This window comes from Eptesicus fuscus, chromosome 14, assembly GCF_027574615.1.
Source record: "Eptesicus fuscus isolate TK198812 chromosome 14, DD_ASM_mEF_20220401, whole genome shotgun sequence".
In the NCBI taxonomy this organism is placed as follows: Eukaryota; Metazoa; Chordata; class Mammalia; order Chiroptera; family Vespertilionidae; genus Eptesicus; species Eptesicus fuscus.
In genome coordinates this window covers 24,401,437-24,545,615 of record NC_072486.1, presented here as the reverse complement: position 1 = coordinate 24,545,615, position 144,179 = coordinate 24,401,437, and the positions used below count along the sequence as shown (strand labels likewise).

Here is a 144,179-nt window from a genome sequence, read left to right as displayed (position 1 = left end):
GACATCAGCAAATGTGAGAAGAAAGCCATGAGAGAAATAAGAGAGGAGTTTCTGGATACAACTTGTTTGTGGTTTGGTTTGGCATATAAAAAGGAAAGAAAATGTTCATGGCTGGGGAGGAAACAACTTGAAAATTGCCTAAGAAAACAAAAAGTAAATGAGAGAAATAAAAAGAACACATTAAGAAGAAATATAGGAGACCAGCAGGGGAAAAATAATTAGGCAATGAAGAGCAGTGAAGGTCCCTAACGTCCAGATTTAATGCAGATGAGAGAAATCCGTGAAGGCACTTTCAAAGGATGTCATAATGAAGGCACCAAGGAGATGGCTTTAACAGAAACAGAACTCAAGAACAGAGACCACAATAGACATATTTATAAGGAGTAGAAGAAAAAGAGGGCCAAAATATGGGAATGAATTTTAGCTATTAGAAACCAATGGGAATAGATGAGTTTTAGAGATGTCAGAAAGGAAAATATGACATGATTTTGGAATATTCTCAGAGTGAAAGTAAGGTCTAGTCTGTAACAAAATACAAAGTTCCCTCTCCACTAGTGCTTAAGAAAGAGCTTTGAGGTTAGCCAAGGATAACACCAGTGTTGCATTCCAAGGGTGTGAAGAGGAGAATACAGTTACCAGAAAATTCCCAAAGGGAAGGGAGCAAAGATTTTTGTCCTTATCAAGCTTGGTTTTCATTGGTTATAACATCACCCATCCTAGAAGAGAGTGTCCCACAGAACCAGCTTCTTCAGCTGTAACCTTGTAATGGCCAAAAACATTCTGGGAGAACTGTAGGAGTCACAAAGGCAGAAGCGGGGAGAGGAGGAACCTGTGCCATACTCAATCCAGGGATAAAGAGGACCAACAACAGTAACAAAAGATCTTATTTATTTTTTTTGTTTTCTTTTTTATTAATTTCTTTATTGATTAAGGTATTACATATGTGTCCTTATCCCCCCACTACCCCCTACCCACCCCCTCATGCCCTCTCCCCTCCCCTGTTGTCTGTGTCCATTGGTTAGGCTTATATGCATGCATACAAGTCCCAAAAGATCATATTTTAAAGCATGAAGTTGTACATTAAAGGAGAGGAAATACAAGTAGGGAGGAAGGAGTATTATTGATAGCAACAGGGACAATCATTTAAATGTATGTCATGTAATACCTGGCAGCTTAATACATTATTATAAGTTTGATATCAGATAGGCCATGTTACTCCATTTTGCAGAATAAAGTGTGTGGGGGTATGTAAAACAGTTACTTGCTAAAAGTCACATAGATAGTAAGTTTTATTTTTTATTTATTTTTTTTTTTTTATAAAGAACTTTTTTTTTAAAATATATTTTATTGATTTTTTACAGAGAGGAAGAGAGAGGGATAGAGAGTTAGAAACATCGATGAGAGAGAAACATCGACCAGCTGCCTCCTGCACACCCCCTACTGGGGATGTGCCCACAACCAAGGTACATGCCCTTGACCGGAATCGAACCCAGGACCTTTGAGTCCGCAGGCCGATGCTCTATCCACTGAGCCAAACCGGTTTCGGCATAGATAGTAAGTTTTAGAGCTAAGTCTTAGTGGATTCTCCAGCTTATGCATTTTCCACTATACCACACTGACTACAGGCCATCTTCCACCTGGATTACTGCAGAAGCCTTCCTAAGTGTTATATCTCTCACCCTTTCCATCCCCCATTTAATATGTAGCTCAAGCAACATTCTGAAATGCAAATTTCACATTAGCACATACCCTGGCATATCATAGGTGCTAAACACATATGTTTTGAAATGAATGAATATATATGATAGGGCAAGGACTGTCACTGGTTACTAAGTGGAACTATACCAGATGCCAAACCCATAAGTGGTCCCAAAGCCCCTATTCTTGGTACCTACAATTTATATCCAGTCCATTGCTATAGATTCTCTTCTTTGACATTCCAAAAAATTCATCAACATTTTATTGAACATATGTTCTATGCGCTTCCTGTGCTCAGAGCTATAAAGAATTCCATGAACAAGATTCAATTCTTGCCCTAAAAAACTTATAGTCTAGTGGAGGAGCCTTCATTTTGGCAACATATTGAAACTCGCATTCTCTTTAATTCCTTTCAGGACTGAGCTGACAAGCAATCCTAGACAGGTTAAGTATTTGGTAATTGCCAGTTGACTATCACTTATACCTATAGGACTACACTGGGTCTTGAGAGCTGAGGCCAAATTTTTATCATCCTACTGGTTAACATAGTACCTAGTATATAATAACAGGTTTAAAACGAATGAAAGAATAAATGAATGAATGAACAAGCAAACAAGTCAAGTCTTATAATAAAGCTTTGGAATATGAGTCTGAACCTCAGCAGGAATTCTCCATCACTCTACAGATAAATGACTTGGTGATAAGTGCCCTAGGGAAGAACCAGCCCATTAGACACACATTTGCCAGGTTGCAGAGTTAGTGGAGCATGGGGACAGGAAAAAAGAGAGGCAGGGTAGGATTTTAGATGGTTTTCCGGTGTTGGTCCAGGTTCTTTCATGTGTCCTCAGGTTTAAAGAGGAGTCGCTGTGAGGCAGTCACACCCACATGGAATGTTGAGATGGCTTGGCCTGGCCTCCTACAGCCCCAAACCTGCTCAATGAGGCAGACCACAGAGGTAAGTCAATAGATAAATAGGTAGATAGATCATAGTATTCACCACACATTTTCACAACCTGGTAAGAAAACTCTCTGATGACATGTTATTTAAAGTGTATCATAAGGCCCGGCCGACATGGCTCAGTGGTTAAGCATTGACCTATTGACTAGGAGGTCACAGTTCAATTCCCAGTTAGGCCATATGCCTGGGTTGCAGGCTCTATCACTAGTGGGGGGTGTGCAGAAGGCAACTGATCAATCATTCTCTCTCATCATTGATGTTTCTATCTCTCCCTCTCCCTTCCTCTCTGAAATCAAAAATGTATTTTTAAAAATAAAATAAAGTGTATCTTAATAATGACCAACATGAGTAAATATCCAACTGAAACAAATATGTTTGTATTTTCTGTACCTTTGAAAATTAGAACCAAAAATATGAACAGAAACAGCTATCTAACAGCATCCTTCATACACACACACACACACACACATACACACACACACACACAGACACACATAGTCCTGAAATTTCCCTGCTGCCAACCTGTTAGCTATTTGAATAAACATTATTTCTGCCACACACATTAAGCACCAACTAGTACCTTGTAGTCAGTTACAAAAATCTTTATCAAAGTTAGAGCATGGTATTATTTTGACACCAGACAGTCCTTTGCTTTTGTGTGGAATCACTGTGTTGCCTGAACAGTGTGTGATTTTGCTTTTGTGCAGACAATCAGCAGGTCATTAGTGTATCGTTCAAATCGCCCTGAACTCAGGATGGAACCCCAGGGACCTGAAGGCAGAATAGGCTGAAGAGAAGATGTGGTGTTGCTGACAGTTACCTCCGATGGCAGTTAAAAAGGTATGATTGCAACCACATGACAGCTTAATGCAACAGATCCCCGATCCATTCACATGACAAATTCTGATTAATGGGATTAGTAATCATTATTAATTTTTAAATTTTGGTGGAGCACTCCATTACATCCTACTATTAGAATACTGGCAGGGTCCTCCATGAACTAACCATGTTCTGTCATTATTTTACTGCCTCTGGTTCTGCATATTGGTAGACTTGATACCACCCATAATTTATACAGATGGGGTTGCGGAGGGAGTCCTACTGCATATTTAAAAGGTCCATGAAGAAATTTTTGCATTAGAAAGTGAGAGTGAAATAAACTGAAACTAGGTATGAGCCAGAATTTGCCATTTTTACCCATGGACATATGCATGTGCACAGACACACACACACACACACACACACACACAGGATGAGGTTTACTTCACTATATCCACATCTGGCAATGATGTGCACATAGTGAAAAGATTTCACATCCCCTCCAGAAAGCCCTTAGGCTATAAGGAAAATCATCCTACATCTAATAAACCCATCTGAGATATATCTCCCATATGGCAAAGCCCTGTTTTGCTTTATTCCAACAAATTGGTCTTTGGATCCCTCTCACAGCTGCTGCTGCTATTGTTTAAGATGGATTGAACCCTGGCATGAGAGATGCTGTGCACAGCCATCAGGACCCCCACATCACTGGGCTGCGCAAGCGCTGTGATGTCACCTGGGAGGAGTCCTGAGCACCCAGGGTATTTAAAGACCTGACACATCATAAACACTCAACAACAACAGCAAAAAAAAACTTTTAGAAAAAAACAGAATATTCTGGGAATAGGTTTCTAAACCAGATTACCACCAAGACAATTGTATGTGAAAATAGGCAAATGAATAAGTAGCTTTTCCTCAGAATACTGTGCCATTCTCCACCAGGGTTTGGTTTAGATTGAGAAACACGAAGTGTGCCAGCACACCAGCACAGCGGGCACAGAGATAAATGGGCCCTCCCTGGTGACGTGCCCCTCCGCTGGAGAAATGGACACCTGGGGTTCTTTCCAAGCAGGCTCCTCTACCCTGGCAATAGCGGTTAGAAAGTTTTTATACAAATCCATATACATAATTCAGTCCTGGGGAAGGAAAACATTTGCTCTTCTTACTAGTTTTTCCCAGTTTTATTGAGGTATAATTAACACATAAAATTGTAAATTATTTAAAGTGTACATCATGACAATTTGATACACATCTATACTGGGAAAGGATTTCCCCCATTTAGTTCATTAACACATCCATCACCTCACATATTTATCTTTTGTTTTTTGTGGGTTGTTTTTTTTTTATGAGAACATTTAAGTTCTACTCTTTCAGCAAATTTCAATTATACAATACAGTGTTATCAACTATAGTCACCATGTTATACGTCATATCCTCAGACCCCCATCCCTATTTACACCACTATCACCACAAATTAAGTTACTTGATTTTTTTTTTTCATAATTTACTAGAGGCCCAGTGCATGAAATTCGTGCATGGGGGGGGGGTCCCCTCAGTCCAGCCTGCACCCTCTCCAATCTGGGACCCCTGCACCCTCTCACAATCCAGGACTGCTGGCTCCCAACTGCTCGCCTGCCTGCCTGCCTGCCTGATTGCCCCTAACCGCTTCTGCCTGCCAGCCTGATCAATGCCTAACTGCTCCCCTGCTGGCCCGATTGCCCCTAACTGCCCTCCCCTGCTGGCCTGGTCACCCCTAACTGCCCTCCCCTGCCGGCCAGGTCACCCTTGTCTTCCCCTGTAGACCTGGTCACCCCGAACTGCCCTGCCCTGCTGGCCCGGTCACCCCTAACTGCCCTCCCCTGCAGGCCTGGTTGCCCCAACTGCCCTCCCCTGCCAGCCCGGTCCCCCCCAACTGTCCTCCCCTGCAGGCCTGGTCCCCCCCAACTGCCCTCCTCTGCTGGCCAGGTCACCCCTAACTGCCCTCCCCTGCAGGCCTGATCACCCCCAACTGCCCTCCCTTGCAGGCATGGTCCCTCCCAACTGCCCTCCCCTGCTGGCCATCTTGTAGCAGCCATCTTGTGTCCACATGGGGGCGGCCATCTTGTGTGTTGGAGTGATGGTCAATTTGCATATTACCTCTTTATTATATAGGATAGCTTCCTTAAGTAGGAGAATCATCTTTTTTATTTTGCTCTGACTCTACCAGAATTGGAGGATGTTTTCAATATGCTAAAATTAAATAAATAAACAAACAAATGTGAACTAAATTTATGCTCAATAGAAAAGAAAGCCTATTATAGCAAGCCTATAGTTATAATTCTAACCTCATGTATAAAATATATCACAACTGTCACAAAATGAAATGACCAATATCAGGAGATAATTCCAAATCCTCTTGATCTAACTGGATGGGTCATCACAGGCACATGGCCAGGATTTTGTTGACACTTTGAGCTGTTCAATATCATTGCTACTCTTGTGGGTGGGTTTTCCTTTCCAATTTTATCAAATTTCATCATATTCCTTTCTGAAATTTAAATACGATAAGAGGCCTTGCCTGGTTCATATTAACTTGGGACCATTTCTTATTAATTGAGGAGTTCACTCTTCCTCCTTCTCCTTTTCATCTTCCTTACTCTACTAGCCTGCTTTCCCTCTGGCTTGTTTTCTTCTAAAGTTTACTTTTTCCATGTTTTGAGTATTAATTTAAAAGCTCCTTTTTCCTATGCTCTAAGAAAGAAGAATAGCACAAAAATATATGTATGGATGATAGGATTGAAAGTATGAACAAAGATGAAAAAACAAGAATGTTGAGGTTCCCTCAACCTTTTTTTTATTTTTTCAGCTTCTATTTCTGTGGGTGGCCAGAAACTGAAGGGACATTCTAAAAAGACTCAAAGGAAAACAATGCTCAGAGGAAATAATGCTGGAGAGATGCTAAGAGAAGAGACACTGTTAAAGGGAGCAACCAATCTCAATTTTCTTCTTCCTCTAATCTCTTTCTACAACCCATTTGCAGTGGCCTTTATATTCCTGGTGGGACTGAACCTTTTGGAAGCTCAGAATACATAGAAGTCAGGGGGCATGAGGTAAAATTCCACTTACCAAAAAAAAGTACCTTCCCCCGGGCCTCTAGATTCATTGCTCAAGTGCTTTCCACTGCACCCCACCCATCCTCCCAGAAAAAAACACACACCACTGGGCCACCCCACACCTGAACTTCTGGTTGAGCCAGTAGAGCACTGGAAGTTTGGAGGCAGGACCAGAAACTCAGCAGAGCCCCAGGCAGTGGCTCAGCCACCACCTCTACAGTACTGGGAATGCACTGTCCCCAAAACAACCCCCGGAAAGTTGGGTAGGAGGAGCAGCTGGGAACGTCAGAGACAATTGGGTTGGCATCAGGAAGGCCTCACCCACCTTCCCACCAGGCTCTAGTCTTGGCTATGTCATAGGGTGCAAGAGTGTCCTGACCCTGCCTCCCAACTTCCAGTTAAACCAGAAGCTGGACATTCAGGGGAGAGGCCAGGAATGTGGCCAGCCAGGTGCAGGGACATTACTGCCACAGTTTCCATTATGGCCCACAAGCACAATCTGGGCCACACAAGTGTGTTTATTTAACAGAAACATTCTGAGGATCTGTTTGAAAAGAAAATCTTCTGTCCCAGACTTTGAACAACGATGGTTGTCATTTGTTGAGCAATTACTATGTATGGGCTAGACTCTCTGTACTAGTAGGTCATTTCATTCTAACAACCCTATGCAGTTTGAGCTGTTCAATATCATTGCTACTCTTGTGGGAGGGTTTTCCTTTCCAATTTTATCGAATTTCATCATATTCCTTTATTATAATTATCTCCCTTTACATACTAGAAAACTAGAGTTTAGAGCAGAACAGCAACTTGATTCAGGCTACTAAAGAGACAGATCCAGAATCCCACTTCAAATAGATCTGACTCCAAAACCACATATTTTAACCATCAAGTATAGAAAACCAAAATTCTACACCTTTGAGGGCCTTTTGCTGAATGGGATTTTAAGGTATTTTGACCATGTTTTGTTAGAACAGAATGCAGTAACTGGGCGGATAGCACGTAGTTTTCCTCTATCTGTCAATGTGCCTGAGGACAGAAGTAGATTCTAGAAATCAGATAAACAAGCATCAGAGATAATCCACTGGAGAAACAGAACAGAAGGGAGTGTGTAGGTGGGAATGTGAATTCTGGGCTCATTCTATCTGGTTCAGTGTTGATTTCTCTCAAGCTTAAAGCATTTCCTTGTCTTTCAGAAGCAGGCATACATGAAATAGAGCTTCCATAAACTTTAATCACAGCTCTAAATAAACAGGCCACATACTAATATCTGATGTACCCATGAAATCCCTGAAATGTAAGCACTTTACTCATGAGTCCTTAACTTTCCAAGTCACATGTTTAGGAGAGATACTGGCTGATGGACACCAAGGAGAAGTACTGAGTACAAAGTACTGGAAAAGTCCTAGAGACTTTCTGAAGAAAACGGTAGATGCAAGAAATGAAGACAAAGTCAACACTGCCTTTGTGTCTCATGGCACTTAGCTCTTAAAGTAAAAGCACCCTTATGATTTTATAGGAGTTTCAATAATAAATGTAATTGATAATTTAACATAATGATAAAATAAACATGTTGAGATAGTTTTCCCCTTCCACAGAGGCCTTAAGAATTCTCATGATAATGACTTTGGGGGCATTAGGACTATTTATAAAAGATTCTAGTCAACCCAAACTGCTATTATTACTTCCCCTCCCAGCACCTATGCACTCCCTGGAGGCTCCTATTTGTATATTTGTGGTTATTAAAGGAGCTCCAGCTTCTGGTGGGGAAAGAATGACAGCAGGAAGCCATCAGTTAGCTTCCTGCCTCTCAAGGCCTCCCAACCCAATTGTCGGGATTACTCTACTCTTAGTGAACTGTGACCTAACAGCAGGTGATCCTTCCCTTGTCCTTTTTATCCCACAGGCTTCTTAAAGAAACAAGGATATCCTTCTAGAACAATGGTCACACAAAAAAGCAGAATGGGGAAAGTCAAGGACCATGCCTACCGCAATCTCCATCAAGAACTCAGAGGCCTGAGATCTTATGAAATGGGTCCAGGCCAACAGGGTAAGCCAGCTCCTTATCCTACCTAATAAAATGGTAATATGTAAATTACCATCACTCCGCTACACCCATGATTGGGCCAGTGGGAGGCGCAGGGGGCAGGGCTCGGGGTGGCCGGGGTAGCCGATTGGGCCAGTGGGACACTGAGCTCGCGTTGCCAGTGGCCTCTCGATCTCAGCGTCTGCGCCATGGCTGTGCTGCAGAACAGAAGGGGCCTCTGGGGCAGCGAGCTCACATCCCGCTGAAGACCATCAAAAGCGGGGAAGCTGGGTACCTGTCCGCTCAGGCACCAGGCCTTTCAGAAGCCTCTGCCGAGCCGGAGGCTTCTGAAAGGCCTGGTGCACCAGCGGACAGGCACCCAGCTCCCCCACGATCGAAAGCGAAAGCGTGTAGGGGACCCTACACGTGCATGATTCAATCATGCACTGGGCCTCTAGTGTGATATAATTTAGAGAGAATTAAAATTCCAAGATATACAACCCCACTACTTTCCTTTAGTCATTCAGCCAACCAATATTTACTGAGCACCTGCTGGGTGGGGGTTTCTAGAAGACAGAGATACAATGTTCATAGGGTTGCCAAATTAACAAATAAAAATCTTGTATTTTACCCAACAACTCTAAATGGTCATCAAGAGAGTAGGCTCCCCATAAGGAACTTACAATCTAGAGCCCTATGCATTCTGTAAAAATTTTTAAATCCTTTAACACCTTTGCAAAACTGATTTATATTTTATCCTCAAAGTGTACAATGTGAGGGGAAAATACACAGAAGAAGTGAGTTTTAAAAAGGAAATAAAGAGAGAGAAATTTCCAAGATAAGGCAATCATTAGAAGAAAGTCACAGAGGAAGTAACAATGATTGACCCAGTATAAGGCAATGACTACGTGTCTGCAATTTGGGGTGCAGAAGGTCAAATAAAGGGATCCAAATGAAGAAATTATTGCTGAGAACTCATCTTGTTTCACCTGCATTCCAAGTTAGTGACAAGTTGGCCAAAAATGTTAAGGTTGGTAAACATTTCACTTAGACCTGAGCAGAGCACCTAGTGGGATCTCATGACAACTTATGGTTTGGGGTGGAAACCATACAAAATGTGGTGGTTTTATAGGGTTTGAACCTGAAAGCAGGAAAATGTGGTGGTTTGAACCATATTTTCTTGGAATATTTTAGGCACTCAGGCATAAAAATTCCCAGTCAGGCGTGGGAGGTCCAATGTGAAACAATAAAACGTTTTCACACTATCCTTTGAGCAACCACAAGGAAAAGACTTCCAAGAGAAGTTGTAGACTCTTGTTTGAATGTCTTTTAAATATGTTTGATAGATGGACCAGTTAGGCCATATTTATGTGGCAAAAACTGACTTGATATTTGGAGGGAGGAAAGAAGGCTGTCTTTTCTGGATCCATATTATCCACATGGGAAAAACAAAACAAGCGTTTTTTTATGCATGTCATTGTGTTCATCATAACGCCAGTTAAATGATTCATCCATTGGCAGAAATTACTTGGTCAGTGTGCTATGAGTGACTCCATAGCTTGAGTGAAAGTGGGAGGGGTAAAGTATTTTTATTTTATTTTATATGTCAGTTATTGAAGTCACTTCAAATTTTCATGAAAAGATATGGAGCATTAATAAATAGGAAGTGCCACGAAAGCAGTGGCAGAAATACAGTAGAGAACAACAAATACCATATGATCTCACTTGTATGTGGAATCTAGTGAACAAAATAAACTAATGAACAAAATAGAAACAGAGACATGGATATATGGAACAGACTGACAGCTGTCAGAGGGGAGAGGGAAGGGGGCACTGAATGAAAGAAGGTGAGGAATGAGCCAAAGGACATATTCGTATCCCATAGACACAGACAACAGTGTGGGGACAGCCAAAGGGCCCTGTGGAAGTGGGCAAAGGGGGAGTGGGAGGGAATGGGGACATCCGTAATAGATTCAACAATAAAGGTAAGGTTAAGAAAATAAAATTATAAAGTCATTAATAAATAATTGGAAAAATGAAAAGAAGTGGCAGAAATAGACTCATTTGCATGGCAAACCTTATCATTTCTCTTACTAGTTACCATTTTCTAATCTTAGGATCCCATACCCCGAGCACACTGTCTTATGCCCGGGGCAAAATACAAATTCCTATCTCTCCATTCCTTTCCTTTCCTTGATCTCCTTTGTAGGAATAGGTAACTGAACTGCCTCAAGGGAATGTGTAAGTGTGGGGCTAGGGCTGTGTTGGGTTTTGAGCAGAACTGACTCTGTGATGGTATAGGATTGCCCTGACTACGTGCAAGAAAATAGACATGAATTTCTCCCAAGCTTTTCTTGCAACTTCTGTGAGGCCCATGCTCTGAACCGGCAACCAAATCAAAATTACTTCATTGTTTACTTTGAAGAGAGTAATATTCCTTAATCATCAATGGAAAGTCTATTGTTCTCACAATGGAGTGGAATTTCTTTTTTTCTTCATAAATTTTGTATTGCTTCACTTTATTTTCAAGGGGGCTAACAGAGAGATTATAAACAACAGTTATGGTTTACAAGAGAAGATCAGGTAGGAATCATCATTATCACTTAATTCATATATTTATTAAGTTATTCCAGGAAAATCTAGTTAAATTTGGACCTTGTGCCTTTGAAACATTTGATAATTCCAAGATGAGAAATTGGTTTAACTTTTCCTTTCATAGAAGAAAAGGAGTTTACAAATCTAATTAAATAAGCTTTGCAGGGGGTGATTAATCTTAAGAAAACAAACTGCTTTCAAACACTCCAGTAATAACTGTTTCTGAGGATTAATGAAATGATTACAAAGAATCCTAGCCTACTCATTAAAGCAGACCCATTAATGAGGACTTGGCCACATAGTATTGGTTCCTGCTTGTGTAAATATTTACTATACAGTAGATTCCAATATTCTATAACTCTGACATATCATACTTTATACCGGTCTTCCCTCAAATTAGCCTGCCACACAATAAGGGTTTCCCTGTTTCTGTTCAAGAGTTGTATGAATCCAAGATGCCAATGAGACAAACCTAAATGGTCTTTTAAAGATGTTTAGGTCCTTCCAATGTCTATTAAGGACTTTTACATATACATATGTCCTTTAAACCAATGGCATAATTGAATTTATTAGAAGCCCATTTGGCCAGGGCATTGTGATAGTTGAAACCTAACTATTAGCGCTCATGTAGGTACTCCAAATCACTATCTGAGACCATGCATAAACCATATGTTGAGTAGTATGGTCAGGTGTCGAAGATTTGTACAGTTAACCCAACTTATCTGTGAGTCCAGAAGATATTTTATCTTAAAAATACCAACAGTTCATTACAGATCCCACAATCAAAACTCTTTATAAAGTTACTGTGGTAATAAATGTTAGGTTCCTTTGAGCCCTCTCCTTGAGGAAGATTAAGTAGTGAAAACTAAATGTACAAGAATACATCCAGTGACAACTTATTTATAAATGCAAGCAAACAGAAAGGCAAGTTTGAATATTTATTCCTTCTACATACATATATTGAGTATTTACTATCTACCAGGCTCAGCTCTGAGCTCTGAGAAAGAGAAATTACATTGTGCTCACCGCAGCTGATAGTCTAATTAGGGAGACAGATAAGTAAAGCAACGATGACAATAAAAGAAATAAGCAGTGGGTGCTATGGAGGCCCAAAGGCAGCTGCCTAATTTCAAGCATCAGAGAAGAGTTCCCAGGGGAGGTATTACTTCAGCAGAATTAGAGAGGTGAGAAGTTAGCCAGGTGAACCACCCCAGGTGAGTGGTTTCTATAACAAGGGCATAGCTTATGCAGAAGAAACCAAAAGGCCTTGTTAAGCATTATGTTAATGTTAAATATTAACTAGTAGTCTTTGAATATTTACTTTTCACAAAAAACCTTGCTAAGCATTTTAGAGGCATTTATCTTATTTAATTCTACCAATGCCACATAAGTTAATTCTATTGTTATTCCGATTGCACAGAAAGGAAACTGAGACTCAGAAAAGAAAAAAAAAAAAAAGAAGAAACTTGCTCAAGATTATCCAGCAGTCTGACTCCAGAGTCCAGCGGCCTCTTAAGTCTCCTCAGGTACGCCAGACTATGGAGCTTGTCTTTCCTTGATAGACCATGGGAGCCACTAAACATTTTAGATGAATCAACTAAAAGTAAGCCTAACAGCTTTTTAGTGAGAAAAAGACCACCTTTCTTTGCTAAATTATTTTTTAATCCTTTGGTTCAATACCTTGATTACTTCCTGGTTAAATTTGATTTCTACCTCATTTAGAGAAAGAATGGTGACTTTAAAAGGCCCTTTTGGGCATGAGGATAAACCCCAGAATCAGGAAGGAGGCAACAATGATGCTGTTTCACACCAGCAGGAATCATGCTCCATGTATTACTCTGATAGGCCAGACAGAAACCAATGTGCTTTGTCACACTGTGCATACATGTATGACCATCATTTATACCTATTCTCATTGAGATGGGGTCAGACTGCAAAATCCTAATACTTTAAATTCAGAATACTTCAATATTTTTTTGCATTATAATTGATGGTTTTTAAAGGACAAGATTTGCTTAGAACCATGCTAAAGATAAAAGAGTGGAACTATAGTGATCTAAAATTATCTAATTTTCTAGAAAATTACTACTTTCTACAAGCTGCAAAAACTTTAATTAAAAAAGACAAGGAGGCCTATTCTCTCTCCTAACATACATAAGATATGCCAGGCTCTTGGGATTCTGGTAAAAGGCAAAGAGCAGACTGAAGAGATTAGAATTCTTGGCAAAAATCTAAATATAATTAAGATGTAATGCTTATTTCCATCTTTAAAGACCAACAAGTGACCAACATTTGTTGCTTTTTCAGAGAGAAAGTAATTTTGACTTTAAAATATGTGTAAAGTTCTCTTATAAACTGTAGAGCCCGGTTAAGTCAAAAGTAAGACAATGCACAAACCAGCTCCTGGGAACATAAGATAGGGGTTAGGTTTTGTTTTGTTTTGTTTTGTTTTTGTTTTAGCTAAATACCACCAAAATGAGCATTCCTGGGATACTTAATGCAATGCTTTATGTATCTGTAGCCAACAAAATGTCCCCAACATCCTATAAACAAATATTTTGGTAGCTTCCACTACAAATTCTCTAGAACTTGATTATAATGGTAACAGATTTAGAGGAATGAATGGATCAACGAAAAGGGAGGCCACTAAGGTGAGAACAGGCATTGAGTCTGAAAATTACCTCAACCATTTAGAGGACACAGTCTATGACCATAAAAGATTTCTCTGCCTAAACAATCTGTGTGTGTGTGTGTGTGTGTGTGTGTGTGTGTGTGTTCTTTCATCCCCTTTTTCTCTTTGCCCTCTTTCTTCCCGAACTCTCTCTTTCTATTGCAGTCCTTCTTCAAAACTGTGCTCCCAAACCAGTTGTCTAAAATCACCTTAAAAGGACATATTTGATGCAAAGCGGGTTATTGTAAAATTGTCCTACATGTACAAGCATTTGGGTAGCCTCTGTGTCAGAGTGATTTGAGCTGTGATGGAGGCTGGCTCGTTGAGGTTAAATGATAATCAACTATAATAGGGATGATTTGAAGCAGAGTAGCTTTCTTTTTTTCTTAGCAAATTTAGATATCTACGTGTTCCTCCCATTCAACAAGTTCTGAAGAAAGCTAGGTGGCAGCTATAGCTTTATTAGCAGCCTCTTCAATAGAATATTAATGCTCTGTGCTATGACAGGAAACTGAGAAGTAAGGGGAAGAATGTGTACATAGCACAGATGTTTATGATTATGTACACATCACTTGTGTTGAGTATGTGGCTCAACTATACTAACTATGCTAACCAATTAACTATATATTGAAGGTGGTTTGAAAAGCACTATAAAATAGATCCGTGTTGTATATGCAAGCACAGTGAAATACTGCATTGTTTGTTTAAATATCAGGTAGCATAAAATATCCCTCTAGATGCTTGTTTAGGGACATATTTGGATTGTGAGCATTTTAACAATCATTTCTTTCAAAGCCACAAAACATCACACTTTTTAGTTTTAATAAAGTCTAGTTTTTGGCAGTTCTTTTATCATATCTGTCATCTCCTAAGCTTTTCTTAGCCAAAACACTCAGACTTGAATTTTGAAATTGTCAATATAGGCCTTCTAATCTTTAAATCTTAAATTATCTAAGCAGATTAACTACCATTATTCTATGCCTTTCAGACTCAGGGGTAAAGAAAGCAGAGGAAATATAGCAATTTTTTAGGCAATTAAGTTGCTGGGGAGGTTATGAACTTGGAACATGGTCTAATATATTTATATAAATAATCAGGTAAACAGAATGAGTACCTTAACCCCAATATCTAGATCTATAATACAAGAAATGGTTCCATCTAAGAAGTATAATCATCAAGCTTTAAATAAAAAGTTATTCACAGTTCATATGGACATGAACAGTTTGCTAACTGGCAATGGATGTCCAGGAGCCAATGGAGATACCTTGAAGACACAAAAAAGAAGAAGAAAAGTAAGAAGAGGGGACTCCTCACAGCAGTGCCTATCTGTGTGGTGACCTGATTTCTGCTATGATCTCCCTTCAGAGATCAAAGCAGGATTAACGTGGTTCTTTACTGTTTGCATTGCACATTCAAAGCTCCGGAGACTTAAAAATAAGTAAAAATGCCCTAGAGCACAAGGGAACCAGAGTTTGAATGGGGTGAGTTAACAGTGCAAGTACTAACTAGGAAATGTTATTTGGGATTTGGGAGGCAATACAGAATTTAGAGTAGTTTGTATTTTTAAGAACATTTGCTTTCTCTCTCCTAATTTCCTGGGGCAAGGCTTTTGGCTAGCTGACGAGGCTAGCCCTGACTGTCACAGGAATAAGTCTCCACAATGACCTGCTCATTTGTTAGGTTTTGCAACTGCCAGTGCACGTGAGAAAGGGAGGGGAACCCTGAGCATATTTTCACACCAAAGCACTTTCACCTTACAACCAGCGTTTACGCAGGGGACTTAAAAGAAGGAAAAATCTTTTAAAATAGCAAATGTTGAGTTTTTGTGTTTCCACCGCGTGTGATGGTCCTGGGTGCTGGAACCCCCGAAGAGTGAGTGAGCCTGCAGCTTTTCAGACATGCCCGTTCTTTTGTTGAGGAAAAAGGCAAGTCCCATATTCCTGGGATCTCAGAAGGTGAAGGAGAAAATCGCTTTCATTTTTAATACTTCGTGGATACATCTCTCCGAGGGGGAGAAAAATCTCCCCTCCCCCAAACTTGACTGTGCTTTCCCAGCATTACGTAGAAGAGGGAGCACCTGGGTGTAGCTAGATCCCTTCAATAAGGACTCTGTACTACGGGGGAGACCCGGCTTGCGGGGGTGAGGGCTGAGGTTCCCTCAGCCTGGGATGTGACTCCACCGTCTCCACTCCTGGTTTCTACCGTTCCACTCCAAACTCAACTTTTCCGCAACTCCGCACGCCCAGCCACACAAAGACACCCACACAACAAGCCGTTCCAACGCCGGCAGCCCATTCCGCCAGCGGAGCCCTGCCCTGCCTTTGTCCTGCAGGCAACTGGGTCGTGTTGGCTCTTCCAAGTTCCTTGGGGTTAGCCGTCTAAGACCATTTCTTTCCTTTCACCACCTCCCCCACCCCCCCTTTTCCCTGCCCGCCCCTGGCTGGAGGCCACGCTCCAAACCGGTCCAACCTACGCGGCCAAAGCCCTGGAAGAGGCTCGAGACGAAGACCCCGCAGGATGGACCCGGGAGAGAGGTCCTGATCCAACACGATGCCAGGGAACAGGGGGTCTTTACCGCCCGTACCCCCCGCCCTGGCATCCGAGGAGGTCCCACCTCCTTTTTGCGTAATGTTCATTATGCCGGCCCCACGCGGAGCCCGGGGGAGCTTGAAGTCAGGCTCTATCCCCGGGTGGGGGGTGGGGGTCCCCTCTGCAGGAGCCCGGCAGCCCCGCCCGAGCGCCCACGCCTCGCCCTCTGCGTCCCGGCGGCGCCGGACTCCCGCAGCGCGCCCCAAGCTGTACCTGGAGGGGAAATGCACCGAGGAGCCCTGCGAATTGCCTCTCCGGGGAGAGCAGGCGGCTGGAGGAGCTTTTTGTCCGAACACAATTCCCAGGGCCAAGGATAAAGGAGGGGGAACCTCTCTCGGTGCCTACACACGCCACATTCACCTAAAATTATTTTAACCACAACAAACACAAGCAGATTGGACTTTCTTAGGCCGTTTCCTTGCTTTATTTAGCTTCTTTTGATGGGGTGGGTAGTTTTCTTATTATCATGCTAATTTGTTAACCGGGAAACGTTCGCCTGAAAACGGATTGTTCAGGAACTGGCTGGCTGGAGGGAATCGTCCTAACACACTACTGGAAAAGTTCAGAACAGCAATATCCACTCACCCTCGCCTTTCTCTCTTTCTGGGTTTACACTATTATTCTCTCTGCAGCCCTGGTTTGCCCAGCAGTGGCCTATCACTCCGGAAACAACCATGTGGCTAAAAAAAACATAGCAGTTAGAGACCCACGACTCATTTAAAAAATGTTGTTTTAAAGTATTGTCGGGTTTTTTAAATTTTATTTTAAAGTACCAGCTGAAACCTCAAATACAACCAGTCCCTGTATTTTACAGGCCTTTATAGTACTGAAAATTTCCTATCAGCCGGTATCTGACTCTGAAACGCAAAATCATTAAAGTTAGAATTCAATAAAAGCCTTTACTATTTAAAACGCAGTGGAGGCCCTACAAGTTTTATAGTTTTTTCAAGATATTGCTAATGTGTGTGTATGTGTATTCTAATGGGTTGTATTTTTTTTAATTTTTGACATGATCCCTTAAGTCCCTATTAAAATATGATCTTTTTAGGCTAGCAAAGAATCTAAATTTTAAGGAAGGCAAGCTCAGGCTTATGACTCTCTTTGTTTCATATCCTTTAGAAGTGCGACATACCATCTCTTCGGCTTGTATTTGCTAACTTAGAAAACTTTAAAGGTAAATTTGGAAAATTAACTTGAAAGAAATACATGACAAAGGGTGATTTTTATCTTTTTTTTTTTTGAGGGGAGCATGTTTAAATTAGTTAAAACCTACAGGGTAATTAAATTATGTAGCGCCCTGAAATATATAATGGGGGGGTGGGATTTCACTTAACAATACTTACATAGAAGTCTATACCCACCAACAGCCAGCATTACTTGCAAATTAAATTCAATTGAAACTGCTGAAAGAGTTTATTCTCCTGTGTAGTTTGGAACTGTGTGAAGGTATGTATGTACAGGATCTATGTATATGTAATGCTTATACTTTATATATATATTCAGACATAGATTCTTTTTAAATGTTTATGTGGTTAGTCACTTTAAGAGCATCAAAATAAATTGTACGTTGGCTTACACTGACTCCCAGGTATTCCCAAACACTGATGAACAAAATCTTTATATTGGAAATGAAGAGCTACCCATTTAAAGGAGAGAATGGAAAGGGGAACTCGATTTATTCTCATTTGTTTATCGCTAGACGACCCCCCCTCTCTGCAAATTCATTTGAATAGCTTTCAAGCTGGAAAATGGAAATGTGGCTCCTGCCCTCTATTTCAGCGGCAGCAGCAGCGTCCTGGCAACAGCGCAATTTTCTATCATCAAGGATAAATGGCATCGAACAGAACATTCTGATAAAAAAAAAAAAAAGGAAAAGAAAAGAAAGAAAAAAAGCTTCAGTCCAAGGAGCCCATGATTGCTGGCCTTCCTGTCTGTCATCCCTTTACAAAATCCTCTCCGCAAACCTGAGCGGCATGCTGTCAGAGCTAATAACGTCTTCTGAAGGGTGGGGTGGGGGGCATCGCCGTCTCTGCACAATGTTCCCATTTATTAAATCGAGTGCTTATTTTAAAATTGCAAATATCTTTGTTTGGTTCACTGCAAATTAAAACCAAGATGTAGGAAGTTACATGATGCAACAATTATTCGTGTCATAGCATAGACTCAAACCCCTATATCGCCCTTCTGGGTAAGGTCGATGACGGGGAAGAGGGAATCTGGGGGAATCCAGGACAGGAGGGTTTTTGGTGGAAAAATACAAATCCGTTCGCCCTGTAGGTAAGCTGAGAGTAATTGAAAGCCAGGGGAGCGACGCCTGTTTCCACCAGGGAGGGAGAGTTGGCTGCGGTTCCGCCAGCGCGTGTGGGCGCGGTCCTCCCCGCGACGCTGCACGCGGGTTGGCCTGCCGAGCTGGTGGCAGAGCCACGGAACTTGCCCGCGAGGGGGCCCGCAACATAACGGCGGCCATTTCTCGCCTCCTGAGATCCCTTCCCAGAGAAGGCCATTGTGCTCCAAGTAGATGGACCCCTGGGGACCCCGTGCGCGCATGGGGGGTCCTGAAGAGGTTTACAGGCCACCCTTGGAAGCCTCCCCTTAGTCAGCCCTGCGCTTCTCCCGCCAAGTGGGGGCTCAGAGCTGGAAGAGCAACCCCCCACCCCCGCAGGCTTGCAGATACTGGTGTTGATTTGGCGACCTGGGCTGATGCCTGAAAGCGGGCAGTGGGGCTTACATGGTGACCGGTTCTGGTGCCCATCGAGTTCTTGGACCATCCGTTCTCCTGAGCTTTGGACTGAAACCCACACGGCCCAGGGGGTGGGGGTGGAGGTGGAAGCCTAGCGGGATGGGGAGCAGCGGTGTTGACACTCTAAAATCAGTATTATTTGTTAAATGATTGATAGGGAGAGAGAAGGGTGGGACCTAACATGAAGAGAAAAATCACATCTTCATATCCTTGAAGGTGGGTCAGAAGAAAAGGAAGTGGGGAGGTATGTAAAGCACCCTAAAATGCGGAGACGCTAAGAAGGAGCCAAAGACCGAAGTCTGGATGGCAGAGTTTGGGGGCGGAGAATCAGCCTGGTTTGTAAGGAGCTCGGGCTGAGAACGGTGGGAGGAGGGGAATGATGAGGAAACCTTTTGTTTAATGAGGAAACCTAAATTATTGCGCATCTAGGAGTCTTGGACCCAACTACCAGCGAAGAAGGGTACCCCCCTCCCCCCAATGCAGTGCGCATGCCCAGCTGTTGAATTTGCATGATGAGGCGCATAAATATCGGCCAATAGAATCCAGCTCTCTACTGAGCCCCGATCACATTGACATCTCTGTTCCCCCACAATAGGCCTTTAAAACCCAGTTTAAAAACTAAAAAAAAAAAAAAAAAAAAAAAAAAAAATAGCGTGTTAGTATTGATTCTCACCTTCGCACGCTAGATGTCTGTGGCAAATAGATAACATTTTACAAATACATTTACTACAAGCGAGGGTTCAAGTATTCAGAATTTAAGAAAAGTTCGAAGGCAAAGAGGAGTCTTGTTCAAAGAGCACTGGCGGGAAGTCGGGGGACCCAGGGACTGCTGCTGTCAGAGCCCTGAGCCTTGCGCCAAGGTTGAACCGTTTCTGTCACATGAAAATCCTACCCACCCCCTTGACCAAATGCGTCTCAAAAGCGGAAACATTATGTGTACATACAGGCCCCAAGCCCGCCTCTTTCCCCATCTGCAACCCCAGACGTCGTAGTTGCCAGGGAGATGGGAAGCTAGGACACCTGCGCTCCACCTCCCCCCCTTTCCCAAATACCAAAGCAGTCTGTGTGGTGAGGAGCCTGCTAGCTTCCACATCTGTGAAATGGGGCTGATTATAGGAGGGCAGAGGGAACTAGAAAGGCAGAAGTGTCATGCATCTCCGGCTTGTCCGGGCCTCTCCCACCTCCACCCAGGCTCTGAGGCTGGGAATGATGAGGTTGATTCTCTGGGGCTGCAGAAGGGGTGGGCCAGCTGTGAAGTATTACCAGTCCTGCCCCTTCGGCCCACCAATCCTGCTGCCGGCCCTCGTGGCAGCACCATCCTGACAGTTCCCAACCACCCTTACTCTTCCTACCATAGAGCCCTGCCAGAATTACTGCCCACAAATGGGCCTGCAGGGCCCCCAGAGCTCCCCTGTCTGTGACAGGAAAACTGCTTGTTCGTATCACTGAAATAAAACAGGTGGGGATTATTAGTTGCAGTTCTCTCCCCTTTTGTGTAATTCACAAGTCTCCAGTGTAGGATTAGGCTTCAAATGCATTTGGTCAGGTACATACTTTTTAGTGCTCAGCTCAAACAACATGATGCTTACAACCATCAGCAGTGCCTCTGTTTTTCTCTTTGGTATTTCTTTCTCACCCTCCAGGCCTACAATTATAACATGGCTTTTTTTTTTTTTTTTTTTGAGAGTGTGAACCCCACCCCACCTAAATTCAGGGCACTAAAGAGTGGCTTCAAGGTCTTACCCATTAATCTAAGATCAGTATTATTTGACCAAAAAGTATTAAGTTGACATATACTGTTAAGCATGTAGCTGCCAACATCCATGTTCATTTGTGAAAGAGATATCCCCTGCACCTTCAGAAATGCCAGCTGGTAGTGTCTGTATAGAGTAAAAAAAACTTTATCACAATTGTATTGGGGACCGTCTTTGCAAAAATTAAGCTTTCTTTTAAAATGGCCCAATAAAATCAAATGCGGCTTCCAGAGAAGATGGCCATATTGTTTAAAACACTTCTTGAACACTAGATTTTAGGCTTTTTCTCACAATTGACTTATCTTTAAGGAAACTAATGGTGCACTTGAAAGGAAATATAGGCCTGGAAAGAAGACGTCCATCAGTCAATAATCTTCACTGCTTCCGGATGAAGCAAAACCTCTTTCCCTGTCTCAGGACTGGCTGTGGTAAGTGAAAGGGTTTTTCTTCTTGAGCATTTTGGGTAAAAACCGAACTAACTTAAGTTTCATTTTCATGTTCCAGCCTCTTTTTGGAAGGTTTCAGATTCTCCATGAAGCTAACTTTCAGGACGACTCACCATCATCTCTGAGAGAAGAAAAGACGGGCAGGCTGAGAGTCAGGACAGGAAACACTGAAGTGTGGACTCTAGACTGTGACCTGGAACCCAGCCTGTGGAGCTGTAGCTAACAAACACGGCCAGCTCTAACTCAGGCGACCCTAGCGGCCTTTGTCTCCCATCAGTGCCAGCCTTGGAATGCCTCCTGGCTCCTGCCCATCCCAGCAGGCACAGCTGCTCATTAGCACCTTGTGTCAGCTGGGCTTGTTGGTCAACCGGCTGAGCTGGGAGAAGGTCCTTCCCCTGTGGGGCTGTCCCCCTCCGGTTTCAGTTGGGCCTGGTGAAGTTATGGGGAAATGGTAAAGGAGGGTAAGGAGGACGACTATTGCGGAGGACTACAAAAATGCTGTTGACAGTGTGGAGCCTTCTGGGAACCGGCAGTGTCCTGCGGGAGGCCTCTGAGGCCAGTGCCCATAAATCAACTGGGCCAGGACAACCCTCCTAAGGCCTCGTGTTCTGAGTCATCAGGAATGGGGGTAGTTCGGGTGTGAAGCGGGGAGACTCCCTTTTCTCTGGCACAGGTCAGTCAGGGAGCAAGAAGGAGGCTGGGGGGGTGGGGGGGCTTGGGACTCTCGGTGCCACTAACAATTCTTCAGGTACCTTCTCTGGCCGTCCATGCCTGCCTGCGCTCCCTGCTGATCTCTGGTGCCTGGGACCTCCTGACCAGCCCATGGGAGTTATTCAAGGACACTAAAGCTAATCCAGGGAAGTTCCCGCTCTCTTCTCAAGACCAGGAAGCCAAGCCAAGCCAATCCCCAGGAGAGCAGCAGAGCGTGGGAGTCCCAGGCGCTTGGGCAGGTAGAGCAGGGCCAGCACGCGGTGCCCGGCCTGGCGTTTTCAAACAACAGGGATTACAGGCTGCATCTTGGATACGAATTAGCCTTCTGTGCTAGTGTGACTTCGCTTTGAAACTCAACTTGTCAACGTATGGTTTTAATTAAACATCTTCCGGCCCCGAAAGATTACATGTTTTGTAAAATATATCCTAGCATGAAATTTACTTCCACGATCTGAAATTAGGTTCCTTGTAAATATTTTCATAAAAAAAAAAAAAGAAATAGGAAGGGTGTGTGTGTGAGAATGGAGCAGTTCATACTCGCTGGGTTCCTTTTAAACCGTCCCACCAGCCGGGCCCCCTCGCCCGACAGGTCCTGGGAGCGCCCCAGCCCAGGCCAGGCAGAAAAGATTCCGCGCAGAGGACGCACCAGTAACCCGAACCGTCCCGCAGGCGCGACCCGGCGCAGCGTTTGCAATTGGAGACAAGTTAATCCTGTACTGATTTGTTTGGGATCCCTCCGCCGGACTCCCGAGACCCCCTTGGGCTGTTGCTGCAGACACCTGCCTCCCTCCCCGCCCCTGACCACTGTGCGTGTCCCAGAAAAGACGGAGAGAAGAGAGAAGGGGTGCAGAATGGCTCGTAGCATCACTTCAGACAGCACTTCAGGTCGAAATGTAAAGTTCTCCTTTAAGGATTCCTCACTAATATTTAAAACAACAGCTGTGTTCATCGATAGCCGCCCTAGCAGACTGTCCCAAACTTCTCCCTCCGAACCAATCTCAAAGCTTCCCTATACCGAGCGCCCCCGCCCACCCAGGGAGGAGGCGCCTTCTATCACCTGGCTCGGGGCACCTATCACACGTGGCCCTGGGAGGGAAAGGACCCTCTTTCCCGGCACGGGGGGCGGGGAAGATGCCTGCGCACTTTGCATCCTTTTATTCAAATACAGAATTGAGAGCTGGGTCCCCGCGGAAATCTCCTTTCCTAAATACTCTCTGAAAAAAGCCGCCTATTCTGGCGGGATCTGCTGGATTCGAGGAAAACTGGGTCCACAGGGGGTGGGGAGTGATGAGGAAGAGGAGGGAGGGGGCGCATCTCCTTTCTTTGATAATTGGGACCCAAGAAACGAGGCGGGGGCGGCGCGTCAGGGGGAGTTCTTTACCGCCCTCCACCTGAAACCAGCGAGACCAATGACGCGCCTCGCTCTTCGCCCTGTTTACTCCATCCCGTTCGGTGATTGGCAAAGCAGGCCCCGAAGGCAGAGGCCATAATTGCCCCGCGCTCTCCTGGCTGGGGAAGTGTGTAGGCATTTGAAGTGTACTAAAAATAAACGAAGGAGCGAGAAAATGAAAAGGGGACAGAGTGACAATTTGCGGCAATTAAAGCGTCTGCGCCTGTTGCCGGAGGAGCAGGGACCCACAGCGGTTTTGTTTTCCCAGGCCTGGTGATGTGACTAACTCGTTAGGGAATTTGCGCGCGCGCGTGTGTGTGCGTGTGTGTGTGTGTGTGTGTGCGCGCGTGTGTGTGTGTGTGTGTGTGTGTGTGTGTGTGTGTGCGCGCGCGCGCACTCAGCAGCCAAGGAGCCTGCTGCAATGGCCAGGTCCATGGGGGGCAGGGCAGGCTGGGACCATCTCTGAGCCCCTGAAAACCCGGTTGGTTTGGGGAAAGAGCGGGGTCTATCTCCCACAGGCCTCCTCCAGCCCCTCAGCGGTCTCAAGTCCCTCGGGTAGCATCTGCAGTCTCCTCTTCCAGGAACTTGGGAGCAAGGTTTTAGCTCTAAGGTGTCTAAACATAATACCAAGGTTTACTTCACAACCACCCGGGAGGCGAAGGATCAGGGGTGGGGAGGGAGGGAGGGAAAGGGGGGCGGCCAGCCAAATCAAAGCCTGGGAGACATTTGACAGCGCGCTTGATATATTACTCCTAATTTTTGGAAGACTCTCAAGAAGAAAAAGGGCGGTGGGGTAGGGGCAGAGGGTACCACAGCCTTCTCCTGTCTGACACTCGGGGCGTCCAGAGAGGGCTCCAAACTCCACCACGCCCGGGAACACACAGTGGGAAATTGCTTCAAGATACAGCAGGGCTCTCTTCTTCTCCCCTAAACCCTACCTGAGCCGTGAACTTCTCAAAAGGGCGAGAAGGGGGCGGGGGTTCTGAAGGGTAACCCCAGGCCCTGGGCCACGCCTGGGCCTGGCCAGGCTGCCCAGCGTCCAGCCCAAACTAGCACACCCTGCGGACCAGCCCCCCCATCCCCCATTTCTACCCCCCACCCCCACTCCCGGTCTAGCGTCCAGCCCAAACTAGCACGCCCAGCGTCCAGCCCAAACTAGCACACCCTGCGGACCAGCCCCCCCATCCCCCATCTCTACCCCCCACCCCCACTCCCGGTCTAAGCGGCAGGGGGAGAGGGAGACTGTGCAGCCAGCGCCGAAGTCCAGCTCGGGCTGGCTTCAATGAGAGCTGGCAAATCCGGCGAGTCTCGCAGAAATTTTCTTCGACCCTAATTCAATTTTAAAGCGGATTTTTACTATTAAAAACGCTGCTGAGCAGCACATTGAATTAATCTGACTGTACGGTTTTAATTACAGTGAGGGTTTCTCTACAAATCTGTACAAGACAGTGGCTGGCTCTTGGGAGGATCTCTGCCTCCTGAATCCCATTACCCGGCCCCAAGCTCCCTGCAGACAGCAGCGGCGCGTGGGAGCCAGCTGCGGGCGGGCTGGGGGCTCCTGTCGCCCTCTGCTCCTGCCTGCCCTCCCGGCTCCTGTCTTTCCCCCTTCCCTTCTCTCCCTCCAGCCCCCAGGAACGCCCTGGACACCCGCCTGTCTGTTTGGGGCTCCTGCACTAAGATCCCACAATGCTGAACTTGACTTTCAACTCTTGGGCCCAGGACCTTTGAGCCTGAGCCTTGTTCTTTCACTCCTTTGTCCAGGGAGGGGGGGAGGGGTCTCTTTTGTAATTTTTAAAGGGTCCTCCTGCTTTGACTTTGCAGCTGTTAGATGAGCAATGTGATGCCCTAGGGGAAAGGAGGTGAAGGGATGGGGAGGAGAGAGGGAGAAAGGGTAGAGAACACTAGTGGGTGGGCTGCCAGGTATGGAGATCTAGCCATCACCCCAAACCTGGGAGTAAACCCACGCGAAGCAGACCCGCTGGCCAACAGGGCTCCTTTTTATCAGCCTTGCTGTGGCTTATGTGCTGTGCAGCTAACATGGTGGGGCGGTAGTCCCTAGCAAACAGGATAGAGAAGAAAACTTGAACCCGGGATCTTTCCAAATGAAGCAGATTCCCACTATTCTCTCTTGTTCACTCTGTTTGTCTCTAACTCCTTTCTCTGTCCCCTGATTTTTCACTTGGCTCCCTTTCCACAAAGCATATGGGAAGAAAGATCAGGAACCCAATTATGAGCCCAAATAAGTGTCCAAGTGGACACCACCCTCAGTGTGTGTTGGAAGAAGCGAAGGCTTTGAGCTCTGTAGGGGAAGGAGCCTCACTTGACGGAGGGGGAGCATTTGTGCTCTGCACAAGATGAGTGAAACCTACAGAAAAACACTATTTCCTCCCCCTGGGTAGGATGGGGGTGGGGGTGGGGTTTCTTTCTCTTAGATTTGTGCAAAAAAAGGGATTCTGTTCTGAACAAAAGAGAAGAGAAATGGCACCATTGGGGAGAATGTGTGGTGGTTGTGTGTGTGTGTGTTTTAACCCTCACTTTTTTCTAAGGGCTCTCAAATTGGTTGCCCACGAAGGAAAGTTTTGCTAAAAATCTATTAAATTACCTTATCATGTACATTGGGATGTTACAAAATAAAGGCGAGGAAAAGTGCGTGTGAACAGGTATGAGTATGAAAATCACCAGAACATTTGCATCACAAGGGCAGTCAGGTACAGAACAAGTCTCTCTCTGATGAAAAGCGGTTTTCATTTCTTTTTCTGTTGTAACATGAGAACCCCCGAAGAGCTCACATGATAACGAGAGGATGTTTTCCAGCCCAGGTTTTTCTGAGGAGCTGTCCCAAACCTGGCTCTCCTTAACGCGGAGACGGGTGCTGTGACTCCAGGATTGTTACTGCTAATGAAGGGATGGAGGAATTAAAAGAGAGGATGCTCGGAGGCATTTCGGAAGAGGCATGGCCAGCTATATTAACTCCTTATTATGCCTAAAAATAGTCTGCTGTTTCCTGTTGATGCTTGTTCCCTGCCACTCTAGGGCTGCGTTTACCCTGCAATGGTCAGGGGTCCTGGTGTCCAAAGACTGGCTTGATTCAAGCTGACTTCTAACACCCTTTGCTTCCCTTCCTCCTTTGTCCTGCTACAGTTCCCAGCAGGGCAAATATGGGAAGCTCAGCCTTGGTTTACCCAACAGATTAAACAGACAAACATCACCATTTATCTTGTTTTAATCTAACTGTTTAAATATTGTTGCGTTTTCCCACCTGAACTGGGAGAGAGAAGATACTTGTGTATTAGGGAGAGGGGCCTATGCTTGATAAAAGAAAGAGAAAGAAAAAAAAAACCTTCTGTATATAATCCCCAAAGTGGAAGAGGCAGAAATGTGTTATCCACCCCCCACCCCCAATCCATTCCAGGCCCAGCATATTGGTTTCCTCCATTAAGAAAGCTCTGGGTGTTCACACAGCCTGGGAATGAGGTCAGGGAGAGGCAAGTGGTGTTGGGTTTGAGGATCTGGTTGGCTTCTTTTTTTTTTTTTTTTTTATAACTTCCCTGGACTCCTGGGCTCCAGGTTTGAAAAGACCCAGACAGGAGCCTCTAGGTTGGACGGTGCTTAGTGAATATTCTCCAAATTGGAGAGTCTAGAAAAGTCCGCGAAGCCCACAGTGGGTGTCATTGGTCCTGTGGGCCGGGCCACACATGTTGGGGTTTCCTGTTCTGGGACTAGAGAGAGGAGAGAGATGTTGTCCCCAGACCTCCGTGAGCCTCTGTCTGAGTCCACTTTTTAGCTGGATTTCGAGGGCCTGGGAGGGGAGTGTCTTAACACTGGCCTTACAGTTTTGCCACTAGAGGAAATAACGCTGTAATCTCAGTGCTTTCTTGCATGGCTACCTTTGGCTACTCCAGTGATACCATTACGAGCCTGGGCTAAGGAAGGCCAAGAGGCAGCGCACATGCCAGACGCCCTCCTGAGCTTTCCCAGGCGTCTGCGGTGAGGGAGGGGGAAAGGGAGTGTAGGTTTCCAAGATATCGAGCACCCTTCCCCTACCCATGTACATAAACAGAATTTTACTCTGAATGGAGAAAATACTAGCTAGAATTTTTTTTCCATCCATGTCCCCTGTTGAGAAGGGCTTCTTTTCTTTTCTTTTTTTAAAGCATGGCTATGTAAATCAATACCGGGTTATTTCTTTGAATTCAAAGGCTATTTATCCAGGTCTAATTTCTTTAGAATTAACGTGATAATTGAGCCCAACTTAGCAACCAAACCCAGCCAGGCCCTGCCGGGCTTGAAAGTGCTTCTACAGCCCGGGGAGGCTGCAAACCCTCACCCCCGCACCCAGCCCATTCCTTGACCCACGTGCGCGCTGCAGACACCCAGCCACCGCCAGCACAGCGGGGCTTTCCCCACCCAGAGAGCCCATGGCTCCACAGTGGCCTTCGGCGCACTGACACCAAGTCTGGTGTTGGCAATCCGTCAGGATTTCTCTGTACAGAACACGGACAGCCGGAATACTAGACCCAGCACCTCAACACCTTAAAAAGCAAAAAGCACTTTGGGCTTCAAATCCTGCTTCTTAAAACTTCTTCCTGAATATGACTCTCACCTATTGTAAGCCCTAAAAGAGCCTTAGACCTCTGCGTCCTCCCGACGGCTTCTATTTTGAATAATAAAGACTTAAGAGGCCTCGCCTACCCTTCTCTTCCCAGCCCGCAGGGTTGGCCGGGCGTTCCCCGGCGGGCAGGAGAACGCGGCCGGGGCCGCCGGGTAGCGGGCAGACCTGCAGGGGCCGGGAGCCCTGGAGTGTGGCTTTCGCCCCGAGGCCCTGAAGAATCCCAGAGCGCCTGCCTCTCGCCGAAAGGGCTGGAGGTGCGGGCTGGACCAGAACGAACCAGGGCGATTCCCACCGCCTTGCCGGTGCTCATCACCGCCCCGACACCGAGCGCAGGACTGCGAAGCGGAGATGCCGGGATCAATTGGAGAGAAACGACCGTGGGGAGAGGCCCCCGCCGCAGCCAGCCACTGCTGGCTGCACCCCTTTCACCCGGGCTGATGGCAGAGGCCACACGTGGCAGACACTCACAGCCATCACCTGGGCACACCGTGTGGGGCCAGACTTGCTGCCCGGCTGGCTATTCGCGGGACTGAGCGGGAAAGTGGGATGAGCAAGCCTGCAGTTTGGATTCTATCCAGCAAGCACACACAGACCGCCATCAAGCCGCGAGGGACCCCTCGCTCGCCCCACTCCCCAGCCCCAGGCGGACTGAGCCCAATCTGGGTCGCTCAGCAGGTCTCAGCAGGACCTTTACCGCAGGCCACACCAACACAATACCGGAATTTTATTCTCCATCTCCTGGGGGAGGGACGACTGCCCTGCAGCTACAGCCTGGCCACTTCCTCGGGCATTACGCAAACGGGGGGGGGGGGGGAGGGGGGGGGGGAAACGTTGCAAACAGACTGCTGCGCTGGCTCTGGTACTGGGTGCGGGAACCTTCCCGGCCCGTGAGCACCAGCCCCGCTCGTGGGACGGCCCGAGTCGGGGAAGCCGGCGAGGAAAAAGCAGTGCACCTGCAAACAGAAAGACGGAAACGTAGACGTGCACGGGGGAACCGCCTTCACCGTGTTAACAGCAAGCTGCAGGGTATAAAGCAATAAAACTGCCACGTCTACCTGCTGGCTTTGAGGACTTTACAGACAAGCTCGGCGTGCAGCCCGGGTGCGCCGAGCGCGCTCCAGGGGAGGGGGGACCTTCTCTTCCTCTGACCTCCCATTCTGCACGCGCGCGCACACACACACACACACACACACACACACCCTCACACATCTCTCCCTTCCCCAGCCCACCTTTCCTTTTCCTTGAAGCTTTTTGTTGTTGTTGTTTTAATTCTCTGCCGATTTGTAAACGCGTGGATCGGGTTACTGGCTCGCGTGTTAAAGTGTACCTCTTGTTAAGAGGGGAGCAAGGCATGCCACTTACAAATGAATTCAGAGTTACTGAACCGGCTCCCGGGGCTCAGGAAGTTAAGCACGGCGTGCTGGGAAAGGGGGGTGGGGGTGTGGAGAGGAGAGGGAACGCTGCTGCCCTGAGAACCCCGGAGAAACCTAGGGGCGGCAAGCCTGGAGGCATGGAAGGAAGGAAGGAAGGAAGGGAAGGAAGGAAGGAAGGAAGGAAGGAAGGAAGGAAGGAAGGAAGGAAGGAAGGAAGGAAGGAAGGGGCAAACTAGCTTGGCAAAGCCCGGAGACCCCGGGCTGCAAGCGCAGTAAACCAAGAAGCGTCAACCGACGCCTCGGAGCTCCGAGCAACATGTAACTGAATAAGAGTCCGAGCGGTTAAGTCTGCAGCCGCCAGTTCTGGAGTCACAGGGACAGGCGGCACCACTCAATGGCCCATTTCTCAGGTTCCCTGGGCCGCAGAGCTTATGGAGTCCGAGCGAGCGGAGTGCAAAGAAGCCCTCAATCGTTTTCCCAAAGAAAGACCCTGATTCGTACACGCGACCTGCAGACGTGTTGGTTCGGAGGGGCTAGGTCAGGCATTTCTGCGTGTGGCCAGAAGCTCTCGGCTTTGGTCTATTCCCAGCTCGAAAGCTGGCGTCCAGCCCCTGGGGGTCCGCAGGGATTGCCCACCCAGCTCCTCAGGCCGCGCGGAGTCCCAGCGCTTCCCGCAGTCCGGGGTTCTGGCCCCGGGAGCGGCCCGACCCGCCCTCCTCGGCGCCTGGTCCCGGGTCCGGCTGTCCTACCTGGTTTTCTGGCCGGAGCAGCGCGCAGGGCTCCGCTGTCTCTGCTGGGCTGCCTGGACCCGAGCGGGTCTGGAGACCAGAGGGGAAAGGCTAGATCCGCAGCCCGGGGCTGCTCCGAACTTGATGTCTTTCCCCAGTCCATTTGTGAGAGAGAAGTGGTTCTACCACCTGGATGTGCGGATATAAATCCCCTTGCAAATAATAAATGGATTAATAATAACAAGGTATGAAGTTCTTTTTATAGAAAAAAATGAGAGAATTGAAACTAAATGCGGCAGTTAGACAACCGTTTTGATAAGAGGATAATTGAGGCGACACTGGTGTATAATTAGAGGATAATTTATGCTATATCCACTTTTATTCCACCTCCCAAAATAAACCCAGTCCATAATCATTACAGGCAAATTGTTCTGAATTTTATAGCAGCAATTTGAACAAAGTACTGCAGTTAATCATGGGAGATTTTTGTGTATTCCTGATTAGAACTCTAATTGCCTCCTTCCAGAAAGTAAAAATAACTGTAAAACGACTCTATTTTTATCATTAACAATGTTGACAATAAAATAAAATCAATTGGAATTGTAATCGAGAGACAAATTTAGGACGAAGGCACTTTTACTTGGGTAGTTTATATTGTAATCAAGATTTGCCAAACCACTAACCGCATGTATCATTTGCATATATTTGAAAGCATTACAGTAGCTTCTGTTTTCAATAGGAAAAAATGCATTACTGTCAGTCCTCCAACGATTCACTTTCAGAACAGGCTGGTGCGTGGGGGGGGGGGGAGTGTGCATTTCCCCCCTTTTTGTTTAATGTAAGGCCTGAAACGGTAGGAACCTCATCAGAACAGGGTCTGGTTTTCCTTTTTCTTTACCCACCTCCCCGCGTTGGGGTGGGGTCCAGGTGTGGGGGCTCTTCCCTCTGTGGTTTCAATAAAGCACGTCTAGAAAAATCCACGGTGACAGGACGCTCCCGTGGGACTGTAGTGGAATTGCGGGAGGGGGGGGGTCGAGGTCAAGGGAGGGGGGCCCCGCTTTAAATGCAGAGGGTATTGCTTCTGAACACACACAGCCTGCTAGGGCGCAAGGGGACTGGGAGCGAGCAGCCGCCAGCCAGGGTGTTCCGGGGCTGTGGTATCGGGAACTGAGGCTCCGGGTTTGGGGGCGCGATCTGCGGCGGAGGCCGGCCGGCGGAGGCACCTCCCTCCCGGGCTGCCCCGGGCGCGGAGCCGCGCGGCCCCGGCGGCTGCTCCGGCGGGGATTGGCGTTGCCGGAGGCAGGCGGAGAGCTCGGCGAGCCGCGCCAACGCCAGTAGAAGCCGTGCGCCTGTGACGTCAGGGGGCGACTGACCAATGGGGAGGCGCTGCCCTTTGGAGACAAACCATTCGACTCGTGGCGTCTGCATCAAGTCTGAAAGCAGACGCGCAACTTTCGCAGAATCCACCTTAAAATCTCTGCCTTAAACTGCACCAGCCCCCAAAAAAACCAAGGGGGGAAGCGAAGGGGGGGGGAAGAGCAGATCCCCCCTCCCCCTCTCCTCTCCCATCCCTCCCCCTTCCTCCTCCCTTTGAGTTAACAAGGCCCCGCTCACTATATCTCTTTATATTAAAAATATATATATTAGAGAAGAGCGAGGGAGAGGGAGAACCACCTCCGCCCCCCCCCCCTTTTCTTTAATTTTTTTTTTTTTTTTTTGCAAGGATCCCAAGAGCTAAGGTGGCTGCAGAGGGGAGAGCGGCGCGAGCCAAGTGGGGGGAGGGTGGAGGAAACCCGGGAGAAGGCTTTCTCCAGCCCCCAAAGTTTTGATGATGACCATGACTACGATGGCTGACGGCTTGGAAGGCCAGGACTCGTCCAAATCCGCCTTCATGGAGTTCGGGCAACAGCAGCAACAGCAGCAGCAGCAGCAGCAGCAGCAACAGCAGCCGCCGCCGCCGCCGCCGCCGCCGCCGCAGCCGCACTCGCAGCAGAGCTCCCCGGCCATGGCAGGCGCGCACTACCCTCTGCACTGCCTGCACTCGGCGGCGGCGGCGGCGGCGGCGGCCGGCTCGCACCACCACCACCACCAGCACCACCACCACGGCTCGCCCTACGCGTCGGGCGGCGGCAACTCCTACAACCACCGCTCGCTCGCCGCCTACCCCTACATGAGCCACTCGCAGCACAGCCCTTACCTCCAGTCCTACCACAACAGCAGCGCGGCCGCCCAGACGCGAGGGGACGACACAGGTGAGAGGCCGCCGGGGCAGCTCGCTTCTCCCGCCTCCCGGCTGCCCCCCACCCCGCCCGCCCGCCCGCCCCACTCACTTCCTCAACGCCCGGGCCTCCCCGGACCCCCTCCCCCAGGCAGCCCGGCGCGCCCCCGGCCAGGCCTCGTGCGCGCCCGCTCGCCTGGCGCCTGCCTGCCGGCCTCGCCCAGCCGGGCCCCTTCGCGCCGCCGCGGACCCCCGGCTTCCCCCGCGGCGCGGCCCGCCTCGCTCCCCGGCCTCCCGCGCCGCGGGGGCCGCGCCTCCTGCTCCGCGCAGGCTGCGCTCAGCGAGGTGGCCCTCCCGGCGCACTCCGGCCCGCGGGGCTGTGCGCCCTTGGCCTCCCTCCCCTCCTCCGGGCTGTGACCTGAGTTTGGCCGGGCCGGGACACCTCTGCGCCGGAACTGGGGAGCGCGTTTTGCTCCCCAAACCAACCTGGGCAGCCAGTGGCCCCGTGCCCTTCGGTGACCCGGAGGGAAGATGGCATGGCCTCTGGCTCTGGTTAAACTGGTGACAGTTGGGCTCTACCGGCGGGCTTTGAGGTGTCCCCCCCACACACACACCCCCACTCCGGACCGGGCCCCCTCCCTCTGGGTTTTGGATACATTGTTGGCTGCTCCTTTGTTCGTGGAGACAAAACAGAGGGCCTCGGGCGGGTGGTTCTCAGCACCCAAGGGCGATAAAGTTGCCGTGCGAGGCTCCGCTGGCTCGGGAGCTGGTCTGAGGGTCTGGTTGTGTTTTGTTTGGGGTTTGGGTTCTTTGCAGCAGAATAATTTCAAATACGCCAAGGGTCTTTGATGTGCCGGGCTTGGGACTGGTGACATCGAGTCCACCGGCCGCGGCCGCGTAATCAGCAGGGTGGCTCAAGCACAGGGTGAGGCTCGGTGAAGCCGGAATGGGGCCTGGCTCCGCGGACCGAGCGGGCGGCCGCCGCACGGCGCCCCGAGAGCGGCCGGCGCCGCCTCCTCTGCGGCGGAGCGAGGCTGTGTGCCCGCGGGCCGAGGGCGCCCCTGCGTCCAGCCACCGTGGAGTGTTCGCGCCAGAGTCAGGGGCCGGAGAGGCTTTTACAGCCTCTGGGAGCACCTGAGCCCCGTGAACCCGGAGAGGGCAGGGTGGCCGTGGCGGGGGGACGCCTTGAGGAAGCCCTTACTGGTCTTTGGGGAGAACCTGGGTGAGCCGGGGGCCGTGTTCGGGGGAGACTGCGGGAGTAGCCACGCGGGGTGACCGCTCCTCTGTATCCTTTGCTTGCAGATCAACAAAAAACCACCGTGATTGAAAACGGGGAAATCAGGTTCAATGGAAAAGGGAAGAAGATTCGGAAGCCTCGGACCATTTACTCCAGCCTGCAGCTCCAGGCTTTAAACCACCGCTTTCAACAGACTCAGTACCTGGCCCTTCCTGAGAGAGCGGAACTGGCAGCTTCCTTAGGACTGACACAGACACAGGTAATCCCCGAGAAGCCCGAGTGCCCCTGAAATGCTGGCCCCGCTTGCAGACCGGGCAGGGAGCACCTCAGGAGGAATTCTTGGCCTAGTCCACCAAGGATGGAAGATTAATGGCACGTGCCTTTGCTCCGGTTACGAACTTGCCCCGGGACAGCGCAGTTTGGAATAAATGAATACTGGACTGGATTTGCACATCTCCCCAACCCTCGGCGACCCCACCCCAGTCTAGTGTCCTTTGGTGACCAAGCTCATCCTTTATTCGAGCCCTATTTCAAAACACAACAACATGAAAGAGAAAGAGAAAAAGATATTCAGGCCAGGAGGCAGAATAAGACAGGCAGGCAGATAGATAGATAGATAGATAGATAGATAGATAGATAGATAGGTGATCCTTTTGTGGGTCCTTGGACTTCAGGGTTTCAGCTTGTGGACATAGAATTATGAAGTGAAATGAAGAGGGGAGATAGTCATAGGTTCCAATAGGATTTTGTTGAGGGACCAAAGGTGCCAGCTATTCGTCCTGGGATGGGTGAGGTGAGTTTTTCTGAAGATTGCCCTAAGCTCAATGGTTCAGTCATCCTGGTGACTGGCTGGTGAGGTACCTCCATAGAGCACAGAACTTGGGAGCAATGGCAGAGGTGGAGATCAAAGAGAAGTGCTGCCCAAATTACAGCAGGTGAAGCCTCAGTTAAGTACAGTTGCTGAAGTTCTGCTGCCCTACTAATTTGAAAGACATATGGGCCCTTTCAGACTTCACAGGAAGGGGCTTAGGCAGGTATATTAAGACCCTGGTCATAAAGCCAGGCTGCAATCACCTGTGGTTTCTGTCCTCGTCCATTAACTTAGTGGCATGGGGCGGTAGGCCTCATGTGAGGTGGGTGATCTTCAGCAAGGGGACTCCAGGTTTTCTGAGACTCTTGCTGGGGGATGATTGCGTGGTGCCTTAGAACAGATGCTCCTAAGCTCTTCTTTTCAATCCAGCCTGCTTTCTTTTGCCATTTTGCCTCTGGAAATATGTGGGGCTTGAAAGGAAGGGATTCCTGCTACTCCGTAACTTGTATTCCTCTTGGAAAAGCAGATTCCTATGGCTAAGGAATTTTAAAGGTACAGGAAGTGGCACCCTAGAATTTCCTTATTCAAGTAAAGGGAGACCTGGTATGTTAGTTTAGATATTCTCGAATCCCAGATTCCTGATTTCCATTTAATTTTTAGAGGCCCTTTGACTTTAAGTGGCTACACTAACAATCATGTGATGATTGCTGACCACAGTTTGACTAAGCAACATACAAAGTAGGGAATGAGGGAGGTACAGTCCCTAATCTCTGCGGGATTATGGGGATATATTTACGTAGGGAGAAAGATGCCCCATGCACAGTTTGTGGCATGTGCGGTATATGCATAGGGATATTTGAGTCATTTGGATATAAAGGTATAGGCTTTAATCTGTTCATAGTCATCTGCTCACTACATGCATAGAGATGCCAGGTTTGGGGATTGGTAAATATATTTTTAAGAAAGAGACGATCAGAAAAAGTGCATTCAGTTGGCTTTGATCCGAAAAGTTCTGTTTAAAAATCCCTCTTTAGACTTTGAACCCAGCTATCTGATGCGCCTTCATTCTTATTTTATTCTTATTTATGCTGTTGTTTTATACCTAGAAGATATTCGAGTCCTATTGCATCAAAATGAAGAGTTTAGGTATCCAGACAAGATACCTAGGAAATGGGTGGGTAGGGTGGGGGTGAGGAAAGAGGTGGAGCAAAGCGGGGACTCGAGGGTTTGGTGTTTGTGGGATTGTTTTATTAGTATTACTATTATTTTAAATAATTGCTTCCAAAGCCTCAACTTGAGGCACGGGGGGTGTTTCCAAGCCTAACGATCGCCACTGCTTTTCGTTGTAGGTGAAGATATGGTTTCAGAACAAACGCTCTAAGTTTAAGAAACTGCTGAAGCAGGGCAGTAACCCGCATGAGAGCGACCCTCTCCCGGGCTCAGCAGCCCTGTCGCCGCGCTCGCCGGCGCTGCCTCCGGTGTGGGACGTTTCCGCCTCGGCCAAGGGCGTCAGTATGCCCCCCAACAGCTATATGCCCGGCTATTCGCACTGGTACTCCTCACCACACCAGGACACGATGCAGAGACCACAGATGATGTGAGTTGTCCGAGGGAAATCGATACCCTAGGGAAACGTCTGAACCAGGCAAGGAGGATCCGGGACCTGCTTGCAGCTGCCAAACCGAGCCGAGCCCACGGAGCAGGCTCAGGAGAACTCACGTCGGACCAGACCGTCTGTGCACTCTCTCTCTCTCCCGCTCCCTCTGTCTCTGTTTCTCTCTCACACTCCTCCCTTCTCCCTTCTTTCCTTCCTTCCCGCCTTTCTTTTCCTTTTCCCTTTTCTTCCCTCATCTGCCTTTTCCCTGGAGCAGCCTCAGTAATTGATCTTGCATCTTAGGGAGAGAGAGAGGGAGGGAGGGAGAGCGCGAGAGGCTGGTTACTATGCCAGCGCTCCTGAACCCCTCACTGTAAGTATATTTTCCCTTACCCCTTGGGATCCAGGCTCTGAGCCTCTTCTTCTCTTTGGGAGTATCTATCAAAACAACTTTTTTTTACAGACACCCCCCCACACACACACACACACCCCAGAAGAATCTGCGCAAACATGGCAGCGTTTTACTTGTTTAATGAACTTAAGGCATTACACGATGAAACAGAAGCATTTCAGACTCCTACGTTTTTATTTACCAATCCCAGACTGACAAAAATAAATAAAGAAGAAGAAGAAAAAGAAAAGAAAAGCCCTCACATAACAGCCATTCTCTAAAGGAAAAGGAAAAATCAGCTGAGATTAGAACATTGCCACAAAGGGAACGCTGCATGTTTTATCAAAATGCAATGGACAAGAATGATGATGTCTAAACAAAACCAAACCACTCTTTCCCCCTCCCCAAACCCTGAACTGGAATCAGGAAAGACAGAGGAAACAACCAAAACCACGGTTCTATTGCTTTGATACTTTTACTAGGTGAATTGGTGGCATTCACTAAGCGAATAGGGACGTTTATATCAAGAAACATTTCTGTATATATTGTTGAATTTTAGTTGTACATATACTTTGTATGTTTTTGTCTTCTTTCATATATGGAGTAAAAGCCACAAAATGCTGGGAGTGTCCTGTATATTTCTCCCTATGTGTCTCTATCTTATCACCTCCTCCTCCTCCCCTCTCATATATTTTCTGTCATTCTTAAAAGAATTCCCATTTCCTAATATGGGAAGCCCCATATATACACATCAAATGCTTGCAAAAGGTGTCATTTTGAAGCACTAGCCTTTGTCTTAAGTACTTTACCATTAACCATGGTATTTTCCCAGCTTCCTTTCTATATTAAACTTTTATTGTCATTTCTTCTATTTAAAAAAAAAATCAGAATGATCTATCCCCTGACAACCTCTCCTGCTGAAACTGAGTGTTCTCCTCTCCCTTTTCTCAGCTAAAGAAATACAGCTGTATTTGTCTTTCTTTGCAAGCACGTTTTAACCAAAAAAAAAAAAAAAAAAGGAAACAATATGAGAAAAGAATAGAAAACAAACGCACAATTATGACTATTTAATGTTACAACCCTTTGCAAGCTAGCTAGGTAGGAAAAGCACACTCCTGGATGCAATACATCCTCCGATCTTGTGGAAAGCTTAGAAATAATGGAAATGAAAAGTCCTTTCGTCATACAAGCAGGAAGCCCCATACTGCGAGAATTAATGGCTACAGACCTGGGCATCCTTCAAATTATGAACCTTGAAACCACTGAGCCATTTATCAGAAGTCAATAGAGACACTCAGAGTGCTCCATATAATGACAGCGACATACAGCCGTGCAAAAGGACAGTCACTATAATTAGACACAAAGCAAAGACGACTTACCAATATACCCGTTCCTTTTTTTGTTGAGCAACTTCCACGCTCAGTCAGTCTTCAGAATGGTTTAAAACCGATCAGTCTTGTCATTTTCTAGCATTCGCATTGTTACATTAGGAAAAATGTTTTCTTTTCTTTTTTCCCCCTTCCTACTGTGAAACTTTGGGTTCGTAGCTCCCCAGGATCGATTCTGAACAAAGCCTCCAGCTGCAGTGCCATCCAATTTGAAGCAGACATTGGGGACAATTTAAGGTTTTTATCCACAAGAAGGTTTTTTTCCATTCTCTTAAATGCAGCCATAATTAGAGTAATTTTTCATGTAGCCCGCTGATTACAGCGTTTTTACCGTCAAAGATAATTACCTGTAATTTTCTTCCACTTTTAATACTAAAAAGCCATCTTTATTTAGATTCAGGAACAGGAAAGGCGAAACAAAAGAGGGAAATTATTCTGTTATTCATACACAGATTGCAGAGACGTAGGACCTAAAATTGAAAATTAACCAAAATTATAATGCTGAAAAGAATGGAAGAGGCTGCAGAAGTACAGCTGGTAGTGGGGCTTTGCTGAATTATTCAAATTACGTTAGAGAGAAAGCTACCATACATCGAAACCAACACTAATTTTTCTTAAAAAAAAAAAATAAAAATCCACCAGACACAGGCTAAACCACTGGTGAGTGCATGAAATTCTGAAACCCAGCAAATGCATTTTAACACATTGGAGGTGTTGTCCTGATGGGCTTGTATCAATCTATCTCTTAATGTGAGTTGAATTAAACTCTGCCAAGAGGGGTCCTCTGCAGAACTCTCTTTGGAAACTGTGCTTCCTGGGCTCTCTGAACCTCAAGGGTTAATATTTTCGCACTTTAGATGGTATTGACCCCATAAACTGGTTGCTGAGAAAGGGATTGGTAGGAGGGGCGTGGGCAAAAGGCATCCCCCCCAGTCGCGGTGCCTACGACGCCTCCCCACGTTCGCACTTCCCCGGAGTTCTAGAGCCTCGATCTGACCACATTTCCCAGGTTAAAAAGAAAGAAAGAGAACAATAGCTGCGGGCGGTGAGGGTGAAGGGGGAAATTTCTTCCCGGCGCCAATAAGCATCTCATTATCTTTTGACACAATTTAGTCCAAAGGTTGCCGCCGCCGGCGGAGAAAGGCCTTTCTGCATGGGGGTGAGGGAGCCAAAAATTGCCCGCCCAGGCTCCTGCCCTGCACATCTCTAGCGGCTTGTAGCGTGTACAGCGTCAGGAAACAGCGTCATCTATAGATAGCACAGCACGGAGTCTTCCTCCGCGCCCTCCTGAGTCAGACTGGTTTCTGGGCTCCGTATCTCGCTTCTGCCTCTCAGCCAATCATGCTCCTCTCACCCCAAGGTCGCAGCTTTCGGCCCCGGCAGGCAGTTGCTCTAGGAGAGGCATCTCACCCCTTCCCCACCCTGCCCCCACCCCCAGCTGGAGGCAAAGGCCCTGCAATGGAGCCCTGAAGGGTTTCAGAGGCCAGTTGCTCCTGCAGCTTTCTCCCAGAGTGGAGAATGTGCAAGGGGCTGTACACAGTCTAGAGATAAGACTACACCTGCCGTTGCAAATGTCCGCATACCTGTGATAGCAAAGGAGCACTCTCCCAAGCTCCACTTGCTCCCTCCGTGCCCCCAAACTTGAAACCATCGCCACATAAAAAGACCTCGATGGGTTCGCCTAGGACTAGCTTTGAGTAACAATTTGCAGAGAGATTTTAGCTTGGAATCTCCAGCGCTCTCCCTCCACACCTTACAGAAACCCAGTCCTTTCCACAGGCTCCAGTCACAAGTTGCACCAAATACATCAACAGCACAGAAAAGCAAAGAAAAAGACAAAGCGAGTTCTTAAGGATCCCATTCTCACCTGAGTCTTTTACTCACCAGAATGACAACCCTTTTACTGCTAACGGGGAGGGATAAAAGATCAGAATTGCAAAATCTGTAAAGCAAAGTTGCAGTCTACAATGAATTACAACAGCAACACATAGACCTTGGAAAGTGTGAGAAGATAAGTATGAACTGTGCCTTGAAGTAGGAAAGAAATAAAAACTTACCCCCAGTGAATATCTCTTAAGCAATGATCAGGTCTAGAAATCTATACTGAACAGAAGCAGAGAAGAATATTTTTCTGAGTCTCAGGGCAGAAGCTCTTTCTCTATATTCTTGGTTGAGTGAGCACATCCAGGTGTGAAATTGTTTGCACACCCCAGCACCTCTTATATTGCCAGCAAAATTAGCTGTTATTACTGTCACTGTTTAGTGATGGTTAGCGTGATACAAAAAAAAAAAAAAAAACTGCTGTAATCAAGACCTGGCGCATCTTTGCAAATTACAGATAATTGTAAACGTCCAGATTATGATAATAGCATCCTAATCCAGCCTGCAATATAATTATTACAGAGTGTTACATCTGAAACTGTCCAGTAGGGCTAATTCAGCCATTATTTAGACCCTATTTTTGCACTGCAAATGGGTTGCTGAGTTGAAAATGTACGATTGTAATTTCACAGGGCACTCAATGAGTAATGGTATAGGAAGAGGAAAATACAAAAGTGAAATGTGAACAGTAGCGATCAAATCAAACCCTGAAGGACAAAAGACTGTTTGATTCATATGGAAAAAGAAGAGTGGGAATTAAGAAAATAGCAAATCAGTGGTCTGAAGCATTACGTGTCCAAATCTTCAATATGTGTGGCGCTGATGTGTTTGCAAGGGCTGCTGCATCTGCTGTTGCCTGGAATCTGAAATAATTTTTTTTCTTTCTCTTTTTTAAACCCTTGTCTTTCCCCACCCTCTCTTAAAGCATTTCCTTGTATAAAAGTGCCCCTCCCCCAAGCAAAGAACACTTGTCAGTTTCACCATTGTTTCCACCAGGGTGGACTCAGAGTGCCTGTCACTTGTTTATGAACATTTTCTTAAATGAATTTGCAGTCTCTTGTTATTAGTACAAAATGCCCTGGGTGCATGTAAGTATTCCTGAGCTCCATCTCCATGCTCGTTCACAGGGAACAAGTCACTGAGCGTCCTAAAGGATATTAGCAGAAAATATATTCATTGCTGCTAATTAAATAAAGCCTGACTGGGAAGCTGTCTCCACTCTGCTTGGCTGGCTACTGGCTTTAATCCTAGGATTAACTTTTATTAATTAGACCCCCCCCCACACACACACACACATATAAACCAGTTCTAGCTGCTTCTTTTGCTACAAGTCACTAAGGTGCTTCTTTCTGGATTCCAGAAACTCCAGTATTTTTGGGGAAAGGACTGTCCTTGCCCCCAGATAGGGCTGTAAAACTCCAAGGTGAGTCTCCTTACAAAATGGAAGAACCGAAGAGAAAGGGAGTTGGTGAGTTAGAGCAAGAGAGTCTGGAGAGAGGCTGGGGCGCTGTGCTGGTCCCAGAGTGAAAGTGAACTCCAGGTTCCAGCTGTTCATCCAGGAGGATGAACCCTGCTCTGGCTGAGACTTCTGGAGTCTAGTTCTGGTTCTGCGCAGGGACATCTCGGTTAGGGATACCTAAAGCCCCCATATCCCCAGGAGCTCAATTTTCCCACCAGGAGCGCAGAGAATTTCCTGAGCATCTCTTCCAGCCTCTAGGACACGTGTGATGATTCTTCCTCCCCCCCCCCCCCCCGCCCCACCATCACCTCACAGACCTGGGTACTGCCTAGCCAGGGCCATCCCGCGGGGTGGCAAGCCAGCTTCCTAGCTCCTGTGAATTTAAGGGCAATAATGAAATATCCCCGGTGTAGTGTCCCCTGTTTATAGATGAAAGTTGAGTCCATACCCTGCCTCCTCTCCCGCCTCTCTTCTTCCACCTTGCAAACGGCAAGGGGGCAGAAGTAGTCTTTGGACGACAATAAGCTTCCATGGGCAGATTTTCTGTCTTCTCGCCTTTGCAAGGGAAAAAAAAATGCTTTAAAATAAATCATAGTTTGTGAACTGCTTACTGCTCGTCACCCCCACTGACTTAAAAAAATACACTAAACTGTGTATAGTGCAGATTTGACAGAGAATCATTACTGAACTTGGAGTGTGTGTGTGTGTGTGTGTGTGTGTGTGTGTGTAGAATGATGTTATGAGCCATTTTTTCCTTCCTGTGGCGAAAGGTCGTAATGTGTGGTATTTCACGGTTTTATATAAATCTTGGTTTAGGATGTGGAACAGACTCAATAATACATGCGCTTTTGGCAAAGAGACTCCTACGGATCCCCATAAATCAGAAGTAATACGAAGTCCCAGCGAACAAAAGAGCAGAAACATTTAATTGCTGCAAAACAGGACTCCGGTCTCCTTTAGAGGGAGATTCATGTAAACTCCCTCGGTTCCTATCTTCACGGTTAGAGCTCGACCTATAAAACAGGTTATTGCGTTACAGCCGGCGACCCCGAGTGCTTGGAAGGCAAGGCTCCCCGCCCCCCCACCGCAGCCCCTCCAGGGCCGCGGGGCAACCTAAAGTTTGTCGGGTGCAAAAGAAAGCGCGGATGGGGCTGGGGAGGGGGCTGTGCAGGGCTGCGTAGAAAAAGTATGTAGCCAATCCCACATGTGCTACCGCTATTGGGGCTGTTTTTGGAGGCCCAGAGTTCGCTGCGACTCTGACAAAACCTAGTACAGCGTGCAAAGACCGCCGGCAACCTGGGAACCCGAGCGGAGGGCGGGAGCGAGCCGCAGCGCCCCCTCCCCAAGCTCCCGGGAGGCGGGAGCCTCCACCCAGCGCTGTGGGAGGGGGCGCTTCAGGGTGGAGGAGAGGGGTGACCGCAGGCGGATCCGCCGGCGTGGCGCGCTTCCCAGAGGTGCGGAGGGCGTCTGCCCTCAGGGCGTGCCTCCCGGGAGGGCTGGGGAGTTCGGGGTTGGCGGGATCCCAGTGGCCAGTGGGAGGTGCGCGATCCAAAGGGTTGCGGGGATGGGGCCGGGAGGGTGGTGTGGTTGGGTAGCCCTAAAAGTCCCTCTCCTAGAATAAAAAGAAGCGCTGGGGCGGGGGGTGGGGGTGGGGTTGAGGGGAGACAGGGGCCAGCGTTCCAGGAGGCATTCCTGGCGCTTCGGGCTGGGGAGCTCCGGAAACTCAGGGGTGTCAAGGCCGGAGTGAGTTGCAGGGCGCGCCGGGAGGAGGCGAGCGCGGCCTGCCCTTGGCGCGCTGTGGGCGACTCCCGGGACGGCGCGGCCCCGACGCCGCTGAGCCGTGGGGCGTCCGGTGGGATCAAAGGAGCCAGAGGAGGCCAGCCGGCGCGTCTGGGGTTGTGGGATCAGGGGCGGGAGAGAGAAGATTGGTAGAGGCGGGGAGATGCTGGCCTGGCCGGTGCCACCAGGAGAGGGTGTGTGCGTGCGTGGGTGTGCGGGGTCAGCCCGCCCCTGGAGGAGGTCGAGCCCTGGGTGGGTCCGAGTGTGGCTGGAAAGGCTCCCGGGTGGGTGACCCCAAGAGAGGGAGAGCGAGCGAGCGAGATCAAGGGCATCGAGCCCTGCGGGTTCCTCTGTGTGTGTGTCTCAGGCCCTGTGGCTCAGGACTGGAGCCGCCTGGCACCCACAGGAATGCGGCTTCTCTCGGCTGCCCAGGCCGCCCCCTGTTCCACAAGGAGGTGGCCGCCAGGAAAAGGGGGTGGGGGGGGGGGGGAGCAGAAATCTGCTTAGCCCAACACGAGCCTCAAACAAAGGCTAATTTATCTGATCTTTTACAGCAGGGCCAGCAGATTCTCGGGGCCTCTTGGGCTTTGGAGTGGGGGGGAGTCTGAAGATGGGGGGTTGGGAGTGTGAGGGTGTGTGACGAGGCTCACGGAAAAGAAAAACGAACTCTTGGAGTGGGCCTGACATCTTGGGAGCACTGGACTGAGAGCGGGGCTCGTGGGGACGGGAAGAGGCAGGCAGAGGTCCAGGAAAGTGGGGTCGGGCCGATCAAGGAATCTGGGTGGAGCGGTCTACGTTTACGTTGGATGCAGGAATAAACAATGGAGAGCAAGAGGGAGGGTGCGAGGGGGGCGCGCGGGAGAGGAACCTCACACAGATTATTTTTAGACTTTGCGGAGGATCTGTTATTTTTACATCCTTGGGCGCAGGGCTGCAGGGAGTTAAATCCCCCTGGGAGAATCCCCATGGTGCCAGGGAAAACCCGCTGCAGACTGGTTTGGCAGAATTATTTTTGTCCACGGCTCCCAGACCCAGTTAAGAAAAAAAAAAAAAAAACCGCCCGAGAGAAGAGGCCATTGCGAGTGGAAGGAGTGAGGTTAGCACAAGGGAAGGAATCCTGAAACCAAGTCTGCGCGTGGCGTCCTGCCTGGCCGCCTCGCAAGGCTTCGGTGTCTGTAACAACAAGCAGAGTCAAGGCTGGAGGTGGGAGGGGGGTCGTTAAAGAAGAATCCCCCCCCCCTCCACTCTCTCTTCCTGGGAAGAGTCCGAACTCGCCCTTCCCTCAGCTTGACCGTGCGGGGTGATAGTGAAGGGGGATCCCCTTTCCAAAGCCGGGAATGGCGGCTGGGAAACCATCTGCCCTCTCCATGTGCAGAAAGGGAGAGGGCATGCTCCAAGCCCATTCTCGCCGAGCTCGGGCAGCCGGTGAGGAGGGGGTGTTGGCGTTGGCGATGGATGTACAGTGCGCGCGCCCCTTCCACGTCCCCAAACGCGCACCCCGAGGCGCCCGCGCAGGGGAACGCCGACGCTGGCAGGCGGCGGCCAGGGTTTCTCCCCGCCGGATTCCCTAGACAGAAAACTCTGGCTTTCGGTGTAATGGAAACTCCTACAATCCTTACAAGCAAAGAAAGAAAGGCAGGAAATAGATGCCTTCACTTCTTCCCTTCACCCTATTCTCCGCCAGCGCAGAACACAGCGCGTGGCCACCCAAAACTCCTAAGAAAGGAGCGCTGGAGGGGAATGACGAGGGGGAGAGACGCAGCGGCCCACACCTCTGGCTGCAGGCGGCGAGCTGACCCGTCCCAGGAAGGCCCAAGCCGGTCCCAACTGGCAGGCTGGAAAGGAAAGAAGAAAAATAAAGGAATCCTGGAGAGAGGGAAACTAGGAAAGGAGAGGGAGAGAACACGGGTAAATTCCCCGCGGGGCACACAGCGTGCCTTTTCAGGTCTCTCCTCCTAACCCTGGAAGAACCTTCTTAGAAATCCTCAGATGACAGGATGTAATTTTTATGTTCTAATCTCCAAGCCCCCCTAACCCCCCCCTTTAAGAAAACTCTCTTGTCACATTTATTGCCGTGGACTTCCCAGCTGTAAAATATATCTCCTGTATCTTGTAATTTCCAATATACGATTGCCCTTGGTATCCCAAGCAAACAGGGGCAGGTGAACTAAATGACAGTCAGAAAGACGCCTGCAATCCAGGCCCGGAGCGCAGCTGCAGACCCGGCTGTGGCTCTGGCCACACTGTCGATGTCTAGATGCAGCGGGTGGGGAGAAGGCCCGACACAGGCCTAGGGTGCAGCAAGTCTTTCCTCTCCGCCCCAAAGAAGGCTTCACAAAAGGAGAAATCCCTGCAAACAGATTCAATTTCCCATCGTTTGGAACCCGCTTTGCCACTGTTTTAGGTAAAAGCAAAGCAGAAGGAACTCCTTCCTGCAAAAAACCAGAGAGCGGTAAAGCAGGGGAAGAAAAGATTTATATTTAGAGTATTATCTCACACGAAATGAAACCCACACAGGGCCACAGTGCTTTCACTCCTGTCCCCCACCCCACAATTCCCCCTCTTGGCAGAAGAATAATGCCCCCCACATGCCTGCTTGGCCTGCTGATTCAGGCCTATCGTTGTTTTCAAATCCTGTGATCCTTCCCTCTCTCTGAAAGAGCTCGGATAAATTTATAATCGTACACCAAGGAGTCCAAGGCACTACTATTTGCCTTGCTGCAAACATTTCAGATTTTTAAAAAATGTAATAAGAGGGGAAATCCCCCCCCCCCCAGTTTTTCATTTTCTCATCTCTGGAAGCACCCTTTGAAAGGAGTGTAATTTGTCTAATTGCTCTAGCAATACACAGCGGCTGATGGGGAGGGCAGCTCTCCACCATAATTGCTTTGAGCTTAGAATTCAGAGTGGTTATTGAGGGATTTCTGCTCCTTTCTTACTTACACACAGGGTGGAGGGCCCTATTTAGATTCCAGCATTACTTCTACCTGAAACAATTTGGGGTTAAACTTAAAATTATCTAAACGTTTTTGTGGTTAGGGCCCACCCCCCCAAAAAAAACCCACCCAAAACATCTAAATACATATTATACAGCAGTGCTATAAACAGGCCACCTATACATATAGACATATAAAGCAACATTCAACATATAACATGTAAAGTTCTGCATCCATGCAGCTCCCAATTGCTATTTTCCTTTTTGCCTTATTGGATCTCTGCAGACCTTCTCTTTCCTTAATTGCCTGCATAAAGCGTGGCTAGCCCATTACAAGAGGGGCGGGGGGGGGGCAAAGAAGTATTTTTTTAAGAAACATTTTGCTTTCATGATCGAAATAATTTTATTTATCCAGAATATACAGTTTAACTCCTCTATCTACACTTATTTACATGGTGAAAACAACATTGAAAAAAGTCTTTTGAAAAGTTGAGGTCATAGATTTCAAGGCACCATTGATAGTGTCCACAGTTGCGCAAAAAAGTGTCTGTAAAAAAAGGAGGGGGTCAGGGTCCTTTGAAATGCAATAACTTACATGCAAAAAAAAAAAAAAAAAAGCTTTACACATGAATCTCTTTTTGTTTTGTTTCCGGTTTCCAAACTTCCCCATATGAATTCCTTTCTTTTATGATTTTCTAAAACAGCAAGACACAGTAGTCCCAAAAAAGACAGCAAGAGAAAGCGGCTGGTCTAATAGAGTGTCCCGGAGGCCAGCGCCAGCGGGTGCTGTAAGGAGCCGGGCGGCGGCAGGTGGGAATTGATGGAGCTGGCTGCGCTCGGGTACCAGGAAGCCGAGTTCTCCAGGTAGCTGGACGCGGGGGACTGGTTGGAGGTCGGAGGGTGGGCATGAGGGTGGTGGCTGAGCGAGCGCGACGAGCCCTGGGGCTCCCACACCGCCGGAGACTGCGGCGAGTTACACGCCATGGGGTCGCTAGAGCTGGGGCTGTGCTCCGGGGGCATCTCCCCGTTTTTCATGATCTTCTTGATCTTGGATCTTTTGTTCTGAAACCAGATTTTCACCTGGGTGGAGGGGGAGGGGGGGAACAAAGGCACAGGTTACCGGGACACGCCGAGGCATCTTCGGCCCCCCGCGGCTCCGCCCTGGCGTCTCCCGGCGGCTCTGGGCCTGCTGTCCGGGCCCGGGCCTGGGGCGCAGCCTGGATGTCCGGCCCCAGAGGGCGCCCTGGCGGGATCCGCGCGCCGGAGCCGCCGCGAGGGCACGACCCCGAGGCTGTTGTCTTTTGTTTGGCTCGGAGGCGAGGGCCGGGGGCCGGGGGGGGGCAGGCGGCGGGGGGGGGGGGCGGGGAGGGGGAGGGCGCGAGTGTCCGAAGCCACGTGCGCGCACCTGCAGGCCCACGCGGCGCGCACGGAACGCGGCGCCGCCAACGTCTGCAAAACCGTGGCCGAGCCCCGCGCGCCCGGGCGGCGCAGCCGACTACGGGAGCGCGAGTCCATGCAGGTAGCGCACGGATCCCCCCGTTCCCCGCGCCACTCCCTTCACCCCCTCCTCAGCTCCGGGAAAGGTCAGAATCCGCCTGCAGCCCTGGGCGGTGACTCAAACATTCTTTATTCCTCTCTGGGGGTGGGGGTGGGAGTGAAGGAAACAGGCCCCTCCAGGGAAGATTTCCCCATCCAACAGCGCCCCGCGGCTCCCCCCACCCCTGCCTCGCGACCCTCAGGCTGCGGCGGCCCAGCGCTCCGCAGCAGCGGGGAGTGACCCCCTCCCCCAGCCCTCCCGGCCCGCGGCCACGGCCTCCGCCTTCCCTCGGCCTGAGACCGACGGGCCCCGCTGGCCCGAGAGGCTGCGTTGCACACAACACTAGTCAGTGTCTCCAGCTGCGGGAGCGTCCTAGGAGCGACCCTCCCCCGTGCCCCATCTTAGAAAGTGGCCCCTCGCCCCCGGAGGCCCGAAGCGGGGGCATCTCGGGGTGAGCGACGTCTCCATCCCCTCGCCACCGTCGCGGGGCGGCGACACCGGGTCTGCCTTGCGGAGGGAAGGGCGCAAGGTGGTTGTCTGCCTGGGCTGCCCGCAGGCGCTCTCCCGATCGGCTCCCGCCCGCCCGCCCCGCGGGGACAGAACCGCAGGGCCCAGCCAGGCGCGCAGCCAAGGCGGGGCCCTGGCCTGGCCGGGCCGCGGCCGGAATTTACCTGTGTTTGCGTCAGGCCCAGCGAGGCGGCCAGCTCGGCGCGTTCGGGCAGGGCGAGGTACTGAGTCTTCTGAAACCTTCTCTGTAACGCAGCCAGCTGAAAGCTGGAATAAATAGTCCTGGGTTTACGAACTTTCTTTGGTTTGCCATTCACCATCCTCACCTCGGGCTCGGCCACTTCTTTCTCTAAATAAGCAGAAACAGAACCGGTTAGAGCTTGTCCGCACACAATGGCGCTTTTGCAGAACCCTCCACTCCAGTCCTGGGGGTTTCTTCCCAGGCCGGCTTCCCTCGGGCTCCCCATCCTACCGGCCACCTTTGCTTCACACGACCCCGGAGACTCGTGCCCCTCCCCCAAAGGTTGGAGAGGCCAGGTAGCCAGCCTCGGATTAATTCCCTGCGCGGTTCATCCGGCTTCCCCGGGGCTGGTGTCCAGCGCGCTGGACAGCACAGTTCCCTCCTCGGCGCCCCTGGCGCTTCCCCCGGACCTGTTTGTCCGCCCACCCTGCGTGTGTGCTCACGTGCGTTTCTGGGGTGACCGTGGCCATCCCCTCCCTGTCAGCGTCTGTTCGGGAGCCCCCCCCCGAGGCCGGACCCAAGCGCTGGGAAGATGCTAACCGAGGTCTCCAAAGTTCAAAGTCCCACAAGCAAACTATGCTCCTTCCATTCAGTAGCAAGCGGTCGGGGCCGCGGCAGACAGAGGGCCGATTATGCGGCCCCCATAATCTCCCTGCCGATCTGGGAGGGCACAGATGTGTCTGGTTTCTTTTACAAATAGACTTAATAAGTTCTTGGGCCAAAAAGAAAAAAAAATCTTTCACTTATGCAGGAAATGCAGAGACACAGAGAAAGGAACGAAGACACTCTCCCTCCCTGGCTGTATTTTTTTTTTTTAGTTCAACAAGAGTCACACATTGAAAAGAAATCGGTGGTGGGGTGTTTTCGTAAAAAAGGGGCAGCAGGTCAGGACGAATTTCTCAAAATCCCGAGTGTAGAGGGCGGGGGGGGGGGGGTGGTGGGGAGACTTTCTGAACGCATGCTTTACAAAGGTGCCCTGGAGCCACAAGTCCCCTCTCCCACCTTATCAAAAGTGCCCATCTCTGGAAGGGGCGGACAGCCTGGCCCTGGTGTGTGTGTGTGTGTGTGTGTGTGTGTGTGTGTGTGTGTGTGTGGCGAGCTCCTGGGAGAGGAAGGGTGGAGGATGAGGGCTGTGGTCTGGATTCTGCCAGAGCAGGGGATGCTAATATTAGCAGGATTATTAATGTGCTGGTGGGAAGAGATCAAACCTGACCAGCAAAACCTCTCCAAGGAGAGACCTCATGCCTCTCTCTCTTACCGCCCAAGCTCACTAAACCTCCTAAACTCTCCACCTAAGTTTCAAGGCAGCTGAAAAAAGGAGGAGGTGGGGAGGAGAAGACACATTTTAGGCACTTAAAGGGGAAAAAAAAAAAGAATAATGTGCTCCAATAACGTGACCCCTCAGCAACCCTCCTCCATCTTTATATGGCTTTTTGGTGTGTTTTTTTGGCGTTGCCTTGGATCAACTGCAAGGCTCTCCCCTCCCCCCCCCCACTTTCTCAGGCAGCCTACAGCTCCCAGGCCCCCCACCCCACCCGGAGCGCTCCCGGCTCCAACGGCGACCCTGGCTCGTGGCTGCTTTCGGACAAATCCCGACGGAGCCTCGAAGGCAGCCTTCCCCTCCCACTCGCACCCACCGAGCAATGCTTACCCAAAATTCCAACAACTCACCTCCCCTTTATTACGCAAACGCCACTGGGGCTGCTGGATTCTTTCTTCTCTCCACCCCTACTCCCTTTCCAGCCTAGCCGGCTGCCTGACCAGGCAAGCTGGGGAACCCCGCGACAGAGCCCCCCATCTCCCATCCCCACCCCCCGTCCCAAGGTGCGGGAGGGGAGAGACCCTGGTCCGAACCCTCCCCCCCACCCCTCACCCCCGCAAGCTTCTCTTACTAAAAACCCCTGAAGTGCTGGCCTGGGAACCCACTCCCTTCTGCCACATGCGCCCCCACTGCCGTGGATGGCGGGGCCCCCATCTCCCACCCCGCTTCGCCCCTCTCCAGACCCCTGGCTGCCCCTGGATCGGGCCCCCGCTCTCGTACCTGGCTGGCTGGCGGCGCTGGGGACGCGGTTGTAGGCGCCGCCGTACTGGTGGTAGGGGCTGGTGTAGCCGTAGTCGGCGTAAGCTTTGGCGGGGTAGCTGCCGGCGGCGCCGCTCACGCCGGGGTACTGGTACTGGTAGGGGTTGAGCGCTTTGCCGTAGGAAGCCGAGGTAGGAGAGCAGTAGCCGTGCGGGGCGGCCCCCGCGGGGCTGTAGTAGTCGGAATCGGTGGCCGACGACTCGGGCAAAGTTGGCGATTCCTGAGACGGGTGGTGCATGGCTGCGGACGTCTGGAACGGGGCTTGGAAGTCGCCGGATCGGATGCTGGGTACCCTTCTGTCAAACACTCCTGTCATCGCTGCCCGGCGGCGGCTGTCCCGGCGGCTGTGGCGGCGGCGGCGGCTGCTGCCCGAGGTTGGCGGCGGAGCTGCTCTGGTCTAAGCAGACATGGCTGTGGGCGCGAGGGAGGAGGAGGAAGAGGAGGAGGAGGAGAGAAGGAGGAGGCGGCGGCGGCGGCGGCGAGGAGGAGGCTGGGAGTCGTGGAGGCTCTGTCTCCGGCAGGCGGACTGCTGACTGAGGCGCAGCACAGCCTTGGTTAAATCCTTAATTGCACGCTTACGCACAGCGGGGTGGATCGGGTTCCATTGGCCAGGGCCTCGGGAGCAGCAGCAACACCCCAACTCGTCCAACTAGTTTTAACACAACAAAGCATTGCTTAAAAAAAAGAGAGAGAAAAAAATGTAGGGATGAGGGAAGTGTGTGTGTGTGTGTGTGTGTGTGTGTATGTGTGTGTTGGGGAACGGGGGGGGAGGGGGGGGAAACGGGTCTCAGTTAATCTGTTTTCAGTGAATACCAAAGAAAACGCAGAAGCCCCAACGCCAGCTTTGTAATGTCTGGAGACAATGTGTTCCAATCAGCAGCGTCGGAAAGTGCACATGTTTTGGGGATGAGGTCGGCCACGGTCTTTCTTTGCTCCCCATCTCTCCACCCCCTTGGGCTTCACCAGGGGGTGGTGTGGAGTTGAACAGTGATATTGCAGTGGGGAATGGGGATGTGGGGTGATGGTGAAAAGGAACGGAGACCACTTTTTATTGGGGTGCTGGGAGTCAAGTTGTCTCTTACATGTGTTGAAAATGTGCAGTTTTGGGGGGGGAAAAGACAAATTTGCAACAAGCACTTCCTTTGCGTGAGATAAATACTTCTCAGAAAAAGGCTGGGTAAGGATGCTCATGAATGCACACTGTTCATTCAGCGGCTGGTGGCAGTTTCTGCAACCCCAAGTCCCTACGATGAGTTTGCAATGTTACTGTCTTAAGCACAAATAACTTAATGACACCCACATTGCTGGTCCCGAAGAAGAGCCAGCAGCCCCACATTTTGTTCAATATTCCCGTCCATCTGGCTGCTATTGACAGAGAGGGTCTGTAACTCTGTTCAGAAGTTAAAGGGCTCCTGCGAAAGTGAATGGTTCACGTCTGACCTGTCATTCCAATGGACCAAATGGGAACCCCAAGAAGACTGAGAAGTAGACAAGAATAAAAGCCCGTTTGGGAGGTGGGGTAAAGCCCACCCATTTCCCCCTCCCAACCTCATGCACATGGCACCATTCCCAGGTCCAGGTTCCTGTGCCTTCCATGCTCCTATTCCCTGCCTTCAGGACACCTTAGCTCACAGGCAAAGGGACAAAAGGCGCAGGAACCGACCACCGGGCGTTCATGGTCCAGAGAGTTTGCTTTCATGACATGTCACTCTTGCTCTAGTGATGACCCCGCTGGGGGTGTAATAATTTAATGTAAGTCAACCTACCGCTCCCCATTTTCACGCCCTTCAAGTAGGCAACTTGACTTGGGCCTTTTCAGCGTCTTCCCCCAGAGTGTCTGAGACTAGGAACCTAGGAGGCTCCCCCAGACACCCAGGCAGGGAGGGTCTGGTTTCTCATCATTCTGTCCACTCCAACCGGAAGAGGAGTCTATGTTAGTTGTGTCTAGTGTTAGTTAGGTTAGCCTTACTTTCTGTGGAGCTACCGGGCCCAAAACAAGCCGGCAGGAAGAGCTGGGGGGTTTGGAACTCTTGGCAGGGTGCCAGACTCGCTCCAGAACACCAAAGCAGAGCAGCCATGCCAGCATCAGCCCCCTGCCTCTCCCGTCTGGGAGCCCTAGAACCACAGCTGTTGTCGCCTTGCCTTTAGGGGCAATTTAGGAGCTGGCATGCTCAAGGCAGGGGAGGGGTGTGTCACGGGGGCCCTCAGTGCCCTCCCCCACCTGGCCGGAATCTCCTCCTTGAGGCCTGTCTCCTGCAGAAGAAAATTAGGGCAACAGAGAGAAGTCAATAGCTTTCCGGGACTTCCTTGAGACTGACGCCCGGAAAACAGAGCCTGGGCTGCTGGCCCATCCGGACCCCGCGCTGTGGATTCTGACACTGCTGCTCACCCTCTAGATTTAGAGCTACGGGGCATCGGGAGGCACTAAAGACCCGGTGGGGCTTGACATCCTGGCCTCTGCTCGGGAAAGTTCTTGGTGCCAATCGAGCCACCTTAAGCACATCCTGCAGTTTAATGACAGGAATCGCATCCCCAAGGCAATGCCGGGGAGGGTCCAAGTCACGGCAAAGGCAAGTGGCGCGGGGAGCCGGGTGGCCTTCCGCTGGTCCCTCCACCCCTGGAATTTTTTGTTTCTTACAGGTTTAAAAGTTACGACGTGAAGGGAAATAAGGCAACACGGCTATGCTAACGAGGGTGTGCCTAGCAACGTGTTTAGACCTTGCTGAGAAGGCAGATTCCAAACAGGGTGGGATGGGAAGTTGCAGACTTTGGGCACAATGGAGAGGTTTGGGGTCGGGTGGAGACCACAATGTTACAATGTCCAGTTAGTCTCGATTCTGCTAAATGTCACTTTCCCCTCCGTCCAAAAGAAGATATTCTCTCTCACACGTTGCACAGGACAAAAAGGAGTGGGGCGGAAGGGAAGGGCTTAGCTTCTTTGTTCCAGTTCCTAACGTGTTGGCCCTCAGGAGCAAAGGCCGCTGCTGGGTGCAACTTCCCAATCCGGGTGCGTCTCTGAAGGCCTCTCTGGACTTCGTTCAGCTTCCTTACCAAGTCGACCCCACTTTCCCCTACCCTTGCCGGAAAGGAGAGCGCTAAGTCCAAAGGAGCTGGAGTCTGATCACAACACAGTCCCACTTCATGTCGCATGGCAGTCGCCGTGGCTCCCCCCACGCCGCGCCGGGGCCTGGCCGCGCTGCGGACCCGCGCTCTGTGCGCACGCGCTCTGGGTGTCCCTGCCCTCGGGGACTGTGGGTGTTGCTGGTCCCGTGGGTGTTTCTGACACCAACGTCTGGACCTTTTGCCTTAAGGCCAGTGGACCGGCCGCTGCTGCCTCTTTCCAAACCCATCGCAGGGCTCATCCTTGGAGAAATGGCCCCACGGCACCAAACCTCTCCAGAAGCGCGCTCCCCACTGCGACACATAGGGAGAACGTGAGTAATGTCATCCCCTAGTAGCCGAAATTTGCAAGGGGCGCGGGAGGGGTGTGTGGTGAGGATGGTGGGGATGGTGGAGAAACGGACCCTAAAAGAAGTGCAAGTCTTTACCACGAGCGCCACCCAGTGTCCGTGCGGAACAGCGCACAAATAAATGGCAACCGGTTCCAAGAATGGGCGGTATCCCTGGCTGGAGTTGGCCGGCTGGTCCTCCGGGTTTGAGCCCACTACTGCGTGGTTTTCCTTACTCCCAAGAGATTTTCTTCCTTTCGTTTACTCCTGATATACTTATACGCTTCCTTCCTCCGCCCAAGAGATCACCTTTTTTTTTTAAGGTCTCAGCAGAGATCTGGGGATTCGGGGGAGTAACTCGCTCTGTTCAACCTCTTGTGGTGACTGGAAACAGTCCAGGCTGACCCTTGTTTCCTAGCGAGTTCTGAGGAAGCTGACCCTCCTCTAGGAAGACGAGATGCTGGAGAGGCTGCGGGTGAGCCGCTGCTTGTCTAAATTGCAAAGATGGTGCCCCCTGACTTTGCAGGGAGAGTACCTAGGAAAGTGGTGAGGGGAGATACTTTACTAACTGCATTAACTCAGCTTTCTCCCTCTGGCCCCATCTGGAAACCTATGTGTTCACAGGTGTGCCGACAGTAGAACTTCCTTTCCTTTGGGCTTGAAGCTCAGACAAATCAGTGCACCTGAAAATATTTAGTTTATGAACTTAAGATCTTTTTTTGATATGGAAACTACTGTTTTGTTTATTTAAAACACTGTGCACCTCAATTCTATGCACCTAAGTCAGGCAGATAAAGGACCCCAGAACATGATACTAGTATTATTTACATATGCAAACTTGATATAAATAATGTTTCTTGGCTATATAATTTTTATTTTATTTTAGAGAGAGAGGGAGGGAGGGAAGAGAAACACTGATCCTTTTTCGCCCTAACAGGGGAGAGGAGGTGGAGGGGGGAGGTGGGCATGGAGCCAGCAACCTAGGTATGTATGTGCCCTTATGGGAATTGAACCTTCGACCTCCCAGTGTAAGGGAGGACGCTCCAACCAGCTGAGCCATGTCAGGCCTTGCCAGCCAGGGCTTGGCTTCGGAATTTTTATCAGCGGACTACCTTTCTTTCAAAAGTCCTGTCCCTGGGCTGAGGTTTACTTTACTTTTTATTTGCTATGTTTTATCCAGTTCTTTTCTTTATCCAGTGGGGGAATGCTCTCAGAGCAGTTCACTGTCATTATGTCCTTATTGATCACAATCCATCTAAGAGCACTTTTCATCCCAGGTCTCAAATACAAACAAAGCTGGTTTCACCAGACATTTGTGGGTCGAGGCCTGAGTAGTCATTTTATTTACAATGGAGCTTCATTTTTCTTTGAGCTAAGACCATTTAATAACTTAAGGTAACAGCCCTGAAATATTCAATTTGATGTTTACCTGGAAGAGACACATTTTTATGAATTGGGATGAGATGGAAAGATAGGAGTGATGATTACAAAAAGTGGTGAAGGTTTTCTAAAGGATTATAAATTGTTGGTCATTGTTTTGGGCAACTCAGCTGAATAGCCTTTGTGTCTTCCTATCTCCCAACAAAGAGCAAGATGCACTGGCTTGGAACTGACATTCAGAGGTGGTTCATCTTCTGAGTTAGCAAAACCCTTTAATTCTCCACCTTGTTTAAAGTTCTTCCCTTGCACTTGAGGCTGAATTAACTTAGGCCCAAGCCAAACGCTTTGGTGCCTATGGAAATTGACAATGAGCTCAACCAGGGAGGGAGGAAAGGGTAAGGATAAGTAGAAAGATTCATTCCAGGCTGAAATTAATGACAGTACCCCTTGCCCTCAAGAAAAATGTGTTTGGAATTAAAGATCTCCTCCAATAAAATAATCTCAAAAGATTCACTAGCAGGCAATTATATAAATATTCTGAATAAAATTAAAAATCCCCCAAAGGGGGAACTATTTTCCACTTAATTCCAACCTAATAGGATTTTTCAGTTTATTTCCAAATGATAGAGTAGATCATAGAATTCTGCACATTTTGTTTTCATAATTAAGACATTAAAATGTGTTTATTCATTTAGCAAACATAACTGGCTAGGAAAAAGCCTGAAGTATCCACTCGAATCTATTCTCTATGAGGCGAATTTAGTGTACCACAGCTGAAAACACTTCAAGTTCATCTAAGTAGGAAGTAAATGGGATTATATTATTATATGTCTTTGCAAACAGAAATTGAGGCATATTCTTCATCCTAAACTCAGACTTCATCCTCTTGAAAGGAAGGGTTGGCTGTGATACTATTTACAAAACCTTTATTCTTCTTAAAGATATAAAAATATTTCAATTAAAAAAAATACCCCTTGTGGAGTTAAAAGAAGAGTAATCAGCAGACAGGAATTCAGAGCAACGATCCAACTCTGGCCAGGAAATAGCAAGAGCAAAGCTTAACTCATCTTTAATAACATCCTAATTACAAGATCAATTTAGAATCTTAAAGTTCATTGATCCTAAGCCATTGTATTTCTATGATCCAACAACACTGTATGTAAAGAAGTAAAAACAAAAACAAAAACCACTTCTAAAGTCAAATCCATTCAGATTATTCAAACACTGAGCTTGGTGAAACTTGGCCCACAAGATGTATGCACACGGGCAGTTAGTATAATTTTATAGCCTTAATTACATCATTTTAATAGATTAAAACAAACAGCAAGAAAATATAAAACCTTTTCTACAGCTGTGTTTACTACCCTATACCTTTTATAGAGAAACAGATTCTTAAACAAGCAACCAGCCTGAGATAAGAGGTTTCCCTGCTGTGTTCCACAGCACAATCAGTCAAAGGCTCAGTGCCCACCTGGACTTGCACCCTCTGTGCTCCTGCAGAAGAAAATTAAGGCAACAGAAAGGAGAAGTCAATAGCTTTCCAAGTGAAGTGTAGCTGACAAGGCAACAGAGCCACTTTTAAAATCATGGGCCGAAAAGATTCATTATTCTCCTTGCACCCAGGATCATCGTAGTAGTCAACTTACATAGCCCATGGGCAGTTACTGCAAATATTGCTTCTGCAACATGAAGTCTTCAGTTTCACTTCACTGAACATAGCAGGCTCTTGGGTGGTGCATTTATCAAAGTATTATAGACATATACATTCATATGGTTTATTGCCGCATCCTGGTGTACAATTTTGGGTATTGACTGCGTGTCTCCAGTGGTTTGAATGCATTTTCGCACTTTTACTCCCAACTGATGTATACATTTTGATTGGTTACTTAAGAAATCAAGAAACACTGGTTGATGCTGCAACTTTTTCAACAGACCTCACTTTTTAGGCAGCATACTATGTGTCTACCTTCACTATTGTTAATCTAAAATGGGGTTTGGAGGTGTGGTGTGGATGAAATGATGAAGGGGATCAAAAGGTAACAGTCATGGGGATGTAATGTATAGCATGGTGACTATAGTTAATAATACTGTATTGCATATTTGAAAGTTGCCAAGAGAGTAGATCTTAAAAGTTCTCTTCACGAGAAAAAAATTTGTAACTACATGTGGCGATGGATGTTAACTAGACTTGTGAGCGATCATTGCACACTATATACAAATATCAAATCATTATGTTGTACATCTGAAACTAATATCATGCTACATATCAATTAAAACTTAATAGAAAAAATAAAATAGTGGTTAGGGGTATCTGGAATTTGTCTTACATGTTTCAGGAATCCTTGGCACTATAGAGGGAAAAGATACTTTCTTTTATGAAACTCTGGACTTCAGCTAGCCACAGAATATATACAGACACTGCATTAAATCCTCTCAAAGGAAAAAAAAAAGCATAAGTGGAAAGCAACAAATTACGTAAATAACAGATAAAGGTTAGAATAGCTGTATTCATACATGGAAAAAAATCAGAATGTGCTATGGATGCATATTCTTTCCCTACACTTCTCCATTGCCTCCTTTGTTTATTTGAGTCTCGCTGCATCAGGGGTGTACTGTTTTACAGCTTCTTCACACTTGCTGTTTAAGAGTTTCAGACACTTTCAGAGTCATGTTACAGAGTAACTGTGCTAGGTCGCTGGCAGTTAACCTGCACAGTGAAGTTGGAGGGGATAAGGAAAAATATTTAGCACTGGGAAAGAGAGATGGACCAAAAAAAAAAATCATCTTTGCTACAGTGATAATATTTTTAATAGAATTATTCCTAAAGTCAGTCAACTAGGTATAAAACCGGGTGCCGGGGGGAGTTTTTAGTAATTAAAATCACCTGGTAAAATTTCCCGAACTTACAAGAACAATGGAAAAGATTAGAAGAGAAATGAAAGAATGGAAAGCAAAAAAATAGAAACACCCAGGCATTAATAACCACCCTACTCTCTGTGGATTAGAATAATCATTGGGGTGGCATTTAGGAAAAAGCACCTGTCCACCGAAGGATTGTCTTTTGGGGAGCACCTCCCGGAGAAGTTGGAATGAATGGAGTAGAATTGCTAATGTCAGTTCTCTTCTTTGTGACTTAGTTTTACTAGAGTCATTAAAATCCAACATGGCCCTAAAATATCACAGTTTAGGGGGAAAAATGTTCTCTAAGTTTTTCTAATATGTTGTTGGGCTCCGTTCCACTTCATAGTCTCATGGTGAACATTTGGCAAGTCTTTTGCAAATTTTATAGACCTTTAAATGGTTTTCCCAAAGGGATTTCATATATAATTCACTTCTCCTTTCACAGTAGCCTTGAGGAGTAGCTATATCAGGCTGTTATGGGTGGTCTTCAACTTTTATATATTTGCCCTTCATTTAATTTGAACTTGCTCCTATTCCATCCTGGCACTCCTACCCCATCCTTTGTTGGAGGGTGTGAGCCATGATGTGCTGGCACCGCCTGCCAGTCACTACTGCTGGGAGTAAAGCACCTAGGCTTTGAGGGCCGGTGTGGCCAGTGCCCAGTGCCCAGTGCGTACACAATGCCCAGGAGTACCCAGGTCTGGAATTGCTGGCTCATATGGGGCTGCCGTCTCTCCCTCCCTGGCTACTAGTAACTCCCTCTTTCCCACCTACAGCCAGCCTTGCAATCCTTATTCTCTTCCTGGGCACGGCAGGCTAAGCATTGGGTGTGCCTGAGCTTCTTCCCACGTCCCTGGCCGAGAGTGGGCCCCTGAGAAAGGGAGCTGCCTGGCTCCGCCCTCCCAGGCCCGTGGAAGACCAGCTGCCACCTCCTCTGCACTCCAGGGGTGGAACAGAGCTCTGGTAGGAACCACAGTTAGCGATTGCGTTTAGACCTTTAGGAATAATGTCCACTTTCAAATACATTTATTTTAAATAAAAGGTACCCCTTGAGTACCTATAGGATAGATTTCATAAACTGAGGCCCAGAGAGTCCACTTTCATAATAATAATACCTTGAATTTGCTTAGAGTTTTAAACTTTTTTTAAAATCCCAAAGGGTTCTCATATAATTTAACACTTGCCCTCACAATATTCTTTTTTTAAAAAAATACATTTTATTGATTTTTTACAGAGAGGAAGAAAGAGGGATAGAGAGTTAGAAACATCGATGATAGAGAAACATCGATCAGCTGCCTCTTGCACAACCCCTACTGGGGATGTGCCCGCAACCAAGGTACATGCCCTTGACCGGAATCAAACCTGGGACCTTTTAGTCCGCAGGCCGACGCTCTATCCACCGAGCCAAACTGGCTTCGGCATACCTCACAATATTCTTGAGAGGTAGGTAAGGTGGTGATAAACCTGACTTCCTACCTTCCTGTTTTATACTACATAAAACTGTACTGTCACCCAGCCAGCATGGCTTAGTGGTTGAGCGTCGACCTGTGAACCAGGAGGTCACTATTCGATTCCCAGTCATGGCATATGCCTAGGTCATGGGTTCAATCCCCAGTATGGGGCCTGCAGGAGGCAGCCAATCAATGATTCTCTCTCATCATTGATGTTTCTATCTCTCTCTCCCTCTTCCTTCCTCTCTGAAATAAATAAAAATGTATTAAAAAACAAACAACAACAACAACAAAAAATTGTCCTGTCACCCAAGATTAGTCAGAACGTCACATGGTTAAAATGCGCACACACACACACACAAGTTGTTCATAGATTAAAGCAAATTTGCTACTCTTTTAAAATAAAAATATCATTTTTTAGTCATTTACTATGTGCTGATTGTTTTGTGTATGTTATTTCATTTCATCTTTACAACAGCCTATAAGGAGGTGCCATCATTATCCCATTGACATTGAGGACTGTGAGACAGAGTGGTTAAGAATCTTAATTATGCTCCCATGGCCAGTAAGGTTATTGCATGGGGCAATTTCCAAAATGAAAATCCTATACCTTGTGGAAAATAAAAGCAAAGAATCATGGCACTATAGATACCAGAATAGCATTTCTGTTGTTCCTCTCCTTTTCTTTGTATTCTGACATCTAAGACACATGCAATAAATCTTTTAGTTGTAAGGGTTTGTTTACATCAACAACCTCCTTTCCCTTTAATGAACCTCAATTTTCTTTGAGATCCAATTGCTGGATATTAGCATCCACAACTTAGGAAAGTAAGTTGAAATATGATGTTTATCTGAGTGATCCTTAGCATTGGAGCCAAGAAGATTCAAGGAAAGTTGCTCTAATAAAAAGCTTAATTTCATAGCTGGTGTTAAATGTCAATGAGCAATTGGTCCCTGGAACTAATGACCAACCCACATAAAACTGAGTGAGAGATCCTATTCCACCATTTGCCTTCATTTTCCCCCACCCCATTGCCACATTCACTTATGCTTCTCACACATCTATCTATAGACTGTTCTGGAAAAAATTTCAGCTCCTTATCAAAGGTATGTGTAGGATGACCATATATATTGTGTCATTTAAACCAGGACACTTTGGAAAGTGAATGGTAATAATTACCCTAGAACATCAGGCATAAGCTAGAACAGTCCCAGCCAAACCCTGATTTTATGGTGTATTTCTAACACTCCCCCAAATCTTTCAGGAGGCCATTTTGGGAATGTCTAGTATCCTGGCATCATGGGAATTTGTGTGGTAGGCAGAACAAAGATTTTCTAGAGTCCTTGCGGTTCAGCTACTTGACCTATACCCAGGACGCTAGGGATGGCCAGGGCCACCACCTGTGTTTGTGCAGGTTGTGCACTGCATAAGGAAGCCCTGGTGAGGGGAGGATGGGAACTGAAACCCAGCCTGCACCAAAACTCGCCCAGCCATGTGCCCAGGGGAGGGGCTGTATATCTTCTCCAAGAAAGGTGCCTCCATTTCTAACTCACACAAAGGCACCACATAGACTGGTAGAATCCCTGAGCACAACCAGTCCTTGTCTAACTTTCTCCACATTCTGACTCTGTATCCTTATTTCATTTTGATTATTATCTTTTTAATAGTCTTGGCAGAAATCAGGCCTCTATATTTTAAAAATTATTTCATCTGAGTCCCCCACATAACAGAAAACTTCAGAGGACTGAAACCCGAGGCTCCCAAATGCACAAAAGTATTCTAAAAGGTTTGTTATCCTTCAGCTTGGACCTTCCTAAGACTTTTCAAAATCTGGTGTATGGAGAGGATAAACGCTTGTGCCTAAACTGACTGTACATGGCACACACGTGTCAGAGGCATGTGCCATGTATAACAGAGATATATCACTCATAATGCCAAAGTTTCTTCAAAGAGTGAACTTGGAGGACTATTACCTTTCACAAAACTTTTTAAATGTACTCCCCGCCCTTGCAAAAGACATGACGATCAGCTGCAATTAATGTTGGACCATAGACCCACAGAACAATGAATATTTAAAACACAAATTGCTTCTGAGAATCATAGTCCTATTCTGGGCTTGAAGACATTCATGTAGAAAATTAAGAGAGAATTTTAATAAAAAAAAATCTCCGGATAAAGAAAATTGGATGAGGAATGCCAGTTTGTCTTTTAAGTTGCCTGAGCACATTTGTCATAACAGACATTGCCCCAGATTGTGGAACCCTTCCCTTCTCACATCTCCTAATGGTAGTAGAACTTACGATGCCATAATTTCCTTTCATCTTTGACAGTGTTATACTATCCTTATAGACTTACACTGACAGCATTTCATCTTGACATCATTAGATCATCTCTCCTGACTTTTGCATGGTGCCCATCATTGCATTATGATGATGGCGCCATACAATTACCAGTGAAATGAATAGGGTATTAACATGATTACTGACAAAAAAAAAAAAAAAGTTAGCCCATACGGACATAGCATTCTGCATTTGAAAGCATTTTCTAGCTATTAATTAGTCTGCCCAACACTCCTGGAACCCAGTGAAACTTAGTACTTTTTTTTTTTTTTAAGCAAGTAGGATAGTAAAAGAGTGACTTAGACAATATTACAGGACCGGTTAGTGGCTGAACTGTTCTTATGTTCTTTGACTTTTTGAAGGCTAAAAAAGTTGGATGTAAAGATTGCTAGAAACTAATCACCGTCTTGGGAGGCCAGTCATGCGAGAAAGTTCCACTTCATTTAGGAATTCTACTCCTCCTCCTTTCCCTTTACGTAATCATCGTGGCAATTAATAAGAATCAATTCCTCTAGGTTTTGTGAATGTTTGTTGATCCAAAAACCAGAGTTATTTAAAGGCTCCATCTTTTAAAAAATGGAATTGATTTTGTCTGAGGAAAGTTACCTAATTTTTAATCAGGAAATCAAGTGATCAAAGGATGAGACGTAAACAATTTTGGGACTATACAAATTTTGATCATTGGCAAGCCTCAATATTTTCTCCATATTTTTCCTAAAATATTTCATAAAGATAAAGCCTAACCAATAACATTTCAAACTTGGGAGATTCTGTGCTGTCAGGTAGGAGAGGATGAGCTGATTGTCTTAAATCCCAGAATTCACCCTGATTTCCAGTTTAAAGGGAGAAAATTAATTGGTTGTATGAATAGGTCAAAATTTTTGTAAGCTTTCTGAGCCCCAGATTCTGCATTTGTGTAATTATAGAGAAAATATTTATTACAAAGATTATCATAGTGGTAACCTGAGATGACAGTTGTAACTATCTTGGCTCAGTGCTTGGGCATAGAAGACACTCAAGAAAGAGGGACAATCCCTCTAATTTGAGAGATCTTGACTGGCCTGGGAACTAGGGCAGAAACTTTGGTGGCTTGGGAGCGGGACTTCTCAGGGGACATTGCTTCACTCTTGGCCTTTCTTCTGTTAGGTTTACACTGCCAGGATAGGGCAATATTCCAGAATCTCAGGGATTAATATTTTCCTTGGACACTCTCTGCAATGATTCAGCAGTGAAAGGGAGCAGTGTCAGCGGACAGAGCCTGCAGATGGATCAAAAGCAGTTTGTCTAACTTTGACTAATATTATTCTACCAAATCTTCCCCTCCTGGCTGTAAGAGGAAGGAACCAAAGGAGAATACAGATTTTCACTTTCATTGACTAAAGCCATAGGTCCTGGAATTACACATATGTTCCGATATAGTGACCTATTTACAGCCACCTATTTTGTGACAAAATAATATTTTTAATCAAATGAGCTTCGGAGGTCAGGAATATTGTATCTTTTATATCGTTTGCACAACTTTCAGTGTTTCCTCAAATCCTTGTATTTACACTTTCCTTCTCACTCCCAGCCTCTCTACCTTATTCTAGACCTTCCTCTTCTCAAGCCCTCCAATGAATCTTGCTATTTCCAGGCTCTCCATGTTCCATTCCATCAACCTCACCCCATCCTGCCTCACCAGTGATAGCTGTGCCCTATGAGATCAGGTCTGAACTCCACATTGTGGAATGAAAGGCTTCCAGAGTCTGTCTCCGACCCGACAATCCAGTCCATCACCATCTCCTTGAGTTCCCCAAATAATCTCATATCTTCAGTCAAGCTAAATTCTTTGTTCACTGATCAAACCAAACACTTTTCCAGCTCTGCATCTTTGACTATTCTGCCACTATTTTGGGGTTCAATGTAGAAAGCAGAAGTCACTCTAGATGTTTTATTATTTTTTAAATTGATTTCAGAGAGAGAGAGAGATAAAAACATCAATGATGAGAGAGCATCACTGACTGGCTGCCTCCTGCATGCCCCACACTGGGGGGTCAAGCCTGCAATCTGGGTATATGCCTTGACTGGGAATCGAACCGTGACTTCCTGGTCCATAGGTGGACGCTCAACCACTGAGCCATGCCGGCGGGGCTAGATGTTTTAGACAGCAAGGGATTTAATCCAGGCAATTGGGTATTTATAATGGTGTCAGAAGGGCTGGATGAAGGGTCTAGGCTGGGCCTCCTAGGACAACTCTCAGGGCACCATGGAGGCTGCTACCAGAAAGATTGAATTGAAAAACATATTGCAGTAAGCTAGGGATCCGAAGCTGCTGCCATGAATGCTGCTGCAAGTAATTGCCTCTCAACCAAAAAAGCTGGAGAAAAAACACACACTAGAATGTGATTGAGGAGGGATAAAGCCAAAACCATTTCTATATCATGTAGATAGCAATAAAGAGCCAAAGGGGGCATTAAAATGGTCTTTCCCCACTTCTGCTTTCTACATGGAGTACAATGCATATCATTGCATCCAGAATCCTAGTTGCAAAGAAGTCTTGGCATACATGAAGACAACTAGGAAGAAGGTGAATGGAGGCTGAGAGAGCCAGTCCATGGTTTTAACATCAGTCCTTGCTCACTATGTATCTATCTCTATCTATCTATCTATGTATCTATCTATGTATCTATCATCTATATCTATCTATCTATCTATCTATCTATCTATCTATCTATCTATCTATCTATCTATCTATCTCTATATCTATGCATAACACTAGGGTATGGTCTCTTCCTTCTCTACCAAAATTTACCCATTTCAAGGCTCAGTTCAAATGTCTCCTCCTCCAGGCAATAGCAAGCAATGTCAATGATAGATCTTTATACTACCTAGTCATCCTTCCCCAACATTGTAGAGATGGTTCACATAGCCACATCCTGCTCTTTACACCCCTGACAGCCATTCCACTTGAATAGTGATATTAAAGCACAAGATTTAGTTAGCCTGGGATTAGCTTCAGAATCCCTCTTGTCACAGTACTCCAGTCAGCCTCAATCAACGACAATGACAACTTTGACAACCAACAATGATGCTTCTGGTGAACCCTGTTTGCTATCCCTAATGTCTATGCTGCAGGCATTTTGGACGGCCTTTGGTTATATTGGATTGCAATTCTGACTTGATTGTTCCCTAATCTCAAAGTAGGATGGTCTGCGATAATATCTCTGTGGATGTGTTGGGAAAAGTAACAGTCTCTAAGGCATAGATTTTTAAATCTGGGAAAGGGCTTCAAGAAATAACCTGGTATAACTTGTTGTCTGTAAGCAGGCTAGGTATTATATCTGGTTTTAAAAAATGGATAAAGTGAGGCCCAGAGAAATTTAGTTTCTAAGATTTTACAGACAAGTTATATAGTGTATCTGATAACAAAACATTGCACTTTGAGATGAAATTATGAATGAACACTTGTTCCCAATGTTATACTTTTTATAGCTTATAATTAATTACCATGTATAAAATAGAACCTTAGTAACTGAAGTAGCACAATTTATTGTACAGTTCTGCAGGATAGAAGTCTGGTACCAGCTTCACCAGGCTAACATTAAGGTGTCTGCAGACTGTGTTCTTTTTGGGAGGTTTTAAGGGAGAATTCATTTCCTGCTTGTGGGGTTGGTTGTTGGTTGACCAACAGTTCCTTGTGGTTGTACGGCAGAGGTCCAAGCCTTCCTGATGGCTGTGAGCTGAAAGCTGGTCCCAGCTTCTAGAGGCCACTGTGTTCCTTAGCTTATTTCTTAGCTCCATCTGCTCAACCATCAACAGTGAACAGAGTCCTTCTCATGTCACATCTCTCTGACCCACTTTTCTGCCTTGAAGGGCTCATGTGATTAGAGTGGACTCATTTCAGTAATCCAGGATAATGTTCGCATCTCCAAGTTGTAACCTTAATCCTTTTTCCCATGTAAGGTAACAGGTTCCAGGGACTAAGACATGGGCATCTTTGAGTGGTGTTTTTCTGTCTGCCATACCTGGCTTTCCTGGCTTTTCCCTCTTTCTTTCCTGCCTGCCTTTCCTTTTTACATTCATTCTGTCTTCTAAACACACTATTGAGTATCTACTACAATGGTAGGTACTTATATGCATTAGCAATAAAAGATGACAAAGGCAGAGCCCCTGCCCTCAAGCTACTATCTGGTGGTTCTTCTCCTACTCTTCTTGCTGGGGTGTTTCTCAGCATCTAGAAGGGCTCAGGAATCTGGAGAAGGGCTGCGAGTAAATTAATAAAGAGACTAGACATAAAATATAAATTTGGAAGGCATTTTGGGAGCCAGAAGAGATCTAGCTTCAGTAACCAAGTTCTCTGAGTCTCTGGACCCCTAGCTTTTTATTAACACAAATTGCCCTAAAGCAAAGCAGATATACATATCAAAGGTAAGGTTTGGTATACAGTAGGAATTGTCAGGTTGGGGGAACTGCCTTGGCTGTTTCAGTAGCAGGCAATAATATATGCAGATTTTCAGGTTTGGAGAAATGCTTTCAGCTTTTCCAGCAGGCAACAATATGGATCTTTAGCCCTACTGAAGCTGCAAGGTCCACCAACCTTTTGATGAACTTCTTGAATTTATGACCTGCTGGAATTAGCCCTCAGCACTTCTGATGGCTACTTTTTAAAAATCATCCATCTCTCTGACCTCCCCACATATGGAGCCTGTCAGTGACCTATTTCTGAGATACTCATTCAGTGCTGAGTTTTTCGGCATATGAACCTATTAATGCACATGAGACGTGAGTCTACTTCTCTTTTTTAAACCTCTCCCTTGAATTTCAGTTATACATCTTCACGTGGACATTTCAATTGATTTTATAATTACTTCCAACTCAGACAGGATGGACTACAAAATCCTGCTGTCACAAAGGTAGAAAACTTTGGAATTAACCTGGATTACCTATTTTTTTTCTTATTTTTAAAATTTTGTTTCTGAGGAGGAGGATATTAAACTGATGTATTTTGTCCCTGGCAATACCTAATTCCTAGTTGTCTCTCAGCTCTCACATTCAAGTCTGGCCAATCTGTATAGAATTTTCTCCGTAGTATAAGCAAGATTTACTCTCTGCCTGTGATGGGTAGGCTTTGAAATTCTATCCTGGGGTAGAAAAGAGTTATGATACAAAGAGTTAGAACTGAGAGAGGAGCTCTTTTTAAAGGCAGAATAATATTCCATTTATCCTATATAATAAAAGGCTAATATGCAAATCGACTGAACTGCGGAACTGCCAGTCACTATGATGCTCACTGACCACTAGGGGGCAGACGCTCAATGCAGGAGCTGCCCCTGGTGATCAGTGCACTCCCACAGGGGGAGCGCTGCTCAGCCAGAAGCTGGGCTTATGGCTGGCGAGCACAGCAGTGGTGGCGGGAGCCTCTCCTGCTTCCATGGCAGTGCTAAGGACCCCTTGGGGGATGTCCGCCTGCCAGCTTAGGCCCACTCTCCATGAGGCCTAAGCCGGCAGGCGGACATCCCCCAAGGGGTCCCAGACTGTGAGAAGGTGCAGGCTGGGCTGAGGGACTCCCCACCCCTGCCCCCTAGTGCATGAATATCATGCACCAGGCCTCTACTATATATATAGGTTGTTTCCACATGTTGACTCCAAGTCTTTTCTGCCCCATTGCCATGATGTCACATGAGCCTTGCTAACAATGAGGTGCCATCCTGGGGAGAAACAGGGAGAGAGAATCTGAAAGATGAAGCAGCTTTCAAAAAGAGACTTAGTTACTGCAAAGTGACTTTAAAACAGGGAGTCTAAGACACTTGAAGTTTATGTGTTCTTGACCCCAGATTTATACTTACAGCTGGAGTCTCATAGGGAAGATATGATTGGTTATAAAAAATGAAGAAACAGGAATGTTTTTCTTGCACATATAATTTGCAAATTTGAAGTCTTGCTTCATTTTTCCTTCTGTGGAAAATAGCTTGCAAAGATGGCTCAAATTTTTCATGCCTCTATGTATTCACTTCCTTTGTAAAGTAAAGTTGCAGCTCCTTCCATCAGGAAGTAGTCTATTTTTTTGAATCTGGGCTAGACTTGTAGCTTTCTTTGTCTAAAAGAACATGGTAGAAGTTAAGACATGCCACTTTCAAGCCTAAGCCTCAAGAAGCCTTTCATTGCTTCTGTTCACTCTCCCAAGCCTCTATTATTGCCATGAGATAACCCTGACTAGCTTGCTGGAGAAGAAAACCACATGTAGACTCAAGTCATCTCAGAAGATGTCATCCTATATCAGCCAGCTTCCAACTGACATATCAGATGACTGAGATCAGCTAAACCTGGCCCAGCTAAGCAGAATCATCCAGCCAACTCATAGATTTACAAGAAATAATATGTTGCTATTTTATGTCACTAAATTTTGGGCTGGCTTGTTATGCAGCAGTAGCTAACTGATACACCTATAGAAGTAGTAATGTGTCCTGTTGCTTCTCTTCTTTCTGTCACCATGTTACAATAATCAACTTATCTGCTTGTAAGTCTAAGCTAGATTAAGCCTTCAGCATGCTTCTTTTTTACCCTTAAGTCCTGAGGATCAAAATAATAGTGGTATTTGTCACCAAGTCATTTTGTCACTCCCTGGTTTTATTTCTAGGGATTCCTTTTCCTTGCTGCAACCCTCAGTACTTCTTGGCCTTCCTCAGTCACTGTGGTAGCTGTTACTCTGCAGCTCTTCTGGGAGCAGCTTCCCCAACTGAAGCCAGGGATGCAGTTGCTGGTTTGGCAAGCGCTGTGTGCTCTGCTCTGCACCACCCTCCCCAATCCGTCTCTGAAGGGGAGTTTTCTTGACAGTCTTTATGTCTACCCTCGTTTAGAAGATCTCAGTGACTATAGCTCAACTGGAGTAATCTGGCCTCCCCAGGACTATAGTACTCTAAGGCCTTTGAAAGTATGCCTGCCTGCACTTTCAGTTTTCCAGCTTCAGTTATCAAGAAAGTTGGAACAAGAAGGAAGGACTTGATACAATGGAATATTATTCAGACTTAAAAAGCAATGAATTTCTGACACATGCTACAACATGAATGAACCCTGAAGAATGAAATAAGCTAGACACAAAAGGACAAATATTGTGAGATTCCACTTATATGAGGTACCTAAAATAGTCAAATACATAGAGACAATGAGGAACAGTGATTAGCAGGGGTTGGAAGAAGAGGGGAAGGGGCAGTTATTACTGAATGGGTAGAGCGTTTCAGAATGGAATGGTGAAAAAGTTCTGGAGACAGATGGTTGCACTACAGTGTGAATGCATGGAATGTCACTGAACTGTACACTTAAAACAGTAAATTTTGTTATCTATATTTTACTAAATAAAAAATGTAATAGTAAAAAAAACACACAACACAAGACACCACTTTACATGAACTAAGATTGCTGTCATAAATTTTTTTTTTAATGGAAAAGAAAAAGTAGAAGAAGGTCCCAGTGCAGCCATCAAACTGGCCAAAACTTGGCATTAGTCTCTAAACTTGCTCCTGGACGATCCTTTGAGACTTTATTTTCCTTCTGGGCTTGAAAGTCTTACTCTGTGTTCTGATGTAAGTCCTCAGTCCCAAAGCCACTTTCTTATTTGGGTATTTTTCCATCTTTTCTCTATTGAGTCAAACCCCTCCCCTCTTTTAGGATCCAGTTCAAATCCCATTTGCTGTATGAACCCTCCCTGATCACTACCCCAAACTTTCTTGTCTTTGACCTTATTGTTTGTGCAGTTAGTTAGCCCTGTTCACAAACTGTTTCACACTATTAAAATACAAGGAGGGGCAAAAGTAGATGTACAGTTGTGAGTCCTCAAAACACAGATTTTTTTTTCTTGTATTATTACTTATTAATTACTGTATTATTTTCCATACCAACAACTGTAAACCTACCTTTGCCCCACCCTTTATTTTACATAGTTCTTTATATATTCAGATGTTGCTATTTATATCAGCAACTATTTATCCAGTGCTAAATTCTCTTTAACTAATCTATGCACACACTTTAAAAGAAGGAGCCACATGGGGTATCTCTTTCTCTTATAATAGCTCATATAGAACGCTGCATATGTTGTTGCTCAAGAATTGTTGGTCAGTCATTTGATTCTGTGTTGTTACTGATAATATAATCTTGATAGAGCTTTTCTGAGGAAATGCCTGTATCCCTTTATGGAATACGCATCTGTATAATATACAGTGATTTTTTTATTTCCTGTCCCCAAGAATCACTTTTTGCCCACTTGGGGGCAATAGCTCTTCCATTGAGAATGCATGTCTTAGCCCAGAGAGGGATAGGCTGGCAATGTGCTGCAGCAAGGCAGTGAAAAAGATGGGGGTGGTTATGCAGGCATTTCAGGTTCCGCAAAGCACAGCTTTATGGCGTTCTTCTGCCGCAGCCCCTGACTGCTAACAGCCCAGCTCTTTCTGGCCTCTGTGATGGCTGTCTTGATGCTAAGCCACCTGCATTCACAGTGGAGGACGCAGCCTGAAGGTGTATCCTCTCTACAATACACTGCCCTACATCTCAGAGTTGTGCAGGGGCTAACTTATTCGCTCATTTATTTAATAAGTCATTAACTTACTCATTCCGCCAAACGGCTGATGTCGGGGGGCGGAGATAAGTTGGCGTTTCCACGAGGAAATACACAACGTCGCCTCTTCTCTTGGTGCGCGGGCCTAATTAGAGGGCAAGGGCAGAGCCCAGCGCACGGGGTGGAAGGCTGCTGCTGGCGCGCGGGAGCCTTGTTTGAATTGGAGCGAGGAGCCCCGCGCTTCAGGTCCCACAGCCCTGGCCAGCGCCCAGCCTGCTCACACCTGAGCGCCCTTGTCTGGGTATCTTTATGGAGGGAACCACCTGCACACCCTCCAACAGTAACGCCTGAAAGGATAAACAGATGTAAATGTAGCAGTTAATATATTTAGGATATGGTTTAAATGCCGTGAAACAGTTTATGAGACGTGCTCTGTGTTAGCACACGCTCCTTCTCCCCTCTTAGTGACCGTGCAGAGTTTGGATTTGGGGAAGCCAAGCCAAGCTCTCCATTCCACATCCCTTCTCTGTGCTCGGATGTGGTGCGCAACTGGCACGCGGCCCGCGGCGGAGTGTGGGAGCATCCGGAGAGAGAGCATTTCCAAAGCAGACTCCAGACAAGTCCTCTTGTAGAGCCCATATCTCCCGGGACGCCTTGCCCAGAGTTTTCATTGCTTTTCCCCTTTAATCTGGGCTTTCCATCTGAACTATTCCATTTTAATTTAGATGAAGACGTTCTGTCAGCTTCACTACCAATAACAAAATTGTTAATTTGCAAAGACATTGTAATATAGCTAAACACAAAGTTTTGGGTTTGTTTTATTTCCAAGTTACCAGCGATCAAAAAAAAATCTTCTGTGTCTTTAAGCTTAAACCTAGGATTTCTGCCAAATGTCGAATTTTCTATTGTTACCACATTTTGACCTCAAATGGAAATAACCATCTACATTACAAATATTACTGCATCATTTACATTAGGACAAATTTGCACGGCTTCTGATAGACTAGGGGACTACAAGGAGCAGTTTCTTTTGGTTGCTCTGAAGTAGCCTTGGTAGAACCAAGAAAGTCCTGACAGTGTTATTAACAAGATGCCTAATGGGCCCTCGTGGTTTGGCCCAGTGGATAGAGCCTCCGGCCGTGGACGGAAAGGTCCTGGGTTTGACTCCAGTCAAGGGCATGTGCCTCTGTTGCAGGCTCCATCCCTGGCCCAGGTTGGGAGTGTGCAAGAGGCAACCAATGGATGTGTCTCTCTCACATGGATGTTTCTCTCTGTGTGTCTCTCCCTCTCCCTTCTACTCTCTCTCTCTCTCTCAAAAAAAAAAAAAAAATCAATGGAAAATATATCGTTGGGTGAGGATTAACCAACCAACAAACAAAAAACATGCTGCCTAATGGAAAATATGTAAACTCTCTGTGGGTAAACATTTTACCTTGTAAAATACAGACTGCATAATATCAGTGGGTAGATATTTTACTTTTTAAAGAATAGATTCCACAATATCAGTATTTTCAGACTGCTTAAGGTTTCTGTCTGGCCTGTTGTTAAAGAATAAATATTGAAGCTAACTGAATGATTATAAGCTTATTTTGAGATTTATAAATTTTTCATTTACATATAATTCATGACAAACAGAGCAGCCCGATTTTCCTTCAGTATCAAACGTTATTTTTAAGTTATCTTGTTTCAAAGCCTCATTTTATTTTACCAATGTAAATATTTCTTTTTGTATCTCCATTTTTACTTGCAAAAGGAAATGTACATTCATGCTTTGAAATTAAACCAATGTATAAAAATCACACAAGAACTCACCACATGTCTAGCTAGTGTTTCTGAGCAGTAAGTTTCTGTAGGGCATTTAAGAGGGAGATGGATGTACTTTTTCACATCTTGGTACATGGAGAGAGGTAAACTTTTCTGGTCCTTCAGCTCCCTGTGGTGTGGCTGCTGCTCAAGGAATTTGTCAGCCGGAATCTCCCTTGTGGTGAGTTAGATGGAAAGAAAAGAAAGTTTTCTTTGGAGGGCACGAGGGGAAGGAGAAAGAACATCTTCCTCTTGTATCTCACAGAGCCCTCAGCAGGCTGGCTGCCTGCACACTGCTGGGCGGGCACATCACGTCTGGGCCCTCACAGGTCTTTGCCCTCAAAATCTTCTGAAGTCTCCACATTGTCCTGAGCCTGGAATGTCTGGTGTGCTGAAACCACAGTGCGAGATGCATTAGAACATGCTGGGAGATGAGTCTCTGGTTTTGTGCTCTTAGGAGCCCAGCCGAGGAAGTGACCACGTAATTCTCCAGAGATACATGCGCCTGGAAAAAAAAAAATATTTTTTTCTGCTGGCTGCATATGCCTTCCAAAGTTCCTGACAAAAAAAAATTCAGGTTTGGAAGCATCAAAAATTTTAAAAAATATACAACTTTCCAATAAAAAAAAATCTACACCCACTCTCATGAATTAGAAGAACAATTATGCATCTTCATCTTTAATCACCTTAGTCCAATGAAACTGTGTTTTTTGATATCCCATCTTTAGCTTCTTTATGGAATTACAATCAGAGATAGAAACGCGAGCTGAAATCACATGTATCTGTTATCCCCAAGAACATAGGAGATGACAAAAAACCCAAATATGTAAGATGTCTTTCACTATAGTGTGTGGCTGGCTTCCCACCACCTTAATTTAAATAGTGTCTTTGAAGAAGAGAAAAGGACCCCAAGAATGTGGGTTAAATATAATTCATTACCACAGGGGAGGGTCATTAAATATTTTATATGGTATTTAATGCAGTATCTATTTACAAAGAGTACATACAGTTGCTACTTAAGAGCCTTTATTAGGTATACAAAACATGTTGTTATACAATGCTATGTTCAGAACATGAGCTATAGCTGAAACATGTAAAATAATTTAAATAGCCAAAATATCATTAAAGCTCAGTAATGAGTACTATAAACCATGAGGAAGTGTGCTTTGAGCCTCCAAATTGCCCACTGTATTAGATAAAAGCTACCTTATGAAACAGTGGCACAGATTCTGGGATTCTGCCGTAGCAGTGGACTTGGGACACACGCCACTAAATTGAACACTCCAAGCCAGCTATTCAGTGATTACATTTTTAAAAAATAACTTGAAAAAGAACTAACCCTGAGTCAATGTGGCCGGGTCTGATGCTTAAAAAAGTAAAGCCTAGCCCTATACACAACACTGCGGAATACCCTGTGCTAAGGAAGGAAGCTAAATTAAAAATAAGAATGCAACAATTGCAGTTAGCTTGTTTTAGAAATTATAATATGACCTCAGAGGGATAGCATGCATTTGTCTCTTGGGCATAGATTTGATGTGGGGGAGAGCTGGGTTGGGAGTATTTTGTCTGTAAGTACTCTGGATTTTAAATTTTCTCTTGCAGTTGAAAACAGTTTAAGCCCATTGAGGTAGGCTAGCAAGAGTGACATCTAGTGGCCACACTGCCCTCTGCCTCCTGCCTCTCTCCCTCCTTCTCTCTCTTCCGTCCCAGCCCAGCCTCTTTTTTCTCTCTCTCTCTCCAAAGAATGTTATCAGAGTAAAGCATTTAAAGTTGAATCTGTATTAATATCCACACTTAAATGGTCTTTCTGGGTCTCCAACTTGCTTCAAATACATGTGTTGATGGGTTAAGACTGAAATGTTTAACTCTGACTATTTTTTTCTGACTTGAATGAAAGTCACCTAGCAGTACAGCAAAGGGAGAATAATTGGGCTCAGATATTTAAAAGGACAAGTTTGACAGCCCAAAGCGCTTGGTGATGGATAGAATGCTCACAGGTGCTCCCTTTGCTTTAGCATGGCCCCCGGCCCCTTCGTCCCATCCACACAGAAGGCTGCCACCAGACTAATCTTCCCAAATAGTAACTCTCATCAATCCTTCAGTTGCCCCCAGTTGTCCACCACATTGAATTCAAACGCCCAGAAGAATAGTCGGAGTTACTTATTTCTCACAGTCTCTCAACTCATTTCTCTATGCCAGTCAAGTCAGTTTCCTCTCTGTCTTCTGGACCCATCATATTATTTTCTCCCTTCCTGACTTTGTTTCTCTTCTTCTCTCTCCCTTTCTTATCTGCTGCCTATTTTTCCAAGGTTTACGGTAAGCCCACATCTATAAAGCCACCTCTTCTTTATTCTTTCAGTCTATACTGACCTCTCTGTCCTCTGAATTACTATTTTATTTATACTTAGTACCACACAGTGAAGCATTAAACTGTTTTGCCTGTATTTCATACTTCTTTGTCTCATTTCATCTGCTAGAGGTCAAACCCTGCAAAAGAAAGGGTTGATGCCTTATATGTCCTTTTGTGTTTTCCTCGAGTTGTGTGTGTGTGTGTGTGTGTGTGTGTGTGTGTGTGTGTGTGTTACTAAATTACTTAATTTGAGGGAATAGTACAAATGAAAGGACGTAAGTGGATATTTTGGTACAACCTTAGTTTTTTAATGGTGTAAAAGTGTAAAACCTAACCTCTCCTAAACCATTCCTTAATCCTTTCCCATGTTTTGGTGGAAAAGCTCTGTCTCCTTTTGTCCAAGCAGCTGATGGACTACAGTTTTTTGGGAACTCCTAGTATAATGTTAAGCTATGATGCAAATCAACAAAATAAGCCTTAGATCAACTTGGGTTGTTGTGAAAGTTTACTTACTCTCAGGGGATTCTTGAGGCAACATAAACATAGGATAAATTATTTTACAAACATTTGATCCCACACCACAGAGCAGAATGAGATAGAATTTTGTGGAAATCTTTCTCAGTATTTGAAAAGCTCTATTTATTTTCCTTTAGGAAGCTCATCTACATGTGATTTTGTATTTTCAACTCACGTTTTATTCACTATTGTTTGATGCATGGCTTTTCAAATACTTTGGTATACTATCATGTGGACTATTTAAAGAACACTGATTTGAGTGTCAAATTAACATTTCTATTATTTTTTAAGCAAAGGGAGCTTCCATACCATAATTTGGATAAGTAATATTTAAGATTCGATTACACATTCACTAAGCATTGGCCAGGTTAATACCATATTAGTTAAGATTCAGCCGAAGGATTGAATTCTCTCCTGGGCACCACGTTTTGAAAGAGACAGACAAATTGGAGAGAGTTCAGAGGGGAAGAACAAAAATGATCAAAGGTTTGGAAAATCAGCCCTGTGAGGAAAGGTTAAGAGAATCAGGCCTGTTCTGCCTAGAGAAGAGAGGGCTGAAAAGGGCCATAATAACTCTCCAAAATACATAAAAGGATGTTTTCAGGAGGAAAGGGACCAATTATCCTCATTAGTCAACAAGGACAGGACCAGGAGTAATGGGACTTAAGCTACAGCAAAGGGAGAAAAAAAGATTAAATATTATGAAAACCTTCATTTCAAGGCTAGGCCTAATGCTTTTTCTGAGTTAGGGAGAAAGAAATCAGTCCGGCTGTGATGGTAGGGGGAATATTAGAAAATTACCAGAGAAAACCTTGACAACTCGATAATTCAAAGGGGAGGGAAAGAAGGGAATTTTGATGTTACTTTAAAAATTTACATAATGTCCAACAGACCTGCTCAATGAGGGAGCTTTATTTCACCAAAAGTCATACAAACACATATGTACACACACACACAAAGATGTATCGAAACACAAATCACAAAACGGGAAAGATAATGTATTACCTGTTCCTATACCATCTTGGCTCATTTTTTTTCACAGAATTAACATATAAAAATAGGTTATATCGTAAAAGAATATACTTCAATGCCCTTTGTTCCTAGGCATTGTTCCTATCTATAATAATAAAAGCGTAATATGCTAACTAGACTGGACGACCTTCTGGACATCCTTCCAGACGACCTTCCGGTTGAAGCCGGGGCCCAGATCCCAGTGCCTGCTGGTGGCCAGAGGGAAGCCTGGGTCCCGGGTGCCAGAGAGAAGCTGGTGACAGCAGCCAGGGGAAGGAAGGCCTACTCTTGCACGAATTTCATGCATCAGGCCTCTAGTATTATATATTATATAATAACCATATTAAGTGATGTTCAGACTTATAGTACAGATAAATCACGCATGAATGCAATGATGATAGACTGAAAGGAAACATGATAGATCTGAAAAGAATAAAAGTGTGTTTGTATGTGATTCGTTTTGATTGTTTGTCATTTACTCACTGTGTTCTTAGCACAGTCATTTACTCACTGTGTTCTTAGTCCTTCACTGAGCAGGTAAGGGTTCCCCAGCTTGAATGCTTGATATACATTCCACTCCACTAAACATCTACCTGCATTTCCTTTCTGTACAACTCTGATTCTCAGTCTCCATTTCTTCATGCTTTCCTCCTCTCAACACACATATATTGTATCTGCTTTATGGGAACTAAGAACTAGGATAGTGCTTTTACCCAGTTCCATTCAATCAACACACTCAATTGTTTACTCAACAAATGTTTATTGAATGCCTTCCATATCCTGGGCACTATGCTAAATAGTCTGGCTGTAGCGGAGGACAAGACATATTCTGTCCCTGCCCTCGTGGAGTGTACGTCTACGCATAAACACACACATGCAATGTGTGCTGAGTGTTGAGAAGGCTAAGTAAAGAGTGCTATGAGAGTGCATAACAGGGGAATCTAAGTTAGTCTAGAAAAAACTGCCTTCAAAGAAAGTGAGATCTGGAATACTAATAAAAGTCAGCCGGTAAATATGGGGAGAAGGAGACCAGGCAAGTATTCCAGGCAGAGGGAATAGCATGTGCAGAATTTCAGAAAGAGGAGAGAGAGCAGTGATGTTTATGAATTTAAGTATTTTATGAAACTACCTTAATGGGCCTTTTTTAAAAAGCAGGATTAGGAAGCAACTGCTTCTATACAACTTCTTGCCATTTGTAAGAGTTGCCCCATAGACACGTAACAACTTCCAAGAGAGACATATTTGCCTCTATGGAAGACATTCATCTTTACATTCGACCACAAGTGTTATATATTTGTCTTTTTTAAAAAAATATTTATTATTGAATTACATTTATAAATGTAATGAGATTAGTATTATAAATTTATCACCTAGCTTTAAGGATTATCAACACATGTCCAATCCATTTTGTCTATGCACTTCCCCCACCCCAATCACCTCAGCCATATCATAATTATTTTGAAGAAAATAAATGGCTTTGTTTTCGAATATGAAATAATATTTTAAGTCTGCTGTGGACTGGAGGTTATTCTGATAACATAACTTAGAAATGCTGAGTTTCCTCAAGCAACTAGGGAGGGAGAGTCTAAGGAGCCCTCTTTGACCTGAAAGATGAGAAAATTGGAAAAGAAATAGATCCTCCAGAATAGGATGGAAAGTAAAGCGCAAAAAGAAAAACTGCCCATGAGACATTCCCTAGGTGTGGGATGGCTGACAATATTTAAGATTTTTAAAATTCTGCTTAATGTAACTTACTATTTTATGCTGGCATGTAGTAAGTCTCTGTTTTCCTCAACTTCTAGTAAAAGTGTGAATTTCCATAAAGCTTTGTGTTGATGATGTGTGGGAAATGAAGACAGTTAACAGCGCAGAGGCGCTTGAAGAAGTGCCGAAAAGGAGGGTGAGATGATGAGTGTAGATCAAAAATAGCTGGAGCTAAGTGTCCACTGATAAGACAGATGATAAAGAAGATGTAGTACATATATTCAATGGAATATTACTCAGCCATAAAAATGAAATTTTACCATTTATGACAATATGGATGGACCTAGAGGGTATTATACTAAGTGAAATAAGCCAGAGAAAGACAAATACCATATGATTCCGCTTCTATGTGGAATCTGGAAAACAAAACAAATGAACAAACAAAACAGAAACAAACTCACAGATACAAAGAACAAATTGGTGGTCCCCTTATGGGAAACAGGTTGGAGGGATGGGTAAAAAAGGTAAAAGGGATTAAGAAGTACAACTCAGCAGTTATCCAAATAGTCACAGAGAAAGTACAGCATAGGGAATACAGTCATTAATATCATAATAACTATGATGGTGTCAGATGGGTGCTAGACTTATGGGGGGGGGTCACTCGATAACGTTATATAAATGTCTAATAACCATGTTGTACACCTGAAACTAACATAATATTGTATGTCCACTGTAATTGAAAAATAAATTTAAAAAAATAGCTGGAGCAGCTATTTGGATCAAGAAATGATGACCGGGGCTCTAAGGAATTTTAGGACATTTGGGGATGGGTGCCTGATACTGCAGAAATTGTGTAGAAATTTGAGCCACTGGATTGGAGATTAATAGCAAGGAATATTAAAGTAGGATGGAATACTTGAGGATATTTGGATTATCTATAATATTTTTTATTTCTCAGATACCAATAATTGTATGATGAACCATTATTTTAATAATAGCTTTTTGCAAATGAAAAATACTACATTAAAATGGAAAAAGAAATGTGTCTTGAACATATTTGTATTTGTTTTTACAAAATGAGATTTCACTATACGTGTTGTTCTGAAACTTTGACTATTCTTTGGAAAATGACCATATTTTCATTCTTTGGGGATAAACTTGATTTTCAGACACACAAAGAAAATAGTCATTTGGCACTATACTAGTATATTGTGATGGTCAAGAAAGTAATGAGACTTCTAACAGGTTTTACAAAAATATGTTTTTGCTCTATTCACAAAATATATAGCATCTCAAAGTGTCTACTTTAAATAATATTCTTTTGGACCTATGCACTTGCTATTGCTTATTTTTCAAAGTCTCATTATTATTATTTTAAAAATATTTTTATACATTTCAGAGAGGAAGAGAGAGATAGGAACATCAATGATGAGGGAAAATCATTGATCGGCTGCCTCCTGCACTCCTCCTACTGGGAATCGAGCCCACAACCCAGGCATGTGCCCTGACTGGGAATCAAACTGTGACCTCCTGGTTCAGGGGTCGATGCTCAACCACTGAACCACACTTGTCAGGCAAAGTCTTATTTTATGGTTAAACTTTGATATTACAAATAAACTAGAAAATGAAACATTTACTTGAAAGTCTCCAGTGAAGCTAGAGGAATTTTGTCTCTCAGAAGATCAATCATGAAAAGAGAGTTGATTGGGTAGCAACTGAGCTAAATATGGCTACTGTTTTATTAACCCCAAGTCTCCCCTGCCCCTCTCCATCTGAAGGCCCTGTGGTAACTTGGAAGTAGGCACTCAGACCCTTCCTTATGGAAAGAGTTGTAAGAAGCGATTTCAGCACACTGAAACTTGTGAAGAGTGGCCAAGAATCCTCAGTTGTAGATATTCTTAACCTCAATGAGAAATGTGTGTTTGAGCTGCCTCACTTTGAACTAATAGTGTGTGCGTGTGTGTGTGCGTGTGTGTGTGTGTGTGTGTGTGTGTGTGTGTGTGTGTGTGAGAAAAACCTGGAATATTCTTAGCACTATCTTCTATCTAAAAAGACATAACTTGATACCTATATATTCTTATTAATCAACGTCACCCCAATAAATTCAATACGATAAAAAAATAAAACGACATAGAAAGAAAGGAGTGACCAGGACTACATGTGTTACATATTTTCTCCTTTTTCATTATATTGTTTTATAACTTTATTGTGAAATTAAGGTTACAGTACTATTTAGGTATTACTTAGGTAAATTAGTTTAGTATTTAGACTAAAAAAGTGAGGCAGCTGTATAAGTAGTGTTCTCTGGTTGCAAGTAGCAAACAAAAATCAACTCTGGCTAACTTAAACAAAAATAAGGAAATTAGTAGAAGGGTATTGTTGTCAGAGCTTAAAGAGCTGGCCTCCAAAGGATGGAAATTAGAATAGCCCCAGGAAAATAGGTAGCAAGAATGAACGAACAGTTCTCAAGGTCACTGCCATCTGGATGTATAAACTTGAGTTTATTTTAGTCTTTGTTACTTGCTCAAGATTCAGGTTCCAAGAAGAGAGCTTCTGATTGGTCTAGCCTGGACCACCTACTCATTTCCTTAAGTCTTCTCAAGGGCATACCCAATGGGTGAGGGTTGGTCCCCCAAAGAACAGTTAGTGGATGCTGAGTGGGCAAAAACAACAGATGTGTGCTTCTCAAAAGTATTTCCTCTTGCAAAAATATAAAGTGCCACAACATGAATTGCATTTCCGTTGTATTGTGCACAGTGATTCTTGAGCTTGAAATTTTGATTAAGATTTATGAATCTGAAACTATGGTCTTCATGGCTTTTTCATTCATCAGAACTTAGTTTTAGATTCTAATGAATATTGTCCAGGATGTGTACACTCAAACACAGAGGCACTTTGTATCAAACAATAGCCTTATATAAATGCAAGTCACCGTCTTACCTTGAAGACGAGAAAAAAACATAGTAATCAGTGTTCCAGAGTCATAGAAAGGAGGCAGAGATAGAAGATGGGTGAGTGCTGAAGCAGGCTTGATATGAGATCATGTCATTTTCGATTAGGGTAATGGTAACAGAAATAAAGACAAATATGTAGATTCAAGAGATTTTACAGAAGTGGGATGTATATGATTCTATATTGTAAATAATTTAGAAGTGAGAATCTGAAATGACAGTAAATATTTGCTTTTAAAAATCCTCTTTCCCAATAACTATAAAATGTCCCTCTGAGTCTGAGTAGCTTCTTAGTATTCCAACGCTACAAATACAAAAAGACTACCTGTACATATTTAGTGATTTGTCCAAGATGAAAAGCAAATCCTGTCACCTTGTTGATTTTCAACCTGTTTTATATTGTATTATAGCACAGGTGGCATCTCATTTTTCTGCATTTTTCTTAACTATAGGCTTTCAAGGCAATTCCAGGTACCCTGCTATCGTCCAAATCACGAGACATGTGTTCAGCCATCTGTCTAAAAGCCCTCCCCCCTCATTTTTTACGTTGTTCATGTTGGAATGGGTTTTAAATGAGGAAACGGACAACATATCACAGAAATCAGGACCTTTTCAGAAACCTACTTGGAAATTCCACTCCTTTTTATCTATTTTGTTCATTCTGACAGTCGTTGAAGTGGTGACAATTTTCATGAAAAATGTTTGTTAGGGAAGAAAACAATCATGATTCCTTTTTACCACATCTACTGTGGGGCGGCTGCAATCGCACAAAGACAGATGGCAAAAACCACGTCTGCTCCACTGAAAACATGAGGTTTCTTAGCATTTGTTTAATTAAATACGGCTGCTTCCACAGCTTCTGAACCGACGTTTTGGAGAAATAAACTCTCCTAAAAGAAAAACTTATTCATTTCATTTTATTTGCACAGTTGCTGCCAAGTTTTCCAACCAACTCTCTTTCCAGAGCTATAATAATATCCAGGAGAACTCAGGCAAATATGCGAGAAATGGATTGACTGCAGTGTTCAGAGTGAGGATCTGGATTCGGCTCTGGGTGCGCACTAGTTCACATGGAGCGCTGCTGGTGGCATGCAGTCTGCCTGATTTCTGGTCATTGGGATGCACACCCAGAAAATCCAATTGCTGAGAGTGATGATGCTTCTCGGAGGGATTTAGTGGATTAGGCCAGAGGAAGCAGGATTTGGGTTTCTGGCTCTGTTAGTAATTGTCTGTGTGACTTCAGCCAACTTAGTTTCTTTGTGCATTCCCTGGACCCCACTCCCTCTCCGCCCCCCAACCCCCCCCCCCCTGCCCCCAGCAATGAAAGGGAGCAGTGAAAAATATAAGAGTAGCGTACATTTCAGGGCTGATATAAGTAAATGTGGATTGATGTTTTATGACATGTAGTCTCTTTATGATCAAAATGTAAGTGGAAAAGAGTGTGATTAGGAAGACCAAATGGCTAAAAAGGAATCTTATGTCATGTGGTCCTTTTGTTGATACCTCTAGAGAAGTCTTTTATTGTATACTTCGCTGCATTGTTGAACTTTAAGATTTCAAAATTCATTTCAGTTAGCGTCTCATGGTTTATATCCACCTGAACCCTCTAAGCTGAAAGTGTACCTCTTAAAAGAGATACTTTTCCATCATTATTTTTTACAAAGGTTTTTATTGTTCTATTTCACTCCAGACAAATTCCACTCAGAGGAAAAGATCATAGTGACCGATATGTCAAGAGAAGGTTTGTTTGGACGCATTAAGGATACAGCTTGATGTTTTCATAAAATACTGTGTACAATAGATCTAGTCCAATACTTGCTTTTAGCAGATGCTTCGTTCTAAAAGGGAGCATTCGTGTTTGTCTGTGGAAAGTTAAGCACTTGATAATTGATCACTTGCAATTCACTCTGCTTTTCACTTGTGATTATCTGTTCTTCAGTTCCCTTTAGTCCAGGAGCATTTACACTGAATTGAAGGTGTGGGAATACAAGTATGCCATATGCCATAATGTCTAACGTCAGGGACTGTGTAGTTTTCCTGGGTCCAGCTCAGAGACTTGTACTGAACAATGGTGCTTGTTGCTCCCAGTTCAACTGAGCTGACTCCATGCCCTGGTGTCAAGGTTGGCACATGACCCAGGCCTCACAAATGAAGGTACTGCTTTGTCCTTCACCTGTGGTGACTGGTTCGGGAATGTGTGTGTTATCCTCCCCAGGCCAGTTATAGTTAGTTTGGGAAAGAGAATTTCTTTTTGCTGGCACGGCTATGCTGGTAGGTTGTAAGCCCAGAGCTAATATTGCCCATCGTTGTCATCGTAGCCTTTTCATTCTTGTAGAAGGACATAAAAACAGTCTGTTAAAGAGGTATTAAAAATGACTAATAAATATTCAGTCTTATTAGTAATCAAAGCAATGCAAATTAAAGCAATAATGAGGTGTGATTTACTTTTAAATTGGAAAATGGCTAATTCATTGATGAATTAGATGGTAAATCTCAGTGTTGGAAAGAATGCTATAAAATGTTCAAGTTTGTAAGGGGTAGGAATTTTTATAAAGTTTTTGGAAAGCAATTTGAAAATATTTATCAACATTATATTTTTTTATCCCAGCAAATGGGTATATATTTAAAGAAATAACCCTAAATCCAGAAGAGTTTTGGGCACAAAACCAGAACAACTCATATTCAAAGAGAAGAAAATATCAAGTAAATTAGAGCAGATACGGTTGACATTTTAAGGTCAAGTGAAGAAAGCAGAACACAACATTGTCAGCTCATCGTCCCTTAACGCTATCTCCATATAATTATAATTGATTTATTTAATATGATTTGTCTCTGCATATTTTCCTTTAACATACATATATTAAACAGTGACTATTGTGCACTTTTAGTGTCTTTTCCCTGCATGTCAAGTGCTATTGTACTGTCTCAGCCAGTGATTTCTCGTAGAGGGGACAGGGCTCAGCTCTCCCACATTGAGTATATCAGCTCTCCCCCTGTCATTTAGTTTGTACTTAGTGAATAGTTTTGCCTCAAAATGACTGACAAATGTGTGCAAGTGGTAGTGGATCAACTGTTTTAATTGGACATTAAAACTCAAGTTTTTGATGAGTCTCCAAGGAAATGGCAGAGACAATAATAAATAAAAATAAAATAAAATAAAATAAATAAAAGAGGACCGGGAGATTAGGGATTGAGGGAAATCCTTTAACCTTCTGAAAGTATATAAACATGACTGCAACTCAGCAAACTTTTTAAGGCTGGAATTCCTCTTTCTGTTTGTGGGAAAACAACTCTGTGATTACACAATTTGTAATACATAATAAAAACAATAAAAAACTCCAGATAATGCATTCATCACATATAATGCTCCACATAACGGAAACCCAGTGCTAAATAAAATGTGGAGCCCTTGTTTAAAAAGCAGGGGAAAGTGCCCGGGAGCCTTTTCCTCTTGGCCATGGTCTTTCTCTCCACCTTGTCATAGTGTTGTTGATGTTTATTTTATTTGCTACTTAGTGTCATTTGAAGTAAAGTCAAATTGAGATATTAAATGTTTACCACGAACTTTCCCATTTATTTTTATATTGTGCGATGCCAATTTTAAATGTAAATATCAGAGCACCTTTAAAAATAAAGGGCTGCCTCCAGGGGACCAGAAGGGGCAAACAGAAGCCTCCCCAGGCAGGGTGGAAGGAGGAAGAGAGGACATCTCCTAACCCCCTTCCCTCCCCCAACTGCCCATGCTCCCCACCCCTGCCCACAGGGTCATGGCAGACCCGCCCAGCTGCCCAAAGGCCTGCATGCTGGTGGCCAGACAGGTACTGTTTCTGCTCCTGGCAGCCACTGAGCCCAGGCAAGGCGCCTCAGCAGGGGGAGGGGCACCCCAATACACAGCAGATGGATGACCCCCAAGGATTTTTAAACCTCAGGGTCAACATGTGCTCAGGATCTGGATGGGGGTGGAGGAGAAGCTCACCCCCAACCAGATGAATGCAACGCGGTGCTGTCAGCCCAGGGTTAGGCGGTGGCCACGGCTCATCCCTCCTCCCCCACCCAGTGCTGTGCCCAGGCTCAGGCCAACAGCAGAGGGCAGCAGCCATCATTGTGCTGGGGAGGGGGAGACTGGCTGGTGTGTGGGGTGCCCAAGAGTGGGGAGCAGGCCACTGAGAATCCATGCTGGGGAGATGGAGGGAGATGCAGGAAGGCAGGGACACCTGGAACTGAAGGCCAAGATCCTGGCACATGTTCTACTACCCCATTACACTTCACTCACAGCATTTAAACCCAAAGATAATATTATTAAGAACATTACGACAGCACTCACAAGCATTCATCCCCAATTGTGGGGCCCTTCTCAACACCTGGCCCTCTGGCCACACTGGTTTCACTGGTCTTGGCTGTCGGAAGGAGGCACCTGGGCTGGTTAAGTTGTAGCAGTCTTCCAGTTTCAGGATATGTGGTTATAGTCTAGGTCACATTTTCCTCTTTCTGTGTGCATATGGAGTTGGAGATTATATAACCCAGTTTAGTGCTTATTAAAAAAAAAATCACCCAGCCCTAGCTGGTTTGGCTCAGTGGATAGAGTGTCAGCCTGTGGACTGAAGGGTTCCAGGGTCAATTCCAGTTAAGGGCACATGCCTGGGTTGTGGGCTCGATCCCCAGTAGGGGGTGTGCAGGAGGCAGCCGATCAATGATTCACTCTCATCAATGAAGTTTCTATCTCTCTCTCTCTCTCTCCCTCCCTTTCTTACTGAAATAAATAAAAATATATTTAAAAAAATCGGCCAAATAAAACTGACTGAACACCAATTAGATCCTTAGAATGAACAAGATTCATGTGAACATATCTTATGAGGGTGCTATCTCCCCACCTGGTTTGTTAAAGCCTTCGAGGTGGGGAGACAGAACCCTTTTTAATATTCTTTAACCCCACTGTCCCCCCATCATCACCTTTTCATTGCCCAGCACGTGACTTGACTCTCCTGTTTGTGACGGTGATAACATGGCATGTTAAGTCTGCTCTCTCCAAATGAGATAGTCACCTTCTTTAGAACAACAAGCATGGTACTGATCAATAAGTATTTGTGAATTCATTAAGAAAGGAACTGAGTCATAGGATTTTAAAATCTGGAATGAAGATGGGAGTCACCAGAGGGGTTGCAGTACTGGTCTAAAGTCACACAGCTTATTTCTGGCAGGCCCAGGACTGCACCACGCCTCCAAATTCTCAGTTCCAATGCTCTTTCTAATGCACACTACTCCTACTGCTAAACTTTTTTTTTTTATTGAGGTATTATATTTGTACATATCTTACCATTGCCCCTCCCCCACCCCACACCCATACATGCCCTCACCCCCCAGAGTTTTGCGTCCATTGGTTATGCTTATATGCATGCATACAAGTCCTTCGTTTGATTTCTTATCTCCCCCACCTCTCCCTAACCTTCCCCCTGCAATTTGACAGTTTGTTTGATACTTTACTGTCTCTGTATCTACCTTTTTGTTCATCAGTTTATAATGTTCTTTATTATCCACAAATGAGTGAGATCATGTGGTATTTTTCTTTCATTGACTGGCTTATTTCACTTAGCATAATGTTCTCCAATTCCATCCAGGTTGCTGCAAATGATGAGAATTCCTTCCTTTTTATGGCAGCATAGTATTCCATTGTGTAGATGTACCACAGTTTTCTGATCCAGTCATCTGCTGATGGGCACCTAGGCTGTTTCCAAATCTTAGCTATTGTAACTTGTGCTGCTATGAACATAGGGGTGCATATATCCTTTCTGATTGGTGTTTCTAGTTTCTTCGGATATATTCCCAGGAGTGGGATTACTGGGTCAAATGGGAGTTCCATTTTCAGTTTTTTGAGGAAACTCCATACTGTTCTCCACAGTGGCTGCACCAGTCTGCATTCCCACCAGCAGTGCACGAGGGTTCCTTTTTCTCCGCATCCTCGCCACTACTGCTAAACTTTTAATTCGCACCAATTTTGAGTCCTCCTAAGCTCAGAGCTAGTTGTACTTCACGCCATGGGGAGATGACATAGTGATAGCTGAGAAATAAGGACATTGTGAGAGAGTTATACATGTTAGAATACCATTCATTAGCAAGCTGAGGATAATGAGAAAAAGAAATGACTAATTCACATAATATAAATAATACTGCTATTTGTATTTCCCTGTTAAGTTTGTACTGCCTCCATGTAGTCTACTCTTTGTGGCGCAGATATGGAAAATGTAAATTCCAGACCAGCGTCCCCATCATTCTCCCCCAGCTGGTCTTCTTTCACTGTCCAGATGCTAATATGGACATTAATCTGCTGCTTCTCAAAAGACAGACCAGTCAATTTCCCCCATTTATTTGGTGTATTTAACTCAACACCTTTTTGCTGAAAATCTACACTGTATGAAATACTGCAGAGGATATAAAGATAATAAAACAAACAAAAAACCAAAACAAAACAACCTCGTTTTTGAGGAGCCCAGGAACAAGGAAAGGGGACACCAGGTTTATTTGCTATTTTGTTTAATCCAGGTCACCACTGCCTCTGATTATGACTAATCAAAAGTTGAGGTGTAATAGAAAAAACAAACAACAGATGGGGAAGCTGGAGAAATGAGATCTAGTTCTTACTCAGCTTTTAATTAGCTGTATGATCTTGGGCAGGTCACTTAATCACCCTGGATCTTCATTTTTTTTTTTTTCCATCTCTAAAATGAGAGGTTTGCATGGGAAATAATTTCAAAGCTCCCTTCAAAGTCTAAAATCGCAATTTATGATTATAATATATTTATGTGAACTACGCAATCATCTAATTCATTCCAGATTATGCCAAAATTAACTTATAATTAACTGATGTTACCCTCACTTTAATTCAGAGCACTGAATGAAGTTGAAATTGCAAATTGAAATAAAAATGAAACAAAGCTTTTAGTGTTGGCGATGTTGGCAAGAAAGTCAGTAGTTAAGGTTCAGATGACTATATATTCTTTCTGTTCAGCCCTTGCCTAATCCATAGTTGCTGAGTAGGAAAGCCGACTGTTTCATGTTCTTTTATTCTGATTTAAGGTACAAAGTGCAAGGGCATTCGGGCACATACATGCACACACACAAATTCTATTTAAGGACGGAGGAAGGTAAGAGAAGGTATTTTGTCCCAGGGCTCACAATTCACCTATTCTTTGCACCAAACGAGGGTTTCCTCTTTCAGCTGCGGTTAGTCTTGATTTCTGTGTGGAGCATTGGGCAGGCGGGTCCATATGTATATACAACTGTGCCACAAATCATGCCCAGAAGCCCTAACGGCTCAAACCTGTACATTGGTGGTCCTGACCCTTAGAGCCGAATTGGACAGGGCACAGTCTTAGGAGAACTCACATTCTTGTAAGTGTCCTCAAGGTTGTTTTTTTTTTTTTTTTTCCTTTTTAACATTTCAGCATATCTTTGCTTTCCTTTGATTCTTCTGAGGTTTAAGGGTGGTCACTGGCAGAATTATACAAATAGAGTGTTCACAGCTCAGCAGTCCTTGGATCCACATTTGGAGTTCTACGTGGGTGGCACAGGAATAAATGCCAATAAGGAGCCAGGACAGATCTGTTAACAGGAATTAAATGACTTAGGATGTAGCTCTGAAAGATTCCATTAAAAGGCCTGAAAAACTTAAAAGTTAGAATAGTAAAAAAAAAAAAATCTATTTCAAAATTGCTAATAGTTTGACTCTATTAATCTTTTCAAAAAATATTTCTTTTTTTTATATGTCCAACAATTAGTGTTTTTGATACTTCTAAAATTAGAGGCAGGGTAGCCTTTAGAATCAAGTTTTGTTTCACAGTAGATTTTTAAAAATTGAAGCCAGAAACAAAATTTCTTTGTGTTCCAACTCTGGCTTGGGGTTGTGGGAACAGATTTGAAGATGAGGAAAATATCACCCAAAACATAGCCTATAAAATATAACCTATTCTTCTAAATGTATATCTTTCTATGGGATGTTATCTTGTTGCAATTACAATAAGTTTTACTGAATTCAACATAAACTTCCAGAATTCTAATTAGTGGAATATCAATAATCTGTGTCCATCTTTCTTTTTTTCCAAAAACATTGAGCTTGACTGGCCTTACTGTTAATGAATAGCTTGCTCTAGATGTTCACTCAAAACTTACAATGATTGAACAATTCGTATCTTATATATGTAAAGGTATAGACATATTTTTTTCAGATAATAGTCTCAATTTTAGCTTTTAGGGCAGTAGCTATTTCAAGTTCCGCTTTTATCTGATTAGAGCCCAGATAAATAACTGAATATACAGTAAACTAATTAATTTTCAACATTTTCCTTTAACCATTGAACATTAGAAGTAACCTAGGTTAAGAACTGTCCCACCTGGTTGTCAGGCCACCCATGCTGAGCAGCCACACACCTGATTTCTATATCAAAGCAATATTTCTCTCCATACCCTGCGAGGACTGGTGTTAAAAGATGGCCTCAGACAAGGCTTTCCTGGGACACAGTTCTGTGTTCTTCCCTGCCTCGTTGCTAGGGCGATTATTCTCAGGGAAAGCTATTTCCAGAGGGATTGTGAGAGACTTGCTGGCTGCCAAAGGAGGAGTTTTGAAAAGAGGTGTGGTGCTGGAAGAAATGATCCTGACCACATATGTTCCCTGAGATCTCACAGAGAGCAAAGCTCATAAAAGAGGCCCTTTGGAGAGAAGACGCTTTCTTCTATTGGGGAGCAATGGGGCCTGTCCCTGTGGGGTCCAGACGAGATTTAGGATGGGAAGCAGCAGTCCCCTCTGCAAATCATGGAAGGGGTAGGGCCTTTCATCTGTTATTAAGCAACTCAGAAAGTAACTGACATTTAATTGGAGTTCATTTTTTAAAAAGTTTTTTATGGTTGAAAGTTTTACATATGTCTCCTTTCCCCTCCATTGACCTCTCCCACCTGCTTCTGCCCCCCAGCACATGACCTCAGCCCCCTATAGTCTGTGTCCATTGGTCATGCTCAGATGCATGGATACAAGTCCTTTGGTTAATCTCTTTCACCCCTCTCCCCCTCTCCTGCCTTCCCTCTGAGGTTTGACGGTCTGTTGGATGCTTCTACATCTCTGGGTCTATTTTTGTTCAGCAGTGTATGTTGTTCATTATATTCCACAAATGAGTGAGATCATGTGATATTTATATTTCTCCAACTGGCTTATTTCACTTAGCATAATGCTCTCCAGATCCATCCATGCTGTTACAAATGGTAAGAATTCCTTCTTTTTTACTGCAGCATAGTATTCCATTGTGTAGATGTACCACAGATTTTTTTAATCCACTCATCTGCTGATGGGCACGTAGGCTGTTTCCATATCTTAGCTATGGTGAACTGTGCTGCTATGAACATAGGGGTACATATATTTTTTCTGACTGGTGTTTCTGATTTCTTGGCATATATTCCTAGAAGTGTGATTACTGGGTCAAATGGGGGTTCCATTTTTAATTTGGAGTCCATTGACTTATTGAATCTGTTGGAGTTTAATAACGAGGAAAGTCTACTCTTAGAGTTATTTTCCCTTTCAAGCAGCTTGGACTTTTTAAAAGACTTTTGTGAAGATGAGCGGGCATGAGGAAATCAAGCCACAGGTGACACTGACGGAACACTTCCCATGGAGAATTGTTCGTACTATGTCCTGTTGACCCTCAGAGCCTTCTGAAGACCACAGGCTCTTTGTAGATGTGGAATCTGAAAAACTCTAGTGAATTGCTTAAAGTCATCCCTTACAAGCAAGTTGGAGCAAGGGGAAAAGTCTAAGACCCTTGACTCCAAATCCTGTGCTCTGTGAGCTAAACTTCTCCGGCAGCAAAGCCACTGGTCAGAAATACCTCTTTTTCCTCAGGGCCCTGGCAAAACTGGGCAGTGGGCTCTGTACTTTCGGTGATTGTTCTGGGTATCTTTTCTGTGTAATAAACTACCCCAAGCCTAGCAGCTAAAGATGACAACATATTCTACGTTTCATGGTTTCTATGGGACAACAATTCAAGAAGGGTTCAGCTGGGTAGTTTTGGCTCAGAATTTCTCATCTGATTGTAGGCAGACAGTGATTGGATCTGGAACAGTAGGAGCAAGAACATCTGGAAGGGGACAAGTCACCTCTCTCTTTTTTAAAAAAAAAATATATTTTATTGATTTTTTTACAGAGAGGAAGGGAGAGGGAGAGAGAGTTAGAAACATCGATGAGAGAGAAACATCAATCAGCTGCCTCCTGCACACCCCCCACTGGAGATGTGCCTGCAACCAAGGTACATGCCCTTGACCGGAATCGAACCTGGGACCCTGAGTCCGCAGGCCGATGCTCTATCCACTGAACCAAACCAGTTAGGGCTCACCTCTCTCTTTTTATAGTCTCAGAGGCCTCTCCCTGTGGCCTCTGTGTGTAGGGTTAGTCTGAGCTTCTTCACAGCACGACAGGCCTCCCGGAGCGACTTCCTAACATGGCACCTCAGAGCTCCAGAAGAAATGTTTCAGCAAACTGGGTGGAAGCCGTGTCTGAGATCGAGAGGTAAGAGACATGCAGCTTCTGGCTTCTCTGATTGGAATGATCTTTTCTGGACCCCAGTTTTTAGACATGATGTGTTCCTGAAGAACATGTCATGTGGTATCCCTCTCATACAGAATCGGTGCCTTGGACTACTGGGACATTGGTTTAAAAACATCAAATGTATGCATTCAAGGGGTAAAAAGGGACATTTAAGTCTTTGATAGCAAAAGAAAGACAAAATGAAAAAAAATCTCCAAATTTGGTGGTACTTATCCTGGAGATACCATACTCTTGTAGCTCAAATAAGGCTCCAGTGGGTGAAAGTGATGTACCAGGTCTATACTGTTATTATATCCATAAGCAGCATTGTATATTGAAATAAATCTAGACAAAAGGCAGATCCTGCACAAAAGCTTCTGAAAAGTAAAGTATGTGGGTATAATCAAGGGAGAGAGGTTGCTCTGAGCATGTCCTATTTATCTGCAAAATATTCATATTAATTAGGGTACAGGCTAAGTTACTCTCATAAAGAGATTTGAAACCACAGTGGTTCCAATGAGGTTTAATTTTGTATTTCCCTTATATATCAGTCCAGAATTAATTGGTAATTTAGGATGTGTAGGTTGTTCATCTTCATGAAGTAATTCAAGGGCTCAGGGTTCCTTCTATCTTGTTGTTAGGCCATTCTTTGGGGTGTTGTCATTTTCCAAATAGGCTCAACAGCTTTTGAGCCTGGACAAGGAAAGAATGATAGACTAGAGAGAAAGGAATTCAAGTGAGTTTCTTCTTTAAAGGATTTGACTCAGAACTTGCACACATCACTTTGTTCACATCCCACCGGCTGGAACTTAGTCATATGCCTCTGCCTAGATATGAGACAGGCTAGATAATATGATGTCAGCCTGATGGTCACGTGTTCAGTTAAAACATGAGACTTCTATTTCTAAAAGGGCAAGTGAAGATAGGATCAGGGGACAAACAGTCTGTCACAAAATTATCATGGACTTACAGAATCTACATTATCATGGGAGGGATAATTATGCCAGACATTGTGCTCTCTTCATTCATTTTCTATCTGAGCCACTGCAACCTATCTGGCTTGTGTATCATTGGAGAATACCCAGACTATACTAGTAAAAGGGGTCCAGCTGAGGGTCCAGAAGGAATGGAGCCAGATAGCTAGCTGATCAGTTCCAGATTTGCAAGGCAATTTTTTTACTCCATGGAATTCCTTTGGGACAACTTCGTCATTGATAGTGTTGAATAAGAAATCAAGAAACACATATCTATTGATCACTTAACATATGCAAAGCATTGCCTCGGGATCTCTAAGAGATAAAGGGAATATTGAGATGATCCTTGCTTCCTAAGAGCACAAAGTTTACTTGGGTGGACTCAATCTTGAAAAGTTAAAGAGCAATGAGACCATAAAATAACAATTTAATAATTTCGTTGTGTGATCTATAACACAAGAGAACCCTATGACCCATTGAAGGTTCACCTAAGCCCTCTATTAAGTGGGCTGCCTTAGGCAGGCAAAAGACAAGGAAAGCCAAAATAGTACTGAATGGTAAGGAGCTGGAGAGAGAAGATGCTCTAAGAGTGTGTGGACAGGGACGGACAGCCCCACCCAATCCAAACCATCTTCCCCCTACACCTACTCATGCCCTAATGAGGTCTCTAGAGAGAAGTACGTGGAGTCCAATGCAAGGCATTTGCTGGGGGAGGATTTGGAGTCCTCTTAGGATATGTCACCTATCATTGGAAAATGGATAAAATGGAGAAAAGAAAGGAGGGCTTTGGGATAAAGAGACAAAAATGTGAAAGTGAGAGGTATATTCTAGGACTAGCTAGTAAGGCCAATTGACTGGACTGAAAGGTTGTGCACGAACGAGAGTGGGAGGAACAAGGGCTGGGTCCCCGTTGGAAGGACCTTGAATGCGCAGTCAAGAAATCGTTGTAATGTGCTGTCTACTGTGGGAAGCAACAGGGTGGGCTTGGCAGCAGCTGTTTTTAAATAACATGCTACACCTAGACATTGCAGGAGCACCACTTAGCTACATTAGAATTTAAATGATAGCTGGAATTGATAATCACAGTGGTTTCTTCTGGAACCTGGGCCATACACAAGAGTTCCATTTTGAAGATCTATATTTAACTAGCTAAGCGTCTTTTACAGACTTTGGTCTTTGAGTGTTTGATCAGTCTTTGTTTATTCCGTTTGATGAGCCTGGTCTCACACAGTCTTCTTTGGGGCTTCCTAAATATGAGTGTCTTCAAAAGGGAGAGGAGTAGGGGTTCACTGACGCCTCTCCAGGCCTGCCCCTACCATTCCTGGGTTTTGACACAAAATCACAAAAAGATGGACATGAGACCTGTACCTTTGTGTTTTCATGGCTAAAAGCAGTTATGCCATAACATCAGGTGACATTACTTTTACCAAAAATCAAAGCAACGTGATAAAAAAACTTGCTTAGAATAATTCTACTCCCAGTGATATTAGGGTGGAGAATAAAGAGAAGTGTTGTAAAAGAACAAGGGTAGCAAGGAACCTGCATTTCTAGAACCTTCCATAGGTCAATGAAAAGCATTTGGCTAGATATTTGTTTGATGAAAACATGTATGTTTATTACTACATTCCCATTGCCAAGCACAGGGCCTGGTACATGGGAGATTCTTAATAAAGTGTGCTGAATGATTGAATTAAATAATTTATGTAAAATAGGTGTAGAACAAACATGAACAAGAAAAATAATTAATTATGCTTCTGCTTGTAGCATAATCTTTTTCGTTTGATTTTGTTTTAAAAGGCTCAGAAATTCTGAGATGAGGGGAAAAGAAAAAATAAAAGTCACCTCTAATTTCACTCTTCAGAGATAACCACTTCTAACATTTAGGTATATTTCTCACAGTCGTTTTTCTGTGTATATCTTTGTTTATATGTAAATTTTAATTTATTTAAACTGAGTACATAATATGGAGAACAGAAGCATAAATTAAAGAATAACATATGGATTTATGGACGTATGAGCTTTTATTTTTTGGTATAGTCTTAAGACATAAAAAAGGTATGCAAATACAGGGTGTCCCCCCAACAAATGTATACACATTTTAACAGCTTAAAGCTCAATTTTTGAAAATGAAATGTATTTTAATAAACACTGCCTTTATAATTATTCCAAATGTATGTATACATTTTTGGGGACACTCTATATGTGCCTGTATCTCATGTGAATCACCATTAGCTTAATCACACATATTTGGAGCCTGCTGTATCAACGCACACACTTCCTATTATGCTTGTGCTCCTTTTTGGGCTTGAGTTTTAGCTCCATTCAACTTAGGTCTAATTAATATTAAACTAAAACAAGACAAAAACTCATGAGGTTTTGAGGCCGTTCAGCTTCCTCATTGACACAGCCATTCCGCAGCAAGCGCCTACCAGTCAGACCTCCCCTTCTTTGCTGAGGCTTTAGCAAGAAAGAGAGAAGCCAGAGGCCTGGGTATGGATGGCCCCGTATTGGTTATTTTGCTAAGACCTGATTGCTGGCAGCCTCCGACATGGGCTTGCAGAGGAGCCTCCAGTCCAGAGATCTATGGAGAAGATAGCACTCAGGCCAGCAAAATATTTTAATTTATTGGCATCATATAATTGGACACTATCCTTGTTTTCCATGGGCCCTGGAAGGCTGTCCACATACTTCAAGAGTCTTGAGTATCCCCCAGTCTGTCAATATGCTAGGAAAATAATGGGCTTTTCTCAAGCCTGCTGTAAGGGGGGTTCTATGAAGGACACGTATTGTGCATTCGGGATGTTTCTTCCTCCTGTTTCTTTTGCTTTCCTATCTCCCACACAGGAGGTACGATTCGGCCCCCCGGGAGGGGTAAGGGCGGCTGGTATGTGCTCTCCCAAACCTTCACCACAAGCCCTCCTGCCTAAGCTGAAGCAGCCACACAGAGAGCTAAGGAAACTTTAAAAACTTAATTAAGGGAAAAAAAAGCAAACAAAATAATATTATAGTGGATTTACTGAGTAATGCAGCCTTGCCAGGGAAACCGCAAAGTCTGCATTTATATGTTTCTTATAGAAGACATATCTAATTAAAACAGGAGACGGCACAACAAGCTTTCTTCTAAGTTCATTTAAATACATGTTTATGTTGTGTTTAAATTCCCTGTGGGGTAATGTAACGCTGATCCAAAAGCATAGGAGCAATTTGATTAGGCAACTGTAGGCCTTAGTGAATACTTTTAGCCTTAAGTACTTAAGACTTAATCTCCACCGCCTCCCCCGGACCCCCTCCGCCCCCTCAACCCCACACAACAGCTATCTACGGAGGCCAGGCAAGCCCTAGACCCGAAGGCAATACTTCCCCTGCTGGACTGACTCGCCTTCACCTGGGCTCTTGAACTCAAAGATTATTATATTTTTGCACTTCTCTGCTCTTGATAATTTATGTTGTCTTTTCAGGTGGTACTTTTATTTAGAGAATAGTAATTCTCTTTTTACTTCTCATTACATTTCTTTTTGACAGTAATGAAAATATTTTAAATTGGACTTGAATTTGGAGAAGTTTAAAATGTTTGCAACTCACCCAAAATATCCACATTACACATATCTGGATATGAAGAAGTTCGGGGAAGGAACTGTCATTTCTCTGTTAGCTTATGATATGGATTATGTTTTAGGGCCGTGCCTCTTAAAGTGTGCTGTGTGGTCCGGCAGCTTCAGAAGCTCAGGGCCCTCCCCAGTCCACGGAATCAGAACCTGCATCTTAACAAGGTACCCAGATGATCAGTGAGCACATGACAGCGTGAGAAGCACCCATTTCGGATAAATTTGCCTCTGGACAGATCGTTCTTGAATTTGAGGCCCATCTTCCTGAAGCATCATATAGGTTCTCAACAGGAAGAATCCTTCCCTCGTTAGGCATCTTCGCAGCCTTTTATGGACTCATTAGGAGCCTGCTAAGTAGAATACAAATGAAAAATCACTGCATAAATTTTTAAGCCTCTCCTTTAATTTAGTCTAAATTTAATTTAGAATGATTTTGGACTATAACTAGATATCTTAAAATGGATTTATGTTACATTTATGAACATATTTCAATTGTGTACTTGTGAACAAAAATTTTTCTTTAGTATCATATACCTATGTATGGCAAAGTAAATTCTCTATAGAATATTTAAGTTTTATATCCATAAACTAAGATTAGACTTATATTCTTTATAAACATTTTATTAACCTTTTGCACTCGGATGTCGAGTGTGACTTGACACGGTTAGCATCAGTAGCAGCTCGAGAAAAAAGCAAGCGAGTGCAAAGGGTTACTACAGATCCTATTTGACCTAACTTTGAAATTCATATTTTGTTACTGGCTGCATATGTTGTGACATTCTTGAGAAAGGCTGTAATTCCATCATATATCCATTTTTTAAATAATCTCATCTGCTTAAGAACGTTATTGGACTATCCAAAAGGCCATTTGGGGTTCAACTAAATAAAGTAATTAAAATAAACTTGTAATTTGTTTTAAAACTTGAGCCTAATTCTAAGACCGCTGTGATCGTTGCTGTTATATTTTTAAAGAAATACTGTAACCATTCATTGCCAAAGTCTTATTTTATGAAGGAAGAACAAATGCTTCTTTGTTTAAATACTCTTAAGGCAACCTTGAAAATAATTTTTAAGAAGTTCCTGGTTCAGAATAACGTACTTCCCAGAATTATCCAGGCCCCACTCTTCATTCCGTAGATAAATGACCCTCCTTCCTCTCATCGTAGCTCTAGAATGGTAGACAGAGACTAAACACTAATTTTCACTTACTTTGTCAAAGTCATTCTCAGCCAGCATGAGGAATAGCAGTTCAAGTGATTTCACAACACAAGTCCAAGACTGAAAGTTCTGTTTCTGTCATCCATGCTGAGAGGCTAACAGATGCCGTAGGATTTATCTCGAATCAGTACACTCAGTCCAGATTTACAAGAGGTTATCACTTCAAGCACCTCTGTTCTGGTTGCTCAAAGGAAAGCCATTCTGCTTGTGTAGAGTAGAGGCTCAGGTATAAAATCTGGTTAAATTTAGGCAGTCACAGTGTAATTGCATTTCATCATTTCAGTTAATTTAAGTTCCATGCATCTAAGATTAATGGTATATTCTGAAGTGGGAAAAAGTTTTTAAAAACTTACTTCTTAAAATAAGAAATGTGGTTTCCATCGGCTATCAATTTACATCATTACATCATTGCTAACATTCATCAACACTTTCTATGTGCTATAGACTAACTAGTCTGAATCCTTTTTACATATTATATCATTAAAACGAACAAGAAGCTTTTGAGGTATGTAATATTATTCTCATTTTTAAGAGAAATAAACTTAAACCAGAAGCATAAAAAACTCTAGTCCAAGATCACATAGTTGAAAAATGGCAGAGCTGGAATCTAGCTGAATATTAATATGATTTGGTCACCTTAGATTTGTGAGCATGAAACTCATTCTAATTTGGAGGGGGAGGGAAGAATGGTTTCCCTTATCAATTATTTTTTGTATTTGTTTACATATTTACTTCTTTTGCTTTATGTGGGTTAAAAGTATAATGGCATTATGAAGTTAATATCATTGTCTGAATTCATCATTTAGATTTCCTCCTTTAATTAAAAATGTGTATAATATATTATAATGAAAATAGACTCTCATACTTATAATGTAGTAAAAAAGTAAGTTAATTCTTGCTGCAAGTCTTGCCTTTAGTTGTAATATAATTTTGCATCCAATTTTATAGACTGGGGAAACAGACTATGCCCAGGAGACAATGGACAAGCTTTGGAAGGTTTTGAAGAAAGGGATTCCAATAAGAAGGCTGTTATAATCATTTAAACAAGGGATACGAGTCTCGGCAGGTGGGTCAATGACATGGGGAAAAGTGACTAATTTACAAAAGTAGTATCAACAAGAATTCCTCAATAACAAGATATATGAAGAGAATGGAAAATATTATAAATGCCTCCTGAATCCTGAGTCCAGGTAAATTGAAGAATGGTGGAGAGAGAAAGGTCTTGAAAGAAAAATGAGGAGTTTAAGGTGGAACAAAGACTCTAAAGGGATTCAGGTCATCCACTCTGAACATATCCAGTGCATAGAGAGGAAGGCTAAAACTTTAGAGAGGTCAGGAGTGTGTGTGAGATTTGGTAAGATGTCTTGGCACTTTTCCAGGGAAGGGCCTCTGAGGTGATTAGAATGGGCTTGGCCAGGTGGGGGCAGCAGAGCATCACCAATGGCTGGGGACAGCGAGCCAGGACAGGGACACTGACAGAGAGCTACTGTTTGGACTGAGCCTTTGGATATGTTCACATTTGGGGGCGGGAAGAATTAAAGCCAGCTAAGGACACAGAGGTCAGGGGACCCTAGAGGTGGGGCCACCTGGACGGCAATGTGTGGAAGCGAAAACAGGAAAGATTTCTAGTAGATCTGGAGAAGGTAGGTGTGTGAACAGAAGCAAGTGACTAGTGACTTTGAAGACAGTGATTTTAGAGGAGTACTGAGGACAATGAAAGATTAAAAGAGATCAAGTAGGGAATGAGAATGGAGATGGAGAAATGCATTATTTTTTAAAGTCTGTCAATGAGGGAAGCATAGTGATAGGAAGGTAGTTTGAGAGGAGGTAGAATAGATCGAGGGATTTTTTCCCCCCCATTGTGAATTATTCTTGTAAATGTTTATGAACTGAATGGAATAATCTCCTGAAGAGTATAATTGGAGGTGCCAATGAGAGAAAAAAGTGAGTGGATCATTATGAAGGCACCTCTCAGAAGAGTTGGGATATAATCAAGAGTTCTAGGGGAAGGCTTGGGTTACAGGAGGTTAGGAAGGAAGAAGATAAAGTTTATGGATCTTTATTAAGAACGCCCACTTCATATAAGTAAGCTGTGTTCTGAATGTTTGTTATTTGAAAAGTTTAAACCATTTCCTCAGAGAAACACTGTGCTGTAGTGGATGTGATGCAGGAAGTGGGATGATTCTGGAGAGAGCGCTTCAAGACAGCCCCCAGTTATGAATCACCTTCCGCTTTATAAATGTGAATATAACCCAGAGTTATTCATTTCTCTTTTCCCTTTTACATTCTCTTCCTCAGAGAAAATTTTTACTTTTATGGTTTAAAATAGTGTTAGCTATAGAAAAATCTCTATCTCATTGTTACAGGAACTCTTTAGTGTTGAAGTATTGGCTGTTTAGCAGCCAGTTTTTAACATAGTGCCTTAATAGCTTGGGTACTTTTCCCAGAATCCAAGTGTCTTTTTTTTAAAAAGTATATATTTTTATTGATTTCAGAGAGGAAGGAAGAGGGAGAGATAGAAGCATAAATGATGAGAGAGAATCATTGATTGACTGCCTCCTGCATGCCTCCACTGGGGATCAAGTCCACAACCCGGGCATGTGCCCTGACCGGGAATTGAACTAGCGACCTCTTGGTTCCTGGGTTGACGCTCAACTGCTGAGCTTTTCCAGTCGGGCCGTTTTTTTTTTGTGTTTTTTTTTTTTTCTTATTCACTGATTTCTGTCTCTTTTGACCTCAAAGTTCTGTCTCTGGTTGTTAAAAACACTTCTCTAGCAGTCTCTTCTGTCTGTATTTGTGCAATTGCTGTGCTGCTCTTCCCTCTGGATATGGGTATACTGCGGCGGTTATGTTTTGTGTGCCCTGACAGGCTTAGGTGATGTGCTCCATATCAAGTTGTGAAAGGTTTCCCCTTTCTTCTTAAATACAACCTTTTCAAAGCACTCATTTCAAAGTGGTTACCTATCCGTTTCTACTTTTACAGAACATTTTGAAGGGAATCTGGGAGAAATCATGATTAGACTGGTAAAATGGGAAGGCAGTGAGAATTACCTAATCCAGCTCTTTGACATGTGAGAAAACCCAGGCACAGCGTGGTTGAGTGACTCGTCGAATAACACAAAGGAAAAGGAAACATGTGGAGGAAGGATAAAGGAAAGGCCTGCACGGAGTGTACTGATCTGGATGTGTGGCAAGGAATTTCTTTTCAGGTCATGGCTATTTTGACCACAAGAGAAAAAGTGGTCAGCCTAAACTGGAAGGTCAATGGGAAGTTTTAACAAAGAGAAAGTTTTGTCCACAAGACATATTCGCTGTCCAGCCCATTGGGGGGGGAAAAAAAAGTCACCTACAATTATTCTCGCCATTATTTCTTGATTTCTCACCTCAAGGCATAACCACACCACTACGTCTTGGCTTCTCTCTCACCCATCATTTGCCATTTCTGAGCATCGACTGCCCAATGCTCTGTGGACCTTTTCTCCTTTTAGGCTGAATTACTTCTTTTATTGTTACTTTTTTTATTAATTCATTGGCAGAATGTTTTTTCCACATTTTTATAAGAACCTTAGCTCTAAAAGAAGTATTTATTATACATGTACTTTAACCCCAAAGGAAACCAGAAAAAAGTCAACTGGAACAAGAAATTAATTTTTAATTTACAGGGATATTAAGAGATGAAGTATGGTTAGAAAAAAATTTCCTGAAGTAAATAACCACACTGCTGGTCAATCCTTGCCCTTCATGTGGTTTGTCATAATACCAATTTAAATTCATTTTTTGAAAATGGTCTGTGTTCTTTTAAATAAATATTTTTCCTAAATTTAAGCAAAATGAAAAAGTCCATTCAAGGTAATAAATATTAAGAGTGCTTACTATTGGTAAGGCACTGTGGTAGGCCCTGAATAGGATAATATAAATTGAGTAAGTCGCTGCCTTTGTCTTTTAAAAAGTTTGCACAGCCGAAACCGGTTTGGCTCAGTGGATAGAGCATCAGCCTGCGGACTGAAAGGTCCCAGGTTCGATTCCGGTCAAGGGCATGTACCTTGGTTGCGGGCACATCCCCAGTAGGGGTTGTGCAAGAGGCAACTGATCGATGTTTCTCTATCATCAATGTTTCTAACTCTCTATCCCTCTCTCTTCCTCTCTGTGAAAAATCAATAACATATATATATTAAAAAAAAAAAAACAACACATAAAAAGTTTGCACAGGCAAGAGTCTGGGGTCTGGGAGGGAATCTCAGTGATTACTACACTCTTGCCCCTTTATCACCAACAGGTCATGAGTCACCTGACCCTTTTAAAAAGTCACAAAATCCCTGCCCTCATGGAATTTTTCTTCTATGAAGCAGAGAAGGGGGTTAGGGAGTTCTTGGCATCTGGCAATTTCAAATGCACTCGCCAGGGAGGATGTCATCAGAAGGGGCCCTGAAGTAATGATCTGAGAGGGAACAGCAAGTTCCAAGGCCCTCAGCTGGGAGTGTGCCTGGGCTGTTCAAAGATGAACTAGGAACTAGAAGGCCAGTGTGGCTATAACTGGCCAACTAGGGACGACACAGTAGGAGAAACTTGAGAGAGCTAAGAAGTGAGAGACTTTGGGTTTTACTCTGATGAGAAACCACTGGAGGATTTTGTTGAGTAGAGGAGTGACATCTGATTTACAGTTTAGGTGGGAAATGACCGAAGTTGGTCATGGCCAGGAGCAGGAATCCAAGGAGCCACCGCATTGTCCAGTTAAAGAGACAATTGTGGAGCAGGAATTGGTGGGAATGGTCGAACTCTGCCTATTTTGTTGGTGGAACCATCAGGATTTGCTGAAGGACCAAAGCTGTGACCGGACAGAACTAGGCCGGGTCGCTGTCAGCTTTGGAAACCGGCCACACCCTCAGCATCACCCTTTGCACAAGGTGGGAAATTTGTAAACGTCCTTATCCGACTTTTGCATCCCAGACTAATCAGAATCTCCAGCATCCTGGCCCTGGAAACAATACTTTTAAAATGCCTCCCAATGATTTTTGTGCAGCCCATTTGACTCGAGGTCATGAAACTGGCTCCGGGTCACTTGAATGACATGAAAGAGGTCACACCTTCAGGAGACAAATTAGGAGCCCAGCACTGTGCCAAGTGCGAGGGTTGGTAGGCTCCTGGATGGACAGATCAATCCCACTCGAATCCCTCTGGCACCGAGGTAAGCATGGCAGGCTTCCTGGAGGAGGCTGATTTCGAGGAAGGATTTCTCAGGCCTTTATCAGGAGAGCAGAGAGGAAGATGAGTGTAAAAAGATGACGGGGTGTGGCTGTGGGGTGACAACTGGCTCAGGCCGATTGTGTCCTGGGCGTCCTCTCCGATCCGGACGTTGCCCTTTCAGCGGCTCCGACCCGACTCCACGCCCCGCCCAGACAGCGACCGGCCGGGGCCCCGCCCGCCGCCGTCGCTCCGTTTCCGGAAGGTCCTGATTTTAGGGCGGACCAAACCGGTTAGAGGTCGCACGCCCTCTTCCGCCCGGACTCCGGGCTCCCCGGATCCCCGGCGCCGAGCCGCTGCGCGCCGCCCCGTGCGCAGGCGCGGTCTGCGGCCCGAGGCCCACGCGCGGCGCTATGCCGGCTGCGCACGTCGCGCGGGTGCGGGCCCTGTACCGGCGCATCCTGCTGCTGCACCGCGCGCTGCCCCCCGACCTCAAGGCCCTGGGCGACCAGTACGTGAAGGACGAGTTTAGGCGACACAAGGCGGTGGGTGCTGACGAGGCCCGGCGGTTCTTGCAGGAATGGGAGGCAAGTGCTGCCCCCTTTTCTCCGCCCTCCACCCTTGAGCGTCCCTGCCCCCCCGACGCCCCCAGGTGCCCCGGTTTGTTCCCGTGGAAGACCGCCTGTCCCACCTGATTTTCCCGGGTCCCACGCAGCGGCAGCCACCTGTTCCGTTTGAGTTAAACGGCGCAAAGCTGCTCAAAAGTTATCCCCCAAGTTGCATCCCCAGCCCGCCCGTTCCTCCCACCCGTTCCTCGCTGGACCAGGTGCCGGGACGTCGGCGTCTGCAGTGCATTTGGGCCGTGCGAGCTCCTGGCGGTGCAGGCGCCGCGGCGGTGGGAAGGGAGGTTGCTAAAAGTGAATCCCATCACCGTCAGGTGCTCGGGGAGCTTAAGTCCCCTCCAGTGCCCCGCACCGAGCAAGCGCCTGTTCATCAACTAATGGTTTTGTCAGTACCTGTAAGTTTGCAAACTCAGAGGCTTGTTTCCATAATGCCTATTTTTTAAAACCTCAGTGCACCTTGGTGGGCCTTAATAATGTTCTCAGCTGACTGATACAGAAATCAGGTAAGCCTCGTTGAAGGGGAAAAAGGCTGGCCAATACGTCAGGTGAAAGTTGGTTTCTCCTGAGTCTCAGGTCACGTTGCCCTGCAACATTGCACTAAATTTAAAGCAGACACATGCATTAGGAATTAACCTGTTGACTGCCCCTCCCCCCCTTTTTTTTAATGAAGGGAAAGGATATTCAGAGTATTTGGTGGGGTTCAGGACCCTCCTAGGATTGCCCCTAGTTCTGATGTGTAAATATCAAGAAATGAATGGAATTGGAGATTAGAGCGACATCTCAGGTATTTGAAAGCATGAAGGAATTTTTTTAGAACAGAGGTGAGCGATTCTTCAGCCTAAAATATTCATGGTTGAAGAGATGACTGAAGTCTGTTTAAAAAAAAAAAATCATAAAGGTTGGGATGAACACACAACCTTGTCACTGAATCCCAGAATTCGTGATTGTAGAATCTTCGAGGCTGGCATGAGGGACATTTAGGACAAAGGTGAAATTTAGAACTTTCCTAAATATCATGGATATTAGATGTCAGTAGCCTGCCTGGAGTCTACTCAAGGAAGTCGAATGTCCTTATATGCAGACTGGTATCTTTTAATATGGTAACTTGGTCTTGGAGTCAGAACTGGATTCCGATTCAGGTTCTGGCATTTATTAAATATGTCAGATCACTTCATTTTTCTTGTCTTATTTCCTTATCTGTGAAATAACAGTAGTTGCAATATACACCTCTAAATTTTTGCATGTGAATGTTTTTAAAAAGCACTTTGTAAATTGTTAATGGCAATAGAAGATATTAAGGTTTTTAAGTCACATGTTTCAAGCCAGGCCAGTTGGTGGCAGGACAGGAGGAGAGTCTAGCTCTGCGTTGGGAAGAAGTAAAGACACTTGGAGAGGTCCTAAAGTATAAGAACTTGGAGGCTCTTTGGGAAGGAATAGGAACTCAGTAGGCTGGAGGAGAGACTGAGGCATTAAAAAAACTGGGTAAGTAAAACATGTGCTGCTCAACCTAGGTGGCTTGGTATCAGGAATTCAGCTTTTTGGGTGGGTTTTTATCCCCTCCTTAACTCTCTTGAAATTATTTTAGACTTGCAGAAGTTATAAAGACAGTGCAGAGTTCCCACACGTCTTACACTCAGCTTCCCCTTGAGTTAACATTTTATACAACCAGTAATCAAAACTACATTGCTACAGTACTGTTAACTACAGCCTTTATTCACATTTTGCACATATTTCCACTAATGTTCTTAATGTGTTCCAATATCCAATCCAGGATCCTACATTGTATTTAGTTATCCTGTCTCCTTAATTTCTTCTAGTCTATGATAGTTCCTCAATCTTTTATCTTTCATAACTTTTTTGAAAAGTTTTGGTCAGTTATTTTGAAGAATGTCTTTCAGTTTGGGTTTGTCTGATGTGTTCTCTTGATTAGATTGGTTATATGCATTATTGGGAAGGGTCCCACCAGGGCGACCTGACCTCCTCAATACATCATGTCAGAGGGCACATTATGTCAATTACTTATTACTGGTGATGTTAACCAGTAAGATGATCACTTGGTTAAGGTGACATATGCAAGTTTCTCCACTATAGAGTTACTGTTTTCCTTTTTGAAATTAATACATATTTTGGGGGAGATATTCTGAGGCTGTACAGATATCCTGTTTCTTCTCCTTAAACGTGGCCAACTAATTTTAACATTAACTGATGGATCTTGCCATTGTGTTCCAATGTGACTTTGTTTCTCTCATTTATTCTGAATTTATTAATTGGAAATGTTTCCGTAGGGAAGCATTGTCCCTTCTTCCCTGTTATTGATCTAGCATTTTTACTTAAAAAAAAAAAAATGAACAAAAGTGTGTTCCATGGGGCTAGAATCCTATCGTTAGCAATTGGGTAAAGGTAAGTTTAAATATAATTATCTGTTTGGATAAAATAATAATTCTCACAATTACAAGGCACCTCAGTCTAAGTGTGGGAGTTAGAATAAGGAGTGTGGATTCTACCAAGAGAGCCAGTTTCTTTTTTTCCAAGGATGAGGCTAGAGAAGATTCTAATGACTTAGAGGGGAGAAAAACCTGGCTAGGGCAGCAGTACGGATAGTGATATTCCTCGTTCGGCCTTCTAAGTCGTTTTCCCCTTGTGTTCCTCAGAACATCTAATTTATGATTATTATATTGGTGATACTAGTTATGGAATGGACTTCTGTTGCTTTTGGTAAATGATGATTACAAACTTGGCACATGTTATCTGAGTGTTATTACAAGCTTGATGCTTACATTTATATCAAGCTAATTGAGAGCGACATAATTAATTATGATTATAAACTTGGTACACGTTATCTGAATATTACAAGCTTGATGCCTATGTTTATGTCATGGTAGTTGAGAGTGGCACAGTTGTGGACTTACTCTGCTACATAGAGTTGGTCTCTGGGATTCTCTCACACACTTCTGAAACGACTTATGAATTTAATGGATTCTGAATGTGTTTTACTTAACGGGCAAAGTTGGGTACCACTGGAAAAAAGAAAGGGTAAGGATTAGGAATATTAGAGGCCACAGTATTAGGAGGAGAGTTTTTTATTCCGTTGGTTTGTCGTCACGGACAACTGTGGCCAATACTAGAGGGAATTCAGCTGGGAAGTTTTTGTTCAAGAACCATTTGGGGTAGGTAGGAGAAATCCATTTCCTTTTATCTTTAGGATAAAACTGTACATGCATATTTACAGAGTAAATAGTGATTTTATAGAATTCCTTACCGTAAGAGAGAGATGTGAATTCAGGATGAGATGTTGAGAATCTGTTAGGGAGAACTTTTGGTAACTGGTTGGTAAAATATCTATTGTAATCTTACCCTCAAGTCTTGTAGGAGGCAACTATTGGAAGTGGAGCTGGGGCTGGGTAGCTCAGGGGTCTTATTTATTATGGCATTTTAAAGTGTTAACTAGCTCAGTTTTGAAGTACAGCTGATTTAGACAGTGCATTCCTTTTTTTCTCCCTGGGCTTACCCAGTTGTGGAGAGAAGAACTTACTTTCTGGGAAATCATAATAGGCATTGAAAATTAAATAGCAAGTAAAACATGTTTGTGATAGGATGAGACAGAGTAGAGAACAGTGAGCTCCCAGGAGCTGCTCTGAAGAGACTCCATGTGTTTAATTTTCTCTTTTTGTCCCATTTGTTTGTGTCTATTGCTTTCTTAACTGGCTTCTGTGCTTTTTCTTAAATGGCTGCTTTGCTCTACGTCTATTGGGGGATGTTTATAGTGGAAGTTCTGTTTCTGGGAAAATCTAAAAAGGCTTAAACATTCTGTAAATAGTTATTGGTCACTTATTATTGCCAGGTAAAGTGCTAGTCATGTGGGACACAAAGATGAATAATAACTTTTATTTTCATGGTGTCCAAAATTTAGTAGAATATAATCTACAATCCTATATAATAAAAGGGTAATATGCAAATTGACCCTAATGGTGGAACAATTAGAATGACCCCTCAACCAGTCACTATGGGGCGCACTGACCCCCCCCCTTGGTCCCTTTCCCTGGCTGGCAGGCTCCGATCACCTGCTGTCAAACGGGGGACTGGGGGTGGGTTGTGGGGGATGTGGGTGGTGCCAGGCCAAGGCCTCCGCCCCACCAGTTGCCCCACACACAGAGGGCAACCTGCGGCGGGGCCAGGCGGGAACAGCTGACCTCTCGGTCCCTTCCCCCGGCGGTCAGGTTCCAGTCACCCGATGGCAAATGGGAAACCGGGAGTGGGTGGTGGCGGGGGGCGGGGCCAGTTGTGGGCAGCTGGGGAAGATGGCCCTGATCGCAGGCCAGGCCTAGGGTCTGTACCCGCGCATGAATTTTGTGCGCCAGGCCTCTATAATCCTGTATAATAAAAAGCTAATATGCAAATCGACCAAATGGTGGAACCACTGGTCACTATGACACACACTGACCACCAGGGGGCAGACGCTCAACACAGAAGCTGCCCCCTGGTGGTCAGTGTGCTCCCACAGGGGGAGCGCCGCTCAGCCAGAAGCTGGGCTCATGGCTGGCGAGTGCAGTACTAAGGTTGTCCGACTGACAGCTTAGGCCTGCTCCCCACGGGCTCCCCGACTGCGACAGGGCACAGGCCGGGCTGAGGGACACCCCCACCAAGTGACCGGGCCTCTAGTATAGTATAAAAGGCTGTCTGTTAACTGTTATGGGAGCAAGAGGGGAGGGAGGAAGTTGAAGGCCACATGCGATGTCAAAGCTGAGTCTTGAGCAAGTCAAAGTTACTTGACTGTGTCAAGAAAAAGACTTTCTAGAAAGAAGGAATAACATATGCAGAGGTAAGTAGTAGTATGATTCCCCCAGATCTGTGGTGATGTGTTTGGAACTTAGTGTGTTATATGGGAGACTAAGGAGAGATAAAGCTGAAGAGCTAGCAAGAGACCGGATATTCTGCTAAAGACTATGTTTTTATTTTGGATCGTTGAAAGAGTTTAAGCAGTGGTGGAAATGATTCAGATTATATTCTAGAAAGATTACTTTAGCAGCAATATAAAGGAATGATTGAAGAATAAGCCAGACTGAAGATAGGGAGAACTGATAGGAAAGATGTAATAATCCTAAATATATTTGTACCTGCACCAAGACAGAGGTGAGGATGTAGAGTATGGATTAGGTGTTATCCTTTTTAAGGTAGAATAGGACTTGATTTGGGGATTGATGAAGAATTAGTGAGGGGGAGGAAATAGAATGAATAACTCTCAGGCTTTAGACCATGGTACCAATAACCAGAATAGTACATTTTATATTAACAGTTCTGGTGGGACAGTCAAGTGGAGATATTCTGAGATATATATTGGTCTGACACTCGGGAGATATTATCTGTAGTTGGTGGTCCAGAGGAGTGGGTGAAAGTGCCCAGATTGGGTATAACATAGGGAAAGGTGGTCAGATAGACCACTAACTTTTAGGAGTTAAGAGAATGAAGGTAGTAGCATAATGCGGGAACTGTTCTGTTTTCTTCTTCTGTGTTTGTTTGTCCTAACTACTTCTGCAAAGGAGCATACTTTTTTTCCTTCTTGATTATGTTTAATTGTTTAGATTTGTGTGATAGTTTAGATCTCATAACAGTTGCTTTTTTGTTTTTGTTTTTTTGTATTTGTTTTAGAGAGGAGGAAGTACTTCAAATTTAATGTAACCACCCATTTGAAACTCACATCGGACATCTTTTTCTTATTTATGACTTTGAAGTGGATCATCAGATAAAAGTATGATTAAGTTGCATGTCACCTATATTTAGAGTTTTTTAAACTTAGTGTAATTAGGGTTGAGTGGGTATTTTGCAGTTTTTATAATTGTACGCCTCTCTTACCTAATTTGGGGACCTCATTATGCTGCTTTTGAACATTCTGATTTGTAGTTTGTGTTTTAGCTTTGGGGAGAAAAGGAATGAATTACCTCTCTATTCAGTAGATGGATCATGTGTGTGTGGGATTTATCTACCAAGTATGAGCCAGTCATTTGGGGACCTCTCAGTTGTACTGTTTATTCTGCGTGTTATTCATTGTAGTGTTTTTGTGATGGTTTATTGAATGGTGATGTCACACATGTATGTTTTCTACATTAAGTTTTACCTTTTAAAAAATTTTGGCCATATTGTGGCCCATAGCCAATGATTAGAAAGGGATAACGAAGAGGAAGGATATGAAACAGTGTATCCTTGGAACATAAAATTTTTCTTTTTTTCCACTTCTGAAGTATTTGGATTTTTAGTGAAGCTTTCAAGATGTTTTTATTTAGGAACATTTAACTTTTATTGGTGTCATGAGTTGTTATAACAATGCTTATGTATAAACTAACTAAAGGTGTTTTCTTTAAAACATCAATATTTGATCAATTTTGCATATATTATTGACTTTATTTTATGTTATTGGAACATAGAGGTGTATGTTCCTTTTATTTAGATGACTTAAAATGTATTTGAATTTACGGATTTAAAATAATGGTAATAGCATGACAGTATCAATATGCTAGATCTGTATGTGTTTGTAGGGATGTCTGTATTGTGTATGTATGTATACATGTAGTCTTAAAAATTTGAAGTGAATTTTTGCACAGAATTAAACATAAAGGATTACATATGCATAATGTTAATTTTACTGGTTTTACTTACTGTCTTATGAAATAAATATATTTTATGGTTGCATTTTTTACATAACCACTAGAAGAATAATAGTGGTATTTTTTACATAACCACTAGAAGACATATTTAGAATAAATGTATGAAATCTTACGTAGGGAGTATTAGAATTGAATGAAAGGGAGCTTCTGCCCTAGCCAGTTTTGCCCAGTGGTTAGAGCGTTGTCATGCAAGAGTGATGGGTCGCAGGTTTGTTTCTGGTCAAGGGTACATATCTCACTACAGGGCTCGATCTCTGGTTGGCGCATGTGTGGGAGACAACCAATCGATGTGTCTCACATCAATGTTTCTGTCTCTCTCCCTCCCTTCCATTCTCTCTAAAAATCAATGGCAAAATATCCTTGGGTGAGGATTAACAAAAACATAAAATAAATAAAAAACAAAGGGAGCTTCACACTGCTTTAGTAAACTCTCACTTGTTTCCAGTTAATTCACTTAAACTTTAAAAAAAAGTCAAAATAATGTATACACGTAGTTTAAAAAATAATTAATATAGGAGGGCTTATAATAAAGAGCAACATTCTTTATTTCTTAATTTATCTCTTCTCCTGGGGACATTTAAAATTTTATTTGGTCTCTTCATGTTTCACATATCTTGTGAATTTGGTTAACTGTCCATATTTGCAAGTTAAGCAATAAGAACTGACTGAGAACTCTACATATAGGTAGGCTTGTTGATTGGAAAATTACTTTCCGAGTTACAGAGTTTCAATTCATCTCCCTGGATTTGCTTTTCACTCCTGACTTCCTTACCTCGCTGGAGTCTGTGTTCATTTGGTTATGGCAGTTTGGCTTTATCTTCAGCTGTGTTTTCTGTTTTGTGTTCTAAACTGTGGTGTCCTCTGTTTGAGCTGTTTTGTTACATCCCTCTTCCTATCTTGAAAAATTGGTTACAGTCTCTTAGCTGCTGATGGCTCCGTTTTGTTCTCTTAGCCATAATGGATTACTCCTTTAACGAATTTCTCTAGTATCAATTCAGTGCGGTTGTGGAAGGGAGAAGAAATAAGAAGATCCTGTGATTTCTCTAGTCTGCCATCTTGGGCTAGAAATGTGCAGTTCTTAAAAAAGAAGAAACTAAGGCCTATAAAAATAAAATGATTTGTATCCCACAGCTAGATAGACAAAAATATTGTGTTCTTACCTCATGAAAGTCTAGTTAAGGTTTTGGAAATTAAGTTCCAAAAGCTATTAAACGTTTGCAGTGTAAAATGATTATAGGTTTTTTTCTTTGAATTATGCTTGCTACAGTTTATTTGTACATCTGAGCTATTGATTTTTTTCTTCACTTTTTGTACTTTTCCTAAGAGAAAGGAAAGCTTGTTAAACAAGTTTTTATCTTTTACACCTCTAGCATGATAAATGTTTTTAAGTCATGATTTATTTTTGCTTATTAGCCCAAGATGCTAATTGACACACCTCTCTCAAAAATACACACACTACACACACACACGCGCGCACACACACACACACACACACACACACACACTACACACACACACGCACACACACACACGCACACACACACACACACATTCAATAATGAAATAAGAATGGAAGTTGCTGCGATATAACTATTAAACTCTTGTACTTGTCAGGCACATACATCTTCTGTGTCATTTTTGGAAAGTTTCTTTGGACTTCAGTTGTCTCAATAAGGGAAATAGTATTTTACTCTTGAAATTAGGGATAGACCAAAAGGTTCTCTTTTACCTCCAAGATATAATTTTATTAGGAGCTGAGTTAAAAATACTGTATCACCCATACCTTACTGGATCTGCATCTGTTGTACAGTACCTTTCCCTAGTGATTAGTGGGGAACAGACTTGGAGAGTATTAAATTACAGCTTTCTAGCAAAGCTGTATAAACGGCACACCTATACTATCTAGTCTTCCCTTTACTCCTTTCCTGTTAAATAATAACCAGATTTATTACAACAGAATCAATACCACTTACCATAAAAATATGAAGAACTTATAAGCATATATGCATAACCTATGGACACAGACAATAGATAAGGTGAAGGCCCGGTGAGGGGGATGAGGGAGAGGTAGGTGGGGGGGGGGGGCAAAGGGAAGAAAATGGGGGACATCTGTAATACTTTCAGCAATAAAATACAACTTTAAAAAAATGAAAAACGTAGGGATAATTTAGACAAAGGATGTACAAAACGACATTGAAAACTATAAAGTCTTGCTGAAAAAAAATGTGTAGACTCAAAATTAAATTTTACTCTTTTTTACATAACCACTAGAAGACATATTTAGATTCGTTAGGGTTCTAAACTGAGATCAGAAAAGAATCAGTTGGGCCATCTGATATAGTATTAAGTCTTTGTAAGTAACATGAAGGATCTTCTCATGTTTAATTTCTTAGAGGTCATACTTAAATACTATTCATTGATTCTCCAATAATTTATTTTGATCAAAATCAAGTTGCTACTTAATAACTTAAAATCTATTGTATTTTAATTTTTCATCTTTTTCTAAATATTGTAGAAGGTTGCATGAAGGCTGACAGGGAGGTAGGATTGGGAGGGCAGATTAGTTAACTGCTAGTTTGTCTTTTGGCAGGTCAGTCAGAGAGGATGCAAGACTGGAAAAGAGGCTCACTGGGTGGCTTGGAAACCAGTAGGCTTAGGAAAGAAATTCTAGGTGGGTATGTGCCACTCAGGGCAGTGATTGTAAGTCCTGGTCATTGATCTTGTAGGTCTGGAATTAGACTTTACCTATACTCAGAGACAATCAGAGACTGGCATCAGATTCACACTATGGAATCTGATGGAATCTTACCTAATAATAGGCAAACATGTAAATTGGCTGTACCTCTGCTATGCCCACAGCCAATCAGAGTGAGTATGCAAATTAGAAGGCCAAAGATGGCTGCCGCACAGCTGTTTCAGGCGTGGAGTGGCCAGGCGGGGCAAGATGCTTGCTATGAGAGGGAGGGCGGGGGGCGAAGGGATCTACAGGAGCAGAGTGCTGCAGCAAAGACAAGACCGCAGACTCCGGAGTCTGCAGCGAAGACGAAGATGACAGACTTTAGCTGGAGTCTGCAACAAAGATGAAGATGGCAAACTCTGGCCAGAGCGAAGGCCTGGGTCCTGGGTGCCAGAGGAAAACCGGTGCTGGAAACCAAGGGAAGGAAGGCCTATTGCACGAATCTCTTCGTGCAACGGGCCTCTAGTCCTATATAATAAAAGCCCAGCGACTGAACGGCAGAACGACCGGTCGACCAGTTGCTATGACATGCACTGACCACCAGGGAGTAGACGCTCAATGCAGGAGCTGCTCCCTGGTGGTCAGTGCGCTCCCACAGTGGGAGCTCCCCTCAGCTAGACGAGCGGCTGCTCCCACAGCGGGCCGATCCCTGCAGGCCACGTCCCCCACCAGTGCACGAATCCTGTGCACCAGACCTCTAGTCTGTGTATATGTATGTAGTGTTAAAGTATAAATTGGAATGCTGATTTACTCATTTCTGTGGGTAGAGGACAGGAGGCTGAGAATAGGACTCTCCTTTTTCAGGAGTCAGAATATTTACCTGTAGATCCAGGGAACTCATTTTCATATGCCTCAAAATTCAGAATTTTCTAGATTTTAGAAAGGCAATAAGGCATATTACTGCATTTTAAGAAACACCCAGTGGAATCTGGGGTGGTATATCCTGTAATAAAATACATTAATATTTCTGCAGTAAAGCATGTGACTCTTCATATTAAGTACAGTAAATAAAGACTTCACGTCTATTTTGGGTCAGGATTTGCTGCCAGATAAATTTTGAAAGAGCTTTTGTTTTTTTAAACTTCTTTGACTTCAGAATTGCAAGTAAGGAATGGTGGACTATGAAGCTTTCTGGGAAACTGAATTAGTGTTTAGAAGGTTGCCTGGTAAACATGAATTAAAATAATAGGAAGTGGGTAGGCATGAGAGATTTCCATCAGGCCTCACTGTGTCTGCAGTGGAACCGTCATGGGTACTCCTGCCTCCCTGCTCTTTTCCTGGACAGTGCTGAACACATATTAGCAAGTTTGCCCGCCCGTACTAGTTTATTTTTATTTTAAGCACCTTTTTTCTGTCAAAGTATTATTATTATTGTATTGATTAAGCTACCTAATTTGTCTTCTGGGCCTGAAGGAACTCAGATACTATTTCCCATTGTGTGTTGATTTAACTAGCTTAATACCCATGGGAGGATTATATTTATCTTACATGTTTTTGCTCTTTACTCCTAAATCATTAGAACTTGAAGTATTTCTAAAACTTGCATTTTGACTTCTAAGTTCTCAAACAGTAAAATATTTATGCTTTATTTGAATATATTTTAAATATATATAAATGAAAGGTATTTTTTTTTCTTTCAAAAAGCATTTAATCATTAGAAACATACAATGTGCAGTATACATTCTGCTATTTTTTTGTATATTTAAGCAGCAGAGGTTTCTGGACTTCGATGTGGTGGCTCTACTTTTCTGAAGATAAAGAGGTCTATAGTTAGTTTTAAAACTATCCTTTTGAATAAAAAAATCTATACACATCTCAGAGGAACTTCTCCCCTTTGAAACTAAGAATGGCAGTAAATGGAGTGGCAAATACATACATGCATATACACAGCCCCTGCAACAACAGCGTGCAGCATCAGGGGGTCTGGCGTCACAGCGCTCAGTCTAAACTACAACCCGTCCACAGTCACCTTGCTCACTGCCTCACACTTCCCAGGCTGGGCCTTGGCAGTTTATCTGTTATTTATTCCCTTTGTAAGTTGTAGACATGTGCAATAGATAATTCAGGATTCCTGACTGATAATCATACTTAACACCACTTTTAAAAAATGCCATGAACATCTTTAAATGCCTTTACAAGGCTAAGAGCAAGATGCACAAAGTGAGAAATTTATTTTAAACGAAATATGTACAAGTTTGATATACTGGTCGTTTCAGACTGCTTATAACACCTTGGCTAATTCATGTAAGTCACTTCAAATTTCTCAAGCGACTTTGGAAACTGCAATGTGACTATATTCTAATTTTATAATTCAATCTAGTGAAGTCAGAGACACCTCAGAGAGGTATATTATGGTACTTCCCCTTCTCTGGAATACATGCTGAGGTATATATTTTGTTTTATTTCTCTATCCTCGTCTCTTCCTTAAATGGCTCCCTCTCCTCTTCCTTCTGTCATCCTCTTCTCCTTCTTCCTGTTCCCTTTTTTCAGACAACAGACTCTCTTTTGCACCATCAGGTTTTCCCGAGTCGGCTAAATCCTTTTCATATGTCTTCTTTGGCCTCACTATCCTACGTGGTAAGGTTGCATGTTTGCTCACAGATGACCCCACATCTATTCGGTTTTCAGTGGAGACTCCAGGGATTGTGAATTTGATCTTAGGTGGAACTCTAAACAGAACAGGAAGGTATCTGCAGGTAATGGCCAACGGGCCATTCGGGTCCTTCCTGCTTCCCTTAGTCCAAAATGCTCCAGTTCTGGATCATCAACTTTGGATTTCCTCTTCCCAGACATTGTGTTCTACATCTCAGAGCACTTCTTAGAAAGCTGCAAAAGAAAAAACAAAACAAAACAAAACTGCAACACTGATGGGAATCTGGATTTTTCTTCTTTTGTACTGCTTGTCTCCACAAAGGAGGCAAAGCAGATTCTTTGTTCTTTGGTTCTTGGGTCTCATGGTTATTATTAGGACAGTTATAATAGTATATAGATATATGCCCTGACTGGGAATTGAACCTGCCACTTTTTGGTGTATAGGAGGACACTCCAGCCAACTGAGCCACATTGGCCAGAGTTATAATATACATTTCTATGCCATTTTCAACTATTGTATTTAATCTATTAGTTTCACCTGTTCAATTTATGAAGCTGTTGGGACAAAGATTTTAATAGTAGAAGCTTTTGAAGCTTGGTAGTTTTGTAACTACTTTTATACTGAGTATATTTCTGAAAGGTTGTTTATAAATGGATTTTTTTAATGGAACAGTATTTTATGTATATTAGCAAGCTTACTATTTAAATACAGTCTTTAGTGAATCCTTTTGTAAAGGGAATATTCAGCCCATAATTTGTTTCTTTGTGTAAACCTGCATTTGCATACATCAAATTTGTTTTAAATGGGATTTATCTACAAATGTCGATCCATGTGTCTGAAAAGAAGAAAATTTAATTTCTGTTTGATGTGAAGAACAAATTCAGATTTGGCACTTTTGATAGATGAGACAAGCCAAATTATTTTAGTTCTATTCTTTTCAACTAAATGCTATCAAAATATGCTCTACACCTTAAATTAAGGGGTGGTAAGACTTCATATATTAAGGTTGAACTAAAGTACATTTTTAAACTATATTTTCTTAAATAGTAACAGGGCTAGTGTGAAGTTACACAAAGTTTAAATCATTATTTAGTAGTTTTATCTTTACTTTCCCGAAAGCATAACTGGAATCCCAAATCTTGATGATTTTTTTGTTTTTAAAAAAACTTTTACTTTGTCTTAGTCTACAGTCATAGAAGTAGATGCATATGTTGTTTTTAATTATGTGTTTGTTAGCTTTTTATTTACTGTACTTTGATGATACCCACCAGTTTATTAAGCTCTGTTTAATACTGGGAAGATATTAATGAAAATTCACCCTCCTTTTAGTTTGGATACTGAAACATTGTTAGCTAGAATTAACCATAAACAGATATTTAGTTCATAATATAGCATAAATATAGTAGATGTAAAAATAAGATGTAATTGTTGTAGTATACTATTTAACTGCACTGTGGTTAAATAGACTTTTTCCTGCAGGGCTGTCTGGGAGCTAATTACTATTTGTTATACTGGTTCTCTGGGAAAGTATATACAAATTAAAGCTGACAGCATTGGGAACTTGACCCCATCTCTCAGACCCTCTGCACAGCCTACTAGATAGTCAAGGGAGAGCCCTCTCATGATTTAACATGGGTACTGCAAGGAAACTAAAGCCCTTCCTTCATAACTGAGGAAGAAGTCAGTGGGTTAGGGAACCCTTGGAAATGTCATAGGATCCAGCCATTTGTCCACGGACTTAACAAGTTGGGTGTCAGGAATAATCCAGAGGACATTATTAACGTCAAAAATTGGAAAGGAAGCAAAGAATCAGGAGCATAGGTTTGAGTGACAAGTTCAAGGTGAGGACTAGAGATATTTTTCCAAATGTAGGCCTTGACCTGTGTGAGGATTTGGGGCACACTGTGCCAGAGAGGACTAGACAGAGTGGCCCCGGCTGAGTTTTTCACTGTCTACTGAGTTTTTCACCGTCTACTGTTTTTCAGGGGGTGCAGAGATTAATACATGGTTAGTGTTAAGGCGTTTATAAGTGGGCTACAGGTCTGTACAAGATAGAATGAGACTTGTACCCCAAAGAGTCGTAGTTGAGAATGCTGATCTTTTCGTAGTGGGGCAAATGATGAGTCCTATGAGTATGGAGGATTACTTCTTTTTCCCTTAACCATTGAACTTATGATTAGACAGTTCTCTAATAAATCTACCCTGTAACTTGCCATTCTTTTTGAGTTTCCTTAAAAAGTACAGCTATTCCTATGAGAGATTCCATTTTAAACTATTACCAGTTAACACTTCAATAATTATCTGACATTGGTTAATATTCAGCCACTTACTATGTGACCTAGAGTAATTTGATTAACCACTTCAAGCCTCATTTTCCTCATCAGTAAAATGGGAATGAGTACCGATGACAGTACTTAACTCTAAGCTCTAGTGTGGGAGAGGAAGGAGATTGATAGGAAGAAGGCAAGATTTCTAGGAAAGAGCTTTGAGGGTGATGTAATTGATGTAATTACAAATTTTGTAATTTCATTATTTTAATTCTCCCTTCACTTATCTTCCATATTCAAATAGTTGCTAAATCCTGTTGATTATTTCATTTTACCATATCAGAGTTGTGACCTATTATCTCCATTTTCATTACCTTTGGATGTTTGTAATAATTTCATAAATAATCTTGCCTTTAGTCTCTTAAATATCAGCTTATAAAACACAACTTTGATCATATTATTGAACTGTCAAAAACCATTATTGTTGCCCTCGCTGGTTTGGCTCAGTGGATAGAGCGTAGGCCTGTGGACTGAAGGGTCCTGGGTTCGATTCCAGTCAAGGGCACATGCCTCGGTTGTGGGCTCAATCCCCAGTGGGGGGCATGCAGGAGGCAGCCAATCAATGATTCTCTCTCTTCATTGATGTTTCTATTCCTCTCCCTTCCTCTCTGAAATCAGTAAAAATATATTAAAAAAACAAAACCCCACCATTGTTCTCCCATTAACTTTTCTTTAACCTGGAATTCAAAATTGTGCAAAATATGATTTGAATATATTTTTCCTACCCTACATCTCAACATTCTCTGTCATGTAGTTTGTGTCCCAATCATATTCCACTGAGCATTATTCTCTGAATGTGGCCTTAAATTGTTTTGACTCTTACTGTCTATTTGGCCTAAATGTTTTCCTGTCTTTTTCTGGTCAAATCCCAAAATGTCTTTCAAAACGGCTATAATCCTTTACTATCAACTCTATTCTTGATTAATTCTTTTTAAAAATATATTTATATTGATTCAGAGAGGAAGGGAGAGAGAGATAGAAACATCTATGATGAGAGAGAATCATTGATTGGCTGCCTCCTGCGCGCCCCCTACTGAGGATCGAGCCCCACCACTAGGCATATGCCCTTGACAGGAATCAAACCCGGAACCCTTCAGTCTGCAGGCTGATGCTTTATCCACTGAGCCAAACCAGCTAGGGCTTCTTGATTAATTCTTATAGTAAAAAGCAAAACTCCCTGTTTTCTAATTTCCTAAAACATTACTTTTTGTGTTTTTGTACTCAATGCTTTCTACATTATCTTAGGGTTATTTGTTGACATTTTTGGCACTAGTAGATGGTAAGTTCTTTGAGAACAAAAACTATGTTTTACCTATCTTTGTGTACTTTGAAGCTCCTAGAACAGTACTTTGCTTATAATGGATGCTCAGTAAATCTTGCTTTGTGTTTTTTGTTTTTTTTCCTTAAAAGAAAAATGTGTGATTATTTTTCGGATGAAGACCAAACATGCTGATGTCCACAGTTAGATAAAAAAAAGTTAACCAATCAAGTGTGTGAACTATAATCTTTATAAAGATTAATAGTTTAAGCAAAAGCATTTACCTTGATTATGGGAATTCTTAAATTGTATTTCATAGATATTTGAGAATTCAGTGTATTTCATAGGGTACTAGGCTTATTCCAAGCACTTGAATTCATGTTTTTATCTAAGTAGACTGTCAAATAACTAGGCATATGAATGTATGAATGAATAGCTGTTTCACTTTATGATTGTTGTTATGATTATTGTGCTATATATCTATTAATAAGCTTTTGATCTTTATAAAACTTATATTGGGCATCTGTGGTTCCTGATTATTCAAGACAAGTTAAATATCATTGCTTCTTTTTCCATTTAGTAAAGTTATGCCTAAGATGGGAGAGATAAGGAAAGATTATTTATGGAACTTAAGACCATGAACTGGTAGAGACCCAGAATAGTCATAACTGCTAAGAGTCTTGAAAACAAAAAAGTAAATGAGTGTCATGTGGTTCCTTGAGCTATAATGAACACTATTTTTCTCTTAAGAAGAAGAGAGAAGCTAGGAGCAACTATGCATGATTATTTTCACTAAATTCTCCTAAGAATGTTTACCTGTTAACAACTGGATTCATCTAATATTGGGAAATAATATACTAGTCAGATACAGGAATTTATTGTGTAAGTGTAATTTCAAAAGTTGCCACACGATGGCAGAAGATCCTTGTATCTGGAAAGTCATGAAAAAACTCAGTTTTATTTGAAATCATATGTCTTTTCATATTTCAACTAGAAATCTTCATGTTTGTGTTATCTGATATAGATTTATTGTTACCACTTTAAATGTATTCACTAATTTTAAAGTGGAATACATGTTTTGTTGTGTGTGGTTTTTTTTTTTTCCATTTCTCATATACAAATTTAACCCATTTTTAAGGTTTTATGTATTTCCCCTGAATAGTGTTTTAAATAATTGTTTTGGTGAATATATATTTTCCTAAATAAGTCAATTTAGGGGAAATTGAGTGCAGTTATTTATTATTTATAGATAAATGTATGAAACCCAAAATGTGGAATTTTTACTTTATTTTAGAAATGAAGGGATTGATTCATTCTTTGTATTAATTTGCCTAGAGTTTGGAATGGCCATCTCATGTTCTTTTGACTGTTTTGTTAGTTGCCTGCTTTATCACTGTCAGGTCTTCTCTAAAATTTTCTGTCTTAATTTAAGAAATTGTTCATTCTGTAAATATTTATTAAATGCTTACCATGTTTCATATACTACCCTAGACACTGAAATTTATAGTGATTAAAAAATCCATAAGATATAATCAGATATAACTTCTTCAGAGTTTATAATCTTGCAAGGCAGATAGCTACCAAATACATTATTGTGTTTAACTTCATGTTTGTGGTTCTTCTTAACACAAATATGCTTTTCATACAAATTTAAAGTATATACAACTTTCACATAGGTAGAGTAGCTTAATTGTAAAAATATTGAATTATATGAGTGATGACCTGAAAAAGATCAAAATAAAGATTTGGAAATTTTGGGAAAACTTAAATAGTCCAAGGTTTTGTATTGTGTTTTGAAGGATATTAGATTCGCTAGTTAAAAAGAGATGGGGAATAATATGACATTTTTAAGGTTTTAACTAGTGACATTTTGGCCTTTTTCAGTGTCCACATGATTTTTCTTATATACTAGAAGCCAGATGCACGAAGATTTGTGCTAGAATGGGCTTTCCTTTCCCTGGCTGCCAGCACCACCTTTCCACTCGGGCCCAGCCCCTTTCTGCTCCAGCCCAGAGCTTCCTCTTTCCGCACCAGGAGCCACCTCTTTCCACTCTGGCCCTGCCTTCCCACGCTGCCCAGAGGCCCTGAGAGACCGGGGGTGGGGCAGAACGCCCGCCCCTGTCACTTGGCGCCTGTGTATGCAAATTAACTGCCCTCTTTGTTGAGTTAATTTGCATATAACTCCTGATTGGCTGTGGGTGTAGCGGAGGTACGGTCAATTTACAAGTTTGTCTATTATTAGGTAAGATTGTTAGTTTGTATAATTTGTAGTCAAAATTGGGACATGATTGTAAAGAAGCACTAAAATAAAATCATATAACACATGTACAGATATGTACTTGAAATGTATATTTATTGATTGTTAAGTTTGGTTTATTGCTAGGACTAAAAATAGTTCTTTATGAAAACAGCCTTCAAAAATAAGACTGAGAAATAAAAATTACATACACCTGTTACTTTAAGACAAAGAAAACTCCCCCACCTTTATAGTAATTATATGAACGTTGCAAAAAGAAAATAAACAGAATAATTGCTCTTGGGATATATTAATGTGTGCCTTTTTTTTAGCTGTTCTATCTGTAATACTCTGTTAATTTTTTCTGAAAAAATGTAGTTTTTACAGTATGGTATTATTTAATTTTTTTCTTAAAATTGCATGTAAGATTTTGCATGTATATTTTATAGTTAATAGGTTTGAATTGCTGACTTCTTTAACTGAGAAAAAACTTCTTTTCGAGTTAGTGTTTTTGATCTCTCTGGATAAATACCCAGATGTGGAATTGCTGGGTCATAGGGTAGTTGTACATTTAAGTTTTTGAGGATCATCCATACTGTTTTCCATAGTGGCTGCACCAGTTTACAATCCCACCAAGAATACATGAGGGTTCCTTATTTTTCATATCCTTAGCAACACTTATGATTGTTGATTTATTGATGGTAGCCATTCTGAGATATGTGAGGTGTTATGTCATGTGTGTGTGTGTTTTTTAAATATGTTTTTATTGATTTTAGAGAGAGGAGAAGGGAGAGGGAAAGAGTGATAGAAACATCAGTGAGAGAGAAACATCAATCTGCTGCCTCCTGCACACCCCTACTGGGGATGGAGCCTGCAACCCGGGCTTTTGCCCTGACCAGGAATCAAACCAGTGACCTCTTGGTTCATGGGTTGACCACTGATCAACCCCAGCCTGGCGTCTTTGTGGTTTTAATTTGCATTTCCCTGATGAGTAGTGATGTTGAGCATCTTTTCATGTTATTGGCTATTTGTATGTCCTCTTTGGAGAAGTGTCTATTCAGATCCTCTGCCCATATTTTAATTATATTGTTTGTTTTTTTTTTTTTGGTGTTAAGTTGTATGAGTTCCTTATATATTTTAGATATTAATCCCTCATCAGATGTATTATTGGCAAATATTTTCTACCATGCAGTGGATTGTCTTTTCATTTTGTTGTTAGTTTCTTTCAAGATGCAAAAACTTTTTAGTTTGACATAGTCTCTCATTTGTTTATGTTTTTTTTGTTTCCCATGACCGAGGAGATGTGGCTTTTTTTTAACACGTTATTTGGGGCCTCAAGAAACTTGAAGATGCAGCAGAAGAGTAAGAAAACCACAGATATGACATAAGGCACTTGTATTTGTCAAGTATTAGGAGTATAACTACTGTGGACCAGTAGTCTTATTGCTAGCTTTACCCAGTGGCCAAATAAGTTTATATTGAACAAGTACAAAAAATGTTTTACATAAATGTTAAAGGCATGCTTTAAAATTAAATACTCATTGCATTTTGAAGTTATTTATTACATGTTCTTACAAGCTATTATCTTTTTAAAGTATGATACTTTGTAATGTGAAGTGAGAATTCTTGTGATCCATCCGCAATGTGTTAAGGAAAAATAAGTTATGAAAATGGAAGTTCAGAGTGATATCTTGAAAAAGAAGTTATTATTAGAAAGGGATTGTATTTTATTGGCTGTTGTTAAGTGACTTAATTAAAGATATTTCACTTTTTGCCCTGACCGGTTTGGCTGAGTGGATAGAGCATTGGCCTGCGGACTGAAGGGTCCCAGGTTCGATTCTGGTCAAGGGCATGTACCTTGTTTGCGGGCACATCCCCAGTAGGGAATGCGCAGGAGGCAGCTGATCGATGTTTCTCTCTCATCGATGTTTCTAACTCTCTATCCCTCTCCCTTCCTCTCTGAAATCAATAAAAATATTTAAAAAATAAAGATATTTCACTTTTTGTAAAAAATATATTATTTTTCCCTCATTTTAAAAATTTTTTCCAAAATTAAAATAAATATTTTTAAACATCTCTCCATCTGAAAATGTGTTTTTGGGTTTTTGTGTATAAGAATCCAAGCTATTTTATTTATTAACTTATTTAAGTATATTTTTATTAATTTCAGAGAAGATGGGAAAGGGAGAGAGAGATAGAAACATCAATGATGAGAGAGAGTCATTGATTGGCTGCCTCTTGCACACCCCACACTGGGGACTGAGCCCACAACCCGGGCATGTGTCCTGACCAGGAATCGAACAGATATCTTTTGGTTCATAGGTCCACGCTCAACCAGTGAGCTACCCTGGCCAGGCTGGTGAACATCTTTTCATGTGCTTACTTGCCATCTGTACGTGTGTTTGGTGAAATGTCTGTTCATGCCTTTCACATATTTTCTAATTAGATTTTTTTTTTCTGTTGAGTTTTGAGAATTCTTTATATATTCTAGATCAGTGATGGCGAACCTATGACACACGTGTCAGCACTGACACGCATAGCCATTTCTGATGACAGGTAGCCGCAAGCCGAGGATGAAACGTTTGCTGCTCCTGAGGATGAAACATTTGCGACTAGAGTCTTAGAGTTAGTTTTTTCCTCAAAGTGACACACTACCCGAGTTATGCTCAGTTTTTTGGCGAAGTTTGACACACCAAGCTCAAAAGGTTGCCCATCACTGTTCTAGATACTAGTTTGTTTTTTTGTAAGATGTGGTTTGCATGTATTTCTCCTAGTCTATAGTTCGTTTTTCATTCCTTTAACAAGATCTTTTTCAAAGTAAAAGTTTTAATGAGTTCCACTTTATTACTTTTTCTTTCTATGATCATGCTGTTGGTGTCAAGTATGAATTCTTTACTCTCCTTAGGTCCTGAAGATTTTCTTTTTTTTTTCTTTCTTTTACACTTTACATTTAAGCCCATATCTATTTTTTATTAACTTTTGCATATGAGGTGAGGTTTAGCTTGTTTCTTTTTCTTCTTCTTCCTTTTTGGTATATAGTCTACTTGCTTCAGCACCATTTGTTGAAAAGGCTGTTTCTCTTCCATTTTATCGCTCTTGCACCTTCCTAAAAAATCAGTTAGGCATGTTTGTGTGACTGTTTCTGGGTTCTCTATTTTGTCCCATTGGTCTATGTGTCTGTCACTCCACCACACTGTTTCGTTTGCTGTAACTATAAAAGTCCTAACATCAGGAAGAATGATTTTTCTGAAACTTGGGGAGATCAGCTTTAGGAGAAATGACACCTTAACTATGCTGAACTACTTCAGTTTTTACATTTAAATTTAAATAAAAGAAAATTAAGAACTCAGGTTCTACAGTATTATATTTCAAGTGTTCAAGTCACATTGGCTTGTGACTACTCTGTTGGATAATGTAGCTCTAGACTACTGTACATACTAGTTCCTGTGTCTGGAACCCCCCCTCCTATTTAGCTTGACCAACTTCTTATCCTTTAGATGGCACCTTGTTCTAGATACCCTCTCTGTCCCGTGTCTCATTTCTCAGCCCAAGTGCTGCCATGGAACTCTGTGTTCATTTCTAATTATGCCAATTATTATGCAACCCCTCCTCTTCATGATTACTCTTTTACTTGTCTGCTTCACCACTAAATTATAGCTCCTTTGAATCAGAAATTGTGTGACTATGCTTATATCTCTAGCACCTGACATTTAGTGTGTGCTCAATAAGTAGTTGGTGATGTATGAACAGTATATCACATCTTGTTAATGTACTTATTTTTTGTAGACTGTCTTCCAGTTGGGATTTGTCTGGTGTTTTCCTCATGAATAAACTGGGGTTATGGGTTTGGGGAAAAAAGTCCACAGAAGTAAATGCCATTGTCATCACATCATATTAAGGGTACATTATTGCCATTGTTTTGATCTCATTAATGTGTTTGAGGATGATGATGAGCTTGTGCCTTTCTATGTTACCTTTACTTATTTCAGCATTTATGGACTATACATTAATTAGAAAATTAGATTTTGTAGCCTTGAGTGGAGCCAAGCCTCCTGCTTGCTCTGTGGCCACAGCCATTTTTGTTGGGATTTATTTATCTTCTATAATTGAAACTTCGTAGCCTTAAGCGGAGGCCAGGGCAGGCCAGGGCTGTAGAAGCTTGGCTTCCTCCATCGCTGGGGTCAACTCAAGCCTCTTGCTCTCTCTAGCTCTGTGGCTGCCGCCATTTTTGTTGGGATTTATTTATCTTCTATCATTGAAACTTTGTAGCCTTGAGTGGAGGCCTGGGCTGGCCAGGGTGTGCGGAAAGCTTGGCTTCCTCCATTGCCAGGGAAACCCAAGCCTCCTGCTTGCTCCATGGCTGCAGCCATTTTGGTTGGGTTAATTTGCATACTCATTCCTGATTGATGGGCGTGGCTTCTGGGTGTAGTAGAGTGATGGTTAATTTGCATATTACTCTTTTATTAGATAGGATAACAAGACTGGATGTATACTGGTTCCTACATCCATATAGAAATCCAAGCCATTGCAAGACTACTTGTTTTAAAACTTTTCTTTTAGGGGCTGGTTAATTAGGAGAGTACTTCTAGGAGGCTGACATTTATATTCTTTTGGAATATAGAATTTGAATGCTTTCACTGTTTCGTCTTTTAAAAAAAATCTGTTCTTTTCATCTTATAAACACCTTTCTAGTTTCCTTATATTTATGAGTAATTCTTTGAAATAGGAAGATACATGTGCTGTAACGCTAGAAATAATTAAAAAATAATATAGACCAGGAGTATTTAAGAAAACCCAATGTATAGATTATATGAACCTAGATTGAGATGAATTAAAACTGATTATTTTATTCCCAAAGGGAATTTTAAACATTAAAAATGTTTTTAGGATTAAACGCTTTTATTCTGTTTATTTACTATAATTCAGTGTATAAAAATTTGATTCATGCAGCTTTTTAAATACTGTTCTTTATAAAGTGAGGTATATATACATCTTTGGACATTTTTGATAGGTTCTTATTGTTAAGAGATTCTAGTTAATAGATTCTGTATAAAGCAATACTTGGACAATCGATGCTACCATATATTATTCCAATGTAATAGAAAATTATGCATTTTTTGTTGGGGTTTGGGTGGGTAGCTATAATCCTTTTAAAAAAAACATGTACCTTATGCATTTAGGCTATAATATATTCTATTTTGCTTTCTACATTAATATATATTATATAAGTATATATTACATATCTATAGTAATCTGTAGTAATAAAAGCATAATATGCAAATTGACCTAACAGCCAAACAGCTGAATGACTGTCCGGATGGCCTTCCAGATAAAGCCGGGGCTGCGGGAGCTGCAAAGGCCTACACGTGCACGAATTTCGTGCATCGGGCCTCTAGTATACATATTATATAATACACTAGAGGCCCGATGCATGAAGATTCATGCAAGAATGGGCCTTCCTCCCCTGGCTGCCAGCACCACCTTCGCTCCGGCCTGGAGCTGCCTTTCCGCCTTCCCACACTGCTCAGAGGCCCGGAGCGCCTGGGGCAGTGGGGAATGCCTGCATCGTCGCCATGGCAACGACAGGCGTCCCGCCCCCGGCTGCTTGGCGCCTGTGTGTGCAAATTAACCCACCATCTTTGTTGGGTTAATTTGCATACTCACTCCTGATTGGCTGGTGGGCGTTGCAAAGGTATGGTCAATTTGCATCTTTTTCTTTTATTAGTGTAGATAATATTTCTATGTAACCTTATTTCAGCATTTATGGCCTATACATTAATCAGAAAATTGGATTTTATTAAATATTGGTAAATGCTAAATCTTTAAGAGTGATAAATAGCAAATCTAGTTACAGGAATTTTGATGCTACTTTGAGGAGAAGAAATTCATAATACATTTAAGTATGGCATATGGCAACATGCTTGAGGAAGTTAATATTTTATGTCTATTTGACTTTTTTTGACATGCTGTTTCATGAATTCTTTTTTGGTTATATATGTTTTAGCTCATTTTGTGAAACTATTGTTAATTTTTTTTTTTTGTCTAAAAATATGTATCCAAGATGAATTCAGGTTTAGGGCTTTGGTTATTCCAGGTAAACAATTGCATGTTTTTCCATTTGTTACTTTGCCTTCCCATTGTTTCAAATGATTCTCCTTTTATTATTCAGATCTATTCTTTTGTCACAGATCCCTCATCTGCAGCATTATAATTGAGGAGAATAATTGCATGGTATTCAATACAATTTGAATAGCTTTCCTGTGTTACTCTTCATTTTTAGCTTAAAAGTAATCTATAGTTATTTACACAGTTACTATTCCCAGATGTCAATGCTAAAACTCTGACTCAAATGAAATTCTCCTTATAAGATAGATGTATTCTATAGAAATCCAAGCCATTGCTTGATTACTTATCTTAAAACTTTAAGACAAGTTAAATTTGAGTATATGTGATTTCACTTACCTAATGATTTATATTATGAAATGTAACATTCAGTTAAATTTATTTTTGGAATTTGGTGTTAAGTAACACACATACTAGTGCCAATTTCTTTGCAGCTCTTAAAAAATACTGTATAGTCTGTGGGACTATACTTCACAATTAGCTGCTATTGGTTGGCACTGGAAGAAGGAATGATTACAATAGCAGTGTTTCTTCTCCAAATAACTTACTGAAATAGCCTATCTAATAAAAGAGTAATATGCAAATTGACCATCACTCCAAGACACAAGATGGACGCCCCCATGTGGTCAAAGATGGCTGCCCCATGTAGACACAAGATGGCCAGCAGGGGAGGGCAGTTGTGGGCAGTTGTGGGTGACCAGGCTGGCAGAGGAGGGCAGTTGTGGGGTGACCAGGCTGGCAGAGGAGGGCAGTTGGGGGAGACCAGGCCAGCAAGAGAGGACATTTGGGGGGGACCCAGGCCTGGAGGGGAAGGCAGTTGGGGGAGCAGGCCTGCAGGGGAAAGCAGTTGGGGGGGACCAGGCCTGCAGGGGTGGGCAGTTGGGGGGGGCCAGGCCTGCAGGGGAGGGCAGTTGTGGGCGATCAGGCCAGCAGGGAGGGCAGTTAGGGGTGACTGGGCCAGCAGGGGAGAGCAGTTGGGGGGGGGCAGGCCTGTAGGGGAGGGCAGTTAGGGGCAATTGGGCCGGCCGGGGAGCAGTTAGGCATCGATCAGGCTGGCAGGGGAGTGGTTAGGGGGTGATCAGTCTGGTAGGCAGAGGTGGTTAGGGGCAATCAGCCAGAGGCAGGCGAGCGGTTGGGAGCCAGCAGTCCTGGATTGTGAGAGGGATGTCCAACTGCCCGTTTAGGCCCGATCCCACCGGGCCTAAACGGGCAGTCGGACATCCCTCAAGGGGTCCCAGATTGGAGAGGGTGCAGGCTGGGCTGAGGGACACCCCCCTCCCCCAGTGTACGAATTTCACGCACTGGGCCTCTAGTATTTATATATTTACATACACATGGAACAGGCTATATTTGTGTTTTTATTTTTAATGTTTTTAGTGACAATATAAAGAAAATATATTTGCTGAGAGTCTAATTGAACAGAACATAGTAAAAAGTCATTTTTAAGTATTTTATAGCAAAATAGCATGCCTATCTTCTAGGTTCCTTCAATTCTAGGTCTATATTATTTATATAATTAATGCCAACTTCCATAACAGATAGTCCCAAAGTGTCAGTGGCTTAATATATAAATTTATGTCTTGCTCTTGTGTAGATGTCCTGTTCAGGCAGCGATACTGGAATCTAAACTCTTTCAATATTGTAGCTATGTCCCATGTGTGTGATCTTCTAAATACCCAGAAATATGTGGGTGCTTTTCAAAACTCTAACACCCCAAAGCATCTCATTTGGGAAATTATCACTTTCCTTCCAAGTGTATTGGTTAGCCTGTTGTTTGTCTCAACTGTTATCCCTTGTCCTAGGCATCAGTGACTTGTACATTTGCCTTACATGTCTTTGAAAAGTGACTCCAGGTGCCCCCCAGCCCCCAGCACTGGAGAGTTCATAGTCGTTGAGATAAAGGCAAGCCCTTTGAGCTACTCCTCCAGGAAGTCACCAAACAGGTCACAAAAAACAATCTTAATTCTTTGAGAGTAAGATCTGTTATAATCCCTCTGATACTGGATACCTGTACTGGGAACGTGAGCTGCTGTCTTTAAAACCACTGCCCATCTGGAGGGCTTGGGACAGGACCAGAGAGTTAAAATACCATGGAGCTCTCTGACTGAGACTCAGCTCTTTTTTTCTGACTAGATGTTTCCCTGGTTGCTGCCAGCTTCTTGTTGGTGTCCAGAGTTCTGAAAAAGTTGGTTTTGCCAGTTTTTGCCAGTGCATTTGTTGCTTTTGTGGAGAGTTGAACCATTAGAGTTCCCTATTTCACTGTTTTTGCTAACATCTGGTTCTAAGATTTTTAATGTTTGAGAATGATTTTATCCTGAGGACGCTGGGAAAGGAGAGATGATAACGACAAGGACATGTTACTCATTGGATGCTAATGGAAGAGTATCCAAATGGAGCTGCACTGCAGGCAGTTGAAAATATGGGCCTGCAGTGAAAGACAGAGGTGTCAGGGTTTGAGGTCAGGTTTAGGATTTGGTAATATTGAATCTCTGGAATTTAGAAGTAAATTTATAGAAAGAATAGCAAAGGGCTGCTGAGGCTTAGGTTTGAAGAATAGTCAACAGTAATTTTGTAAAAAGAAACCTGTGAAGTTAGGGCAATATAACATTTTTTTTTTCCTAATGGGAAAATTATTTTTGGAATTTGGTGTTAAGGAACATATTCTGGTGCCAGTTTCTTTGTAAGCTCTTAAAAACTACTGTGTAGCCTGTGGGACTCACACTTCACAATTCGCTGCTATTGGTTGGAATTGGAAGAAGGAATTATTACAATAGCTGTGTTTCTCTGCTTAGTTTTTATCAGAAAATCACTAATTTGTACTGAAAGAAAGACCTGAATACTTAGTGTCTTCATTATTTTGTTACCTTTTTTTCACTTTGCCAATTCTCTCCCTCCCCAAACTCATGTAGCTTATTTCTAGTTTCCATTAAACTAGAGCCAGTGATTTTCGATCTTTTTCATCTTATGGCACATAAACTAATTAATAAATTCTGCAGCACACCAGAAATTATATTTTTTGCCAATCTGACAAAAAAAAGTATATAATTTTGATTCATTCACCCTGAACAGCTATTGTTGTGTTGGCCATTGTAAATTTTTTTTGACAATCCAAGGGAAAAGAGGTCAGTGCCCCTGACTAAATAGTGATGCATGTTTTTTTTAAAAAAAATATTTTATTAATTTTTTACAGAGAGGAAGGGAGAGGAATAGAGAGTTAGAAACATCGATGAGAGAGAAACATTGATCAGCTGCCTCCTGCTCACCCCCTACTGGGGATGTGCCCGCAACCAAGGTACATGCCTTTGATGGGAATCGAACCTGGGACCCTTCAGTCCACAGGCCGACGCTCTATCCACTGAGCCAAACCAGTTAGGGCAGTGATGCATGTTTTAAAAATTCTTGGAGCACACCAGTGTGGCAAACCAGTTGAAAATCGCTGAACTAGAGCTTTAATCTCTGCCGAATCAACTTGGACAATAATTTCTTCTCATTCTTTTTTTCCCTTCCAGTCTTTACTTCTCTCTTATTTACCATTGTTTATTACAGGCCTGCAGGCATTTGTGAAAAGTCAATGAAATGAAATTTATAAAAAATTCTGATGTACCTTGCCAATTTCCAGGATGGAATATCAGAGGCTTTAATTATTGGGAACTGCCAAAAAATCCCATTAAATTAAGAAATATATAGTTTATAAATATAGACTGAATCATAACCTCTTGGGAATTTCAAAATAATTTCTCTCTAGTGACTTACAAGTTACTTGTCTTTTAAAAATCAATTGATAATTAGACTGGAAAAGAAAGGTTATATTCATGAAAGTTTTAATTGCTCCCTAAGTGTATTTTACCAAAGTTTTAACATTTTTTTAATTGGAAAAGGAAGGCACTGTATTACTATAGGCTGTGTTATTGAAAGTAGAAACACCAAAAGCATTTCCCCAGGAATATTGGTTTAGATCATGTTAACAATTTGTCTGTCTACTAATGAAGTATAGAGACTTTGAGGAAATTCTATTTAGAGTTGGATATTCAATTTTGTGAATATGTATTCTTTAAAACATTCCTGTTCTATTATTGTATGAGGACATAGTATAAAACTTACTATCTGTATGCACTGGAGCTTAGTATGTACATGCCTTGAAAGCTGGTCTCATCATAAGGCTAGGACAGTAGTCAGCAAACCGCGACTCATGAATCCGTGCACCGGCACCGGGCCTCTAGTCTGTCTGTGTGTGTGTGTGTGTGTGTGTGTGTGTATATATATATATATATATATATATATATATATATATATCACACACATATATATATATATATATATATATATATATATATATATATATATATATATAAAGAGGTAATATGTTAATTGGTCCTAACAGTGTCCCATCACGAGTGGTCAACAGGCTGTGCGCGCACAAGAGCTGGTGGGCAGGGACACTGGGGGGCCTGGCCTAGCCACCGCGGCATGGCTTGAGCAGGTGCGGAGCAGACACAGACATTTTTTCATGGTGAAGGGACTGGAGTCCGTGTTGATGAAAACACCTTGGTGGCTGCAGCGGCCGGCAGTGGCAGCAGCAGCGGGGTGATGGGTGTGGCGCCTTCTCCTGATCAGCCCGGTCGCCTCCTGCAGAGGGAGGCCAGACTGCGGCTTAGGCCCGCTCGAGCAGGCCTAAGCCATCAGTAGAACATCCCCTGAGGGCTCCTGAACTGTGAGAGGGGGCAGGCTGGGCTGAGGGCCCCCCCCCCAGTGCACGAATTTTGTGCACCAGACCCCTAGTATATAATAAAAGCCTAATTGTCCCCTCGGGAGTTCGACTGCTCGCTATGATGTGCGCTGACAACCAGGGGGTGGTGCTGGCAGTGGAGGTGCTGCCGGCCCGATGGCCCCCAACAAGAGTGGAACTGCGGTGGAATGGTGGAGCAGGTGAGCGGGCAGCGCCAGGCCAAGGTGGGTGCAAGTGGGGTCTCCAGCCCCAAACAATTGCCCCGCAGATGGTGACCAGGAGCCGGGTGGGGGCCTAGGCCCGATTGATCACCTTGCAGGCAGGATGGTGGAACAGGTGGGGCGGCGCCAGGCCATGGCGGGGTGCCAGGGAGGGCTGCGGGGCTGTGAGGCTGGGGGCCGATCCCCACAGGCCACCCTGAGGGACCCCACCTGTGCACGAATCCATGCAGCGGGCCTCTAGTTTTAACATAATGAGTAAAGGTTTTATTGAGGAAAGTAACCCTTCTCCAACCCTTTTACACCATCTGAACATGTTAATATTTTTTATTTTTTTAAGTTTTTGAAATGGATGATATAGCAAAGTTGAATAAAATTACATAAAATCTTGCAAAGACATGAATCTTTGTAGTCACTTTAATTTTATATTGATAATTTATTAGAAACTGTAACTATAAATTATGATTACTACATTGAAGTAAAGCTCCATTTAACTATATTGCTTTCTTCTCCAACACACATTCAGTTGATTTTAGTAATGTTCCAGGGTTCGTGTTAGCTTTTTATCTTTACAATGGGAATTAATTTTTGGAAATATTTACTGATGTGAAGTATATAACACACATTATATGTGTCATTAAAATATTTGTGTTTTATTTGAATCCTTTATTCAATCTTAAGCTGTCTTTCTGGGCTATTATAGAGTTATTTAATCTTAAATTTAAAATAATCATTAGAAGTTTTGTTTTATTGGCATTTATAGACGTGCTACAGAACACATTCTATGGCCTTTTCTTTTTCCATTTTTTTATTAAGGTATTATATATGTACATATCTTACCATTGCCCCCACCCCCCACCCCACACATGCCCTCACCCCCCAGTGCTTTGCATCCATTGGTTATGCTTATATGCATGAATACAAGTCCTTCGGTTGATCTCTTATCTCCCCCACCTTTCCCTAACCTTCCCACTGTAATTTCACAGTCTGTTTGATGCTTTACTGCCTCTGTATCTTTTTGTTCATCAGTTTCTAATGTTCTTTATTATCCATAAATGAGTGAGATCATATGGTATTTTTCTTTCATTGACTGGCTTATTTCACTTAGCATAATGCTCTCCAGTTCCATCCAGGTTTCTGCAAATGGTAAGAATTCCTTCTTTTTTATGGCAGCATAGTATTCCATTGTGTAGATGTACCACAGTTTTCTGATCCAGTCATCTGCTGATGGGCACCTAGGCTGTTTCCAAATCTTAGCTATTATAAATTGTGCTGCTATGAACATAGGGGTGCATATATCCTTTCTGATTGGTGTTGCTAGTTTCTTAGGATATATTCCTAGGGGTGGGATTACTGGGTCAAATGGGAGTTCCATTTTTAGTTTTTTGAGGAAACTTCATAATGTTCTCCACAGTGGCTGCACCAGTCTGCATTCCTACCAGCAGTGCACGAGGGTTCCTTTTTCTCCGCATCCTCGCCAATACTTGTTGTTTGTTGATTTGTTGATGATAGCCATTCTGACAGGTGTGAGATGGTACTGCATTGTCGTTTTGATTTGCATCTCTTGGATAATTAGTGACTTTGAGCATGTTTTCATGTGTCTCTTGGCCTTCCTTCTGTCTTCTTTCGAAAAGATTCTATTTAGGTCCGTTGCCCATTTTTTTATTGGATCATTTATCTTCCTTTTATTCAGTTGTATAAGTTGCCTGTAGATGTTGGAGATTAAACCTTTATCAGTGATAAAGTTTGCAAATATGTTCCCCCATACAGTGGGCTTTCTTTTGGTTGTAAGAATTGAGATGAGACAAAGCAGTTTAAAGGTATGTGATATTGTCAGTACACCCAGTTTTTTATGTTATAATAGTTGCTCCTATTTAACTTAGTTACAATTTTTATTTGGTGAAAAGGGCTCCAGGGCATCCTTTCCATATTATTTTTCATTAAACACTTAAAATATTTCAAATTTAGCCCTAGCTGGTTTGGCTCAGTGGATAGAGCGCTGCCTGCCTGCGGACTGAAGGGTCCCAGGTTTGATTTCAATCAAGGGCACATGCCTGGTTTGTGGGCTCAATCCCCAGTGGAGGGCGTGAGGAGGCAGCCAATCAATGATCTCTTTCATCATTGATGTTTCTCTCTCTCCCTCTCTGAAATCAATAAAAATATACTTTAAAAGTATTTCAAATTTATTATTAAACACCTCTTAGTTCCTGGATATTAGAGGGCTGAATAAAGAGCAGTGTTTAGAATAATTGTCCCCTTCTCCCTAGGTAGTTACGTTAAGCAGAACTGATCTTCTGCATGGGCTGAGCACTTACATATATGTTTGTCTGGAAATTGACAGGATGTACCCTTTGTGAAGGAAGGAGTCGGGAAAGAGACTGTTGAACCATAATAATAGTGGTTCTCAAACTTCTGGGGATCTCAGACTCATCTGGAGGGCTTCTCAGAACACAGTAGTTTCTGATTCTGTAGATCTGGGATCAACCTGAAAATCTGCATATTTAACAAGTTCCCAGATGCTGCTGATGCGGGCTGTTTTCTGTTAGAGACTTAACACATTGCAGACGGATCACGAGAATTCTCGTTTCATATTACAGTGTTTTACAAAGTATCATACTTTAACAAGTCATTAGCTTGTAAGAACATGTAATTAATAACTTCAAAATGCAAATGGGTATTTCACTTTAAAGCATGCCTTTAAAATTTATATAAAACTTTTTTTTTTTGTACTCGTTCAGTAGAAACTTATCTGGCCACTGAGTAAAGCTAGCAATAAAACTACTGGTCCACAGTGTGTTAACAGAGATTAGGCTGACAGGAAACTCAGAAGGAGACTTCACTTTAGGAAATACAGGCAGATGAGAAATCTGAGAAGCAATTAGGGAATAAGGTCTGGTTCAGGAACACCTGCACTATCTGCCAGAAAGACAGTCATTAAACATCCTTTTTTTATTTTTTCTAAGTTTACATGGTTTCAAGAGTGAAGTAATAACAAACATTTACATTAAAAAGCCATCATTCTATCACATTCTTCCTCATTCCTGCATTCGTTTTTTCCAGAGACAGTCACTTTTAATTCTTCAGTCTTAAATCACATGATCAGATGTTCAGCTGATAGATCTTTCTCACACATAAAATGCCTTTTTAATAGATGCATATTATCTATAAAGCAAAATAAACTTGTAAGCATCTGGTTAAAGTACAGAAAAGGGAAAGCATAACAATGTCTAATATGCAGATAAGTGAATAAATCATTTTGATATAGTATTTATAAAATACTGATTTTGACCTTACCCAATTTTCTGTCTAGTCTTTTTTTTTTTTTTAATGTGAATCTCAAAATATAAAGGGTTTTTGTAGCTGCAGTTTCAATCTTAGTCTCCCTATCTTCCTTAAATAAACAAGGCATGCATCCCTTTACCGGTACTTTGTGTGTGTCTCATGTAGGCATTATAGGTAAGTATAGTTGACATACAATATTATTGGTTTCAGTTGTACAACATACTGATTAGATATTTATATACTATATGATGTGATCACACGGGAAGTCTAGTAAACATCTGTCACCATACAAAGTTATTGTGATATTGTTTGTGTTCCGTATGCTATACTTTCCATCCCTGTGACTTATTTATGTTATAACTGTAAGTTTGTACTTCTTTTTTTTTTTTTTTTTCTTTACAGAGAGGAAGGGAGAGGGATAGAGAGTTAGAAACATCGATGAGAGAGAAACATCGATCAGCTGCCTCCTGCACACCCCCTACTGGGGATGTGCCTGCAACCAAGGTACATGCCCTTGACCGTAATCGAACCTGGGACCTTTCAGTCTGCAGGCTGACGCTCTATCCACTGAGCCAAACCGGTTTCGGCAGTTTGTACTTCTTAATCCCCTTCATTTTTTTGCCTATTCTCCCACCACCCAGCCCTCTGGCAACTATCAGTTTGTTCTCGGTATCTATGAGTCTGTTTAGTTTAGTTTTTTAGATCCACAGGTAAGTGGCATGATACAATATTTGCCCTTCTCTGACTTATTTCACTAACACAATATCCTATAGGGCAATCCATGTTGTCCCAAATGGCAGTTTATTCCTTTTCATGGCTGAGTGGTATTTTGTGTGTGTACACAGGGGTAGGCAAGAGTAGGTTTACAGTTGTTTGCATGTAAAATACAATAATAATATAAGAATAAATTGTTTCATGTTCTCACAACTGTAAAACTATTTTTGCCCAATGCCTATAGATATATAGATATAGATATAGATATAGATATAGATATAGATATAGATATAGATACATACACACACTTTTTCTTTAGACATTCATCTATCGGTGGACACCTAGGTTGCTTCTATGTCATGGCTATTGTAAATAATACTGCAGTGAACATAGGCATGAATACATCTTTTCGAATTAGTGTTTCGTTTTCTTTAAATTCCCAGAAGTCAAGTTGTTGGGTCCTTTTTTGTCCTCTGTTAAATATCTTTTTATTTTGTCTGGCGTAAGTATTGCTATCCCAGCCTTTTATGTTTGTTTCCATTTTCATGAATTATCTTTTTCCATCCCTTTACCAGTACTTTGTGTCTCATGAGGCATTATAGGTGAGGGTCTTGTTTTTTAATCCATTCAGCCACCCTAGGTCTTTTAAATGGAATACTTATTCCAATAACATTTAAAGTAATTACTAATACATATGTACATATTGCCATTTTAATTATTTTTATACTAGCTTTAAAAGTGGTTGGTCTACTACCTTTATTATATGTTTGTCTTTATTGGTGACATTTTTTTTCTTATATTTTCTTATTGGTAGTTTTGGCCTTTCCTTTTTAATATTTTTTGTATGCCAATTTAGTGGTGATGAACTCCTTTGGTTTTTGCTTGTCTGGGAAATTCTTGATTTCTCTTTCAATTCTGAATGATATCCTTGAGAGTAGCGTAGTTTGGTTGTAGTTTTTTTTCTTTTCATAGTGTTGAGTATATTGTGCCACTCCCTTCTGGCCTACAAAGTTTCTGTTGAAAAATCAGCTGATACTCTTGTAACTAATATTTTTTCTTTGGCTGCTTTTAAGATTCTCTATCTTTTAACATTTTAATCCTATAACACATCATCTGTATTTTGCATTGTGTACTTATCACCCAAAGTCTAGTCTCCTTCCCTCACCATATATTTGACCCCCTTAACCTTCTTCATCCTCCCTCCTCCCTTTCCCTCTGATAACCACCATACTGTTGTCTGTGTCTGAGTTTTTGTTTGTTAATTTGTTGTTTTCTGTTTTATATTCCACATGAGTTGTATCATATGGTTCTTGTCCTTTTACTTAACATGACAATATTTTTTAAGCCTTTTCTGATATCCCAATTAAATGAGAAATCTCATAGATATATTTATTGTTGAAAGTATTACATATGTCCCCCTCCCCCTCGCCTGGAGCCACAGGTGAGTCCTGTGTCTGGTTGCTGTATTGGGCAGAGGAACCTGGGGAACTTGATTCCAGAGGGGCCCAGCTTCATGGCCACCTGAGAAATACACTTATTGGTGACACTAGTGCTACTTTGTATTGTTTGTTTTCTGTGAATCAATGTGACGCATTGGGGCTAGGAAATGGCATAGGTTACTTTTAATATTTTTTGTATGCTATAAAAATGGAAAAACTATCATCAGTGATTTGAAAATTACAAAACTGCGTCAAAGAGAGCCAATATAAGTCAAATTTATTATTGCCAACATAGATTCTTCTTTTCTGTAATATAAGATATTTTGTATTAATGACTTGAGCAGCTGTACTTCAAATCCCCACAGTGTCTTTGAATTTAGTTTTTGTAATTCAGGTAACTTTCAGGTTTTTATGGGGAGGGGGGTTGTTCCTTGAGGAGGCATGGCATTTTTAATCACTTCTCTAGGGAAAGCTTGATTAAATGCTCCAAACTTAAGTTTGTTGGTTCATTGTTGCTAATAAAATCTTATAATAATTGTAGAAGAAAGGTAACTTCCCTTCTAGATATAGTAGTTGTTCTTCTGTTTGGGAGTTTATATTGAAGGAGTGCAAATAATTTAATTTGCTGAAACTGAAGAATTACTGTCATTTTAGTTTTCCAGGAAATTATGGGCATAGCAGCACCATATATGCCCATCTTGTAAGGGAATTTATAATTTTCACTTTTGCAGGAGCAGGTTTGGCTGACAACCTGGCCCCCATCCTCTTGGGCGCCCCTCTGCAGAGCTGACCTTCCTCTTGGGCATCGTGGCAGCTGGCCAGGTGCCTGAGGGCTGCCTCTTAAGTTCATTGTTAATAGATTTTCAGATTAGATAATTCCTACTGATATAGTGTCAAGTTCCTTGAGTCTTTCAACTCCAATATGCTGTTAAGTGCATTCATTGAAGTTATTTTATATTTTTAAATTCCAGATACTGAATTTTAGAATTCTAGAACTTTTATTTGGTTCTCAGTTTGTTATTTTCTGGTGAATTTTCTCTATGCATTCATTATAACCATATTTTCTTTTACACATTGAACATATTTATAGTAGCTGCTTTAAAATCCCTGTTTTTGCTAATTTTAATGCATTGCCTTTTCTCTTTACTGTTTCTTCATGTTTATAGTAATTTTGGACACCCCCCCCCCCCAACACTGTGAATGATAGACATTATCACACTATGATTTTCCAAAGTGTATTGATTTTATTTTGTTTTTATCAAGGTGTGAGCTTAACAGAACTTAGATTCCAAATTCTGTATCCCCTTTGACATGAAGCAGCTGAAATATCTGTTATTTTTACCTTAGCTGGGCTGTTCAAGTCTGTCCTGAGCCATGCCTTGTTAAGTGGTTAAACAGAGATTTTTGGGAGAGAGAGTTTGCATAATCTGGGGTTCCCCTTCTGTAGCTCCTTTACCCCCTGATATTTCCTCTTCTCACTTTCTAAGTGCTATGGTTATCCCACACTGTCCTCTGATTTATCAGTCACCACCAACTGAGAACCCCCTCAGACAAAAAGCCATAAAAATAGGAATCTTACCCAGTGTCTCTGCCATTCTCTGAAGAGTCAACTCCTTTCTACTTTTTGTTTGACTTTGGTGGTTCTCCAGTGCCTTGGGGTTGTTTGATTATATTTTGTCCAGAATTTATACCCCCAACTCTTTCTTACCAAACAAACTCTAGAAATAAATCCTCATTGTCCTTGGTAACCTCCATTTACTTCTGTCTCTCTAAATTTGCCCATTCTTCATATTTCATATAAGTGGAATCCTATAATATTCTGTTTTGTCTGTTTTATGTCCCTTAGCATGATGTTTTCAAGGTTCATCCATGTTATAGAATGTATCAGAACTTCATTCCTTTTTAAGGGTGAATAATATTCCATTTTAATCTCTACCATATCTCGTATATCCACTCATTCATCTGTTGATGGACAATTGGGTTCCACATAATTGGCTATTGTGAATAATGCTGTTACGAACATGGGTGTACAACCATATGTTTGAGTTCCTGCTTTCATTTATTTTGGGTATGTACCTGTAATGAAATTGCTGGGTCAATCATATGTTAATTCTTTAGCACGTTAAGTGCCAAGCCTGTTTTGTCTTCCTTTCCATTTAGCCCGTGATATCCGATTTCACCGATATAGTGTCAGTCACCGGTGACTGACATGGCGTTTAACGTGTTAACTTTGAGGAACTGCCAAACTTGTGCTGCAGAGTGTCTATATACCACTTTATATTCCCACCAGCAATGCATAATGGTTTCAATTCCTTCAAATTCTCCAACACTTATTATTATTATAGGCATCATAGTGGGTATGATATGGTATCTCATTGTGATTTTGATTTGCATTTCCCTAACAATGTTGAGTATCTTTTTTACTTGCATATCTTCTTTGAAGAAATTTTTACTCAAGTCATTTGCCCATTTTAAAATTGGGTTGTCTTTTTGTTGAGTTGTAGGAGTTCTTTATATATTGTTGGTATATATAAAGAACTCGTCAGGTACATAGTTTGCAAATATTTTTTTCCCATTCTGTAGTTTGTCTTTTCACTTTCTTAATAAACAGTGTCCTCTAATACACAAAAGTTTTTAATTTTGAAGAATTCCAGTTTATCATTTGTTGCTCATTGAGTGTCATCTCTAAGAATCTATTGCCTAACCCGGGGTGCTGAAGATTTACTGTTGTTTTATGGTTTTAGCTCTTATCATTCATTTTAGTGTTAATTTTGTTTGTGGTGGGGGTGGGCATCCAACTTCACTCTTTGCATGTGGAGATTCAGTTTTCCTAGCACTGTCTGTTGGAGTCTGATTTTTACCTCATCAAGTTGAATTGACACCCTTGACGAAAATCTGTTAGTCTATATATGTCTCTCCTAAAGCCTGTACCACAGGCTTTGATTACTTACTGTAGCTTTGTGGTAAGTTTTGAAATTAGGAACTGTGCATGCTTGAACTTCATTCTTTTTCAAAATTGTTTTAACTATTTAAAGCTTCTCACATTTCCATGTGAATGTGAATATTGGTTTTTCTATTTCTACAAATGAATAACTCTTTGTAAAACCTGTTTTTTTGGATTCTGTTTGCTTTGGAGATTCAGCCATGTTCACACGTAGATACTTAGTCCTTTACTATAATGGATTATAACGAGGTATCTGAGTAAACCTCAGTGTAATTGTCCTTTCTCCTATTGAAGTACAATTAGTTTCCAATTTTTTACTTTAACAAGCAATGCCACAATAAATATCCTTGTGCGTGCTACTTGTTTACACCTTTGAAAGTTTCTTTAGGACAATAGTTTTCAGCCTGGGATCATTTGGCAATGTTTGGAGACATTTTTGATTATCAAGACTGAGGGGAAGGGTGCTACTGGCATCTAGTGGCTAGAAACCAGAAATGCTGTTAAGCATCCTATAATGCAAAAATTAACTTCCCTCCCTCCCCACTATAAAGTATTATCAAAATGGTCAGTAGTGCCAAAGTTGAAAAACACTGCTCTGGGGCATATATTTAGAAGTGGGATTCATAAAGCTTAAGGTGTTTGCAGTTTTTTGTTATTTTATGAAATGGATTTCTATAAAACATGAAGAAAATACTATTTCCAATACAAGTAAAGGTTTAGAATATAGCCAAAGAAACCTAAGAATATATGCACCACTATGTTCATTGCAGCATTATTTACAATAGCCAAGATTTGGAAGCAGGCTAGTAACTGAGTGGACAAAAAAAGCTGTGGTACATTTACACAATGGAATACTATTCAGCCATAAAAAAGAAGAAAATCTTATCTTTTGTGAGAGCATGGATGGACCTGGAGAACATTATGTTAAGTGAAATAAGCCAATGAGAGAAATACAAGTACCATATGATTTTACTTATTTGTGGAATCTAATGAACAAAATAAACTCACAAAGTGGAGACTAACTCGTGGGTACAGAGAACAGACTGACAGCTGTCAGAGAGCGGGTGGGTGAAAAGACTCATGGACACAGACAACAGTATGGTGATCGCCAGAGGGAGGAGGTAGAAGAGGGTAAAGGGGGGGATAAATGGTGACAGGAGGCTTGACTTGGGATGGTGTGAAATCTATAAATACAAACAATTTCATGACTAGTGTGATTTCTCTTTTCCATGCTTGGATTTAGTATGCATTGCTGAAAAGTGGGTGTTTTCTTCTTCCATGTTTAAAGTCACTTTAGTGTTGTGTTGATGAAATTAAAACTAATTACAACCCCCCTCTGCCCCCCCAAAAGGGAATATCTAGAATTAACGTTTCTTTGGTGATACTGGCAGTTATAAGCAATTTAATTATCTTAAACCACATAGAGTAGCAACATTATCTAGAGTTAACAAATTAATTCACTTAACATCATCTTTAACTTCATGAACTGAAATACAGTAATACTTCTAGCCTGATTGAAAGATTAATTGTAAAGTGAGAATCTGCTTCAAAGTGTCACTTGTGTATGACGATGGTAGTTGGAATATTAGGCTGAAGATGGTGGTTGAATGAGAGAAAAATTATAGCATAAAAATAATATAGAATTTTTTTCCTGACAAAATGGTTGTTAAATATTGAAGTCTTAAAGGTTTGCAAAGTATTTTTTTAAAATCTCTAGTGTGACTTAAATTAGTTTTTAAATTGAAGATGGGATGAACTTAATATATCTAAAAGCGGATCTCAAAATTTATTAAGACCGATGGCTACCCTTTGAAAATCTAATGAAAACCATGGCTTCAGGGCAGTGCCATGCTTGTTTACATACAATTTGTCACATGATTTTTGGGTGGTTTATACTCATTTCTGAAGCCCATCCACGGACCGTTCTCACCCACCCTCAATTGCCCCCTACCCTACAGCTTTCCAGGTTAAGAACTTCGCTAAAAGCTTATTAAATCTCTTAAAATACTAAAAATAAAATACTTGTAATTATTACTGAATAGTAAAGACACAGCATTGTTTGTATGTTTTTCATCAAGGTCAGAAGACTCAGTGATGGAGAAAAACAGGTAGTTGGAATTAGAATTCTTTAAGTCCTCCAACGTTAAATGAATGAATACAGACCTTATTTTAATTTTATATCTATAACCTTCATTTTTCTCTCTTTTTACTAGGCATATGCAGCAGTGCTATGGCAACAAGCTAACGAAAACAGCCAAAATTCAACTGAAAAGGCATGTTTTGGAGCCGTCCTACCAGAAGAGAAACTTAATGACTTTCGTGATGAACAAATAGGACAGTTGCAGGAGCTGATGCAAGAAGCCACTAAACCCAATAGGCAATTTAGTATTACTGAGTCAAGGAAACCAAAATGTTAGTCTGTACAATAAAGCTTAACAAAGCATTTCAAGTTCAGAACCCCTTATTTTAACTGTCATTGGTTTTAAAAATTTATCGAGCTTTTAGGCTTTGAGAGTGCCTGGAGTTAATGAAACATGTATTTTTTATTTGGGAATGTTATAAATACTCTCTGTAACGTATAGATCAGCTCACCAGTGGACAGAACTTTACATTACTGAGGTAATTAGCAGCACTTGCTGGATGGGATTTGATTTCTGGACTAAATAAGGAAGAACCGGTCGAAACTGGACAAACCTGTAGAATTGTCAAAAATTTTTGGATATATAGATTTGTTTTAAATGCTGTTCTTGTTCAAGCATTAGCCTCATGGTTTTGCAGTCAACAACACTGAGAGTTGTTTGCATTTTCTATTTGATCTCTAATTTATTCTCTTGGTAAGAGATCTGGTAGAAGAAATACTAGAGGACCTTTGTAATGTCAATTAGATTCATACGAAAGTATCGAAATAGAAGAGGCTGGTAAATTCATCTAGTCTATCCACGTTTTTCAACCTTGCAGGATTTATTTGATCAAGAGATGCATCTTGACTGTCAAGATTAGTGAATTTGAAACCCAATGGATTTATTCCAACTAATTTTGTGTTCTGCAAATCTCGCACAGAGACATACAGAAATGCTGAGCTCAATTGGCAATCATGGGCTTAAATAAATGTATTGTTGTTATACAAATTTAAGATTAACTTGTGCTATTTTAGCAAAGAAATAGAGTTCAACGCTAGGTACCTGAAATAGTACACCCTTTCAAGGGTTTCAAATCATCAGTGCAAAAACTGATGAGAGCTAAATGTTGAATAATAGTTGCTAAGCAACTTTAAAAGAATTAACTATCTGCATAGTAATGACATATCTAGTGAATATTGTCACTCACATTAGATGACTGAAAGGAGAACCAGAGGTGAAGAATAGTAAAATTCTAAATTCAGAACTCCCTGGGGAAGATGTGGGTGCAGTCCACGGGCTAGCAGAGCTGTTTGCTGTGTTGCCCAGGCTGGAGCTGGTCTGTACTTGCTGGGCCAGCAGAAACTGCCCTCGGGTGGTGCACTGAGACTGGCAGGCAGGCTTGCAGAGGAAGTTGGGGTATTGGGGTTCCACTTAGCAATACGGCAGTTTGCAGCCTGGGGAAACAACTTGGGAAATTCAGGCAAGCTAGGATCGGTGGCAAGCACACACAGTGAGTCATGGCATCAGAAACGAAATTGTAGATGGTGAGACGGTGCCATGGGGTCTGGGATGCTCAGTGTCCATGTCAGGAGGGCCATGTTAAGTGATCACGAGTCTAGGCTACAAGCTTGACAAGAGACTCTGGCTGCTGGAGGGAGTCCCCCTGGATATCCTGTCACACGTGCCACTGACAGCCAAGCAGCAGGAGCAAGAAACCAGCAAGAAATCCCCCTCCTGTAAAAACCCGCAATGACAAAGCTTAATACTGAGCTCACCGCAAAAGAGAAGTATTTCAATCTCCGTTATCATACAGCTGGTAATGTGGGCGACTTGGAGAGGAGAGGCAATAACTAGTACCCAGCAACTATAGCTAACACAGAATGCTTACAATACGCCAGGCACTGGGATTTATATGGATTCTCTCTCATATAAACCTTAACTTCCCTATGATTTGGGATGCTATTATTTTCTCTATGTTATAGATGAATTATCTGAATCTTA

The 144,179-nt window shown here is 43.1% G+C and overlaps 3 protein-coding genes and 1 long non-coding RNA gene across 5 annotated transcripts; 3 read left to right on the top strand and 1 right to left on the bottom strand.

The window, feature by feature from the left end:
• Positions 1–32,027: 32,027 nt before the first annotated feature.
• On the top strand, positions 32,028–36,294 carry DLX6 (distal-less homeobox 6). Its single transcript, XM_054726340.1, has 3 exons — positions 32,028–32,451; positions 33,720–33,913; positions 35,815–36,294. The coding sequence occupies exons 1-3, from the start codon at positions 32,028–32,030 to the stop codon at positions 36,064–36,066; spliced, it is 870 nt and encodes a 289-aa protein (XP_054582315.1). The 3' UTR covers positions 36,067–36,294.
• A 10,197-nt stretch (positions 36,295–46,491) lies between these two features.
• Positions 46,492–50,749, bottom strand: DLX5 (distal-less homeobox 5). Its single transcript, XM_008148812.3, has 3 exons — positions 50,219–50,749; positions 48,101–48,285; positions 46,492–46,972 (listed from the first exon to the last, which is right to left on the bottom strand). Exons 1-3 carry the CDS (start codon positions 50,571–50,573, stop codon positions 46,643–46,645), a joined length of 870 nt encoding a protein of 289 aa, XP_008147034.1. The 5' UTR covers positions 50,574–50,749; the 3' UTR covers positions 46,492–46,642.
• Positions 50,750–53,572: 2,823 nt separating this feature from the next.
• LOC129151424 (uncharacterized) lies at positions 53,573–100,322 on the top strand. The gene is made up of 3 exons (XR_008558106.1): positions 53,573–53,691; positions 97,947–98,064; positions 99,982–100,322. It is a non-coding gene; the product is annotated as an uncharacterized LOC129151424 (long non-coding RNA).
• Positions 100,323–102,474: 2,152 nt separating this feature from the next.
• SDHAF3 (succinate dehydrogenase complex assembly factor 3) lies at positions 102,475–142,507 on the top strand. 2 transcript variants are annotated; one of them, XM_054726272.1, is made up of 2 exons: positions 102,475–102,724; positions 142,272–142,507. In XM_054726272.1, the coding sequence occupies exons 1-2, from the start codon at positions 102,593–102,595 to the stop codon at positions 142,473–142,475; spliced, it is 336 nt and encodes a 111-aa protein (XP_054582247.1). In that variant the 5' UTR covers positions 102,475–102,592; the 3' UTR covers positions 142,476–142,507. The 2 variants fall into 2 exon arrangements, with proteins under 2 accessions (XP_054582247.1, XP_008149236.1); XM_008151014.3 differs by having other exon boundaries at positions 102,476–102,766.
• The last annotated feature ends 1,672 nt before the right edge of the window (positions 142,508–144,179 follow it).

What these genes read in the sequence shown, in the direction of transcription:
- DLX6 (XM_054726340.1), top strand. Translation starts at nt 32,028, where the DNA reads ATGATGACCATGACTACGATGGCTGACGGCTTGGAAGGCCAGGACTCG. An exon ending in GACGCGAGGGGACGACACAG is followed by an intron (nt 32,452 to 33,719) that starts GTGAGAGGCCGC and finishes CTTTGCTTGCAG; the next exon opens with ATCAACAAAAAACCACCGTG. An exon ending in TAGGACTGACACAGACACAG is followed by an intron (nt 33,914 to 35,814) that starts GTAATCCCCGAG and finishes TTTTCGTTGTAG; the next exon opens with GTGAAGATATGGTTTCAGAA.
- DLX5 (XM_008148812.3), bottom strand. Translation starts at nt 50,573, where the DNA reads ATGACAGGAGTGTTTGACAGAAGGGTACCCAGCATCCGATCCGGCGAC. An exon ending in CAGCGCCGCCAGCCAGCCAG is followed by an intron (nt 48,286 to 50,218) that starts GTACGAGAGCGG and finishes CTGCTTATTTAG; the next exon opens with AGAAAGAAGTGGCCGAGCCC. An exon ending in TGGGCCTGACGCAAACACAG is followed by an intron (nt 46,973 to 48,100) that starts GTAAATTCCGGC and finishes CCCTCCACCCAG; the next exon opens with GTGAAAATCTGGTTTCAGAA.
- SDHAF3 (XM_008151014.3), top strand. Translation starts at nt 102,593, where the DNA reads ATGCCGGCTGCGCACGTCGCGCGGGTGCGGGCCCTGTACCGGCGCATC. An exon ending in GGTTCTTGCAGGAATGGGAG is followed by an intron (nt 102,767 to 142,271) that starts GCAAGTGCTGCC and finishes TCTTTTTACTAG; the next exon opens with GCATATGCAGCAGTGCTATG.